Raw genomic sequence first — 144,179 nt, forward strand, 5'->3', positions numbered from 1 at the left:
CTTCGTGGCACTCACTGAGGTTAGTTGACTTTTGGGGGACTTGGTTTATGAATTGCATTTCAAGACAGTTAAACAATGTATTGCTGAACAGAGAGTAACTAAATGATTTATTTATTTTTTTAAGGTGAGTAATTAGATGATTTTTTTTTAAAGGTGTTTGTGTTCTTTTGTGGTCTAACTGGCCTTCAGCTCTTAAGTTGAACCCTTTATGCTTACAGCACAGCCAGAGGCTGCTGTGGAGCTGAGCGACGCTTGCTCACCAGGAGCTACAGAGGGTCCTGACATTGTGGGAAACATTCCCCTAGTGCTCCACAAAACAGAATGTCTGGGAAGTTAACACATTTAAGCAGTTTTGAACAAGCATCTTCCAGGGCACTGGAGCCTTCTAGAGAGTGCTCTGCCAGCTGGAGATCTCTGGCTGGGATTTGATGAAGCATTGCAAGGAGATGTCTGCAGCAACAAGTTTAAACTTCTTAGCCTGCAGTCCTCATACATAGCCAGAAATATCTTTGACATAAGATTGGGCAGTAAGTCGAATAGCATTTTGTTTCCCAGTTCTTTCCTCTTGCTTGGTTTATAAACCCCTTGGTTTATAAACCAAAGAGTAGGTGCTTTCCACCCTGCATGTAGCATCCTTGTAAAGTAATTGCCGCTTAAAGCTTTTAGTGGCATTGACAGTCAAAATGTTGTGGGCACACCTCTTATTTTATATGATTGCCCTTTGAAATGAGCCCAACTGCTAATTATGCAGAGCCATAAGCTATCAGTATTTGGACTTCAGGGGACACCTTTGTTCTCCACCACTGGCTGTGTGGATCACCACCAAGCAGGACTGCAAGTTGCTGTCAGCACCGCTCTGGGTGCAGAATTGGTCCTGTAGGCGGCTTCGGGAGGCTCATCCGCTAGCTCAGCTGCGGATGCCAGGGCTGCACATGGTTCTGCTTCACAGAGACCTGCAGAGGGAAAGGTGTGTGTGGTAACCACTGGTGGCCCCGTGGAACCAGAGCTGTGGCTCTTAAGAGCTAGAGAATACATCTTACACCTCCAAGGTACCACACACAGGTTCCCAGTACCATGCCTGTTCACCTGGCTAAGGTGGTGCATGGCTGAATGGTGCCGCCAGCCAGCAGGTACAGCAGCCAGGGCGAGGGGCTGTGGCTGTGCCATTTCCTCACCCGGTCTGGGAAACTGTGCTCCCTGGCGTTGCTGCTCCCATAACCTGCCAGCTGTTGTCCAGCCAGCCCGTGTATCCAAAAGTGATGAGTCTGAATGCTAAAAAGCCTGAAAATGGCTATAGCCACTTGGCAAATTCATGCCATAATGCATTTTCCGTGCTCTTTAACTGCTTTCTGCTTTTTTTTTTTTTAATATAATCCCAATTTCTTTCTTTTCTCTGTGAGTAAAATCACATGGTTTACATCTTTCTTTCTGTTTTTTTTTTTCTTTGTTTGTTTGGTTTTGGGGTAGTGAGGGGACTGTGTTTTGTTGTTTTGTTTTTGTTTTGTTTTTAAAGAAGAGCTCCCATAAAGCTGGATTTCAGTAGTGCCGGTCAGGGTCAGAAGCCAGGTCAGAAGCCTCCAACCGTCTCAAATTCAGGCTGGCAAATTGGCTCGGCCCTACCTGCGCAGGTCTGCCTGGCTGCTTTCCCCCTGCAGGGTCCTGCCCTGCTGCCACTTCTAAGGTGGTGTGGTGGGCAGAGCCCCCACAGAAAGTGTGGCAGTTGTTGTGCCACGTTATTCGACTTCCCATTGCTAAATGGGTGCCCACATCAGGTGCGGATGGATTCGAGGATGGGGCAAAAGGAGGGGGAATGGGAGTGGGAATGGAGGTGAGAGGCAATCTTTGCTGCCACGCAGTGATGCTCCAGAGCTGTGTCTTCATCAGCTGCCCCGTTCCCTCATTTGAAGTTGATGGCACTGCCCTCTCTCCATTGCAGGGATAATTCTAGTAATGTTGGTGAATTGCTTTGTTACCATGGTGATGGTAACTGGGAGAAGTTATCCATGAGCAAACACATCTCTCCTTTGCCAGTGGGATTTTCTGAGAAACAAGTGGCCAGAGCAATGGGCCGGGGCCAGACTGGATGGCTGCAGTAAACCACCACACTCGCCTTCATCAGGGGATGCATCGGGTCGGTTCTGAAAGCTCCATGCAAGTGCTGACAGTCAGAGATGGAGCAGACGGGGGTGGCCGCTGCCCTGCCAAAGCACAAGCCCTGGGGACCCACTGGGATGCTGGGGTCCTTGCCTGGTCTCCGATCTGGTCCTTCAGCAGAGGCAGCAATGAGTTGTTCTCTAGCGCTTTGCACTTTGCTTTTGAATATCCCAGACTGCTTCTGAAGATAGTACCTAATAACGTGAATTGTAATAATAAAATTAATTTCTTTCTACTGCTGTTTTGAAATGAGACAGGATTGAAAAAAAAATAAGGAAAAGAGGAATAAATGAGGTGAGGAGAAAATCAGAGATTTCCCACTGTGTTCAGTCTATACAGGGCCATCTCAAATATAGTAAGCAATAAGTAAGTTTCCCAAACTGTATATATTAAATCCGCCCCTGCCACATGCAGCTCTAATGGGCGGGAGGCGACCTGCTAAGTCCCTCTTGCTGGGCTTCCAAGAGGGTTTATTAGTGACCTCACGCAGGGGCACGCTGCTGGAGAGGCTGCACAAAGACATGTAGGAGTTATGTGGAGTTAATTTTTTGCAAAATTGTTTTTAAAACCACCACTGTGAGCTGTTTCTGTGGACACACTCGTAGGACATTGGATACTACACAGCATCTTAAGATACGACCAAACCCCTCCCTCCCCCTCAAGATGCTTTTGAACTCTGTCTTTTTCTTCCTCTCATCCTCTGAAGTCACAAGGAATGATGCAGCTAAAAATAACTGACTCTGCTGCTTATAATATGGAACGAAAGTGTGGAACTGTTTTATGGGCTTCTGGCACCAATAGTTACAGAATGAGATAGCAAACGGTTCTGCCATAAGCTGCTGCTTCTAACTGTGGTTGCCCTTCTCCTGAAACAGAAATTTTGGGGTGTCGGTTGAGTCAGAACAGTGGGAAAAATAAGGATTGTGGATAAGAACATAAGAACTACAGGCAGAGACAAATGTGGGAGAAGGGCACAAGATTTTCTTTCAGGGGAAATAGAGCAGTCTCTGTTCTCCATCCCTATCTTTGCAATGGTTCTTGTGATTTTACTTTCCCAGACTTTCAACAAAGAGCTAGCAAACACTGAAATGCCTTTGAAGCAAGCTTGTGCTCCCTGAATATCAAATTCATTCAAATTAGTGATGTTACAAAGTATTTTCATAAAGTAAGAACAAAACCTGAATTTCCACCAGAAGCTCAAATTCTGAACTTTTCCTGTTTTTGTTTTTGTCTTCCTGTTTTGCTTTCTCCTCCAATATTTTTGACCATTTTTTGGCTGTTTTTGAGGTTCTGGGTTCAAGCTGGTGTGGTATGTTGAAATATCCTGAAGAAGTAAATGGTGGAGAAAACAAATAGCAAGTTGGAAATAGAACAAGGCAGGCATATGAGAAATGCAAGGAGGAACGTTTTGAATAACGATGCATCTATATTTGTGCACTGTGCACATTTATATTCTTGCTGAGTTTTTATGAAAATGATAAGTTTGCTGCAAATTATGGATAATCGTGAAAATGTACCTGCTGTCACAAAGGAAGCATTCTGCTTTGAAAGGGAACACATTCTCCTTTGAGAGCTTTGTTATTGTAGGCTGAAAATATGTAAGAAAGTCATATCAATTGATAATGTCCATGGGTATTAGACAAAGGGCAAGACTATGAGTGCTGCAAAACACATTGGCTAAGCATGCAGCCCAGGAGAGAAATTTCAACATGTAACCTTTTAATAATACATCACTTAAATTTGGTTTCTGACTAATTAGCATTGTCAGAATGGTGTAATGGGGAGATAAATGGAGGTGGGTTCAGGATTAGGTATTTGTCCTGGTTTTGGCTGGGATAGAGATAATTTTCCTTGTAGAGACGGGTGTGATGCTGTGGTTTGGACTGCTGATGAAAACAATGGTGACAACACACCGGTTTTAGCTGTTGCAGAGCGGTGCTCGCATGGGGCCCAGGGCTTCCCAGCTCCTCATGCTGCCCTGGGGGTGCACAAGTGGCTGGGGGCGCACAGCCAGGACGGCTGGCCCCAATGGCAGAGGAATGTCCCATGGCATGGGGAACAATAAAACTGGGGTAAAGGAGGACGGGGGGGGACTTTGGGAGTGGTGACATTGTCTCCCCAAGGAACAGTTCTGCTTGATGAGCCCAGCTCTCCTGGCCGCGGCTGAGCACCCACCTGCTGGGGGTAGCAGTGGATGGGTTCCTTGCTTTGCTGTGCTGGCGTGCAGCTTTTGCTTTGGCAACAAACTGCCTTTATCTCAGCCCATGAGCTCTCACACTTTTCCCTCCCCAGTTCTCTCTCCCATCCCACTGGGGGTGGGCGAGCAGCTGGGTGGTGCTGAGCTGCCTGCCAGGTTGAACGACAGCAGTCTTTTGGGCAGAACAGGTTTAAAATATCAAGCTAAATTTTAGTGGTCAACATCCACAGCTCAAGCCAGGTATTCAAAAGCTGCTCCACGTGCAGCTGATGAGCTGAGCTCTTTGGAAAACTCGGCCCAATGGCTACTGGCAGGTGATTGAGCGCTTTCTAAAGGGTTAATGGGCTGGTTACCTGCAGGCCACAGTGCAGCCCTCATGAGAGAGGCTTTCCAAAAGCAGAAGACCAGTTTCAGAGTCCCCAGCTAGACACTACATTTTTCCTAGGCTTCTCAGACATTTCCCATATTTCTCAACCCTCTCCTTATTTCTATGGGACAAGGCACATGGGGCTGCTCCAGTTCTGGGTGGAGAGGATTCTGAGACCTTGGAGAAACTCCTGAGAGGCTGTGGTAAAAAATAAGTAGCCTTGGTGTTGGATTACATCATGCCTGTCATGCTGAAAAATGTTTTTTTATAGCCTATCTGGCCTAGAAACCTATTTTTATTTATTTATTTATTTTAAAAGGAAAGCTGTGATTCTTGTGTACCTTTATGGTGGGAGAAATAGTGAAAACTGGGTCAGATTGACCAGAGTTTCTATACCTGACTACAGAGAACCAGGATTTCACCTAAACATCACCTACAGAAGATCTGCAGCACTGTCTGTAGGTGATGACATCTGAGGACTGGGGAGGACTTTGAGAGGGGACTATTTCAGCAAATGTTTCAATCACCGTGGCAGAGCAAGTACATTCAGCAGCTGGAGCAAGAGAGCTGTTTTCCCAGGAGACACTGCAAGAGATCAGGACATGTCTCACCTGAAGAGACCCTCCTTGATTAGAAATGTTTTCCTATCAAGAAATGCAAATTTGGCGACACTGAAATAGTCTGTGATTTCATTTCTGACTTTACAAGATGTGCATTAGTAGGGAAGTTGGGAGCAGGGAGAGGGAGAATAAAAACACTTCCAAGATGAAAATGTCATTTCCAAGTTTGCAAAGATTTGAGATTTTCTCCCTTTGAAAATAATTTTCATTTTTAAAGTTTCTTTCCCATTTCATCAGCATCAATACTCTGCATCCTCAAAGATCAAAACAAGATGCTTCTCTCCAGATTAAATGAAACACGTCCTTAAAAATCAAGCTAGATATCTTTCTTTTTACAAACTTCTCCCTAGACCAGTCTGGATTTTGGTTCCTCAGATCTGCCAGTGATGTGCCCTGTGCCTGCACCCATTGCAGCCCGCTGCCTGTCCTGAGCCCCAGCTGCAGCAGGGTGAGACTGTGGCTGAAATAACCCCCGAAGTGGCTGTTTTGAACAATTGGATGAGGAAAGGCTGAGAGAGCTGGGGCTGTTCAGCATGAAGAAGACAAGGCTCCGGGGTGACCTCATTGCAACTTTTCAATACTTAAAGGGGGCTCCTAAAAAAGATGGAGAGCACATTTTTGCTTGGGCAGACAATGACAGGACAAGGGGGAATGGTTTTAAACTGAAAGAGGGGAAATTTAGATTAGAGGTTAGGAAGGTTAGGTTCATTCAGAGCTTGGTGGTGAGGCCCTGGCACAGGCTGCCCAGAGAGGCTGTGGGTGCCCCATCCCTGGGGGTGTTCAGGGCCAGGCTGGGTGAGGCCCTGGGCAACCTGATGCAGCGGGTGGTGTCCCTGCCCATGGCAGGGGGTTGGAAGCGGACGGGCTTTGGGGTCCCTTCCAACCCGAGCCGTTCTGTGATTCTATGATTCTGTGGTCCTAAGAGAGAGCTGATGTTTGCTGAGCATCCACAAACAGCTCTGTGGGGCCACCCTGCCCTTGCCAACAGCTGCTCACAGGCTGCCTGGAAAACCCGTTTTCCCCCCGTGACACCCAGCAGCGCCAGGACGGGCTGTGGTGAGCTTGTCCCCCACCGCCGCTGCAGCCGAGGCAGGAGGAGCGTGCTGAGGTGACCGAGGCAAACGCGGGGTGCTTAATTCCATCCGCACTCCAGGTGTGCTCCCTACCTTTGCTCCTGGTTTTCTTTTTGGGCGTGCTTGGGCACCCTTGACCCAACCTGCAGGGTGCTGGTGTGAGGAACGATGTGAGTAGTCAGCAAATGAAGCTTTTGAGGCTTCGCTGAGGTGCAGCGTAGGCAGTAAGAAGTAGAAAAGTGTTGATCCAAAACTCTACTGCTGGTCAGTTGGGGTGGGCAGCAAGAGAGGACTGTGTCTTCATCCCTTTTTGCTTCATGTTCCCAGCCAAGCTCTCCTGACTTCCCCTCTTCCGAGTCTCTGCCTTTGCTCTCCGCTCACCACCCATATTTATCTCTCTCCTTCCATCTTTTCATAGCAAGGATGTGCTGTGAAACATGGCTCTGGCTCAGTGGCCCATTGTCGAGCCTGCCTGCTGAAATGTATTACAGATGGGAGCGAATAAAGCTAAGAGCAGGACTGAGGTGAATCTGCCTGGATTTATTTCTCTCTTCTGTGTCGTGCTTTCTATTTCTTCTGTACCACAACTGCCTGAATCCAGCCAATTTTTAATGGGTAGACATCAGTGAGCCAGGGTCACTCCATGAATCAGAGGGAGCTGAAATTCTGCATCGCCGAAGACCATTTTCAAAAGCAATCTTGCGGGCCATTTTTTCCCCTTCTAATTACAAGTGCTGTGTAGCCACGTTCCGGCATGCAGCATGCCTAAGACGTATCGCCAAGGCTTGCATGGCAGCCAGGGCAGCACAGCCCCTCAATCTCACTGTGTCCTGCACCACTGCAAGCAGAGGAAAAATGTCACCTTTATTTGACGCCTTCTTTCTTCCTAGGGATATTCTGATGTGTCTCTGTCTTGAACAGCTCAAAAGAGCCCATGTTCTTGAAAATTGAAGCTCTTAACTATTTTGTCTTCCTACAAAGTGGTTTGGGACAGGAACTACAAATATTTTATGTTGCTAAAATGAGGGGAAAATCAGAAGGTTATCAGCTGCATTCAGAAACTGCCCGGGCTGTTTCTTTATGCCTTGGAGAAGGATACTGGGAGAACATAATTTTCTAATTTTACGTCCCACATGAGAAAAAGATGACCCTTCTGCAAAGAAATGGGACTAAAAAATTTGAGTACTATTATCTGTGTTTGCCTCAGCAGCTTTGTATCTCAACATTGGCCGTGCCTGGGGAACATGGGCAGGAGGTCGGCACTGGAGGAGTGCTTACTGACACTCTCATTAAATAACACAGACAAATTGTAGTAATTTGAAAAGACCAGCACAACCAGCAATTAGAGTCATTGGTAGGAAACTGCAAAGCAGCCGCATATGGACAAAAACTTTTACGTCACCAGAGACTGGAGTTCATATAACTCTGTTCTTCAGCACAGATGCAATGAAAGGTTTGAGCTATTTTCATGTGGCAGCAAATTGGGGGCATTTACTGCATGAACCACAATAACTGGCTCTTATTACCCAGTTTATGGGGTGAGCTTCTGCATGCTCATTCAAATTCATCTGCTTGGCAAACTGGAAGTATTCACTGGTTCGTGAATCTCCAGATCTGTGAATGCAACCAGCTGGGATGTCTGCGGGCTCGGGTTCTTTTTTTTTTTTTTTTTTTCCCTTTTGTCTTTTTTTTTTGTCTTTTTTAGCTGCAGACATTAGTTTAGTAAAGCATGAACAGAGGCACAATACTAGTCACTACTATGGAGCTATAAATTGTTTCTCAGAATGCCCCTGGAAACAGGGCATGCCAAATTGCTTTACAGGGCACTTGTGATAAGAGTACTGAAGCAAATGCCATTTAAATAAAATTTCCTTCTAACGTAAGTGAGGAATAAGGGAAAGCATAAAACAGGTAATTAACACTTCCTGGATGACTTCAGCTCTGTGCATGGAAGGACAACAGCAGAGCAAATAGTCGGATGGAAGGGTCTGGTTTTTGCTAGTAATTGTAAAACTTAATTTCTGCTTTAAGGAAAGATCAAAATCATATTAAACTGAATGCCAACTGGTTTCAGTGGGGCTTAAATTGATTTCTGGAAAATAGTGCTGGTGAAAACTGCCAGGGAATGTCCATTGAGACTGACATCTTCACAACCAGCGTAGCTGAGTGGGGATGGGAATTTCTTCTCTGAAATAACTTTACAGATATTTATATTACAAAGTGGGATGAAAACTGCTGTCTTCTAAGCAAGGAGAAATCTTTTGTTTGGTTGTTTTACAAATATTTAACTAGTTTCTTAATTTCTGACTTTTACAACCTTTTTCTTAAGGCTCCCCAGCTTTCCTGGAGCCCAGGCTCTTGCAAGGGGAGCCGAGGAGGTGATTTGGGCCGTGACGCCAGGGCTTCTGGCCTCCTGCTTAGCCATCACCTCACACTCTGGCAGAACCAGCCCCGGTACAGTCTCCTGGACAGACTGCGCGTTTCCAACACTGGGAAATGCTGGGAGCCTGGACCCTCAAACTGGTGTTTGGAGCCAGTTCTCCCAGGACTGACGGGCTTCCAATGAGCAGCATGGTCTGCCAAAGAGACAGAAACCCATAACCCCTTGAAAATACAGCTGCGGAGCTGGTTTGTTGCAGGGGAATTGGTGCTCCAGCTTCCTGCAACAGAAAATAAGGCAGTTTTCCATTAGAATTTCATCAACATCTGCATGTTCCTGCAGTGTGTTTCGGAGTGGAAGAAATGACCTTTTTCACTGAAGAAATAGTCTGTTGGAAAATTCCCAGCTAGCGCTAACATTTGCAAATTCTGTACACGAAGAGCAGCAGGGTGGAGCTTCCTTAATTAACTCCTTTCCTGATATGTGGATGTTAGCAATCGTGTGGACATCTGTCCGATAGGTTCTGCACTAGCACTGGCTGTCATGTTGCCTACCGACCACCAAACATCAGAAAACAGTGAATTTTGAACCTTACTGTCTCAAGATGATTTAACGATGGTAGAGCATAAGCTGTTGGATAAAGACAGGATATTTAAATAGCTGTTCTTTACTAAGGTCCATCCTTCCAAGCAGTCACAGAATGGTTATTAAGGAAGTGTTCTATTCCCTCAAAAGCAAAAGCAACAAGATATATTTAATATTCTTTCTTACTAATATCATGTCCCCTAACAGACAAATCCAGACAGTTTTTATTAAAGAAAACCCCTGACTTAGTAGAAACAAGATGAGTAAGGGAGACCAGAGATATGTCTGAGCTCTCCTCTTAAGAAAAACCTCAAAGAAGACTTTTTTTTTTTCTTAATTCCAGAACTATTTACATCACATGCATATTTGTAGGTTACTCATTTCCTGTGTAACTTACATCCTATTAAATAACTCATCTTCCTTTGGTTTACATTGTACCCACATCACTCCCTGCCATGCAACATCACCAGACTCACAGCATTGCTAAACATTAGCATTGCAAATACCTTGGAAAACCCAGTTGTACTTCATTGGAGTCTCATAAGGTGATTTGACGTAAAAATCCTTATTATATTGCACATTCAACATGTTAATACTCTCTAAGGCTAATTGTTCTTCTTCCTCCATTAGTGGGAACAACATGCCCAGACTTGTGTTAAAGAGGAACCAGAACATGTTATTTAACTCTGAAGCCTAGAGTCTTATTTTATTTTATTTTATCTTAGATGGAAATTAGTATGCATAAAGTCCTTGAGTCAGGACATGACCAAAGCACACCTGTCTGAGGTTCTACCAGTCTTACAGCAAAGATTTGGCTGATGTGAGTGGATTGGCTGGTCTCTGGCACATGTCCCTGATAGATCCAGCTCTTCCCCAGGCTGGCTCTGGCTGGAGTTTCGTGGACATACAGAAACCTCTGCACCCTTCACCAGGAAGATCTGCACAGCATGGAGTCAGCCAGACAGAGTGCAATAACAGCAGGGATTCAAGTACCAGCTTCTCTTTTCTCATGGCATTGACTTCTCTTTGTATTTCTGAAACAAGACTTCTCATCCTGTACAGGTGGCTTCCTCCTTCTCCTGGAATGCCCTGTGTGGAAGACTGGGAGGACTGGTCCTCGGCCATTCATTGTCTATGGCTGCAATTGACCTTCCGGTTCAATAGTGGGATGAAAAAGGAATATCAAGGACCTTGAAATGTGTTTAACATCAACTAACACAGTCTGGGCTGTGAGGATGCAGAGCTCCTTTGAGTGCATCTTTGTTCCCAGTCTGCCAAGCCAGAGCTTTCATGTGAGATCTTCTGGCCTGGCTGACACCCTGGCAGTGGGGCAGCACTAATTCAGCCTGGAAGAGTTATGGTATCATTGTACATTCAGCGGTTATTGGGATAACACAGTTAACAGGGTAAGGCAAGCCAGAAAGAGAGCTCCCTGTGGCCTTTCAAACATCGGACCTGCTGCACATGACTGCCCTTCTGCTAAATAAAAGGAGTTAATGAATACCCAAAGAATGAGAGAATTTCCTGGCATTGGTGAGGGTTTCTGTCTGCAATGCTGCTCTTTGAATGAGAGATCCAGACCCTGGTGTGATAGAAAACCTGTCAGCTGCCTTCTCTCTTCTGGACAGGGGCAGCTGAGGATATCCTCAGCTTCCAGATAAAGCAAAGAGGGGAGGAAAAAAAAAAAAAAAGAGGTGGAAGAAAGAGCTGTGTTATCACTGTTCGGAGATACTGCACCTGGAAACCTGCCCTGCCCTGGCATAGAGTGCCTGGGGCATTGCCTGCCTCCTAAGACCCGTTTGCATGACCACAATGGCATTCTGGCACACAGGTGTGATGCTGCCTCCTGGTACCTGTCCAGAGGCAGCTGAAATGAGCAGGTATCATTTGTCTCCACTCATGTTCAAGCAAATCCCACCTGCAAAACAAACGACCTGGAGTGGCTGCTCAAACCCGCTCGGCACCATCTCCTCGCAGATGTCCTGGCCCAGGGCTTGAGCCCCACCAGCTGCCTGGTTGTCCCCAGCTGCTGCTCTGCCCTCGGAGTCTGACATAGCACACGGCATTGCTAGGTTTCTGTGCAGGCTGAGGAGTTTGGGGCTTGCAGCCATGGAGAAGAGCATTGAGGACACATGGGACAAAGGAGCTGCTGAGGGAGGGGATGCTCCTGCAGCCTGCTCAGCAATAAATATCAGAGGAGAAGAGAGGTGGCTGCTGTTCATGGGGGAGGGAAAGCCTGGTGAGGGAGAGATGATTTAAGCTACAGAAAAAGAACAAACTGGTTAAGTATAAATTCTGTTTGCAAACGAGGAGATTCCTTGATATATGATGAGGGAAGCTCTTTAACAGCCTCCCTGGGGGAGCAAGGGAAAAGCCACTGCTTTTAAGACAGGCTTTAATAAGCTGGTGTGGTAGGAATCAGAAGGAAGAGGACTTGACAGCAGAGGAGATTCCTTCAGTCCCTTTCTTACTACATTTTTACCTTTGTCCCTTCCCTTGATACTCCAGTAATGAGCTTTCATCATTTAATTATGTTATTAATTAGCACAATAACTGTGAAAGCTGGTGCACTACTTTGGCTGTGTCGCTGGCCCCACCACCCTCTGCTGTGCACCCTGGGCAGCTAATGGATTTCGCTCTGTGGCTTATGTGTCTGAATGACATTTCTAGTAAGTAAAGGAAAATAATATTCAAGTTAATCCCAGGATCTTTTGTGCTCTTTAGACTGTGAAGCGGTTGTGTTGTGGGAAAGTGTGTTTGAAAGATTGCATACAGACAGGAGGAATTGCAGGGGAGATGGGAAGACTGATGCAAATGCAAATGAACATGTGTAGCATGCAGCATGTGTCAGGGAAAATACTCTTTACACAACCCATAGGCAGTTCTTGATTAACTTTCTGGGTTAGTGTGGCTGGCTCCTTGTTGCAACAGTTGTGGACACCTTGTACTTCAGAGGTTGGTGCAAAGGACTGATCCAGGAGGGGACAGTCCGGCTCGGCGGTCAGCTGCAGATAGTGAGGGGCTTGTGAGGAGTCCCATCGTGGTAAGCTTTCCATCAGTGGGATCATGAAGTCGAATGAACCTTCTTGCCGAGAGCACTGGGATTGGCAGAAGATGCAAAACGACATGAGCACGTTGTGGAGATGCATAAGCGTCCTGGTGAGTAATGCCGCCAGTGAGTCACTTAGCACGAAAAGCAGCAGCTCTGTGGAGGGCTGTGATGACCCAGAGGAATTGAATACACCAGTTGGCATGCCCTGGGCTTCAAAACAGCTGTAAATCACAACAAAAATAACTTGTTTCTTTCATGTTGCTTTAGGTCAGTTTTGGGCTGGATGCCTGGTCCAAGGCCCCTTTCTGTTCCTTTAAATAGAGCTGCACAGGTAAAAGAGTTGTGCTGGATTGTCCTCACCAGCCACTTGCATTTGCTGTTAATTCTCTGGAAGAAATGCTCCCTCCTGCCTCACCCAGGCTAGGATCCCTGCGTAGAAAAATGGGTTTCTCCTGAGCATTTGTTATATGCAGCTGCGTGAAACTCTCAGCCTGTTCAATTAAAGAGCCCGTTTTCCCATTAACTGTCTCCTTAGACAAATGTGAAGTGTATTTAATGTTCACTCAGGATGAAGCCAACATGTTTCTCCTGCTGTTTTACACTTTCTTCTTAGTAGGGATTTGTCGTCTCTGACTGTTCAAATATCTTGAAGTTCCCCAGCATTTACCATCAGGAAAAGGTAACAAGAGTGGTGACAAAGAGTGAGTGCCAGATGAGCCTGGGAAAATGGATGGTGTTAATAGATGTAACTGAGGCCCCTCTGCACCCTGCCTAACGCGGAGCAGCCACCCCATCCATCATGCTCACTCCGGCTGAGCAGCAGCACACCATCCAAGCCTTAGCAGACCTTTTCTCCACTCCTGCTCTCAGATAAAGTGCTGGATCGGATCCCTCACCTCTCCTGATGGTCTGAAGAGAGGCACTTTAGAAAGGAGAGAATCAGCAACAGAGCCTCTACATCAGCTCAGCATTTTTTATTAACATGCCTGGAGAATCAGTTTCTTCCTGTCATGGGTACCTTGCTGCACATTAATATATTAACTGAGAAACTATCCCCTGAGCTTATATTATGCTTTTTTTCCCCTTGTTTCTTCATCACTGTTTTTCTATGAATCAAGTAGCTGAGAAAATTGATGTAGATTCTCACCTGTATGAAAATACTTCGGCCGAAATATGAGTCTCACATTGGGCTGATGTATTAATCCTTCTCTCCTGGACAGCAATAATCACTCTCTGTTTTTTTTCCAGCTGCAATTCAGCACTTCTGCACTTGCCACTTGCGGTCTTTCAGCAAGTTTGGTGTGGGCCTCAAAATGGGGCAAGAGAAGGGAGGGAGGAGAAGGACTGAGCTCCTTTGGGCCTGATCCTGGTCTCACCTACATCACTGAGACGTACAACAAGTGACTTGGCATCAGTTGCTCAAGCAAAAGCAGAGTCAGACTCCGCAGCAGCTCTGTCCTCTGGCTCCTAAGCCTGCTTTGCAGGGCAGGCCGGTTTGTGTGGGAGCAGCCTGGCTTGGCGGGACGGACAGGTCTGATGGGGGCTGGCTCCTCTTTCCTGAGGTCAGGGTGCAAAGGAGCAGCTGTTCTTGGCTGTGACCAAGGCTCCTGGATGCTCTGCATTAGCAGTGAATAATAACCAAGGGAAGTGCAGGCAGCTGGTGAGATGTAAATTGGAGCACTCCAGTCTTTGCCCCATTCTGGCCTCGAGGCGTTGTTCCTGCTCCCGGGGTCTGCCAGGCACAGGGACCCCCCTGCCACGCTGCACTTTCCCCACGCAGCCCCTTTGCTGTGGGCTGGGGCAGCTTTGAACTGACAAGAGAGCTACGCCGGGAGCACTTGGATGCTTTGTGCTTTGAGATCGGGCCCCAGCTCTTCAGTAAAATAAGACTTGATTTATCCCTGTGGATAAATATCTTCAGCTCAGAAGGGCTCCATCACTGTCAAGAGTGAGGCACTTCCCCAACAAGTGGCAATAAAAACCTTTATAGCACTTGCTCAGCATGACAAATCCTCTTCATCCTCCTTCAGTGGTGGTTTTATTGCCTCATCCCCGTGGGGGCTGTTCCCGTCAGGCTGATCGTGCTGCTGGGGTTATTGGGGATGGAGCAGCGGTGTCTCTGTCCCGGGCAATGGCCACGAGGCGTGTCTCTGGTGTGTTGTGCACTGCTCTTCCCCAGTCCCTGCTGGCCATGGATCCAGATATCGTGAAGACAGCTCTAAGCAGTTCTGGTTTGAGCTAAAATGGAAATGAATCTGTTAATAATCAAGATGATGCCTTAAGGATGGACATCTGATTTCTAAGGTTTCAGCTTGAAATACTAAGTTCCTGCTCTGTCCTCCATGGATGTCATTAGCTGGATTCACGTCCTACTAATCTTAGCACAGACGAGAATTAGAGCTACAGCTCATGCCAGAGCGAGGGGACATTAATTCATTCTGTACCCCCAGATGTACAGCATCTTCTAATTCTTAGCTGCCCAAGAGGAAATATCTGGCTACTGCTATCAGTGTCATAAACTTGCAGAAATGCCAGGAAGGTCCCTAGCTGCGAGAGCAGCTGAAAACCACCGAAAGTTACCCTGGAGAGAATGCCTGCTATTGTATCTGGCCCTGAGAGCATGCAGCGCTCGTGGCTCTGGTGTCCCAGAGAAGGGAGGGAGTTGTAAAACAGTTCTTGAAGATCTGCCATTAACAGGTTCATCTGGCTTCAATTCAGGCACGCGGTGCATTGGCAGCCTGAGCTGTGTGTGATAAGCAAGAAGAGGATAAGCAAGATAAGCAAGAACGCAGACGCGTGCTGCAGTGGAGCGGGAGATCGAGGTGGGCAGAGCTGGGCCTGTTTAGCCTGGAAAAGAGGAGACCGAGGGGAGACCTCATCAGTGTGTATAAATATCCGAGGGGAGGGTGTCGAGAGGATGGAGCCGCTGTCCTTTCGGTTGTACCTAGTGACAGGACGAGAGGCAATGGGCACAAACTGAAGCACAGGAGGTTCCAGCTCAATACGAGGGGGCACTTCTGTACTGGGAGGGTGGCAGAGCACTGGGACAGGCTGCCCAGAGAGGCTGTGCAGTCTCCTTCTCTGGAGATATTCACACCTCGCCAGGATGCCATCCTGCGCAGTGTGCTCTAGGTGATCCTGCCTGGCAGGGGGATGAACTGGGTGATCTTCAGAGGTCCCTTCCCACCTTTCTGGGCCATTCTGGGATTCTGTGATTTTGTAGTCACCTACTGCACATATTCATTTATCAAGCATTTCTTTACTCATATTTTGAAAACATATCAAGGTTCAGAATATTATTGGCTAATCAAACCATCACTTACATCAAGTTTCTATTGGCATTTACCTTCTCATTTTTATTTTTATATTATCATCACAACATGACTACATATCTGTTACTAACCAAAACCATTTCCTAGCAAACAACCATACCCAACAACCTTCTTGTGTCTTTCTTTTGTTTTCTGGTTCTAGTCTTTTGGCCAATCCAATGTTTCAGATATCTCATCATACCTACAGTTCCCAACTGTCAAAGAAATTTCTCAAGCTTGAATGTTCTGTGCTAAGTCACTACCCAAACATCTCTTCTCCAGATCTCCTCCAGACAGGATCAGGATGGCTAAACTGTGTAAGCAGCTGGGCTCAGGACTGTGCTTCTCCTGTCCTGAGAATATGGGCTGAGTACAGGCATGAGTCTAAGTCCCTCCCGCATGCTGGGTATGGTCTAGCACTGGCAGACCGATGGGACACAGATGCTCCGCTAGGCTACCATGGTCTTGTTTCCTCGCCATGCTGAGCAGGCAGCTATGGAGCACTGTCTGAGGAACCACTTGCAATGTTAAAACACAGCACATTCTCCATGTTCTCCAATTTCAGTGCTCAGGACGAAAGGGGAATCATTTACCCATTACTCCCCACTTCCCCACTGGGGCTTTCATTCCCTCGGAGCTTCTCTGTGCCTTTTCCTTTAACTCTAACAAACTGGCTAAATTTGAAATCCTTTCTCCTACTTACAGCCTATCTCAGCTTTCCACACCTTGTAGCTCTGCTATCAAGAGAGAGTTTCCCGGAAAAGGCTAGGAGTGAAATGAGAAATTCCCTCCCTGAAGCACATACGGACATCCTGCTGCTGCTCTGCAACCTGCCAAGGAAAAGAAGAGAAAACTACAGGCCAGGCATTGAGAAATTGCTGTCAGATGCCTATTGCTCCATAATTATTTGCTGCAAGAGAGACTAACTAGTCACTGTCAAGTCAGGGAAGATGTTCCTTGAAGGCTTGATTTAATAGAAATGCAATTTGTCTCATGGGTCAGCAAAATAAGTTGAAGATGACCTACAATTTCATGTCCAGAGGGAGCTTTGAAACTTGTCCAGGATGCCCAGCTTCACATTTAATGCAGAATATGAACAAGAGGTAAATGCCATCAGCTATACACACCACCAGTCCTTTAACATACCAAGTGTTATGAAAGCCCATGTTCCTGCTGAGCAGGGTCGCTCATACTGATGCACACCAGCCATGCACAAACCCCTGTGACCGTGCACTGAAATGTATGATCATGAAAGCTGTCAATATCCTAAGACAATTTTTTTAGCACTATTTAGCCAAACATAATGTGTAAAACCTTTTTGATGCACTATATTAGAGAATTTCCCAGTAGATTAAATAGAACATAAGCAATGTTCATTCAGAGTCAGGGTATAGGTTTGATTATAAAAATTATATTTTAGCCCCCATCCATACAGTGGTTGATATTACTTGTTGGAGTGAAAGGGAGCACATAAAATCTTAATGATTTTTGCAAGATCCAAAATAGACTTCTTTACGAGAAATTGCCAGATCAGCCTGGGAGATTTTGTCCCATGGGGCTTTCTGCAGTTTCAAAAACACCAAACAGCCTTCTCTAAATCACGGCCAACATTCAAAATTATCAACTTTCCTGAAACATAAAGCTTCATTTAAATCTGCTCAAATGTTTGTAAATACTTGATTGAATAGACGGTTCAATAGACGGTTAAATAACTGTCTAGCAGTAAATAAACAGTTAAATAGATTTTTTTCGTAATTACAGCTTTTTAAAATTCATCATTTTCATAAATCTAAACCAGAAATGCTTGCTTAGAAAATATTGAAATGCAGTACTTTGACAATTTTGAACTGTATTGTGGTAAAAGTGATTGTAAAAGCTAATTGACATTGTTTCCTCCCTTGAATGGCTTTGGTTTCAGTAACTGACATTTCCTCAGTGGAAAAGCTTTATTGGGAAACACTCAAGTAGATTGACTCACATTTCTACTAAAAAGTGGAAACAAAATTTACTTTTTTTTTTTAAACAATAATTTTTCCATGATTTGAGTTTTGATTATAAAATTTTAGTTTTGAACATGAAATTTTACATTTAGAATTTTCTGGACTGCCAGACCTTACTCTTAAGAAATCAGTTATTCACATGGCCCTTTTGATGTCTGGTAAGTACAGGAAGAACATGAAGAAAAAAAAATGCCCATGAAGTGAAATCCAAGGAGGGAAAGCGAAATAAAGTTCAAAATTATGTCCCTTTTCCCCTTTCAATTCACTCAGTCACCTGAGAGTAACAGATCACCCTGCAGAGAGGAGAAAATGCAGCTAGCACTCTGCTATAGCACAGCATAGGCTAAAAAAAGTATTGGCTTAACACAGAAACATGAATAACTTGCAGACTATCTGAGCAGGGCTGTAAGGACACGCCAGTGTGTGCAGTAGCAGAAGTAAAGTTAAGAAAAAAAGAGTTCCCTTTGAAACTTTATAGGTCTCATTGTAAACAGCTAGTGACAAATTTATTTTAAAAATTATTAAAAAAATATCCTGTCAGGAAGCTCTTAAGTCAGCCAGAATATTTTCCCCTAGATAACACAGAGTTATCCATTTTGCTGTGTTTCTGCCCAACTGTGATCCTGTAAGAAATATCCTCAGTTGTTCAATAAATAATAATGTTACAGAATTTAAAATAAGAATCTAGATTATTAAAGTTACAAATCTTTGTGGTCTTTATATCTTTAATAAAACATTTATCTATTAATAATGGATATTGTTTCTAGCCAACTCATGTTTTAAATGAAAAAAATAAAAAAAGACCATTGGAAAGTTGCCAATATTTCTTCATCCTCCCCAGCCAAGGCTGACAAAAATGCAGTTACATTGATAAAGTGTTCATCATTTACAAAGGTTTAAAAATTTTAACAGCTCAACGTAAATTGAGGACTAGATGTTTAGCCTTGGAGGCATGCAACAGGAAAAAGTAATCTGGAGCGTCTGTAGAGATAAATGTTATAACTTCATAGCCTTTTGCACATAGTTAATGGAACAGCTTGGCTCATATGGAACACAATGCACACATCAATACAGTATTAAACTTTAATGTGCATCATACCAGGAGACCTCAGGGCAGTTGTACCTTTAATGTTTGTTAGCTGAAGTGATCCTAATAGAATAATAATGTATTATGAAGAGGTTGACAATAATTTCTAAATGGCAGGATAAATAACTAAATGTGTGTGGTGCGTGTGTGTATGTATGTATATGTACTATTGTATTTGTGCGTATGCTATAGGTGGGTTCACGAAACTGCGAATCTCAGGAAAGGTATGAGAATGAGGAAGAGAAGCTTGCAGCAGCGTCCCTCTAAGATGTGGAGACAGGAATTTCCATCTCCCTGTGACTGCCTGGAGTTTATCCAACTGGGACTCATTTTCAAGGGGATTCTGTTGAGATGCTTGCAGACTTGGCAAAAAAAAAATAAAATAAAAAAGACTGAAAACCGTCAATTCTGTATTCACGAGCACAAAGGCACTTACAGGACCTCCCAAGGCACATGTCCTGGTCAGTCCTTTCTCCATGTTGCCCATTTGCCACTTTGGCAGTGTCTCTTTGACATCAGTGGGGCATTTGCCTAAGGAAGGACCTCAGCATGTTGCTCATGTAGTCACACATGCAAAAGGGCAGTTTGGGGAAAATGTGGTAGTCATTTTTTACGCACACATATGGGTGACCGCAAATATCAAAAATGCCCCATTTATTGAACAGACAGGTAAACTCAAGCTATCAAATGTCTTTGTTCAGGCAACCCAAATGTTAGCAACAGCTGGGAACTGCACCAAGATGCCCTCCCACCTGCCTCCTCCAGTGGGCATCACTGCAGGGATTTCAGAGCAAAGCCATGCCTACTTGAATCAGCAGCAGCATCGGGCTGAATCCAGAGCTCACCAGTTCTCTGACGAAGTCAGTAAGGGAGCAGTAGAGATAGAGCACTGTGATGTTTAATGTGAAGATGTATTGCACCTTCAGGTTCTTCATCAATCATCCCTGGATCCCGTTATTTATGGGATGAAGATGTGATTGTTAATTATACCTCCTCTAGGGCTCATTTTTGACAGAAGTCACCACCTACACAGCCCCGGTGTGGAGGGAGGGCTCCACATGCCAATCTGGCTGGAGGTGCCAGTGACACATCGTCATGTTATTCTTTACTTTTAATGAGTAAGATATGCCGCGAGTGACCTGCCCTTTCAGGCTGCAAGAGAACGTTCATCCAACTGTCTACGGATGATAATTGCAGATGGTTATCAGTCCTGTACTCAAAATAGCTGTCGGACCCAATGAGAACATTTTCTGTATGGTTGAAAGTGTCTGGTTTTCTCCTTCAAGAAAACATGAATAGAGAAAAATTCGATATTATCTTTTCAGCAAAATATTCAACTATTGGTTTTGAAGTGCTATAGATATTTACAGTAAGATGGAACTTCTTTTACCCACACAATAAAGATTTCAAAATCCGCGAGGGGAAGGAGGAGGAGACAGGTTTTCAATTTTTCAGTTTCGTGGTGGAAAAAATGACTTACACTGAATTTTAAAAATAAAAATCATTTTATCTTCTCCGCCACATGCTCTTGCATCCCCTTCCCATCCTGATGCCTCCCGGGCTGCTGTGCACCAGGCGCTCACACCTGCAGTTTTGCACCTATTTCCCCCCAGTGACACTCCTGCCAGTGGTTTTGGCTGTGATGTTCTCCCTGAGCTCCTGGCCAAGCCTTTCTCTCCACCTGAGCCCACCTGGCATGCCCCATCTTGGCAGCCCAAAATAGCTCTGTTGCAGGTGTGTGAAGGGTACGGCGCCAAGAGTAATTTGGGGAGCTGTGTGTCACCTCACACAGAGCAAAATGAATAGCTAAATGGATGTGTTGAAGGTTAACTATCAGCCTAATCAGCATCTGTCTGGGAATTGACAGGGTTGCCTCCCTGGGAAGGGAGGAGGGGAGGAACATGCAAGGACAGTTATTATTTACTAGCTTTTATTTCTTAAGGAGTACTTAAACACTCAGCCAGCCTTTGCTGACACCACTTGGCAAAGGCAAGCACCTAAGACCGGAGGGTTCAGGCATGAAAGATGGGAATTATTTTGAACTATATCCTACAAGTGATCTGTGTTGCCTGGCACTTTCTTCTGTATCCCTTACTTAAAACTTTCCAAAGCCGGCGTGGCTGCGAGCAGTCGGGACATCCAGCAGCACCATGCCCACGGAGTGCAGCATGCCTGACGGAGGGGCAGCAGGAGCCGCAGCTGGGCAGAAGGACAGACACCCCCAGTACGGCAGTCCTGTGCACCAGTGGCCCCAGTGCAGCTCCTTCTGCCCATTTCCTCTGCTGCTGCATTATTTCTAGGGGCCACATCACGCTACCATGTTTGGTTTCCCTGAAGGAATCTTATCAGTTATTGATTGATCAAAAATCATAACAGTGTGAATACCCTGGAGGAGCATGTCTGGAGGAAGAAAGTGATTGATAATTTCTTCTCTTGGTTTGCACCCAGCCAGTCAGCTGGCCACTCTGCACTGTTTCCTTTAGACGTCCTTGAACCTTCCTCACAGGGCCTTCAGTTCCACTTATATCTAGAGAAGCATATATTTCATACCCACATCTTTGACAGCAAATGCTGCCTTACAGTTGTAGGAAGGAGGCAGAGGATGATGACGAAGGATGAGCTGTAAGGTCTGGAGATGGAACCGATTAGAAAATTCAGGTTTGCAAGACAGGAGAAAATTCTGACATCTAATGTTGCGCCGCCTGGCAGCTGCTGACTTTTTCATAGCATTTGTCTGCAAGGTAGAAATTACCATCTTCTGTGGCTCAGCACCTGGCGTGGTCCAGACACAACACAGTCTGAGATCTCTAAGGAATAATAATGAAATAGCATTAATATCAAGTACTTTTTACTACAGCTTTGCAGATGGCTCTGAGCACTTTTCACTGGTCTTGCGGACACTCCAGGTAATCCCCAATTACACCAAGAATGTGGCCTGTGAAATCAGACTGAAGTAGGGGGAGCTTTATGGTGATAGCAGCATTTTTTTAGACATGAAGCTGAAGCAGCCTAGTCATCAGGGCAACCACACGTGCTTTAAATGTCTTCATCCAGGTGTTCATCATAATAAACCAAAGCTGCTGGAACTGGGCTGGAGTCATATGCAGTCCCAGCTGAGACAGATGTCATTAAGCTGCTGGGCCTCCCCAGAGACAGCATCACAGTGACAGCTGGGAAATGGTTAATGACTAATTATAATTTTTAACACTCTGTGGCTAAAATTGGAGTGAGGGGGGTGGGCTCATGGGCCTGTGCAAGGCATGAGGACAAGCAGCAGTGAAGGAAAGCTGGTGGGATACGGAGCAGAAAGGTGGAGGCTGGGGGAGTTCCCAAGATATTGTCCCCTGGGAAGGTGTTACCCACAGCTGGAAAGCATTTGGCTATGTTTGCTGTGCACACACTGCATGAAATAGCAGAGTGGTATTGCAGAGCAGAAATAAAGAGCATCTGAAAACCGAACTGGCACCCTGAGGACTATGCTGGGCCAAAAACAATGTTCATTTCTGCATAAACAGCACTGAAAAGGTAAGGATGATAGCACTTATCTGTAACTAAGATTAAAGCACATGATGATGTGCTGCAATTGTTGCACAAATAAGCATTAGAAACTCAGGATTAAAGAGTTTAAAGTATGGAAAATCTAAAAACGTGTCACATCCAGATTATTAAGGACCCATAATGCTCCCTTGGATGGGAGACACCATTTTGATTGAATCATGGGGATGTTTGCTCTTACAGATTGAACTAAGTGGGTTTTAAAGAAGTAGTAGTTAATTTTATTTCTGTCTTTACACTTCACTAGTTTACTCTCTTCTTTAGTGGTAGGTGGACAGGGATATGACTGCTGTGAATGCAATGAAGGAGAAACCCACATGTTTGGTCTTCATTCCTGGTCTTGAGTTTCTTGGCTTTCCATTAGTAGCCTGGGGGACACTTACAGCAGCTCAGAAATCATTTTTACCTTAAAATGATCCTGTTCAAAATTAGCACAGTTGTAACTAACTTTGAAAGGATCAAAATGTAAGTACAGTGCAAGAAACAAAGCTAGTGTGTACCTATAAGAACACGATACTATGCTGTTATTAAATTTTCTTAAATTAAATTCGCCTTTTTTTAAAAAAAAAAAAACTTCTTGACTGCTCTCTATCCATTTTACTCTGCTGTGGAATAATAGAGAAAAGCTAGAGCAAACAAACCAGCTATTGTACGTAAACACACAAACACACATTTCCCTGTTGAGTTTTTCCTGTTGAATAGCTTTGGTCCACTGGGTAGTTCCCTAAGATGTATTTGTTTTCTCATTCTTTACTATTGGTTTTCATAACTGATGTTTCATCAGTTGGCAGAAGCTTTACAGAGAAAATACAACAACCAAATGTCCTCTTGCAAAACCCTGGGGTCAGCCCTGGGCAAGATCTCATTCCCCCTCCCCAGCTCACTGCTCCCCAGGGCTCCTGGTAACAGATAAAGCTTATCACTGATCCGCTTTGCTGGATGCTGATCGTTCTAGGGATAAAGAATAATGCTGAAAAATATTATAATGTTAGCAACAAAGGGGAGAAAGTAGGTATACAGTAGTGGTGAGGTTTTTCGTGAAGGACAATTGAGGAAGCACCACTGAGAGGCTGTTACTGAGTTTCCTCAGGTCCCCAGCTGGGTTAGCACAGGATGCTGAATGCATATTAAGGAATTAGCAGATGGACTTATAAATTCTCAGAAAGTGCAGCTGTGTTACCAGGAGGTGAGGGTTAACTTGGGAGAGGACATCCTTATCCTCTGCAGAATGAACTCATCCTTGATTGTGGAGCAGAGGAGCACTTCTGCATGTGGCAGGAGGGGATGTGTGGCGGAGAGAGAAGCGAGGAAGCAGGACCGAGCTCCTGGGAAGGTGAGGTGAAGTCTGGGCTCTCTCTGTTCAAGTGCAGCATGGAGCAGGATGCTTGCAACTTTCCTTTGTGAGAGAGCAGAAGCTGTGGAGTGCTGGGGTGGAAAACAGCTCTAAAGCACATAACGGGAGTGGTTGTCTGCATGTCTGTAGTTGTTTGGTTTGGTTTTGTGCATTTTGTGGATGCCCCATCCTTGGAGGTGTTCAAGACCAGGTTGGACGTGGCCCTGGGCAGTCTGATCTAGTGGGTGGTGTGCCTGCCACCCACTGTCTGGTTGGATGAGTGGGTCTAGAGTAGATGTTCCCAAGCCGCAGATCACCAGAGGTCTGTGAGGTTGTCCTGCAGGATGAGGAAACAATCAATTTATTCTTTTTTCTTCTGTGAATGCGTGAGGATGCAGAGGTACATGGTGTCTGCAAATAACCCTGAGGGCTGCCTGTGGCTGCCCTCCCCTCCTGTTGTCTGCCCTGCTCCAAGGGTCCTGTTGGGTCCCCTCCCTTCCCTTCTGCACACACCATTTCCCTCCTCGTCCCTGTAGCTGCACAACCTGTCACAACACCCAGCCTTGGCTCGGGGACCTCTGAGCCAAAGGAACCCACCTGCCAATGGCACACTCCTGCCTGCTGGAGCGCGGTGTAACTGGGACACTTGTTGTTTATCTGCCTGACTAGAAGCCAAATGTCAAGGATTTCCCATCTGATCCAAGTTCATGGGAAGGTTTTGAGGTGGGAAAGGAATGTACAAGGATTGACAACACATCCCCTCCACACACACACACACACTTTGGCCATCCGTACTCGCTATCCCACACCTCCATGTGCTGCTGCTGATCTACCAGGGAAATGCATCGAGCAGTAGCACCTTCCCAGGGCCTATGGGCAGGGTGGGTCAAAGAAACCTTCTGTAATCCTCCCACCTCCTATTGCTCTCACTTTTCTTTCTTTTCCCTCTCTCCTGACCCCTTCCTCGTGAGTGGGTCACGGCTGCAGCCTGCTGTGCTTCAGCAGCTAGTCCAGCAGCTTGTTTGGGTCAGCTGCATGCTCCGCTCGGTTCCTGCACGTGGGCAGCTCACAGTAACTTGGTATTGCAGTCGTGACCCATCTCTGACTCTGAATTCTAGGAAGCAAACTTTGCCCAATAAACAGAATCAATAAGCTTCCCTGTGCATGTCTTGCTGCTGTTAACAAAACCATCACATAGGCTGTTCTTCAAATATCTTCTCAGATATTGTTCTTAAAATGTCAGCTGCAAAATGTTTGATGAAATGAGCACAAAGAGGCCTTTTGTGGAGCTACTAGCTGGTGCCTTTTACCTCTCCAGGTTGGCTGGAGATGCTGTACGCCTCTCTGCTTTGCCCAGAGCTCCTGGGAGACCTTGGGGGGAGCAATGCACATGGCTTGGAGGTAAGCAGGCTGCTGCTGCATTAGAAATTCATAAGCAGAGGAAGAACAAGGAATATGGCCAGTGAGAGGAGAGGTTATGGGGTACTTGGCACCTGGTGCAGGAAAATAAGGGTCTGGGCAGAGCGTGGAGGGGCGGGCTGGGCAGCAGTCTGTCTTGCACCTCTACATGCCAACATATTCAGAATTGAGTGAGTGTGCTCAGTGTGTCTGCCTCCAGAAAAATGAAAGCTTCAGCTTCTCAAAAGCAGGTTTTCTGTAGATGAAAAACTTTGATAATGCTCAGATTGAAAAAGTATCTTAGCATAAGAATAATTCCAGAGGAGAAACCAAGGGCTAGTTCACATTGCGTGCTGCGGTAAAAAAAAGACTGATAGAGGATGTCACCAAAAAAAATCAAAAAAGGGGAAATACTTCTAAAAAGCCAATAGTTTTTCATAAAAACTTTCCTGTTCTCCTATAGGTCATTATTCAGCCAAAGGATTCTTTTTCTTGTCTTAGTCTTGAAAAATGTTAAGCAGTGCATCCCAAGGCTGTGCTGGGGAGGCTGGAAGGGAAGGGGAGTGTTTGCTGATGGGGCTCACAGCCACCATAGCTTTTCACCAGGATGACTTTCTGGTTATTTCTTGCTCTCAGTCCTCACCTTTGAATTCAGTTCTGCCTCTGAATTTCTCAGTGCTACTCCCAGCAGCAGTAGGTGCTCCGGCTCCTGCAGCATTTCACCTTGGTGGAAGACTTTGCCTGACTTTTTTTTTCTTTTTTTTTTTTTTTTTCAAACATGGATTCATGCTCCAGTAGGTCAGGTCTGGGTGATGAGGTGAACAAAAGGGGCCCAGACATCCAGAACAGCCACTGGAAATATCAGAGAAGTCAGCCTGTGCCAGGTATGCACCTTCCTGCACCTAAAAGGACCTGTAAGAAAAAGCACTTTCAAAAAAAAAAAGTGGTGTCATCTGCTCCTTACTGCCTGCAGATAGGACCACAGGACTGCTTCCTGTTTTGTGCTGCATTTGCTGTCTCCATTTATTGCCCTCATAACTGTTGTCACGCTTCAGAGTTGAACTGTCTTCTTGCCAGGCCTCTGAAAAATGGGCTTTTGCACAGTGCCTCTATGTTTACAATACAATGTTTACCTCTAACCTGAGCCAAGCGTGGTGCTCTTTTAAGTCTGGCCATCTAGAGAGACCTTCAGTGAAGAGAGGAATCATCTCACTATAGAAACTGTGGTTGGAAATGAAGTTGTTTTTCTAATAGGCCAAATATATACATCAAAATATGGCAGAAAAGACCCAACAACTGCAGTGTAAAGGGACTTGGCAGGATCTATTGACTCAGTTGTTTGCCACCTGATTTATTGCCAGCGTGGGTTTGACTGCTAGAATGAAAGACCTGTAGCCAAAGCTCTGCTGCTGAATCCTACAGTCTCAGACACGAGGGGAAGAGCACGGCAGGCTCCTGCCCTGCCTGCTGCCACACACACAGGTGGCCTGGGGACAGAGGAAGGGAAGGAGCAGCCCCCAAGGAAATCCTGGCTTTGCAACCTCCAGGTTCATTTCCTCTGGGCTTCCTTGAGATGACCGTTGGACAGGGTGACTGGAAGATCCTTCAGTGTTAGTAGCCTTTTGTAAGGTAGAAAACAGACACAGTGTAAAGAAAGGACCCGACCAAAGAGCTCTCTGTGAACACTTATTTACACAAGCACATGAACGTGCACATATATTTGTTGAAAACTTTGCAATGTCACGCACACAATTTGTCAACTATTTTCACCTGAAAATGTCATTGTGATTGCAGGGACGACTGTTTTCTTCCCCGGCACACTGCACCTCCGTGCTTTCCATGTGGAGATCAGGCTGTCCCTCTGCCACCAGCCTGCCCAAGGCCGATGCCGATGCCTCAGCAGCAGACTTCCCATCCAGCCATCCTGCAGTCCCAACGGGCTCCGTGAAGGTGAACTGCTGCCCTCACCTTCCCAGCCTGTCCCTCCTGAGGAGCTGAGCCCACCCATGGCAGCACGTCAGCAGTGTCAGAGACCCCAGCGTGTCCCCCCGATCCCAATGCGGCCACGGCTCTGCAGCTGTGCAGACCCCAGACCCCTCCTGACTGGGCTAGACTGGGAAGGAAGGAGCAAGGCTGCTTCTGCAAGGCGTGAGGTTCAATAGTCAAAGCCCCTTCCACCAGCTAGCTGTTACTTAGCTCAGGTCTCGGCTGTCACTCAGCGTGTCCATGCAGCATGCTTCACAGCTGGCATCCCTGGGGGAAGAGCCGTTCTCTGCCACAGAACCAGCTCTTCCCCTTGTCCTTCCTTACCCCTGATGGCTCCTGGACCCCGCCGGTCTTTGCTCTTCTTGTGCTGAGTGACAGTCTTTACTCCAGCTTTACACTAGCAGAAGGAAGCAGGGACAATTTTCCAGCTCTCTCAGGTACGAAGCTTCTGTCAAAGTCTACCATTTCTAATTGCTTTTCCTTCTGGATAGCCACGTTTCTCCTGACACCTGCATCTTCATGCAAATACGGTCTGAGAAGACCGGGATCAGCCTTCTTACTTCTGTCACGTGTTCAGCAGACCCTTGCTCACCAGCATCAGCTCCTTCCTCTCAGCTAGTTAGTGTCTTGTGTGTCTTCAGAATTAATGACTAGACAAACGTGTCCCGAGCACGATAGGTACTGACTTATTCCTGGCATTTTGCAAGGATTTGGTGACACATCAATACAAGCAGAGAAAGCAAGATCTCCCTCCTTTCAGACAGGGTAAGACACATTCAGCACGCTTAATTTTGGGGAATTCTGTCACTGATCTTTCTAGTAGTACTCCTGAGTTTCCTGAGAGATGTCTTATAGATTGTGTGTATGAAAAGGAGGATCTCTGGATCTGGTGGGAGCCACAGTCCACAGCTTGACTGCTTGAGACAGCTGGCCTGGATGACCCTGGTGGCTCTTTCTGGAGCTGTCGTTCTCTGTATCTGTTCGTTTAGTCTTTTATATTTTTGGATCTTCTCTTTATTTACCTTATTCAAAACTAAAAGGATTGACAAGCAGGGCCTTGTGGTGGAAAAGCTTAAGTCAATCTAACTGTGATGGCAGAGATGCCTCTGTCAAGTAAACACGAATGCCAGAGAACATTGTCTTTCTTCCTGACATTACTTATTTGGACTAAGCCAAGAATATCCATGAGCCATGTACATGTTTCATAGTGGTGTTTCCTTTATATTGATCAGTTAATTTTAGAAATTGCTGTGACAATGCTGACATGTTTGATGGGCTGAGCAAAATGAGATGGTTTGAGGTCTCACTTTATCGAAGACCTCAAACTTTGTGACAGGCATGTGAAAAATTAGAAAAAAAATATCCACAAAACCCATTCAAGTTGATCTTTGGGTTAAAGGTTTACTTCATGCCTGAGCATAGGATGATGGTTTCCACTCACTGGTACTCTCTGCCAGTGCCTATTTGTTTTCCTACTAAGTAAAGCTGAGGAACTTTCTAGAGAATAAAGGATAGGATAGAGTGTGAATTTAGGGTGTAAGTACCTATGAGCTTTAGAAAAGAAAGGCTGGAAAACTAGATTAATCCTCAAGCAGGCTCAACCTCAAGTTTGAGCCTCTAAGTGAAACAGCAGGATGCACATCAAATTGCAGGGCTGCGTTACCATGCTACAGTGGTGGCACTGCTTGATTTCATTTTAATGGAGCTGAACGAAACGGGAAATGTTTCTCTTAAGAAATCCTCAGTAGCTATATTTTGGGGAGACTGAGTGATTTGAATCCATTTTGTTTGATCAGAACTTCCTCTTGCTGCTTCCCGTCTCTAATGTGCTTAGAATCAATTTCCTATAGAGTGAAGTGCATGTGGATACAGAAGTCTGTATTTGGCAAGTTTGTCTGCAGTATTCGACCTAGATTTTTCCAGAGACTTAGCTATACACATGCATGTACAAAATCCAAATTCAGCCAAGTGCCTAGTTTGCATGAATGGTTATGCTGGTAAATCAGATAACCAGTAATGCAAATGGACAGCTACTTCTTTTGCACACACTTCCTGATCAGTCCATGGCAGTACAGAAAGTATACTTGCAAATTGGACATGCAGTTGAACGTGTTTTTTTCTATTTTTTTTTCCAGAACTAAATTCTTTTGGAAAATATTAGCCCTGCACACTAATTTGTCAGAGATCAGAATCTAAATTGATCCCAGGAAATATGCACACAGCCAAAAACAGAAAAATGGTTGTAGATACATACATATGCATATATTTCTATTTTGCATGTACAGTTAACTCTAAATGCATACATATTTCAGAACAGTATCTCAGATGCTATCTTTTCAATTAGGCTGGTGGCCTTATGGAACATTTTCAGTTGCAATAAAGTGCTAGGTAGGGGAAAAAGAAAAGTTGTAGCTAGGGAATATATATATATAAAAATAATATATATATATATATATATAAATTTTAAAGCCTTGTAGGGGTCTTCAGGCAGAAGTCTGTGCCCCTAGGAGTCACCTGCATAGAGAGAGATCCCCAGTGTGCAAACTTTACAAGAGCTGACATGAATGTGTGTCTAAGTTAGAGAGATGTCAGTCTGGCTTTCAAGCACTGTCACAGCTGCTAAGTTACAGGCTGGACAGACTGCGGCTTTGTTCCAGATGACTGAACTGAACTGCAGATCCCAGTGTGTTAACCATTAGTGGGCTCTGTCCGGACAACCCAAAGACATCACCAAGAAATTGAGTGGCAATCTATTTAATCTGACAGAGAACAAGGAGAACATCTTTATGGTAAGCACTTATTCAAATGGCTCCAATTCTAAAGATTTAAAGGTTTTTGTTGGCAGACGCTGTCACAGACAACACATTATCCCTGACTCTTCTTACAACGGGGAAAGTACTGCAGGCACGAATGCTGCACTGCTATCAATGAGCATTGTTGACTTTATCATACTCTGGACCTTTCCAAAGCTTTGGAGAATCATTTTCTTACTGTCAAATGAGTTCTGTTTCCAGTGGCTGAGCCAACCTCAATTACTCTAGAATAATTGGAGCAGCAAAAAAAACTGTGTTTCTGGTGTTCTGATCAAGATCAGGATGCTGAGACTACCCAAGCTCCTTGGCTGCCAGAGGTACATTTCAGCCCTATTCTTCTTGTGCCTCTTCTCATCCCTGCTGACTCCTGCGCATCATGAAAACACACACCTTGATGCTCTTGGACAACACATAGTACTTGGTCATCTTCTAAGAAATGGGTGGGAGCTGTGAAGAGACCACTCTTTACATGTATTCTTTCCCTAGCACCAAAGGGGAAAATGTGATCTGAGGCTGGGTATTACAAGGAGCAGGTTTGTGACCCTTTGATATCCAGAGTGGGGCTTGCTTGGTTGTTTGGGGAGGATGGTTCTTGGAGGAACCACTTCACCTGGTCTCATGCCACCTTCCACTTGAATTCCACACCTGGCTGCTGACATGGGCGCCTTCACACTCTGCTCAGACTTAAAACATTCATTAAAAGCATGACTTGTTATTCTCATGAAACAGTAGAAATTAAATCCATCAGAAGTTCAAATTAGGGCTGTTTGTACTTGGCATGACAGGCCTCAGATATGGGTCTGCTATTGTTATGTCACACCTTATACAAATAAGCGATAGAATAACAGTTCCTGCCCCAGCAAACAAGAAGATGCTACAGAGAGATGAGCAGAAATACGAGATAGAACTTCTGACAGCAAAGTGCTGCAGTAGGAGGTTATTTTAGAACTTGCTGCCTCAAGGGAGTTTGGACTTTCTTGCCTTGCAGTCAGCTAAAGATGTTGATGCCAATTTAGTAAGAATTAAACATATTTTCTCAACTTCAGGCATTTCTCTTAAGTTGCCGTAAGATTCCTTTTTTCCCTTCAACTTTCTCTGGGCTCATGGCTTTTGATACAGCATAAAAACAGAAGGTTCAAATCAAACTTACAAACATAGCTGTCAGTCAGCTCCCCTTGGCAAAAGCTGTATTAATTTATACTGAAATGTCTCAGCTAGTGATCAAAATTTTTCCTGCATTGCCATGGCAATGCAAGGGGAACTGAATTCCAGTAAGATGAAATACCTCATCTTATACCAGTCATTATCATTGACACTGTAAAAACATACAGCACTGACAACAATTAAGTGTGTAGCAGTGCAGAGCAGTGTACCTGCCTCTCCTGAAGAGCACAGGAAATTTATTCCCATCTCACATCCGACAATGGATTGCTTCTCTTTGTGATAGTTGGTGACTTGTAGAATCCTCAGCTCTTGGAGCTGCTTTTTTTTTTTTCCCCCATGCATCTTACCTTTTCTGAGCAAAAACCTGTTTGTGGCAGTGGTGGTTGCAGAGTAAATGCAGCAAGGGTACATGCAGAAAGAGTATTCATTCCTTGTCTCCTATGTTCCCTCTTTCCTTCGCGTTGTCCGAGGGAACTCCATGCCTCTTTACATGCTCTTGTTGCTACTCATTCCTTTTCCAGAATCTCTGAATTCCTGCTGGGCTCCTTGGTTAGCTGTGGGCTGGGCAGGAGGCAGTGAGTGCTGCTTGGTGGCCACACAGCATGCTTTGGAGGCAAGTATTTTTCCAGGCTGTGCTCTTTCTAGGTCTCTTTTGAAAACTCATAACAGAAGTATTCAAATAGAAAAACACTAAGAATAAATGTTTTTGTTGTTGTTTTGTTTTTCCCTAGCAACCCCCAAAATTTGGAACCATTTTTTTCCAGTGTTTGTTTTTCATAGAATCATAAAATGGCTTGGGTTGGAAAGGACCTTAAAGCCCATCCAGTTCCAACCCCCTGCCATGGGCAGGGATGCCTCCCACCACCCCAGGCTGCCCTCAACCCCATCCAACCTGGCCTGGAACACCCCCAGCGATGGGGCACCCACAGCTTCTCTGGGCAACCTGTGCCACTGCCTCACCACCTCACCACCAAGCTCTGAATGAAGAATTTCCTTCTAACCTCTAATCTAAATTGCCCCTCTTTCATTTTAAAACCATTCTCCCTCATCCTGTTATTATCTGACTGAGCAAAAAGTCACTCTCCATTGTTTTTTTAGGCCTCCTTCAAGTACTGAAAGGCTGCAATGAGGTCCCCCCGGAGCCTTCTCCTCTCCAGGCTGAACAGCCCCAGCTCTCTCAGCCTTCCCTCACAGGAGAAGATGCCCAGAGGGCTGGAGCACCTCACAGCCTCCTCTGGACCCCTCCAACAGCCCCACATCCTCCTGGTGCTGGGGGCCCAGAGCTGGACGCAGGGCTCCAGGTTGGGTCTCAGGAGGGCAGAGCAGAGGGGCACGATCCCCTCCCTCCCCTGCTGCCCACCCCTCTGCTGCTGCAGCCCAGGACGCAGTTGCCCTTCTGGGCTGCAGGTGCACACTGCTGGCTCATGTTGAGCTTTTCATCCACCAGAACCCCCAAGTCCTTCTCTGCAGGGCTACTCTCAATGAGTTATTTTCCCCATCTGTGCTTACGTCTGGGATTGCCTTGGCCCAGGTGCAGCACCCTGCATTTAGACTTATTGAACCTCATTCGGTTCACGTGGGCCCAGTTTTGTACCAAGCTTGTAGGTTTTTGGCAAACCTACAACAAGCTCTAATCCTTTTGCAGGTACTGGCAATCATTAGCAAAGCTTGACACCAGCATTTATATGCACCATTGTAAAGATGGATGGCCTCCAAATACATGTACCATTCAATCTTTTAACTTGTCAAAACAGAGGCCAAGACTCTGGGAACAAAAAAAAAAAGCAAGTCTTGCTCTGCCTTCCTCTAGCAGATGAAGTCCAACTAGAGGGGATGGCACGCTCTCAGCTACAGACTTTGATCACTCTTATTTACAGATGTTTCAGATTTTTCCCCTCTTCCTTAAACCTTAAAGCACTTTTTAAAGAAAATAAACAAAAAACACACCTGCTGCTATTTACACCTCTGTAAGCCCAAACCAGTGTTTCAGACAAGGACAAGTTCTTATGGGAGAACTGACAAGAGATGCAAGAAAGTGAATTTATTTCCCATTGTGGGGTTTCCTAACAACTTGATGCTTCTGTATACAATCTAAGAGTTTGTGGCGTATTTCCTTTAGACATCTGTGTGTATGACTTTCTTATGGCACTCGAAAAAGATATTTCCCATCTGTATTATTTTATTTGGAAGAAAAAAGATGCAATACAGACAAAGATCCTGCCTAATCCTATCTTGTAACTAGATTTGCTTTCAGAGCAAATGACACAGATCAGATGACATAGCATGGAAAAAAAAAAAAAAAAGAGCACAGTGAATTCTAGGGCTATGTTTCCCCAGAAATCAAGGCTTGTGGTGTTTTCAAACCTGTCTCCACTGAATTCCATTAAGACTACTGCATAACCCCTTGTTCCCCTTTATAACTTGCACATTGTTGCTGTTTCAAACCCATCACTCCTAAGAACATCTCTAGGAAGAGCACATAGCACTAATAACAGAAGCTGCACGTGAAGGAAATCCATTGTCAGGAAGATGTTCTGGAATATGCTACAGAGGATAGTATTGCAAAAATGTCACAATATATCCTCCTGATAATACATTTTCTGTGAGCTGTACAAAGACAGAGTCGAGAAAGAGAGGCATTTGTATGGCAGCAGACACCCCAGAACTGTGAGATGAATTTGTGAGTAGCTTTTATGTCAATGGGAAAAAGTTGCTTCCCTCAACTCTTTTTACCCTCCCAACCCCTCTCGGAGCACAGAACAGAGGCTGGAGCAGGCAGAGTAAAAACCACCAGGCACAAGGACAGACCTGCACCGCGGTGCCTTGGTCCCACAGCAAGATTATCTTATGGGCACCTGTCTCCAGTTGTCTGGCCTCCAGCTGCCATCCCCCACCCCACTGTTTTCACATCTGTCTGGCACTTACCATGAAACAGCCCTTGTAAGAACATACAGATGAGGAAAGGAGTAAAATTTAGCCTGTTTACTATAGAGCAAAGCATACAAATACACAGATCTATAGCAAACTGAGGGGGCTGAAAAAGAAATAAGGAGTCCTTGTCCACAAATCTTACTCATGGCAAGAGAACCTACGTAGAGCAGTAAAGGCTGCTGGTTTACACGAGGATAGGAGCTCTGGATGTGACAGCTACAGAAAAATTATTTTACCGTACAGAAATCTTGAGGCCAAAGGCTTTTTTTCTGATTTCCTGCAGAGACACCAATGTCCCACTGCAGAAGACGTTGAGTTAAAGTCTGCTATCCTAGTGTGCCTTATCCCTGCAATTAAAGACACAAGTCAGCAGCTAAAGAGCAAAGATGCATTTTGTTGCTCAAAATCAAAATTATTGGCTAAATATTTACTTGCCTTGAGATCTGAGCAGTTTGTGCCAATGCAAGCCTTGATGCCTTGTTGTTTTACACTCAGCAAAACCACATGAAAGCTCTTAATTGATTATACTTCAGTTGTGCTTTGCTAGGATATTATTTGTGGGCAAACAAATCGCTTTAGTATTCCCGCAGTCCATCTGCCTGGTTAATGAAAGAAGAGCTTATCTGAGGTGTGTGAAGCTGAACCACGCCGTCCCCTGCACTGGTTTCTCAGCCTTTCCTTGTCGATGAAGTGTGAGGATTTCTACCTGCTCCGTCTCCAGAGATGGAGAGCAGTCCACTGCCATATGCCCACCTGGGCCCTGTCTCCAGCCACCTCCCACTTCTGTTTTGAGCAACACCTGCATCTTCACATGGCTTTTTCTCAGCCAATATCAGATCACTTCTTTCTTCCCCACAGCTGCTGCACACTAGCTGCAGTACCTAGGTGGCAAGGCTGAGCATCCGAGTGATATATTGGTGAGTAGCTGCAGATTTTTAAAAGGAAATATGTTCTATAGTGTGGAATTCCCAAGACTCCTCTGACCAAAGGAAACAATATGAATACAACCTCATTAAAGACTAATGCGTGTTTCCAGGCATCGACAAATATCCAAGCAGCTCCTAGTGGGCCACGGGGGAGACGCGTGCAGAGCGCTATAAAAGCTTTATGAATGACAAACTTGCCAAATTGCTGTTTAAACAAGGAAGCAAATGGGAAGACCATCTGCATCAGATTGAAACTGCTCATAATCCTGTCACTCTTGCCAACATGGCAAGCTTAAGCTCTTCTGTTGGCTTGTGCCCAAGAGACAAATATTTGTAGCTTATATAGCAATGTACCCCCAGTCCTAGGGTCTGAGGCCCTTTATGCCATTTCTATTAGGATCCTGGCAGCACAAACAGGGTTCCCTCTTCTCTTAGACCTGCGTGATGCCTCCTCTGTGCCACAGGCTCTGCAGACTGGGGAGCTACCCTGGAAACCCCAGATATCCATTACCGCTCACTCGTTCCCATCCACTCCCGGTCCTTCTCTGCCTCCTCCCAGTAGGAAACATCGCATCCTCACCTGCCCGTTCCCAGCAGACCCCCATCAGGCCAGCAGTGCTGTTGTCCCCACTTTACAAATGAGAAATCAAGATCTTAAAATAGCTTGTGTGGCGTCATGGAACGAGCTTATAAGAGGAAAGGGCTGAACCCTGCCCTGCCTCACGGAGGACTGGGGCAATCCTCCTTCCCTTATCCCTCAGCCTGGGACTGCACAGCAGCCACCGGCACCTTTCTGCTCACAACAGTTAGTACAAACTCTGAAGAGAGCCAAGGGAAAGCCAAGCCACCAGCCTACCACCCCTTGTGTAGATCTTTATCTTGTCTCTTCACAAGGAGCTTTGAAATAAAAATAAAACTAGTAACTGATAATTAGCTCTAAAGACACACAGGCAATTGTGCTTTATCGTGTACAAGCTCTTTGATAATAGGCCAAGCCTTGTGCCATGAATCGCTAATTAATTCTTTCTTAGCAAAATGTTTTGCTTAATTAAAGGGTGTACTGATTTATAAACATGTCCCTAAATGTTATTCACTCTGCATCTGCTAAAAAGGACACAGACTGTTCCTGCGCTTTAGCATTTCTTTTCAAATTATTCCATTGCACCTAGCTACGCTCTTTTCAACACTGATTGTGACAGACTCAAAAATTATTAAATCATGAATACAAAGGGAAAAGCAAATGATATGTACATAATGGGAAATGTGCTCACAGCCCCCAAAATATTTCAAATGACAAAACCAGGAAGAGCTGGAAAACCAGCTCATGGACCAGAGCTGTTCTTACTCTTGCTGGAGTGAATCAGGACCTGGACCCCAAGCTCTGCCTGGTGCAAGTTGGAGGAAGGCGAAGACAGGGCGAACATGCAGGTGGTGTCCTGTCCCTGGGTCCCAGTGTCTTTAACGTGGAGCTGATGGCAGCAGGAACCTGGCCACGAGGCTGTACCCCAGCTTGCAGCCTAAAGGTGCCTGAAGCACCCTGAGGACAGCAAGCAGGCAGGTGGGGACCCCGTAAGGGATCCAGAGCCAGGCAGCTGACCCATAGAAGGAGTGGGAACTTCACCAGGGCACAGAAGGAGGGAGAGGGAGCTGCAGGAGGCAGGTCTGATTCAGACCTTGGAGGTGGAAGGTTTTCAGGGAGCTGGATGGGACACAGCAGAACAAGCCAACACAGCAAAGGCAGGGAGGAATCTGATCCAGAGCAGGATCACCAGTGGGCTCAGCTGTAGGGTGGTGCAGTTTTATGGTGCCCCAAGGGATGCTCAGCTGAAGACGCAGGTGATGGGAGCAATTTGCTTTTCCTGAAGCCATACATGAGTTATTCCCCAGCAGGACTTCATCCTTGCTGTGGCATTGCTACCATGAGCTTCAACACTGTCATGTGTTTTAGGCTAGCATCTCTTATATGCTTGCCTTATTCTGGAGGGCTTCCCAGAGCAGGGGCCACCAGCAGGGACAGGACATAGGGCTCAGTGCCCTCCAGTGTGACCCAGCCCAGACCCTCCCACAAAGGAGGACACCTCTCACCCATGGCTGCTCAACCACCTCCTTAGAGGGGTGGCAATCCCGTGGGGAGCTTTGCTTTGGGAAATGCAGCAATGGCAGAAGTTTCTGCAGGGACTTCTGGTGCTATCCCACTGCACAGGTTTCCAAGCTCTGCTCTAGACACAGCCCCCAACTCCAAGGACGAGCCACTAGAAGCATGCCTCCATCCTCTCCATTTGTATATGCCAGCCAAGACACGAAGAGCTTCTATTTGCTCATGGAAAGTTAGTGATTTACTTGCACCCAGTTTACCTTACCTTTTGTGTTGTATTACTGCCTGCTGCATAAATCCACTCCAGAATACCTGAGGAGCATTTGATGAAACACTGCCCTCTGAAATGCATAGGTTATAGTTGTCAGCAGTTGTAAGTCTGTCAGCATTCAGGTATATATTCATTTTCACCCAGCATTCATAAATCAGACCAAATACCTCCTTCTTTGTCTCTTCCTTCCTCCTCATTGCTGATGTATCATGCAGTGAGTTTGCTTGATGCAAGCCTGTGCTGTCAGAGTGGTGTGAAATAGTCAGAACTGCACATATATTTATAGGAAAGTCATTTGAGCTGAGGCTTTGTTGCAAGCTGGGGACTAATGAAGTGGATGGAGAAAGCCAGTTGTGAGCACTCCCAAGCCATTTGATGAGCTTAAACAGAAAGCAGATGAAACCAGCTGGCTGTAATAGTTCTGGTGTGACACCAGGTGAAACACAGCTTTTCCCATAAGGCTTCCTATTGAGACCTAGAGTTTCATCAGACATGAAACAAAATGAGACATGTGATATGTGATCAGTGAGCCCGAGTGATTGCAGAGGAAAGGGAAAATCCGCATGCACCCTGAGAAGCCAGGCTGCTGTTGTTGCCTGTTCAGAAGCAGCAGCACAGCATCTACACCCAGCCCATTTTGGCCATCAAATCCAACCTCCTCTTTCACTCAGAACAGGGTTTCCCCATGATCACTGCACTTAGATCCCTGTTTGTTTGCTCTAGATTCTTTCTTTCCAATGGTTTCCTATCCCAGTCTGGAAATTTCATACCACTGAGAACTTCTTGCCTTCCTAAGTTAAGTTGCTCCAGTTAATTAGCCTCACTGCACACAGCCATGGCCCTATTTCTAGTCTGAATGTTGGCTGCCTACGGAGACATTATGTATGCTGAGCACTGAATAGCCAGCACTTCTCTGAATGTATTTGCAACTTGATAATACTGCTCTGGTTACATCTTATACTTAACCTCTGATCTCTGGCTGGGTTGGATCAGAATTGTCCTGCTCGTGTCTGGGCAGCTGAGCCAGCTGACATGTCTGGATCTGGCCCCCTATTAGCTGTAGTTTACAGTTGTTTATGACTAAAACATCCAGTGCTTTATTTAAATAAGGAGAATAAAAGGTTAAGCTGCTGCAGATATTCGTATTTAATCTGTTCCAATTACTATGTGCATATCATTTTTCAAAAAGGATTTGAGACTTCCCCCACACAGACTTTAATTTGTCCACATGAAATATCAATGTTTTAGGCTAGGATTTTCAAAAGCACCTTAAGGAAATGAGGCACCCACTTCTTATTGACTCTCATTGACTTCCCTGATTGCTTTGGAGAAATCCCATCCTTAATCATCATTATTATGCCATAAGAAATGGTCTCCTTCATCATCACTGACATATCCTAGATACTGTCAGCTGCCATATCTAACCCATAAAACATAATAAAATAAACCAAAACACCTAGGTTACTTGATGGATAAGCGCTCAGCATGTTACTGGTAGTGATACTCAAGCAACACTGAAGCATTCTCGAGGTCCTTGTGGTTAAGACATCGACCATGAACGCTGCATCTGCACCTGGGAAGTGCAGCCCAGGAGAGCCCTGCTGGACACCTGCCTTGTGGTCAGCCAGCCACATTTTCTCCAAGGTCCATGCCCTGCCCTGTCTGAAGGATGGCTGAGGAGCCAAAATGCAGCACAGGGACTTGTTTGCCATGGGACCAGTGGGCAAGGGGCTCCAGGTGAAATTTGGTCTCCCTTCCCACAGACTCTGGTGCTTTGCTAGAATGAGAGGCAGTCCAAACAAATTCCCAGAGTTGTTTACTTCTCTTTCCTAGCTCCTGACTGCACTGCCTGACTGTGCTCACGTCACAGCAAGAAAACCCAAGGGAAGCAGCGCTCCCAGAGCTGCTTAGAGCTGCAGACACGGTCTAGTGAGACACTGGGTTGGTCTTCAGAAGTGTTGGAGGGTCAGGAGGTAGCAGGCATAGGAAGGCATCCACGAAGCTGCCTCTTGTTGGCATAATACAAAATTTCTTTTCCAGTCCCTTTTCCAGTCCAAGGTCTTTCTCTAGTGCACTGAACCTGGCACATTTCCACCTCCATCCTGATGCACTCAGACCCTCCAGCACCCTCCAGGACAAACAGTGCTACATCTTTTGGAGGAGATCCCAAATACATTGCTATCTCTGCATGCTCCTGACAAGCTGCACTGACACAGCTGTGCTTAGAGATTCTTGTGCATTGACTGGGGATTACACTGCAAGGAGCTCACCCTGGCAGAAACTTTCATGGAAGCCTCCCAGAACATGGACCTCTGCATGTTCCCAAAAAAGCTCACTATAGGGCCACCCTTTCCATTTGCACTCATGTGTGACTGCAGAACACGTTGCTTACAGCTACAGTGGTGTAAGCAAATCAGGGCTGTTACTGCAGACTGCTGGCTCTGGGGTGACTGTTGCTTGTGATAAGGCTGCTTGCCTTTTGTAGCACCAATCATGTAAGGAAAAGCTGCAAGGTCTGTTGGGACCAGAAAAATACATATCAGCTTCTCAGCATCTTCTCAGCTCCTTCACAGTTGGGTTGCAGGGGGCAAGCAGACTGTAAGTACAGTAAGCACTGTGTATTTTTGCTTTCAAATATCACCGAGCCTTTATCTATTGATTGTAAGCAAAGGATCATTAGGAAGGGAAAGGGAGAAGTTGGTTTAGTGAGAAATGCAAAAATCCAAATTCAACTTCTCAGAGGCCTGTATGGATTAATAGAATTAATTTATCTTGCAGGGCATTAATTGAAGAATGTGCTGAGGTTAAGGACAAGGTCAGCTCTTCACAGTATAATGTCTCCTACATAATTCACTTACCAAGCCATCAAGACAATCTGTGCAGAATAATAGTGAAGGATGGGCTTTCTGCTCCCAGGATCTCAGGGAACATAACCTTGTATTACAGATAACTATAAATGAAAGTTGTAGGAAGGTACATGGCAGATGTTCTATTAGATGAGGTGTTTAGCACCATCTTCTCTCTTCATGGTAGAGAGTTCCAGATCAGGCCTGGGTGACACAAAGGGACACTTCTGACCCAGTACAGGGTCCCTCTGCTCCACTGAATATGCAGTCTGAGCTCGCAGCCTCACCCTTCAGCCCTCCAAGGAGGCAATACAATTGGGAATTGTTGCTGTGTTTCATTATTCCTCCAGATCAACATGAAAAGGGCTACAGCAACACCCTGCAAAACGAGCTGGGAAGGAGCACTTGGCTCATGTTCCGTTGCTGGTGCAGGAACCAGACTGAGGCTGTGATTGCAGGTGTCATGGCACTGCTGGCATGAAAGCCTTCGGGCTCCCCCAGGCAGGGCGAGGGGTCCCCATGCACCCCTCAGCCCCCTGCCCCACCTCTCCAGACTATCTCAGGCTTGCCCTGCTGGGTCCAGGCTGGGGCAGCTGCCTGGCCGCACAGCATAGGGGTCAGAAGCCAACCCAAAGGGAGGAAGAAGTAACGAGGGATGAGCAGATGCGAGGCTTTTGTCTCTTTGCCTTTGTGCTTGCAAACAAGTATGGTGCAGGTATGTGTGTCAATACTTCTCACTGAGCAGCTATTCCTGGCGTCTCCAGTGGTGGGAACAGCTCCGTGTCCTGCAGCCCATCTCCTGTGCAGGCAATGCTGGCCTAAGGCAAGCTCTGAAGCTTTGACCTGCTTGTGACTATTTGTTTCAGGTAGGAGGAACCTGCCTGCTGCTGCCAGTGGCCCTTCTGCCCACCCATTTTATGACTGCAGTGAGCAGCAATGGAGGTGAATAAAGGCCATCAAAAGCTGTACCAGCCCCCAGCAGGTACCAGTGCAAGCCAGCAGGCAGAACCTGTATCTGATTCCACACGTCATTTATAACTTGCCCTCCAGCAACAACTGAACCACAGACACATTTTTTTAACCCTGAAAGTGTTTTCCCATGAGATTAATTAAATACTAGAGCAGGGGCCCAATATTAAGTGTTCGTCCTCAGACAGACTCACAAAATAAGGCCCTCAAAAACCTGGTGTATGTGGCCACCGTTCAGCTCAGTTTTGGGCCAGAGACCTCCAAGTGGCTCTTCCAGACTAAGTTTTCCTGTGAGCCACAAAAGCCAGACTGCATGGCAGAAAAGCAGGCCGGGTCACTGGGTCTCAGAGGACTGCAGCCTTGGAGCCACCCCACAGAGCGGGCTGAACGCCTGGCGCTGCCGTGGGGTTGTGCCTTCCTCTAAGCCCCTGTGGCACATAGCCAGGCAAGGCATCCGGCCAGCCCTAGTCCATTAATGAACGCCAAGGAGATCAAAGATGATGCCATAAGATGGAATGTCTGCTTTGCAGCTCTTAAAAGCTTAAGAAAAATGAAAACACATACAAGGAAACTATATGAGGCCAATTTACTGAAGATTGAAAACCAGACTTAAAGGTGAGGTTTTGTGCCAGACTTATTGCTTCTTTGTGACCACATTTCATCTTTCTTCTTCAAATGCATTATGATAAAATCTAATTATAGCATTGCCTGATTTCCCCCAGACAGTGCTTTACACTGTAGGGCATACTGCAGAAGTAATACAGCCAACATTTTTTTTGTTTCACTTGTTTTTGTTTAGTTTTTTTGTATGCCTGTTATTTAAGGTTTTATTGCTTACACACTATTTAAACTAAGGCTGATCCATCTCTGAGTTGCTGAAAGCCGTATAATTAAGTTACTGGATTGTCACAGAATCTATGCTGCTCAACAGAGTGGTACAGGAGACGGTCTGGGAGCAGTCACAGGCAGGGGCTGACAGCAGAAGGACAACTTCTGTGGGGTAAGATGAGTGCACAGCTGGGCTTTGGGGACACCCCGAAAGTGTTACCTCAGCTACCTGTACTGCAGCAAAGAATGAAGCTGCTGAAGTGCACTGAAGTTAGCATCGCCTAGCTGCTGAAAATAGGAAACAGCCATGTGAAAAGAAAAGCTTTATCTGCAGGCTCTATTAGACCCAGTTTCCTCAAGCTCCTACTACTGGGGCTGTGGCTAGGAAAAATAAATTTAGATATGCAGCAACAAAACAGCTCTAACGGAATGCTGGCATGTGATTTAGGCAGGGAAAAAGAAAAATAAACAGCAGTGAAAAAAATGTTTTGTTTTGTTTTTTAACATAAAGTAAAAACAAACTGCCTACACTTTCTCTTACTTTTCTATGAGGCTATTAACAAGCACCTTGCCTTTAACAGCTACCACCATATTTTCTCCAGCTGCTGGGGGGGTGTGAGGTTTTATAGGCTGGTTCCTCACCCACCACCTACTTTAATGGATGCCTTTCTGCTCTTCTCTGGATGTTTCTCTGCTATTCAGCTCTCAGAGGTTTTAGTTACAGAGACTCCCATCACTATTAAGATGGTAAGGACCTATCTTCTCATATCTAATTAAAATAAATTAAGTTGTTACTTTTATTTATTTATTTATGTTGACTTTTTTAATGGAATATTGACTTTAGCTCAAGTATGTTACTTTTTTCCTTATTCTGTGTATTTGTTTTTCCTTTTTCCTCGATATATATATAGACAGTAGCTGACTCCTCTCAGCCTTCATTTTACTGTATTAAATGAATCAAGACCTTTTAATAACTCACCATAATGAGGAGTTTGCTTTCTCAGACGTCCTTGTAATCTCCTTTAGCTTAGGTCTAACTCAGGCTAACCCAGGCTGTGGTCTGGATTTGAGCTGAGTTTACACTAGCACCTTCTGCACTACCTTTCATGATTCTGTACTTGCTATGGAAAAACTTCAAAAACTAGCTTTACAGGTGTTTTGTTCAGCCAAAAATTGATTGAGCTTGCAGTGTGTTGCAGCAAGTCTGTCAGTCTGCTTTGTTCCTTCATCTCTGACAGCACTTCTTGAGATTTTGTGCACATCTACGTTGGCCTAATACAATTATAGATGATAAACAAGTCATAGTAGCACTACTGGCTTCTGCCTCTGACCTCTGCTTTTAATGTCTTGCCCCGAGTGCATTAAGGAACTGTTCCCAGCCACCACTTTAAATTCTGCAGCACAGAGAATATTCAGGCACAACTTGAGCTGATTTTTTTCAGGGCTACAGCTACATGTTATGAATTTAGTAAGACGTATCTACTGCTGTGGAAGAAAAAACTCTTTGTCCCCTCACATATGAGATTCTTGCATTGGCTCCTGCACCTCGAGGCTGCAGCACTTGGAGCCCCTGCAGCTTGGACAGAGGTCAGCACTGCATTCCGGTGCCCTCCTGGGCGCAGTTCTTCTGCCAGAGCCCTCCCTGACAGCAGGGAGTATCTGCTGTTCTTGGGTAGTAGTGTCAAAGCCCACCCTCTCCCAAAACATCAGATGTGTAGGTCCTGCTGTTTTCCTGGGGCATGTGCCAGCAAACACAGGCAGCACGCACCATCTGACCGATGCCTTCTTCCAGGTGACAGTGCACCAAGTGCCTGGCTCACATAAAATCTGGCATGGCTTTCATTGTTCTGTTGCTTTTATTATTATTTTATTTTCTATCTAAGCACTCTGGAGCATCTCTTGGGTTGGCAGGAGGCTCTCTGGGGTGGCCCAGGACCTTCCTCTGCCCTTCGCAGCTTTCTCCCGAACTTGATCCTCTCGTCTTCCCTCTCCCACCCTGGGGCAGCTTCACAGCACAGAAGTTTTCCCTGCTCTGAAACTTCTCTTCTCTTGTTCTCCTGCCTAAAGCTTCTCTTGCTTAATGAGTCTGCTTGTACAATCCCCTGTAAAGCCTCGGCTGTGTTCAGCGATGCCCCTGCAAGCTAGCAGGAGCTGGGGCTCGGGCAGCCAGCAGTGGCTGAGCAATGAGCTGGTGCTTGGAAGCTGCTCAGCGAGGGGCTCAGAAGAGCTCCTCTCTCTCCTGCCCACCAGGAGAAGGCAGGCTCCAGCAGACTCCTCCACTAGTTTCTAAGACATGTATGTTTTCCTTGATGGTGGTTTTGTTTCCCAGAGAAACAGCTGTTCCTCAGCTGTTTTCTTCCTTTTCTCAGACTATTTTTTTCAAGTGATTTTTGTTGTCAGCTGTTAAAAACAAAATTCCTCTTTTGAGATTTTCTGCCTTCTATGGAAAGTCAAAACTTTGTGCAAGGAAGAAAAAAAATCCCCTCTGACCTGTTCTATTCAGAATCTGCCTTGCTGCAGGCCTGTTGTGTTTCTACCCTTTGCTTCTTCACCATCCTTGCTGTGTTGCTTTTCTGTTGTTTTCCTTTCTCTTTGTCAATCGATGTCCTTCCCCAAAGCAACAGGCGTCTTGTACCCTTTCCGAGGGCTTCACTACAGTCATTTCCTTATTTTGACAAGCTGAAATGATCAGCAAGTGAATAGTTAATGCTACTAATGTTAGAGCTGCTGTCTCAGATGAAGCAGAGGAAGCAGTTACCCCTCTGAGCAGGGCCAGGTTTCCTCCAGGCTCAAGCTGTTGGCACAGAATTGCTATGTGCCCATTTGAAAGACTGTCACAGGGACCATGAGATTTCCCAGCTGCATGCTGAGATCGCATGTAGGGAGATGCAGGTTTGAAAAAACAGTCTAGACACATCAGCTCGTACCTGGATGCCTGTCTCATGTACTGTATTGCCCTGGAAGTGTGGGAACTGAGGACCTGTAGCAGCTCTTCTACCACACAGTTATTCTAGGAAGAGCAAAGGGACTGCACCTGTGACCTGTACCTTCTAGAGACAAAAGAATTACCCACTGCACAAAACCTGATATCCTGTATTGGTTTTGGATAGCCTGGAAAACCCTCTTAAATAAAAGCTGGGCCTACGACACCAACTGGACTTTCTTAAGATGTCCATCCACATAGGATGTATATAAGGTAGTAATAGGAGATTATCATGCAAATTATACATACGCTTATCATTGATCCTTATCTGACCTGGCTCAGTAGTGACCAAGAGAGTCATCTTCTGCTGTTCAGTGTTTTGCACACAGTGAGTTGGAGTGACTCAGGGCTTGTACGTACATCTCCAAGGACAAAAAGCTTACCAGAATTGCTGAATGCACCAGGCAGCGAGGCATCAGAAGGTCAGCGATGGCTGTGCTGAGTGTCCACGTTCTCATTCGTCTGACAACCAAGCATTCTTCACAACTTCCCACGGTTTGGCTTTGACCTATATGCAGGATGGTAGGAGCACCAGTCCTGCAAGACTGGCCAGACTTTGTAGCCTTACATACAGCATTTAAGTGTGGAGAGACACAAGATACATATCTCCTATCTCAGAGGGCAAAAAGGAAGCAGTTGTCTGTGGCTGATTCACCCACAGGTGACATATCACTTGGATGTTGATGCTCCACAGGGGGGCGGGGTTAACAAGACATTGACCAGGGAGCAGAGGGAAAACCCCTTTGGGCTATATAATCCCCCACTACTGCATCACTGGATTTTCCATCAACTATAGCATGGGTGCCCACCTGTTGCTGGTCAGATGACAATACAGAAGTAGCAACCATGTTCCTCATGAGACTTCTCCAAGTGAGAAGCTGGGCCATCTCTCATGCAGGTGCTAAGGCTTTCTGCAATCAGAATTTTGTGGTTTTGAACAATCCCTGTCAGGAGGCATGAATTTCTCAGAAAAGCAAGCTGCTAGCCGACAAGATTTTGGTGATTAAGGTCTGTGTCTCTTAATGCAAATAAGTGCACGTTAGTCACCTTAATCCTGCTGGACCCCAGACAGCAAATACAAGAACTCCCCATTTGTACTATTTTTTTTAAAGTACCACGATTTTCAGAATATTATCCTCATGCTTTTTAGACCTGAACCATGATTTCTGAGTGTTTGGAGCTCTCAGTATTGCTATTAGCCAGGCAAGAGAGCGTGTATGGTAAAGAAGAGATGAGAAAGGAGCAACATTCAGCCTGGACATTTCTGATGCAAATGACCCCTTGCAAATAGATCAAAGTTTCAGCACTTCTCATGAAACTAGAATGTGTCTCGCAATGTGTCAGGACAGCCTCTTGCCAATGTGAGATATTATAATTAGGGGTTAGCAAGTGTCTGTGCTCACTGCTCTGTTCTGGCTGGCATCACACCCACAAGGCAGCTTGATCAACATTTTACTTCAAAAGTACAAGACTTACCTGTTATTTCAACGTCAATGAAACAGTAACTGATGTCAGTGAAAGGTCAGATATGGCTTATAAATAAAACCTTGCTATTAATATTTTTATTAGGTTTAGTTTCTTTAATTTTTGACAAAAATTCTTTAGAAGATAACCAAGTCCCATCCGTGCCTGGAGTGCTTGAAACAAAGGAGAGTTCAAAGGCTAGCAAATCTGTCTCTGCATCAAATTCAGAGAAATGGTTGTAATGATAACGCACGGACCTATATTCTCCAGTACTGTGCAATAAAATGCTTTCTTACAAACCTCTCTGCAAAATACCAGATGTTGAGAAATCCTCACCCCGGTTTCACAGCTGGGGACTGACCTCTCAGAGTCTGACCCCCCCATGGTGGGATGGATGCCCAAGGGCTGTGCACCAAACTGGAGTCCCTGCAAGGACACCAAGGCCGTCTGGAAACTCAGCTTGGATTCTGGGGCTTTCGACTCCTGGAAGAGTGAGGCTACCCTTCTGGGAAGAGGAGGGGCAGGTACTCTAGAAGTAAATGAACATATTATTTCTAATAGCTATGGAGGCGAGACAGAAGCACCACTGATTGCTAATATTTAAATCCCTCAAGACTTTTTTCAGAATTTTCCTGTCCAGCTCATTACATTACATTACAGATATATGCAATGTGCATAAGACAATTCATCTCAGCAGTGTGATGGTTATTACCCAAATTCAGCTTTCTTATTAATTTGTTACCCCATATTTGCAATAAGTTGAAAATTACTCGGTTCAATATGTCTTCCCCAATATCCCTCACTGACTAATCCATTATTTTTCACTCCTTTTTCCTCCCAGATTGTTAGATATGATAATTGATCTGATAAAATGTCTGTTTCATTCACTGTCTGTTTCATTAATCCAGCAGAATTCACAAGAAAGTGAAGAGGTGAATTCTAAAAGAGAAAACAGACTTCACTAACCCACTAGATGTATTGTGACAAATTTCATGAACCTGAACCCAAATTATGTGAGTCTGGGAAGACTATTCATGGTATCAGAGAGCAAATAGTACTTTATAGTTTCAAACTGAGGGTTTGAGACCATGAACTTTATCTTCCTGGGATGTTTTTGCAACCTCTTTATACACTGGAAAAGGCAGTGGAGTGCGGCACAGGAAGCAGGTCAAAGCATGAGCACAAATGATGATTTTCTTTCCAAAAGTCTTAAAATCAATATGCAGAGTTCACTCTGACAGCCTCCTATGAGACAGGATAGCATTGATAGATAGACTCCACCTTAAAATTACTGAAACACCAAGCATTTCCTTCATAAAAATAGCAACTTTAATCCAAGTCGCGTACACTGTCATTGCCTCTACTCCCAGCCAAAGCAGGAACGACAGAAGAATCCCAAGAAATGGCACCTCTTTTGCACTAGGTTGAAAGGAATTTTTTACTTAGTTTGGAAACGTATATGGGATTGTCTTTCAGAAAAGGTGACAGTGATCTAAGCAGGAGCAGGGTGGATGGAGCATTTAGGTAGTCTGGGAGCTCCTTTGAAATCTCCACAGGATAACCAGCTAGAGAAACCCTACATAGCTGTAGGTTTTATCTGACTGTATGCAGTCAGATGTGTGTGATGGCTGTCAGATGATGAGGAAAAGACCTCATAATTCCTTGTACAATGGAGACCAAACCAGAAACAACCTCCAAGGAAGCTGCTGGGTTTGGGCCAGCTCCTACTTGGAGATGAGAAGCTGGCACTTGAAAGTGGGATGTTTTCTTGTGGTCCAATGTGCCTGTTGCCTCTTCTCACTCCACATGCATTGCAACAGCCCCGCTTCAATCTGTAGAAACCCTGTTGTCAAGAGACAAGATGTGCTGTGCCTCCTGTAGGCATGTAGGCTGTAGGCATGCATGAAATAATTGACTGAATCCTTTACTCTGGGGGTTCTCCATGCTTGTGCCTCTCTCCTATCTGTAGCTGCAGATTTGTACCAAATATAGTCTGAATTGTCTTGGAGCTTGCCCAGCAAGCAAACTTTTAAAATTTTTTTTTTTAGAAAATTAGCTAAATCTGGGGAAAGTCAAATCTGTTCCGTAACATGATAAATATCTGGGCCACTAGCATGGGGAAACCGGAACAACTTGTTCAAATTGTAGACTTGAAGGGGGAAAAATACAGCATTTTTCTTCATTATAATGAAGAATAGACCATGCAACCCATTGTGCAGTTTAACAGCACTATTAAACCAACTTGACTAAATGTTTGCAGGAAAACCAAATATGCTGCAGAATGCCCAAAGCCCAAGTGTCTGCAGTGCTTTTGATTCATCAAGAGAATGAAAAAGAAAAAAAACATTTTCCCTGTATGTGGCTGAATTAGTGGAGCACTGCCAATTTGAAGGGAGACTAGTGGCACCAGGGGGGTGCTGTATAGGTATGTGCTCTGCAGAATTAAGTGGTCTAAAACTGGCTGTTTACAAAGCCTTACTTGACCCTAACACATGCGCTACAATTTGCCACATCAGTGAGGATACCTGCTAAACATGCCAGGATGCTGCAGCATCGTAAGATCTGTGTAACAAATAAACTAAGGATCAGGCATAAATACAGCTCATGCAACACCTGCTGTATGTTTTGGCTATGAGAAAGGGTTTCTCAATGCAAATGACTATTGATTTTTTTTCTGACAATCTTGTAAAAACTGCAGTGAACCAGGGTATGAGCAGTAAATATGGAGGTCAGTACGTAATTGTGGCTTTCAGAAGACACTTCCAAAGGATGTTAGTCCTTGTTTGCTGATGATAGGCTAAAGATCACCAATAATGATTTACAGTTTCCGTTTCTCAGGTCTGAAGAACAAAAGTGAATTATGGCTGACAAATGGAGTGAGTGAATCCAGAGTGAACCTTGTCCGGGGTCTGCTCTTTGAGTAATGTCTCAACAGGATAACTTGAAGGAGTGCAGGAAAACATTTCTGTAAGATTCTAAGCAGGAGTTCCTGTGAAACCTCCTGGGAAGACCTGGCTAATACCAGATCAGCTATGGTTTATTTAGTTAAATCTTGCAGCACTTCAAGGATGGTTTCCTTTGTGCTGACCTGATCTGAAACCACACCACCCAACTGAAATGTTTTCTGTAAAATCAGTTCTGCACCTCCCAAGATAAATTTGATGTTATAATAATCAGTGTATGTAACAGGACCATAATATAATTACAGTATTCCTTCTTGTTGACACTATATTTCTCTTAAAGTTTTCATGTTTTTGTTGAAACTGTTCTTGAAAACACCCCCCTTGAACTGGATGCTTGTACTCAAATATGTCAGCCAATATCAAGGGTGTTGTTTAAAGCAGTTTATACAGAATGTGGGGAGTTGAGAAGTTTGGAAATTTTATATCATTTTTTGTATGCCTGGTCCTCCTCAGATGCATACCAGCTCCAAATGTAATGCAGCTATGGATATAGGAGAAATACCTGGGATGCCGCTATTCAAAGGGTGAGAGGGATTTACTGTGGATGGGTTATCGAAGTGCTTGTTTTCTCCAAAGAGGAATGACTGTTCCCAGTTTGAAACATCACAGCTGGTGGGTGAATCTGACCATCCATCTTCGATCAAAGTCAATGTGTGTCATCCAGCTGGAGTCCTCCTGCCTTTCTCTGAGAAGCTGAAGCATTGTCACTGCCTTCTATAGGGAAGAAGACTGGGCAAGCTGACATGAAGATAAATAGCTAGAGTTTCTTCAGTCAGGTAAAGGAGGACAGTATTTCTTGAAATTTGGCAGTTGTATGATCTGATACACCAGCAGGCTTCAGAGGCTCAGGGGGCTCCTCAAGCAGCTCTCTGACAATCTGATTCCTTGGTACCTGTGGTGTGCTGGCAGCAAAGATGGAACAACACAGCAGACAGTTTGGCTGTCAAGAATCTCCTAGAGGAGAAAATCATGATGCATAGACACAGTCTCCTATGCACTTCAGTAGGACTGTGTGGGAGAGGAAAAAAATATTTTTTCAGAGCTATCAACAATATCTTTGTGGAAAAACCCTGAACTTGAGGTTACCTAGAAGCATTTTTGAACCATTTTCCTTTTAGCTGTTTGATGCGTATTCATACTTATTGGTTTCTACAATCCATAAACAGATAAAGGAAAATACCTGGCTACCAGCTATTTCCATCAAATGTTGAGCGTTAAAAATAACCAGTGAAAATGAGCCCTTATATCTTGTGAGCTGACTGAGGTTTATTTTGTGAGCATTTGTGGAGATGGGCCAAGGCTCTGAGGTTTTTAGCCTCCCCCTATTCTTATTAGCTGTGCAAATCCACTGCGTGACTGCTAAATGCATCCAAAGGGAGTTTTGCCTGAGCATCTTCTGCTAAATTCCTGGCAGCCTGTGCTCCTCTAATAACCAATATCTCCCTGTGTTGCCAAACACACAGGTTTATGATGTTGCAGGGAAAGATCTGTAAGGCTGTAATCTTGTGCATGACCAACAGGACCTCAGCATGGCTCTGAGCACTAGCACTGACCTGCGCTGGTGTTGCCACAGGCCCACAGCAGCAGAAGACAGTTTCTGTCTTCAGAAAGCATGATATTCAGTTTTTGCTCTCAAAACAGACAGGTGTTGTCACCACCTTAGTGTAAGTCACAACACAGGGCCATGAAGATGTTCCTGAAACAGCCAGAACAGCTGCTGGGAGCAGCTGTACCACCACCAGCACACTGTGGGCACTCAGGAGGCACTCAGATGGACCGTTCTGGTGTCTGAGCTGCTCCAGATCCCTCTAAAAACCAAAGCTTGGGGCCAGGGGAACAGACCTTCAACGTCAGGGACAGTATAAGAAAACACTGACATTTCCCCTAGCGTGGACACCAAGAAGGGTGGTGATATCCTGTGACGCAATATCCCTGAAGGGATGCTGTGTTTCCAGAGGCTTAAATGATGTTCAGCCATGCCTGCCCATGACCCTGCCCCTGTCCTGCTGAGCAGGACAAGGGGAGAGGGTGGTTCCTCTCACGTCCCACTGCCAGCCCTAATTGCTGGGTCTCTCCCTGGCTTCTGTTAGCAGATGGCACTTCTCATTTAGCTAAACAATTTACCATGAAGTCTTCTTATTTCAGATCAAACCACTAGCTAACATCAAGCAATTACTGTGTTTGCTTCTACACTTATTTAAAAAACACTTTATTAGGATGTTAGCATTTAGACCTTTGGAGATGCATGACATCAGCTGTCATGGGGAGCAAAGACCCTGTGTAAACAGAAGATTCATCCCCTGAGCAAGAGCGACGCTCCACTTTATTAATAAAAGTGTGAAGCATGGTATAATTCACCCGCCCACCCTGCCAGAGATTTAACAACACAACACTTCAGTCAGCAGAAAAGACAGACACGATATTTTCCAAATTGATAGAATATCTATTGAAAACCTATTTAGACACTTTAATGGGATAACAGGAGCACAGTGCCAATCTGTGGAGGAGGAGAGCTCATCAGAAACTTTAATACTTCCATATGCAAAAGAAAATATAATTTGCAGAATTTCCTTCCTAGTTTCATCCATCTGCCTCACCATGCTATTCCTTTTTGTCTCTTATTTATGGCTGTAATTTTGATGCCACAGTTAGTGTACACGAGCTGCTGTATATTTCTGCTATTTGCTTTGAAATTGCCCTTTTCAGCTCATATCTGAAGTCATTTTTTTGCCCACAAAATAACCAGGCCCTGAACTTTTTCCTGGCAACCAGTTTTGCAATGCCAAAGATTTTTTTTCTGTAATGGTATATATACATACTTTATTATTGCACTTAAATGCTTATTAACAATTCATGGAATCTTAAATGGCTGAAAAAACATTCTTGGGTTAAATATTTCTGGAGGGTCTCTTACCCCAGAGTCCTTCTCTGTGAACGTAGTCCTCACAGCAAAGGAGAGCATGGCTCAAAGTTGGTATTTCCATGGTAATTGCACTTTTTAATTAACAATATATTTAATCCAAGTACAAAAGAAAGGGACACAGCTGCTCAGGGTCTGCTATAACAGGCTAAAAATAATTTTGCACAGTATATACTTTGATTTTAACAGCTTTCATATTATGTTCACTGGAGACTTCACTGCACCTTTGGTTGTGAGCATCCTGCTCTGAAACCACAAGGCTCCTGTGCCTATTGCCTTAGTCACATTACAGGGGCTATTCTGAGTCCTCACTCAGCAAACTGCAGTCATGCTGGGGCTCTTGAGACTTCAATGCCCATGAACACCTTTGGGACATGCGATCATTGTCCCCAGTGCATGCTTGTGTACCAGTCAAGCAACAAATATTTAGAAAGTTCCAAATATTTAGAGCTTGGGTTATATCAGGATCTCACTGCCTCTGGTCAAGCCCTTGGCTGGTGGCAATGCAGAGGAGGAAGAGACTCTGCTCTTCAGCTAATTTTGACTCCAGCTGATTTGGCTGTCAAGAGGAAAAGAGGAATTTGAAGTTTTCTATATGGCTATTGACATACAAGCATGCAGCCCTTAAGAAAGCACTTTTGAAGTAATGTCTGATCCTTTCAAAGAAATAGCAGGTTCTCTACAAGCTTTTCTCCCTTGAAAGGCAAGAGTGGGATGATGCAATACAGAGGCCTCTGGGGAACTGACACTTAAATGTCCTCCCAATGAAAAGCTGATCAATTTAGAGGCACTCCCTGCAGGGTCCTTTCTTGATCTTGACCTCATTTCATTACTTAGAGCATGCAATTTCACACGCATCCCTCCCAGCACAGTAAGTTCAAGAAATGCATTTGTCTCCAGGTCCATCAGACCACTTTTTATCACTGATGAATGAGCAGCAGCACTGATGGTTCAACAACAGAGGCAATGCAAACTGTTTTACATCTCTACTGTCTCCATAACAGCCACTGTCAAGGGATGTTGTATACAGATGCAAAGGAAAGAAGGAAGAATTTGGGTGTCATTCTCCTAGGGACAAAGGTTGGTTCTAGTCAGAATCCTGTCCTGTAGGGACTGTTTAACATCACCTGTTTCCAGTTCCCGTGTACAACAAAAAACAGCATAATCTAGTAACAATATTTCTGCATGCAGCACTGGCAGCAGTGGGACTCCCAGGAGTGGAGGCACAGCAGGGAGCAAGATGGGGAGAAACAAGGGCAGTGGCTGGAGGAAGGATGCTACAACTTGTGCTGCTGCTGGGGACCCATCCTGAGGGCTGGAAGTAAAGGTGGAGTAGATATGGTGTTGCTGGAGGACGTTGATGTGGATAGACCCATCCTGTGAAAGCTGGCAAGAGTTCTAGCTGGTTCCAAGGGGCCTGTCCCTGATGATAGTCTGGTGGGCTTCCAGTCTGCTGCTTGATCCCAGATGGCCTGAGGCAATCAGCTATCCCGTGTCCTTGTATTTCAGCTAGTGCAGAAGTAGTGAGGAATGCCCCATCCTTCCTCATGTGCTCTTGACATTTCCCTGTCCATCATTTGGTGGCTGACTTAATATGGTTGAGCATCTGTCTGTCTGCATACATGCATGGTGCTGAGGTACCCCCAAGGTGAGGGCTCTGCATGGGGAGGAGGGGGGAGGCCAGTGTGTACTGAGCTGGTCTCCAATGGGTTCATGTCCTGGTGGGCTCAGCGCTACCCTCAGCACTCTGACCACCACCAAGCACTGCCACACCAATATCAATAGCTCAGGTCAGGCAATGGCTGCTAGGTCTGAGCCTAAGTGTCTTGTGCAAAGATAGGCATGGCCATGGGGAGCATGAATAGCCTAGAAAGAGGATAGAGCAATGAGGTACTGATCATGCTGGAGCTGATTTATATGATGATGTAATTTTATCAGCCCCAGTTTAATTTGGACTTGATCTTAATTTGAAGTGATTGTTCTGAAAGTGATATCGGATACCTTCAACAGCAAATATTTTTACATGATTAGAGGAAAAAGTGGTTCAGGACTTGCAGACAGAAACAGAGGGGTACCCACATACCTGCTTCCCAGCAGTCTGATCCCAGCTTCAAGCTGCGTCATACCAGAACCAGCATCAAGCACAGGCAGCCAAAATGCCAGCACCGGGGAAGAGGCTGCAGACCTCTCTGGTGCACTCAGAGCCCTGAGAGCAGTCAATGCTGCCCTCCCAAAGTCAGTCTTTCCTCCAGGCATCTCATGGTAACTGGAGCCAGTCCAAAGGGGGACTAGGAAGGGAAATCAGAAGCTCCCATGGTACATTGCAGCAACATTTCAGAGCCAAAATAAATTTATTTGTGGGCTAGAACAGTTCAGATTTTGAATATTTAGCAAAAAGCTTTTTAAATGGAAATTATTTATGACAGTAGTCATGTTAGTGGCAGAGAAGGGATGCAAAATAAAAATATAAAACCAGATTATTGCTTGCCTTCACTGTATATGACAGAGTAGTCATCACAGCATGGAGCAAAGCACTAGCCATACTGAAATTAAAGCTCTAATGCAGCCCTTCCCCTTCAGTTTGCCAAGAGCTTGATCCCCAGAACCCACAGGAACAATGCTGGAACAAGCATCACATGTGCTGGTATGGGCAGGCTGTTTCCACGCGGATCCACCAGCCCGACTGGTGCCATCTCTGCTCCCTTCTGTACAGACTGCCCCGGCATACATTTGTTTGTCTGCACAGCAGCCTGCACAACGAAGTCCAGACCTGTGATGGGGACTTCCTGGTTGAGGAACCAGGATAAATTATAAATAATAAGAAAATTCAGTGCTTTGCAGTCAGTGCACACCCTTTCTTTAGGCTGTTAGCAAGAACCCCCCAAAACCTCAATTCTTGATTTCTTCTTCTGTAGATACCACTTGTCATGTAATGGGTCTTTCATCTCAATAGGACTTTTATCTTCAAACATGTCAGATCTTTAAGAACTGGAAAACATTAACAGGCAGGGAGAAACTTTATTCTAATTTGCTAGATGTAAGGGAAGGAGGAGGATGCAGCCACTTCAATGAGAAGAGACTGACTTTGGGCGAGGGCTCCTGTTCCTGAAGGTTCACTGGCTGCTTCTCAGTGCAGTGGTCTGCTCTTAAATCAACAGTGGTCAAAGCAATTCACATTAGGGAGTAGTGACCTGGCTGTGCTGGATTAATACCTCTGCCTGTGTTGGAGCATTCGATAGTTTTGATGCTGGTATTCTGTACCAAGCTGTAATCAAGCCTGTAAAGGGAGGAGGCTGCGTAACAGTGACCTCCCAATGGACAGCACTGCTGTTCCATACTAATGAGCTGCAGCAAAACATATCATTTAGAGTCATTAACAGCAATGGGGAAGTAATTGTAATGCTGCAAAGGAAGCTGTGTAAGCAGGAAACTCTTTTTTATGCCTGCTCCAAACACCAGCTTCTAGAAGAGTGTTTGTGACTGTTGTTTGTTTACCCAAAAAGTGGCAGAAGAGCCTCTTTGATGAAGCCATATGCCATTCAGCATTAAGAATCCTTAATCAAAAATAGAAGGAAATTAGAATTTCCTTCTTTGTACTGAATTTGAAGTGAAGAGATCTCAGTCACAAGCTGAAGGGATAAATTCAGCCGTGGTGTTGTTCCTTCGGCTCTACCAGAATTTCCCTGTGGGGATTTGCAGTAGTGCCAGTATGTTTATCTGAGGGACAGTCTCCTTTTGGAGAGAGAGAGTTGGGTCTGTGCAGTGGAAGAGATTCTGCTGTCTTGTCTTAGACGCTGATGATAAAAGTTATAGCTGTGCTTATAGCCAAGGAATAAAAGGAATGGGGAGGGGGACAGATTTTTCTAAGTTTTCCTCACAATGAAAGATTTAGGCATTGAATAAGAAGACACTGTACTGGCATTGTAACAGGAGACACAGGTTTCACTCTAGTTCTTTTCATAATCATAGGCAAGTTATTTATTATGCTGCCGAGTCTTTACATATTTATCACTCTGTTTGAAGTCCCATCATCTGGAGTCAAGTGAATGTCCCAGCTTTCATTTCTGTAATTTTTTTAGTCATTGTCGTTGCACAAAATGCTTGAAATGTAACTGTAAATGAAGGTTAGGAGGATAGTAGGCAAATGAAAAAATAACTGCAGACATACTATGGAGAACCAAAAGCATTCTGTGATTTTTAATTCACTCATAATTGAAAGGGTAGAATTAACTGATTCATGATTTTAGGATGCTCAGGACTGGCAAAAACATAATTAATCTCTTAATTCTCCTCTGCAAAATAGTATTAATAAGGCAGCATTTATCCATTGTAGACTGTAAGTGCTTCAGGGCACTGCCTAGCTCTCACTAGGCCATCTTGTAACACCTAATGGAGAAGGGTCCTCATAGTCTTCAATTAGGCCTTAATGCAACATAAATGACACAGCCCATTTATATTGCAAGTTTGTTCTTCACTTGCAGCATCAGTGATGGAAACATGGGTGAACAACTACATTTTAAGGCAGTAAGCAACTAATTTTAAATACTATGAGGCAGTCATTTTAAGTCAAGTTTCACACAGCAAAATTATCATAAGTGGGGAATGAGGTGAGTGTAATTGGATTTATATGAAATGCAGAAAACTAATTAATTTTTATCAGCAAGGTCTGGAAAAAGTCACGGAGAGGTCACACAGATTGTCACAGAGGATGCTAAACGTTGTAAATATTTAAAAGTCTCACAGAAATCACTCATGTACTCCAGAACATGTAAATATTTGAGATTTGAAGAGACCGCAACATGTCTCACCAGTTCCTTCTGTTTGAACACAAAGTGCGTCTTAACGTATGGAGTTGTGGATGGGAGCTATTTAGGACTTTATGGTGAAATGCATGCAATAAAGAGAGGGGATGGGAAAGAGGTTTAGCCATGGGCTACGGAGCATTTCATTGCCAGGCTCCAGTCTTGTCCAGGCCAATAGAGATGAAAGTCATTACCAGCTGATGGCTGCTCAACAGCCTGTGTGAAATGAGGAAGTGGTTTCAGTCCAGCTCCCCTGTGACCAAGTGTCCTTAGCATCAAAACCCCGTCCTGATCTGGCTATGCCTGGCTGCACCCCATGAATGGGAGACAGGGCACCAACTGTGCAGCAGTGGCAGAGGATTGCCCATGTAAAATGGTGAACTGACATTTTAAAGTGTTTTTGATTCCACTGGCCTCCCAACAGCTTTGTTTATTTGCACAGACATGGCTGGTGCTGTGGTTGAGCTGCTTCATGGACACATTGAAAACTTGCCTGGGTTTTTCAACACCTGTATGAACACAACGTGATCACTTGTTTCCTGGGAGCCACATCTTCAGATCAGTCCGACCTTTGGCTACAGCAGGTGGGTCCCCTGTTCCTGCCAGAATGGCCTGGTATCCCTCATGTGCTGAGCACTGGCATCCTGCAACACTTGCCAGAGCCATGTGGACAGCTGGATGCAGACCCGTGATGGGCTGTTTGGTACCAACACCACCAGGGATCCAGCAAACCCCTTGCTCCAAACGCAGTCCTCCACATGGTTTCATTGCTTTCTGGGAGGTGGGACAGTGTCTTCCCTGGAGAGGTCTGGCTTTCCCCTAATTGACTACACCTCAATGACTAGTTTGTACTTGATGCCTACGGATGTTCAACAGCTCATACCTCCCACAAAGTACTAAAGACGAGCAGATGAGGAGGAGAACAGCTGACCATGAAGATGTGGTGGCTGCGCTGGGGACTTGCTGAAGCAGCAAGTGGTGGGTAGAGGGAGATATTGCTCATGGTTTGATCAGTCAAGAGCAGCAGCTGAGAGACATCTTTTTTTACTTTTTTTTCCCCCTGGACCATCTCTCTATTTACTCCAGTTTAATTTAGCAGCCCTGTGAATACATTTGCCCCAAGTCCTTCCATGCCTGTTGAGGCTGAGGATTGTCTGGGACTGGAAGCAGGATGGCGTGCCCAGAACATGGGCTGAGCAGGCTGCTGAAATATTTCAGCATTGGGCCACTTATCCTCCTGATGCCAAAATACCCACATGAATGCAGCCCTCAGGATCTGCCAGCTCTGTCGCTGCTTCCATGCTGATGTATCCATTTACCTTCCAAAATCTGAACCTAGCTTTGGTGCCTGAGGCACAGACAGGTCAGCCAGGAAATGTTGTTACTGTCCCTCTCTGCGCTCTTGTGGCCTCACCTCAAGTACTGCATACAGTTCGGGGTGCCATAATGTAAAAAGGACATAAAACTATTAAGAAGTGTCCAAAGGAGGGTTACAAAGGTAGTGAAGAGTCTAGAAGGGAAGACATATGAGGAGTGGCTGTGGCCTCTTGTTGCTCAGCCCAAAGAAGGCTCATGGCGGCCTGCAGCTCCCTCACAGGGAGCAGAGGGGGCAGGCGCTGAGCTCTGCTCTCTGGGGACAGCGACAGGACCCGAGGGAACGGCATGGAGCTGGGACAGGGGAGGGTCAGGCTGGGGGTTAGGGAAAGGTTCTGCACCCAGAGGTGGTCGGGCACTGGGACAGGCTCCCAAGGGCAGTGCTCATGGCACTGGGACTGCCGGAGTTCAAGAAGCATTTGGACACCACTCTCAAACACACGGTCTGATTTATGGGTGGTCCTGTGCACAGCCGGGAGCTGGACTCAATGATCCTTGTGGGCCCCCTCCACCTCAGGATATTTTGTGGTTCTATGGTTCTGTGTTTCTGTATCTCTGGGCTTCCCCTCTACACACACAGAAGTTTGCACTGTAGGAGGTTTTGGAGATCCCTAACTTGTCAGGATGAGAGAAATTGTGTACAAGTTCTTGTTGCCAGTCAAGGAAGACTCCAGAGACACAGACAACCAGAACTCCTTGTCTTTTGTGTCACACAGGAGTCATTCTGATCCCACCACTTGGACACATACATCCTGGTGCTTGTAAGCATGTGAGTGCATAGAACTGACTTGATGAGTGATTCTGTAACCGAATACCACTTTTGCTTTCCATAAGATCACTCACTGAGTTTTATTACACTGATTTTCCCTAGAATAGAAGGATGTTCGCCATTAGGAAAGATTTCTCTTTCACAGTGTTAAATTTGTACAGTCCCAACAAGAGAATAACAAGGCACTTGACAGCTTTCAATTTCAGAATAACTTTGGGGTATCTATTTTCAGTCATTTAATTTCTCTGTCCCAAAGGGGATTCAGCAGAATGGCCAGCTTGCATATGTTTGGATGTGAACTGATCTAATCTGAAGAAGAGCCGTGTTTGAAATCTGTGGTGCTCCTGAAGCTGGATTCATTAGCCAGTTTCCCCCCTGATTTTTTCAGAAAGTTTCTACTATGTTTGAAGGATAATTACCATCTCTCAGTCTCCAGGGAGGAAGAAACAAAGGACTGTGCATTTCCCTTTTGATTCAAACACAGATTGTGACAGAGACATGAAAAGAAAGAAGAAGAAGAAAAAAAAAAAAAAAGAAGAAGAAGAAGACTAGGTCCATGAAATTTTTCAGTAGCATGTTAATGGATCAACATCAAAAATAATGTGTAACACACCACAGGGAGTTTGTCTGGGAAAGAATGGGAGAGTTAGGACTGCCAGATCCTCTTCTGCAAAAATGTCCCTGTACATGTGTCTCTATAGGAAATGAGAGGGAATATGTGATAGTCAGCCAAATTTTCCGGAGCAATGGTTTTGAACACACTTCAGTGCTTACTGCCAGAGAGCAATACACCTGAATACCTTTGGCATCTTCCTCCCATTGCCTCCCTTCCCTTCCATGCCTGCACAACCTCTGAGGTTGATCTCAGCCCACACCTATCAATACTTTATCACTTGCAGAGGTTAGAAGATAGGCCTTGACAGTCCCATTTTAATTTTATAGTGTCTTCAGTTTTTCTCACTCTTCCACTGGCCAGTGCCTTTGTTCCACTGATTGGATCACTGCTGCGGCATCTTGGTCCTGAAACACATTTCTTTCCTGCTGCAAACCTAACTCAAATTAAGCTAGCCTGAAGTCCTGTTTCCTATACCTTATTGCCCCCGAGGGAAACCCTCACAGGTGGGTTCTCAAACACATTCAGTGAGCAATTGAATGTGTGGGGTGTTTTCAACTCTGGATCATGACAGGTCCAAATTGAAAAGGATGAAAGAATATCACCCTACCCAGTAATTAAAAAGATGAGTAAAAGTACCTAGAGAAGGATGATTTGGTTGCCTAAAGAGCTGTTTTTGTCTTGTTACCATTATCATATCTATTTTTATTTCATTACAGTTAAAATGTTTATCATGATTATTTAATAACAATACTCTAACAAGATTCAGTAACTAGCTGTGGTTTTTTTTTAGAAAAACAGCCAAGAATTTTGCCCAAATCCTTCCATGATTAACACAGAAATTGTCTCAGTACAACTTCACCGATGTCAACAAAGATGTGTTTTAGTGCAATATTGTATCTTGCATAATAGGTCTCTTAAGCAATGGAAGTGACACTATATTGTGTAAGAATGTCTTTAATGGCAAATATTATGTGGTTTTGTAAAATATTTAAAGACACTAAAAAATCAGTGGTTGTCCTGAATTAAATATTGAAAGCTGTGTTCAGTGCATCCCCCAGCTATGTTCAGTAACTGCTTAGCATCCATGGGCAGCATGAGATGCACCATTGTCATGTCACAGTATGCCCTGAGCATCCCACCTTCCCCTGCTCCGCAGAGCTTCCACCTGTCTGCTTCATCTCCCCCAAGATATCATTTTGTGGGTAAAGGCAGCTCCAAAATAGAAGGCAACACATCCCTAGGGAAAAAAAAAAAAATCAAAACAATAACAACAACAAAACCCACTAGCTAGTGACCAGCCTTGGTGGGGCTGGTGATGGATAATCCATCATGCCTCATTTTCTCACTTACGAAATGACAGTTACGCCACATTAGAAGGTCAGTGAGATTTTTGACAATCTGGTGAAAGATGTAGGTGATGAAAATCTTTGATTCAAGACTGGGAATTGTACCACATGGGGTTTCTTCTCAGAGCTGAAAAGCATTGAAAATAAGCTTTCTTTCTAAAAGGTCATCTAAAAATCTGTATCTTTTACTTTGCTGCCTTTGGTGTCTTAAAGTGGTTTTTGAGAGAAGCTGCATTTCTCCTTCCTGAACAAGCACATCTCTCATCTGACCAGACTGGGAGACGTGAGAAACTTTGGGCTGGAAGAAGTTGTCTGAACTTCCACTGGAGAGACAGATCTGGGTCCCCTTCAACCACCCAAATCCCTTGGGAGAACAGCAGGATCCAGGTGAAAACAGATGGGGTTAGTTCAAATTCTTCAGCTGGCAATTGCTGGCCATTCTTCAGAGTAAACCCTGGGCCTGAATAATAAAATCCAGGCCAACCGGCCTGAATAACAAAATCCTTCACCTAAATCCTGCAGAGAAAGGTGTTTATGAGTGGTGGGGAGTGTCTTCAGTCTTTCCTGCAGGCAATACAAAGGAAACACACGTGAACATTTGGGACCTTGTTGTATTTGGGAGGTAAACTCATACATAAACCCATACACACATTTTGTGAGTTCTTTCTAAAGCCCATGACAAACCACCGTTTTACCTCCTCTGGGACTCCAGGACAAGGCCTCTGGTGTAAGGACCTCCCCAGCACAGAGCTGGCAGAACCAAGTATGCAAACACTGCACAGATGCATTGCCCCATGCTTCTTCCAGAGCCTCTCACACTTGTCCTAATTCAGGAGAGCATATTCCAATTGGATTAGTGTCAAAAAGTCTCATTTCAACATGAAATGCATGCATTTTTCTGCTTAAATTATATATTCAGGGACTGCACTCTTAAAAGCCAACAGCAAATTTTCCTTCTCCTTCCCCAAGCAACGTGCCCTTAGGGTGAAGCCTCTTCTCCCACGTTTCTCCTGGTAATATTCAGCAGCTTCCACGGTTGTAGCAATCCTGCAGGAACATCATGCCTGGGAGGCGATTCTGTTCCTTGCCCTGGGGGATCCTCCTGCTTTTCCTAGGAGCCCTCGGTGCTGCAGCCTGGGGGCTCGCTCCTCCTCTTGCTCTCCCTGCCCCTCCAGCTCTCACCTTCGCACCGTTCTCCAGAAAGGTGCCCGTGGCCCAGTGTCCAGCAGCGAGGCCAAGGCACACAGGCAGTCTTGTACCCTTTCTAGAAAAAGGACGCAGCACCTACAGAGCAACAGGGGAATGAACAATAAGGACGTGCCCTTGTCACAGCAGGTAGTTTCAAAGACTTCTCCTTGAGTTCTGGTTTGGAATGAAGACAAATTGGAGAATGCTGAAATCCTCTGTGAATTTGAACTCCCACCCTCTGCACAGCCCTGGGGCTGGCCCAACACAAAAAGAAAGTGAAGGATTTTTAAAATGCAGCCAGTCATCCCTTGCATTAAGCTGCTTTTGCTTCCTGCTTTTTCCCTTGCATTTGCGAGGGTTTCCCCCAGGTTTCACAGGAGAAATAATAAATTAATTCCTAATGGCTGAAATCTAGCAGAACTTGCTTTCCCTACTTTTCACACTGATGTTTAAAACCTCTTTTTTTCTCCAGCTCTTGCCCTTTCTATGTCCTTTCACTCTGGTTACTGAAATTCCTCAGGGAAGCCAGATGCACGGAGTCAAATGAACCATAGGAGAAACCAACCTTGACTTCAGCAGGGTTATAACAGCTGTGAATTTGGCTACCTCTGTTACTTCAACCACAGCCTTGACTTCCATGGAAACACAGCTATATTTGTGCTTGGTATTAGATTGTGCAATTATAATTATTATGCATTTCAGTTGCTATTATTTTTATGGATCTTGATTTATATCAGACTCTAGAGTGCTCCACCTGCAAATGCCCATAGCAAGACATAGTCATGGGACATGAAGGCAGTGGGAAAAGACAGGATGAAAAATAGATGGGAAAACAAAAGGGAGGGCAGACGCTGGGATGGACAAGTGGAAGCTGCATGAGGGATGCCCCTGAGTGGTTGGTAGAAAAAGGAGATGTAAAGGCAGTCTAGGCAAAGGCATCAGCATAAGACTTCAGCATCCCCAGGTGCCACATGGCCTGTCTTGCTTCGCCAAGTGTCTCTCTGGAGAAGCCACATGTGCTTGCTTGGTGTGAAGATTTTGAAGGCTCAACCTTGACTATGGAACTGAGGAAAAACTATCAGAGACCCATCTGTGCCCACTGGCTTTAGTAGCAGGGTGTTTTTTTTTCAAGTCCACCCCGTGAGAGATGTACACAGGCGAGGGGGTGACCACAAGAGCAGCCAAGAAGGTGCTGGAGAAGGACTGGGTAGTACCCCCCAGCAGAGGAGCAGCAACCAGAGGCAAACTATAGCTTCAGGCAGGGCAGTGTCACTGCCTGTGCCCGGGGGTCCATTCACAGCTGTGCAGGAGCCCCTCTGAGGAAATGGAGACGGAGAGTACACTTCAACTAGCTTAATTGGCCAAGAGGCCAAGGAGTTAGTAAATAAAATAAATCCTTGTCAGTCGGGTTGACGCTAAGAGTGGCCTTTGTGCAATTTGTCTGACGTTATTTTACATTTATGAAGGAAAGTAATGAAAGTAACAGCTCTTTGGGTGCTAACAAATAACTAAGAAGCACGCACACAGAACTTAAATTTAAGCAAATGCATCCTTGGAGGCTCATGATCGACTCCAGCTTATCACGCAGGCTGGCAATGCATTTCCAGGAACAGGAGCTGCTGTGTTTTCTCAGACAGGGCTGTGGAGCAGCAGCGTCTCACTCCAGAGGGGAGCAGGAACCACAAAATCCTGATGAGTGGGCTGGGAGGCACACAGCACACTCAGGGCCAGCAGAAGGTGCCAGAAGCTGGTGCAGGATGAAAAACAGGCAGGGCACATCCCAGCCACTGCTCTTCTGCACATCCTCAAGTGATCCCAAGGTCAGCACCTTACATCCTATGGCAGCTACCCACCAGTGCACAGACGCACAGATACCCTGAGCGAGGTGTTAGCCAGCCGGGGCCACTCTGCCTGCCTGGGCAAGCTGGAAGCCACAGCCCATGCAGTCTGTGTGCCAGGACAGCAGGGGACCCCAAAAAGGGCAGCAGGATCGCCCTGGTGGGCAGGTGGTTACATGCCCCAGGATCAGGCCATGCATAGTTAGTGCTGACAGCTTGATCATAATTTAACATACTTATGGGAAAAACCTTAAAAGGTGGAAAACCTTTGTTTTGCTATATATTTGTCAATTTTTAAACCACATATACTGAAGTTATTAAGCCATTCTGAGTCCAACTTTTTGGAAGGTGTCAGAAATTAAAACTCAGGGTGGAAGATCATATTCACTAGAATGTGTGCAGAAAAAAAAAAAAAAAGAGTTTTAGTGTTTTCCATAGCTGCCCACCACTGATGGTAAGTGCAAAAACAGTATGAGAGGACCTATTCAAAGGTACTTATTTTGCTTTCTCAGTGTTATATGCTTAGATTTTTGAAGTATCTGACTTTTCTCGTCATTCATTTTTTTGACTGGTAAAATTGGGTTAGATTCTCTGTTTCCTGTGTGTACCTTCATGGAAGATATCTGCGTACATCCTCCTCAACATTGAAAACTGAGCTGAGTTTTCAACTTCAAGCATGTATATATTGTCTCTCATATGCATACAATTTCTGACACATGGTATCTTTAAAAATGGGAGAGAAGTGTGCTTCACCAGCTGCCCAGAGATGTGTCTGTGCTCTCTTTGAGCTTCCCAGCTCTGGCACCAGCATGGGGAGCGTGGGTTGGTCCCGCGCACTTTGAGAGCCACGACGCAGCCCAAGCTGACTCAGCAACACGACTTCAGGGACGTTGTTCTGCATGGAGACAACTTGTGAACGGCTGAATGAGCTGCAGTCAATTCTCCGAGTGACTGTGTAGGCATATGCTATATCGTGACGCATGCATCCAAGGGGATGAGTTAAGGTTGTGCAGCGTGTATGAGTGCATACACGTCCATATGTGCTCAGCAGTGTAATCTAAAGCCTACAAAAGCATGACACAGGAGATCTGAGCATTTTGCTGCAGAGTTGCACTGAGCTGAATTGCTGGGAGCTAGACTAAGAAGCAGGGAACAAGTAATCAAATTGCATCATTACCAAAATATGTAAATTATAGCATCATGTGCTTTTCTCATTGATGTATTTATTTGATTGCACTAAACAGACATGGGAAAAAAGCACCACAAGCACACATAATCAGTGCAGTCCAGCTGAGCTGATATCAGTAGTAACAAACCACTGGCTGGTGTCCATACACAGCGCAGTTTATGCGCACCGCTTGGCTCGGTGACATGGCTCCTCCTGAAGACCCCGCTCCACATCACCATGCAGCACAAACATGCAAGGTTGTACAACTCCAGAACAGCTGGTCTGAAACTTTTCTCATGAAATCACCTTTATGGGGGTGTTCTCTGCACTGGCAATCGCTCCAGCTCATAACATACACTGTTATGTATTACCGGTGTAAGTGCTGCTGGTGCCTTACAGCTGTTCTATTGGTATTCTGGCAATGCATCATCCCTGTTTTTTCTATTTATAAATTAACCAATGCCAAAGGGTTATTTTCATCAAAAGTAAAAAATGGACACTTATAAAAATGCATGGGTTTTAAATTGCTCTGCAGTTGGAGTAGTTATAAGAACTAGCCCAGGGAATAAATGTCTGCTTCTCACATTAAGCACGTAAGCCATTTCCATACAGGCTGAAAACCGAATGGGATTCATCTCTGTTCCCACAGCATGCAACTGTTTCTCTGCTGTTACTTCAAGCTTCAACATCTCTCTTAATGCTTTATTAACACCACTAAAGTCCATAGTTTTGAATGTACTCTGAGTAAATCTGTCATGTTACATTTAAGCACCAATTGGTTATGTTTTAATGGCATTAATCTTTACCTTCTTTTTATGTGTAAGCCAGGATAATGAGAGGAGGTAATTCCCCTCTTCTTAAGCCACTGAATCCTGTCAGATGAAAACATAGTACCAGCATCCACAGGTAAAATTTGTTTGCTGCTACTTCCAAATGTTCCATGTCCCACCAGCACGCTTGACCCTGCCCAGCCCTCCCAGGACCATGGAGAGCATATGGTGGCACTTGTCCTGGCAGGTGACAGCCCTGAAGCCCTGTCTGGCTACGTCACACTCTGATGAAGGCAGAGGAAATCATGCAGTCTCCAGCTGAGGAGTGTCTCTACCAGGGTTACTGTTGGTGTTGGAGACTGTGACTTTGACCAGGACACCCTGGTGCTGTGTATTGTGCCATCATGGGGAGAAGACAGGGCTCTCGGCAAATTTCCTCTCATCTGTAGAGCAAGGCTGGTGCTGTCAGCATGGTTTTAATGTCTATCAGTAGTAACAACCACTGTTGTATTTTCCTTGGGAATTTTACTTCAGAAATAACCCCACAGTTCACATGCTCTCAGGAGAAAACCTCTTAAAATACAGTCCACGGCAGCTCACATGATAGAAAGGGTGATATAACACTGCTACAGAAAATGCTAACGAGCTCCAAATTGTGTCAGGAAAATCAATGTTCATCCTCTAGACAGCACTGGTTTATTGGATAACTTTCTTCTTGGCTTAGCTGTTGTTGCAGAGTCCTACAAAAGGATAGAGAAAGAGAAGGAAAATTAGTAAGGAAGTGCAATACATGATAAACGAGCTGATTCTTAAGTTCAACACAAAACTTATGAATTTATAACACACATTATGTAGCTGATTATAAAATGAGAAGATGATGTCTGGACTCAGTAAACCAGGATGGAGGACATAGGAAATATCTGCTTTTAAAATGCTTTGTTGAAAAAACATATCTTGATAAAATAAAGCCTTTGTCCTTCTAAGTCTCTGGCATAGAAACCCAGTTTCCAAAAGCCTCGTGTTAATGTGTGGGCAATCAGGAACAAAAACCTCGTGGCCTGTTCAGCATCAGCATTCGCTGTGTGGGCACTGTGCTCAGTGGCTTAGATCACAGAATGGTTTGGGCAGGAAGGACTGAGGAACAGGGGTTCTCCCATCTTTTGCCCATCCATGCAGAGCTCAGGCAGAATGCCAGCCTGGGCTCTCCTTGGGAGAACATCCTCCAGTCCCTATGTCCCTATGAAGCCTCCTCCTTCACCCTCCTCCACGTTGTCGTGGTGAGGAATAAATCTGCTTCCTGTTGTTTCTTCTAAAGGTTATATTCTTGGTATCTCTCATTCACCAGGAATTCCACATTTGAAGCTGTTTAAACCTCAAAACCTTTTTCTAAACCTTTAAACCTTTTTTTTTAATTTCTTTCTGAGTAGCTGGCAGACACATAATACATGGTAAGCATGCCCAGTCATCCCCATGACAAAGTAGCCAAGTCTTCTCTTTCCAAGTGTCACAAGCAGTGACTTGTAATAAGTGAGCCCCCTTCTTAATTAGCAGCTCCAACAGCATCTGAATAAATTACTATAGAGCACATTAGATCTGTTCTCAATACACATCAGATCTATTCACAATGGTACCAATATTTATTGCAATCAAGGACTGCACAGAAATAAAAAAGGAAAGAGACCAGTATGGTGTATCTGATGGCTGCCATACTCTGCTCGCTCAGTATGTAAGTGCTGATTTTCTGCAGACCCACTGATACATGAGGACTTGACTTTCCACTTGCATCTGTAGTTACTTGCCTTGCTTGTGTGATATCAATGGCACCTATATATACAATGTAATTGAAAATCATGAAAATTGGAAGGAATGTTTGATGAGGGACTAAGGATGAATTTAGCCTCACAGCACTATTGTGGGAGACTGTGATACCCGGTTTGCAACACTTCAGTGTACATGACACAGAATTATAGCTAATAGGAATGCTCTTAAATCAACTGAGTTGCCAGCTGAGTATTGCATGGGGATGAAGAAGGTTCTGGTTTGACGTAGGCACCATGCATAATTCCACATCTGAACTTTGCAGAGAGACATAATTCTAAACCCATATCTGGACTAAACATTGCAAAAGCAGCTTTGTCAATAAGCTGACTCAAATTCTCATCTCTAAACACGTGGAGATCTTGAAATACCACACTGCATGTGGATCTGTATTCTAAATCTTGCTAATCTTTAAAGTGCATTGGTTTATTTAACTCATTTCAAGAAGGAGGACAAAATGTTGCTCAGCTTTACCATTCCAAAATCCGGTTTTTGGGTCTCCTTCAGTCACATAACTTCTCTATAACATCAGTGGAGAGAGATGGGCACCTCTGAAGTGCGATCCATCGCATCCTGAGCTTGAGAGGCGAGTTGCTCTCCAGGTATGTTCATGTTTTTCTTCTCTCTCATTCTTCATTGACTACAGCTGGTGAACTTCATTAATATCATCTTCTGATGACCCTTGCACAATTTTTATAGATGCTGGGAAAAGAAACTGGGAAACACTAACCTGTTGTCAATAAGCTGATTAAAATAGCCATGTGGGTACTGAACTTGCTCTGGCAATGTTTAGGGGTCTGCTGATCAGAAGAGGTGGAAAACCATAGCTTTAAGAAGCTGGTGTTCTGGAGAAGAATGGCAAAGTAGACCACAGTTAGTACCCTTGGGACTGCAGTCATTCATCCCTCCTTGTTTAGGAAGTGGCATATTAACAACTTCTCACTTTAATTTACCAATGCATCCCTTTTTCTCACAAAGAGAATAACAAAATGGTAAAATAACTTTGAAATTCAGGTTATTCCTGTGCTTTAACACCTTCCAACAGATGTTGTTCTTAACCAAAGCAGAGTTCCTTGAATTATTAATGGTTTCCAACAGCTCAGCTTGAAATAATTTAGCATTTGAAAGAGAAAAGTCACTCTTATTATTCAAAGTGCAGAAACATTTTGGTTATTAAAAATATTCTCCTTAAAAAAAAAAAAAAATCTGTACAATTTGATTCTTTTTCTCCAGATGCCAGCAGGAGCACCAGATCTAGGAAAACCTTTGTGCTTGCTGAAAGTTAATTGATAAAATACAATGGAAGAGAGAAGTCTATGTACTCCATTTAAATTTGAGAAATTCTTATCTGATCTTTTGGTGGTTATAACTTTACCAGATGTGTAATGCTTCCAGCTGGAGGCTATTACATTCATTCTGTGGCTTAAAGGGACCAGATTATTCATTGCAATCAAACTTCACAAGAGATGCTAAACACCAACGGCCCGCACACATTTTCACCTCCCCATGCACAGCTGCTGCTGACACCAGTGACAGCCTCTGCTCCTGTGGTTCTTGCAGGCCAGGTCTGTGAGCTGGTGTCGGGGTTCCTGTGTTCATATCTGATGGTAAGTCTGCAGTGAGGGCTGGAATATCTGGTTAGTGCTGTTGTGCTCTCAAAACCAATTTCTGGAATAATAAAAAAATTCTGGTTGTTTCTATAACATGTGTGTTGTTCATCCTTACAGAGAAGCAAGAGTCAGTAAAAAGGTCCTGGGCTGGATGGGACCAGAGCTGGGACCAGTGTCCTGAAAACTGGGTCCAGTTTTTCATAAAAACACCTGTGCTGCCTTGCAAAACCAGCCTGGTTGAGGAGATGGGCTGCTGTTTGCTGAGCACTTACGGAAAGTAAAATGCAGTCTCTACAGAGCTACTCCTGAGAGTGAGATAGTTATATCTGCTCAGCCTCGATCCGACCCAGTGTGCTTTTCCTGTTCCAGCAAGGATTTCTTATGTGGGATCCAGGGGGGCTCCAAGATCACATGCCCAGGAATCATTTCTGGATGTAGCTGTTGGTGTGCAGAAGACAAAATAGAAACTGATAGTGTTCTTCAGAGTGCTTTGGTCCTGTGTCCTCCACTGTCTCCTCAGCTCATTGAGTCATATTTTTATCAAATTCTGACAGTGTTTCAAAAATGAGAGGATTAAATATTTATTATTGCGATTATCTGCCACTGTAAACAGCATTATGGTCCTGTCCTTGGTTGTCTTATTGATGTTTCTCTGAGGGTGGGAACACACCCAAGGAGAGAGGGAGCCAGAGAAGGGTAAGGGCTGGTACCTGAGCCCTCAGCACACCAGTACATCTTCCTGGGGAAATGCAGACCTGCTGGTTGTTCTATCCCCCAGACACTGGGGTTCTGGAAATGAGAGGTTAAAGCAAATAGATACAGTGGAAATTTGTCAAGCCCTTTCCTAGCTCCCAGAACAGGGCTGCTGCTGCCGCCTGAAAGTTTCATGAAGCACAGCTCTTCTCTGGAGGCAGAGCGCTGAAGCTATGCAGAAGGGCTGATGAATGCAGACAAGCTGGCTTGATGTTTTCTTGGCTCTGGTGGTATCTGGGGCATCTTAGCTGGTTTGTAGGAGAGTGAAGCAGCTCTGGATGCAAGTCTCATGGACTCCCGGCATTGCAGCCCCTGCCTCCTGCTACAGTTGCTTTGAAAAGTGGTGACAAAGGGTCTGACCTCTTGCAGAGAGCAGTGAAATGCTGTCTTTGGGAATCTTCTCAGTAAGCATATTTAGATGCCTGCACTCACCTGCCATTCACTTTTTTTCCAGTCCGTTCTGTTTCTCCATAAACCTTTCTGGCAGAAGAGTGACTCTTACTTTACACATGGCATGGTGGAATCCGACCACATATGATCTAAAATAATGATGAATTATAACTAACCATACACATGAATTACAACCCTTGCTTTCCTCTGCTCACCTTTTACTGAAGTTTTAGAAGGTAAGGAGAGAAGATTAAATGTGTTCAAAGCTTGGTTAATGTATTCTTCATATTTTCTCCTTTTGCTTTTTTTTCCAGCCTGCCCACTGCTGTAAGGCCTTCTTCTGGCTCACAAGCCCATGGGAAAGCCCTGTGCTGCTCCTCCCTGCTCACATGAATACAGGACATGGCATGGAGGACAGGAGGGACAATGACACTGTCCAAAGCTTCACATGTTTGTAAAAAGCTAGATGCAGAACTGGGTCGTTTCACTTCTAAGCCTCCTTCCCACTCCCATAGCAGGTCTCAGAAGATCAGGCTCACTCAGGATCGACTGAAACTCCACAGAAAAAAATCCTTCAGCATGGAGTTTGAGAAGCAAAGATTGCCACCAGGTACAGCCTGCACAGGTGCCTCAAGACTTCCCCTTCTTCACATCAGATACCTGTGACTTTTACTGCTCTGTCCCCACCTCCCCACAGGGCAATGTGTCTACACACTCACAGCAGCTCACGCCTGGTGCACTCTCTGCACAGATCCTGTTTTGCCTCTGCATAGCCAAGTTAAGGGAGGGCAAAGTAAAAACTGTCTTTTTTAGCATTGGGAGTGAGGGGCTTGGAAGCGAAGGCAGGCGCTGCGCTCGCACAACGGGGGCGTGAGGGTTTCTCCATTCCACTCCCGCAGCCCCTGGCTCAACACCACAGCCACTGCCCTGGGCAGTGCTGGTCTCCAGGACAGGAAGTGCACACGGTCAGTAGGCAGAGATGGAGATGTCTGCCCTGCCCCAGGATTTTGTACTTTCCCATTTCAGGCTTCCTATATATGGCAGGGAGAAGCAATGTTATTCCCTAGGCCAGCCCAGTCTTCGAAGCTGTCTCTGTACAAACAGGAGTGTCTACACACTGGGAAGGATGCTGGTCTGACCTAGGCCTTATAAACTGGAGATTAAGGGACAGAAAGACATAAATGATAAATATCCAGAGCTTCTCTTGCTCTGTCTGCCTGGATAAACAGCCACTTGCAGGAGCAGGGAAGATTAGATGTACAATGTGGCCATCGGTCTGTGTACAGCAGTGCACGTGTGCACCAGGAACCTGACTGAACAGGAGAGCAAAGTAGACACCTGAGTGTGTGTGTGTGTGTGTGTGTGTGTGTGTGTGTGTGTGTATCAGTATCAGAGCCCTCCACACCGTTTGATAGCCACACACGTATATATTGATCTTCTCCTGAAGATCTCATAAGCACTATTTCAAAAGAATAACTTGGAGTTGCACATGGTTTTCTGATGACTCTACAGAATTATGACCCAATTTATGCTTTCTGTAATGATCAGCACAATAAGGCAGTAAAGTTGTCGTTGCTGAGTATACTGAATTTATATTTTATCACTGCAATATAATCAATACAATAAGAAACCAATACATGCACATAGGCATTACGTAGGTTGAAGAACTTTATGAATTAGTATTGTCTTCTCATAGTGTTTACAGGGTCTCTTTTCTTGAGTTTACTTTGGGACTGAAGGAGGTTTATGTATGTGTTAGCAATTCCTACCGCTGTTACATGATAAATATATCTTCTACTGCTGCTGAGATCCCAGACAACATGCTTTACAGTAATAAGGAAACATTTTTGTAACTGGTATTTTTATATTCAAAGCAAAAACATTGAGTAAATAAAGTTGAGTTTTCTCTCTCCCAAAGAAATGTAAATTACAATGTGTTACTGTATTTCACTCTGTTTATTTAACAGCTCCTTGCATGCTCTGCAAAAAGAGCTCTGAAATGGCTAATAATGTTCTGCATTGCTTCAGCTGCTGTCAGCAAAAGATTTCAAAACACTTTAAAAGCGTTCATTATTTGGCTCACAACACTTTGTAAAATATGCTTATAAACATGATGTACATACAGGCAAACACACACTTATAGTTGCATGTATACTCACACATATACTTCTGTTTCCAGAGGAGAAAGCAAAGTCCCCAGATGGCTAATGACTATGGCCCAGTGCACGAGAGTGAGCTAACGGGAGACCAGGTAGCAGACCCAGGAGCTGTGATTCCCATTTGTTTTGCTTTGATCACAGGAAAACTTTTCCCTGCTGAATTAGCGACTGCAGGAATCATTTTTTCATATACATGTTTTTAATATTATTTCTGTCCTCTAACTGGGGAGGCTTAAGTGAGGCTTCTCTTCCACTGGCACTGCTGGCTGGAGAGCTGTGTTTGATCTCTGAAAGAGCAAACATGGGGGGGAACAATGTGCTCAGATCTAAATTATTAGCTGTGCACAGCCTGGTGTAGGCGGGGGAAGGAGATCGAGCTCCAGCAGACACTCATCCTTTTGGCAGGGAAGGCTTTCCCCAGTCAGGATGGAGCACGAATTGTTTTGGTGATGTATGGTGTGGTTTTGAGGTCTATCCAAACCTCCTTCCATCACTGCAAGGTTTCAATGACAGCTCTCATGTCTAGGCCCCTGTCAACGTGCTTCCCCCTAGCAGATCCGTGCATCGCCTTCCAGAACATGTACCCTGAGAAGAAAAAGCTTTGAAATTCCTCCAATAAAAGATTCTTTAATTCCAGCAAAGCTTTTATCGTCACTAGATTCCTGGCTTTCTTCTCTCTGTAAAGCTCCAATTTTTCTTCTTAGATTTGTTGCTCTTTCTCCCCTGTTAAATTGTGTGTGCTCCCCCTTTCCAGTTAATGTAATAATTTAGATGAGCAGTGGTTAGCATAATTCTAGACACTGAAATACTTGCTGCTTAAAGCTGTGTTTTAGGAGAATTCTATTTCTGAGAGCAATGTAGCGTGTAAAGCTCTCTGACTATCTGAAATTGCATAAAGTGAGACCCAGATAGGAGTCCGGAGGGATGCTTCTTTGGAAGAGGTTATTTTATGGGATATTTGAGAGTCCACATACGAGTATTGCCAGGGCTTCTCAGAGGATGGGCAAAGCAGACCACGCCTGAGATTCAGAAACAAGAGGCTCCACTGGGCAGCCTGAAGTGCCGCAGTTATACCCATGCAGGTCTGTGAACTCCTGCAGAGCTCTCCCAGCATGGCCCCAGAGTGATGCAGCAATGAATCGGGCCACCAGTCCTTTCTGCTTGCAGCACTGGCATACAGAGACAACACGGAAATGGCTTTAAAAAAATCATGAGGTTTAAAATAAAAATAATCTATTTATTTGCCTCCAGCTTTCTGGGTCTTTCCAATACACACAATTTGCATTTTTCAACTTATCTCTGCAATAAGAAAGCCAACTAGTTACTCTACATTAAATATTAAGACTACCATAATTGCCTAATCCCAGGAATCCAGTGTCTGGGGCTTGAAGCTCACCTCTCATGTTGTGACTGCGCTATGCCGTTGCAATGCTTTCCATACCAGGCTTGGGAAGCATGTCTCAGAAGCGGATGAACACAGATCTTCCTTTTGATGCTGAAAGCCACAGTGGCTGGTGACAAAAGGGAGAGTCCCCGGCTGACGTGTTTTGGGGACAGAGGCTCTCCCCAGCGGGGGAGGACACCCAAAGCTCAGGGAGGCTTTTGTATCAGTGACAGTCGTATTCTTTATGGTAATTCTGGAGATGGGCTTACTGCAGTGGTACAAAGAGGCCCTCACATCAGCGTACGCACGTTGCCAGCAGACTGGAGCAGGTTTCCAATAGCAGGAAAGTGTTTCCAGCACAGAGAGCTGAGGTACAGGCAGGTGTCTCAGGAAACAGGAGGGGTCTCTGGCCTTCTTGTGCTTCCCCAAAACGCCAAATATCTCCAGGTGGCTCCTGCACACAAACATACTTCCTTACACCACCCATAATGCAGAGGGTCTTTTTTCAAAACCAAATCTTGCACCACGTTGTTCCCATGCTTAAATACTCCTCTTGGCTCTACATTGAACTTGCAGTTCACGTGCAGAAGCACACACAGACACCTAGAGGAGTACTGGCCTGAAATTTTCTTATAAACGTTTCTAAGCTTTATGCTGGTCCTCAGTGGCCAAGAGCAAGGTAGACCCTATTCCTGCATATGTAAAATTAGGATTGCTCTTCTCAGGTGCCTCATGCTGCGTCAGCTGATGGGGTATTTCACCTGCTGGCCAATTGCTTGGATGTTCAGACCTGGAAGGTCCACCATCAGCTTTCCTCAACATCAGCTTTCCTCTTTACCACCCTTCCTTATATCCTTTTGATACAAGAAAGAAACCATTCACAATGAGGGCGGTGAGACCCTGGAACAGGCTGCCCAGAGAAGTTGTGGGTGCCCCATCCCTGGAGGTGCTCAAAGTTGCACTGGATGGTTTGAGCAACCTGATCTCGTAAAAGATCATGGCAGGGGGGCGGCTGGATTGGATCATCTCTAAGGGTCCCTCCCAACCCAAACCATTCTTTGATTCTATAAATTTGTATCATCACCAGTGTGGTCACCTCACTTCCAGCCCTGCCTTTACAGATCATTTACAAGTTGCATGTTTGGAACAAGAGGGAGAGACTTGTCCTTGAGACATGGAGCAGTGACTGCTATGGGCAGCTGCTGAGTTGGGCTCTGATCTGTGCTGGCAATTTCAATACACAGCTGCTGCCCCTGATCCATCACTGCCAGGAAAAGCTGTGTCAGCACCATGCAGCACCCTGCTGCTCCTTGCTTGGGGAGATGAACATGAGGGGTTTCCTACAGCAGGTGTGGGTGGGAGCAGAGGCATGGGTAGGCAAAGCATCCTTGCTGCAGAGCTTGCTTTGCACGGTGTCCAGTGCAGCCCTCCTGGAGCTGTGGGAAAGTGCATTGGAGGATGCCTGGGAATGACCGAGGGATGTTCATGCCTGGCCAAACACAGTTTTGGCTGATGTGACACAGGTATTTGTGTAGGAAGGGCCATGATCAGGACAGGAACACAAAAAAAAAAAAAAAAAAAAAAAAAACTGTGCTCAGAAAGGGAGACAGGTATCAAACCACCTTCTCCGCTGAACCAGCATTTCATAGAAAGCCATTTCATAGAATGTCCCTCAGTCACTCCTAGGTGGCGGGGCAGGCAAGTGGGCTCAACTGGTGCCCAAAGAACTGGCTCTGACACTTGGTTTTGACCCAGCCCCAGTGTTATGCTGATGAAATATCTGGAAATATTATAGAAGACACCCAGCGTATGCCTCATTAACTGTTTAAATTATCTAGACGGACAAGTTAATTTTAACTGTACTTGTTTTTCTCCTCTTTAAAACATCTCAGTCATTAGATCAAGGGATAAGGCAGTCCATGTGGCCCAGAAGGTCAGCCTGCCATTATGATGAAAGAGCAGTGAGTCAACAGACCAGAGGTGAAAATGCATTAATTCAGTCCATTCATTCAATAGCTACGAGTGAGGGATGAAATTTCAGAAATCAGGAATGATTCATGAACAGAAAAAAAGAATTAAATTTGCTGAAATGATAGGAGAAGGGGGGAAGCTAGTGATTTAAGTCACTGAACATGACTCACAGGATAAATTAATCGCAATACACAATTTCAATCTTCTATAACAGTGAAGAGGAGCTGTACAAATTGGTGGGATCATTCACTGAAAACAATTTATCATATGATTTTTGGTTTGTTGGGCTTATTTTTTTTATTTTTTTTTCAAACCTTTCTCCCCCGTCTAGTCTTCAGCTCTTCAGCTTGTCAAATGGTATCCTGAAACTGAAGGTAACAGTTTGGTAACTGCATTTTCCATTCACTGCCATTTTTTTTAGACAAATATTTTAATTATCTTAGGAGTTCTAGCAAGATGTCCAACCAGAGAATAACTAAACCTGCAAATAAAATAGAATAACTGAACTCCAAATTTAGGGGTGGGTCTTCCTGTACAGGCAATCAAGATGTCTAATAGCAGTTTCTGTACTCTGTGTAACCTGGCTTTCACCAGTCCTCCTTAAATAATGCTAGGAGTCAGGTTGTGACAAAGCAGACGTCAGCATAGGCTCAGTATATCACCCCAGCAGCCGATGGGTGGTGGCTGAAGTCCAGGGTGCCACCTGGGCCCAAATTAGCTAGATGAGTCCCAGTACAGGGAAGTGTGTTTGAATGTTGTGATGCCTCTGTAGGGCACAATGTAGCCTGGGCTGTGGTTTCCATTCCCAAGCATTCATATCATTCTAGTTGTGAGGGTGTGAAAGGAAGGCTTTCAGGGAAAAGCAGTATTTTTTATTACACTAACAGATATTCTTACTTTAAAGGACAGATTTTCAGACTCACATGTTTTTTTAAGGTCAGAAGTAGAAGCTACAAGTTTCAAGTTAAACGTAAGTGTCCCTGAATATGGGAAATTTATAACCCAGTTCCTCTTGTGTCCTATACCTTTCTGTAATACTTTTAAAAACTCTTCCAGACTTGTGCATCTACTGATATCTGATGTATGTGCCTTCTGCAGTTGAATTATGAGCTACAGAAAAATGTACAAATGAACAAAAAATTCCTTTCTCCTGCTGAATACACTTCACTTGCGCATTGTTAAGACCTGAAGGTGGATCATGCTTTTTGTAGCCTACACCTTTTGTGTACCTTAACACTGTTTTTTTTATGCAGCATAACAGTCACCAGTCTTTCTTCAATGGACATCTCTCAGTGTATTAGCTTATAACATTAGCCATGTCTTTTGGGGTAAAAGTACAGATTGATCCTTCTGCAATCACCTGGCTTGGGAAGCGATGGAGAGGGCATCCCTGACCATGCTGGGGAGCCCCTTGCTGATGCTGACTTCAACAAACTCTCACTTCCTTGGGCAGAACATTTGGAAAGGAAAGTCATTTTTTTTCCTCTAAAAGACCCTTAAACAAAAAGCAGTGGATTTTCTACTGTTAATCTTTTATCCAAATTTTTTTCTCTGTACCAACAGATTGACCTGAAAGAGCAGAATCTTGATTGCTCAGAGATAAAGTAATTGAGTGGTCTCCTGGGCTCTATTTGGTACAACAAACTTCAATAGAGTTGACAAATGTTGATCCATAACACAAGATTAATAAGGCTGTGCTTGGCTTCCATTTCAGTTTTCCATTTGCTCCTTCAGTCTAACTAACACCCTGATTGCTTTGGGAAAACTGACAAATCCTTGCAGTTAATGAGGCCCTCTAGTAATTTATCAAGCAGAGTTTCTAAAATAAAAAGGGCGCAAAGAACAAAATGTTGTTTCTGTGCTAAAGGAAGGAGAAATACTTCCCTCCAGATCCAGGAGAGGCTGGAAGACTTTGCACTTCCACCCACTTAGAGGTGGGAGCTGGAATAACTCCTATGGGATGGGTTCCTCCAAGAGCACCTGGTATTCTGTCTTCCGTGGATGTCTCGGGCACCTTCTCATGTGTCACCAGTGAGACTCAGCCAGCTACAGTCTGGAGTACCTCTGGGATGCTCTGAGAAGCAGCCTTATTAGCAGTCAAAGAATATATCAGAAATGCCTGATTTTATAAGCAAGTGTTTAACCTGGGTCTGGACACCATGGCAGCAAAGTCTGAACTTTGTGTTGCTGGGAAATGGGCTTCCCGTCTCACTTCTGCAAGCCCCGCTGCGCTCTCTCCACCAGCACACTGAAATGTAATTCTGAACTGGCAGATTTCACATCTCTATATTTCCTGGAAAATGCCAACAATTCCGAAGAAAATCCATTTATTCCTCGTATTTTGTTAAAATGAAGTTCCCAAATGGGAACCTGAAAGAGCCAAATTGCCGTTGCCAGTAATAGCTCTGCTTGGAGCAGCACGGAGGGTCCACAGGTAGCAGCAGGTTTCTGTTTCGTTTGTGACGGTTGTTAGTCTGTCCGTCATCCACTTTATTTTTAGTACAGCTCTTGGTTTTCTTTCTTAACACAGCAGCTTTCACATTAATGCAGAATAAGATCAATTTTACCTATAGTCTTGATAGGAAACAACTGCCATTAAGCTATAGAAATAACTCAGCACTCGCTGATCGTTATATCTTAGCGACAACTTAAGTACATTGGCCAATCTCTGAACCTGGGACTTAATGCGAGCTAGGGGAGGCTTGGCAGGAAAAAATTGTTGCAGTTGGCAGGGATTTCTTCTCAAGGGCCATGTTTGCGCCATATGAAATGGGCTGGCAGAAAGGTTCTGTAGCCTGATGTTCAGGAGACATTTGTCCCCAGAGCTGTTGTACATGGCCAGGTACACACCACAGCCCCGGGCACCTGTGCCAAGAGTGGAGTAAGTGGGGCCGAAGTCTGCTGGGAATGGAACTCTGTTGTCTGCCCCCTATTTTTTACCCTGGTTTTATACTTTCAGAGATGGTTAGCAGCAAACCTCTCTCTGGCTGGTGCTGCACAGGGATGGGCGGCTTTGTGGGAAGTGCTGCATGACCTGCAAGCCGCAGAGAGGAACATGGACTTGCCAGTTTGGTGGCGTGTTTGCTATCGGGGAACTCAGAAGGCAGGGACTGATTGCTCTCCTCTCTCTAAACATAACGGTGACTCCAGGGACGAGGCTTTGTAATGCAGCCAGGTGCTCAGGAGGACTCATGTTCAGATGTGGGTGCTGCATCAAACCTCCAGGCAAGCTGCAGATACCCAAACACACTGCATGGCCAACAGCAGGCACATAGGTGGATCTACAACTAAATTGAAGCGTTTCCATTGTCTTGGGATTTACAAAGGCTGAACATAAACAGTATGCCGAGCTCCTCCTTGCTGTCACACTAAGCTGAATAGATACAGAACATACCAGAAAATACAAATTTTAATGTATTTAACATGGAGATGCATTTCACAAATGTAGCTTGTTCTCTTCTGGGGACACATTTCCCTCTCTCTGTGCTTCCTTCTCAGTATGCGGGTGCTTTTCTATCTCTGCACTGCCAGTCTCCGGGGTTTTTTTGTTTATTTTCTGATGAAATTCCACATTACAGCCTGCAGGCATGTGAAACACCATTTACACCTAAACGCTGGTACACTTCATATCTTACTCCCAGCTGTGTGAAAACATAAATGCCCTTGTCCTGTAACAGCAGTCACTGAAAACAGCTCCATGCTCATTATTTGAAGAAGTGACCCATTTTGGAGAGAGCCTTGCCAGAATTATGAACGCCTGTTTAGGAGAGCGGGCACGGTATGATGTCTCCAAGGGACAATATGAAAGGAGGAGTCCTCAAATCACTAGTTGTGATTAAAATCTGGAGGGACAGGATTATATTTTATCCTTAGGCTGCCTGCACCTCCCCAAAAATAAAAATAATGATTTCTTATCAATTTTCTTCCTTGTGTTCACATCACCTTCCCCCTTGGCTGCTCAGTGCCACATCAGTGCAGGAAGGGAGCTCCTTCCCATTGGGATCCCTCATTTTACATTTTGGCAGCTTTGGGGATGCTCTCCTGTGCCCCATCCATCCAGGCATTGTGAACATGCAGGAGCAGACCCAGGCTGCGGCATTCAGCACACGCAGCTGCCCCCCATCAACTGGCACCAAAGCTCCTGTAACACATGCTGTAAATAGTGTGCCGGCTCGACTCACCAGTGACCGGCACATTAATGTCATAGCTTTGGAAGGCTGCATACTAGTCATCCGGCACATCTGGCTTCCTCCCATTGCAGAGCCAAACTGGGGGGACTGGACAGGCCACCTACAGCTGAGCCTTTGCTTGAGACCAGGATGGGGCAGATGCTTGCTCTTTGACTGGTGCTGCATCTCTTTAAAAAGCAGAATAAAAATGCAAAGTTGAAGCATCATTTGTAGGAGAAAAAAAAAAAAAAAGAAGAAGAAGAACAAAAAAGGATTATTTAGTCAATCATCCTGTCTGTTGTGGTTAGGCTGCGGTTTAGATGCAGAAAACCGCATTGCTGGAAGTCTTAGTCTGCATCTCGCATCAGACTTATAAAATCTGCCGGTAAATCTTGACATCAGAATCCAGACTGAGAAGCTGCTTGTTTTAATCATGGGTTTTCACCAGAACATCTGACTCTTTTGTACGTCCAGAAGAGTATTTACATATTTGTCCCCTGCAAAGGGATTACAAATCCGGTAAAATAGCAGAAAATCCTCCAACAGTTTTACAAATTGAGAGGAACCTGAAACAAAATGTAGACCTGATGCAGCCTTGCTTCTCCCTTGCCAGGTTGCAAAGGACAGGCTCCAAATGAGGGGATTCATGATTTCCCTCCATGGGCAATTCTCAGAGCTCTGAGCCTCCCAGGGATGCTGCTGACTTCAGAAGGTGGGAAAGAAAAGCTGACAGGAGAAGCTGTGTTCAGAGCTAAGCTAAAGAGGAAAACAGGGAGCAGAGGCAGCCACAGAGTGACAGGCTCCTGCCAAACCCTTCTCTCATCTCTGATTAAATCCCCAGGCAAATATTGTTAATCCACATGATGGAGTGAAGGTGGGGGGCATTTTCAGATGTCAGCTCAAACCATCTTAACAGACCTGATTTCCAAAGCAAGAACCAGGTACTATTAAAGGCTTTCAGGCAGATACTCAAAAATTGCGTCCCTTTTTCTACATGTTCTTTGGTTACCCTTACAACATCTGCCCTGCAGTCTACAAGTAAAATAATCAAAATAAACTTATTTGTTAAAACTGAGGAAGAAATGTGTAGGAAATGCCACTACCTTCTCTTTGCCCATCTACCAAACTAAGTATTTAGAACATAAACTTTTTGATTTTGCTGTGAGTCCTGCAATAATTACCCTTTTTTTCTCCTTAAAATTACAGTTCCTTGTAGTAGTGTACAAACTTCAGCTTGCTCGTTGCTGGAAAAGCTTGGGACAGACTCACCAAAGGTAAAACTGAGAGTGAAATAGAAGGAATTTTGATATATTTTTGAGCCCATACAAGTTTTTAACCCTCACTTTCTAAAAGGCCTGATTTTTTTACCGTCCTGCCTTAGTGATGATGCAATTAAATACTGTCTTTCCCAGCTGCAGAGTAGCAGTATTGCACTGGAGCGATGGGACCTTGCTAGGTCTAACATCTCAAAAGCAATTTAAAACCATTATTTAGCTCTCATGTACACACAGGAGACAGAGGCTGTTTGTACACAGGGGCAGACAGGGCTGAACCATCTGGAAGTCTGAAGCCAGTTAACGCTAAAGAGTGTTGGGTCCCAGGGGTGCTAAATCACTGTCCCGTGCAGGCTGTAAGAAGGGCTTAGAGCTGTCTCTCTGAAAAATCCCTCCTGTGACTGCAGAGAGACTATTTATTGTCAGTCTTGTGCATAATTGCTGTTGTCATGTCCTTATCCTTGTAAAAATACTGCAAAAAATGTAGAATTTATATATTTATATATATATATATTTCTCATAAATGATTCCTTGGGCTCAGATGGAGCCTGCCAGCATGGCCAGAAGCAAGGACAGGAGTAAATGCATAGTTCAGGTAAAATGCTTGAAGGCATTTACCAGGGAAGTCTTCAGTGGCTCCTAATGCCTTCCTGGCTTAGTTTTTTCCTTCGGTGCTATCAGCAAAACACTATTTTGGGGGCAAATGGTGATAGGGAAGAGCAGATCCTCACCCCTGGACAGTGCCTTGTCCAGGCACGTGGTCCATCACTGCCACGGTTGCTGCTTGTGTTTGAAGGAGTGGGATCTCCTCTCTCAAACAAGTACTACCAAGTGTCAGGAGAGCTTTACTGGCATATTAATTTGTCTCTGAAAATATCCCAAATGCAAATAGCAAGCAGGCAGAGTAAGCATCCCTTGATGGGAGTGCAGAAGTGGGACATTCAGGTCCAGCCACCTCTGCTGCTGGAAAAGGGACTATTACTGGGTGAGCCATTGAGTTCATTTCCATTTTCATTAAGCTGAATAAAATGCAGATAAAAATGGCATTAGAAGAAAATAGGATACAGTGTTTCAAATGTATGAATTTCTGCTCTTTCTCATAATCAGGCTGCACTGCACGCAACCTGGAGAGCATTAGGGAAGGAAAATGATCTTTATTGCTATTTTTGTAAGAAATGAAGCTCGTAGGGCATTCTTGGCCATGATTTCTCCTGGACAGGAGTTGGCAGGGGAGGGGGAGGCAACCTGGAAGCTGTAGATTCATCTCTTTTTCTGATTTTAGTCAGAAATTCTTACTTTTTCCTTCTCACTGTGGGTCTAGGGATTTGGGTAGAGGTCTTCATTGCTCGAGTCTCTTCTAAAGGTTGCCTTACAAAGCTTTATGGCCCGAGGAGCAGGAGAACTCAGTGTATTGCAGGCACCACAACAGAGAATTGGGCATAGAACAGTTTGAAGAGAGACGTCCAGATCTGCTGGGCACAGGGGACGGCAGGGAGGGGAAGGGCTCAGGAAACTAGGGCTCTGCATCCCTCCTATTTTTCAGCAAAGTGGAGCCAAAACTGCAGCTCCTCACTGCTGCCCTATGACCAAGAGCTCTGCATTTGTTAACACGTTAACAGGGCTCTCTCCCGGTCTGTGTCATGTCTTCTGTATGATCAGGCGAGTATTTCTATATCGACAGCAATGGGGTTTATGCTGTTTTTAGGGGGAGGGAGGGGAATTCTTTTCTCATGAAAGACTATCCTTAAGAAATATGCTATGCGAAGTCATTTTAGCTTCCCCTGATTCACATTGGAGAGTTTGCCTCTGCTATTACTGGGAACCTGCATTGTCAAAATCCCACCTGTAATTATAAACCTGCACAGGGTGACAGGACAATGGCAGGAGAAGGAGCAAACCCATTAACAATTTGCTGTTCAAATCTCTGCCTGTGAATTGTGTCCTGTTTTCAGAGCAATTTAAAAGGCTGAAACACACATTATGTAACAGCACAAAGCGTCGTTTCACCGCTGCCGATGAATTCACACAGCAATACTCACTGACCACACTGCTGAAGCCTGATTTCACGCTCCATACTAGCACAGCCAGGAACTAGGACTCCAAAGTCAACACAATTACCTGGGAAATGGCCCTGAACTTCTTCAAGTCCGACTTTTGCCTTTGCCAGAGAGGCCGAGGGAAGTGCTGCAGGACAAGGGAGGGACAGAGAGAGGAAGGGTCGAGGAGCCGGTGCCTGGGGCATGCTGCGAATCCGGAAGCCCTGTGTCGGTTCACAGATGCTAATTTACATTTCTTTTTGAAAGCCTTCTTGTGAGCAGAGCCTTGCTGAAAGTTGCTCTGCTGAGGAAGGATTCCCTTAATGTATGCATCACAGCTGGCGAGACTTCCCAGGGAGTCAGATAGCAAGATTAAAGCAAGCTAAGCTGAAAGGGAAGGAGAAGGATGGGAAGAAAGGGGAGATCTCAGACACTGCATGGGTGCTGGAGTGGGAGGGAGAATGAGCTCAGATATCTGCTCTCAGACACACAATGACATTTATCTGCAATGGGTTGCATGGTAAGAGGAGCAAAGGTTGACACAGTGTATGTTTTCCATCTCTTTGGATGTGAGTGCTCATCACTGCATTTTGGCAGCTGAGGATGTTTCTCCAGGTTGTGCTGGTATCTAGGGCTCTGCTCTGCAGTGAGACCTCTCGGGGGCTGTTAAATGCCCATCACAGCCATGTCCAAGGGCAGGACCTCTGCCACTCTCACTGTGTGCACTCTCCTGCTCTGGTTTTCATTCTTTGAACTACAGTAATGTCTCAGGTATTGAGTTTACTGCAGAAAATCAATAAGGAGCACTCTAAGTTCAATGGAGTGGCAAAAGACAATTGCTGAGCTCAGGACACATAACACCCAGATGTGCCTTCTCTCCCCCTAAAACATCTGTGTCCCTAGAAACCTCTAATCTACACCACCATCCATGTGGTGGAGTTTTTTAATACTACTTCCTAGCTGCCATCACAGCTTCAATGCAGGAGAAAAGAGCTTTCTGGATGGTTGTGCCCAGTGGGGTTTCCCTTTGCCTTCCAGCCTTAGCCATATAGCATTGACACTAGGGATGCATGAAGGACCAGGGGGGGCTTTCCGATCAGTCACCCCACGAGGCTGAGGAGGCACTGAGGCGCCCAGTGTCACCTTTGCTTATAATTTTTCATAGGTTGGATTATTTTAATTTGAAAGAGTGAAAGACATGCCTTGAAATGGCAGCTGCTCTCAGTTCTCCACAGCATGTGCGGTAGTGGGATAATGTGTTTAGGTTGTGCTTTTTTTTTTTCTTTTTTCCAGGAAAGCCTTGTTAGCAAGCTCTCAGCACGTCCCTGGCAGGCATCCTGCTGTGCTGCCAAAGCTCCCTGCTGCTGCCCAGGCAGTGAGGAGCAGCAAGAGGAACCTCCTGACAGCACAGCAGGATGCATGCCCAGCAGTCTGGGAGAAGGACGGGAGCTCAGGGCAGGGTGGTTTGGTAGGGACAGGCTGGGTCTGTCAATAGAAGTGTCCAGGTCACTACTGCAAACTTCCCTCCGGATTATGGAAGGGAACTGGTGCAGCAGCCAGACATGGAGAGGTCACACGGAGCATCTCACATGGCAGGAGGTGCCTGTGCATGGCCAATGCATCAGCCTGCAGTTTTATTTACCCTGCTCCCCTCATATCTGTGGAGGGAGGAAGGTTGTAGCTGAGATCACAGAGGAGAAGTCTCATGCCCTGCTGGTCAGGTCCTTACATGTCCTTTGTCAAAGGGCAGTTGGTGACGGCTGGTGGACTCCAGAGGTTCTGCTGGATTCAGGTGACAGTGGTGGCCAAGAAGAGGGCTCCTGAGCTGTTTCTCTTTCATGGTTCCTTCCCTCCTGGCAAGCAGCCAGGCCAGCAATGCATCTTATCACCTGTCTGTTCCTGTAATGAGCCTTTCCACTTGCACAATTAACCATGAGTAAAGAGTTTAAAAAAAAAAAAAAAAGGAGCAATGAGGCCAACAAGCACAAGCACAGTTTCCACCTCATCCCTCAGCTGAATGGAACAGCTCATCATCAGAGATGATGCAGTGTGGGAAAAAGACCTCAGGTCTTTATCTTGCTCTTTCTTCAAGAGCAGAGCAGCATATGCTGCTTCCCAGGAGCACAGCTGAGGTCACCAGCCCCAGTCCACGAGTGATGCGGCATTTGTTTTTGCTTGGTCATCAGGCAGCTGTACTCCTGCACCCCGTCACTGCACAGAGCCCATCTCAGCCCGTTAGCAGCATGAATTCCTCCTCTTCAGAGCAACGATGTTTCATCAGCAGACTTCACCTGGCTCCTGTGCCTCAGGTGTGGTGGATTCTTACCTACCTGTGAGCAAGCACAGTACCCAGAAGCACTGCCTGGAGCATCATTCAACCCTGTAGAGTCAAGTGTAAAAACCCTTATGCCCCAGGCAAGTTTTGCCTACACCGTGCATTTGAATGAGGGACGCCAGTACTGTCAGGATGATCCAGCAGTAAAATCACCGCTGCCTTTGAGATGCTGCAGCTCTCTCTGGGGAAGCAGCCTGTGTCCCTGGAAAGGCCAATGCCACCAGCAATGCAGCAAGGCTCTTTCCTGAGCATTTCATAGCTCTCGCTCTACAGTTCAGCCCCTCAGACCCTGCAAAGCCTGCCAGCCATCACCACTGCTCTGACCTCGGCAGGTCCCAGCCCACCCTCTGCCAAATCACTGATGTTTGTGTGTGTGGAGGGAGTTTTGAGAACCAGAGTCAGTCCCATGACCTGGACCACAACTCCTGTCACTGGTGGTGTGACGTGAACCTTCCTGGTTGTTCAGCACAGCACCCATGTCAAGGAGCCAGGTTGCCCTCATCCCAAAATGCTGACCACAGCTCCTTGTGTCCTCTGTCACACAGGGCAGTTCTCCAGGTGTAATCTGGTTTAGCAAATGCTGGTTTTCCCATTAGCAATATGGTAGTATTGCAAAGGAATTGCTGGCACATGCACACTTTTGAACTACACCAGGAAAGTAAATAAGAAATGAATCCTCTGAGAGTCCAGGATGAGCAGAGAGGGCAGGACCAGGCCTGATTCCCCTGTTCCCCAGTCTGGAAACCTTTAGCTTAGAGAACGGGCCTCCTTTAAATTGACATCTGTCCCTGAGCTGTCCCCTGGGAGCACTCAATGACTCTGCCACAGCTCCCAGACACAATACTTGGAAGTCACACCGAGGGTTATGAGTATAGTGGCATGAATTTCACAAACCCAAAGTGAAATTCATCAGCTGACAGAGAGAAACCTTCAAGGCTTTCAGGAGGCACTGCCCCAGGGAGAGGGGAAACAGCAGACTGACCCTGCTGATCAGAAATGCACTAAGACAGGCAGGATGGCCCCAAGGAAATCGTGTGGTTTGGATCTGGGTGCTTCCTGCATCAATAGCATTCCCTGAAGCACAACCTTCTGCACATCACTGCATCTCACAGGGACAGAAATGTGTATCCTTGTCCCAGAGTGCTGCCAGGGATGTTGAAGAAGCCAGTAAGAAAGTGATTTCATTGATGGGATCTATCCATCCACCTCCAGTCACTGTGATTCACAGGCGGGTGAAATGTGTTCCCCTTAAACTGAATGTTTTTGCAGAACTATTCTGTCACTTTACCAGTCTTTCAGCCTTATCCATAAAGGCTGCACGATACCATTCCTGTTCAGCCTCTGGGGTTTGTCTTTCTGCCCAGGCTGGGGTTGGGAAGGAACCAGGAACCACTTCTTGCTCTGCATTGCAAAGTTGGGAAGCAAATACCCGAAGGAGAATTTCAGCAGCTTTGGCTTTTCTCCTCCTCACCTGCCTGCCTGCAGCACATTTTGGGAGATTATACTGAGTTTTGACCATGGTCCCAAGGCAGCCTGAAATGCATAGCCATGTGCAAGGCAACACAAAGCCAGTGCTTCTAAACCATTCCCAAGCTGGAAGGTGGAAGCTGCCAAATGCACGATATGCATGGACGCAAGAGCCCATGAGGGAAAGAAGCACTGCAGGAAGCTACATCACCTCGGAGTCTGTGTAGGCATTTGGTGGTTTCATGGGGCTACCTCGGCATGGTCTGGTGTGAGAAAACTGGTGTCACTATGGGCATCAGACTCTTCTGTTCATGTTCTTATTCTACCTTACGCTGTCTGAGGTCACCTTCCCATTCATCTCTGTCCAAATTCCACCTTTTTCCCCACATAAACACTGAACCCGAAGAATGCTGTCTGCTCTGACGGTTTGAAGAGAGAGATACAGGTGAGAAGAGCAGGTGAGGGGGCCGTGAGGAGAGGCACCCCCAATGCACCCCTCAGCTGCTGGCTTGGCAGTGCCGGGGGCTGCTGGCTGCCCTCAAACCTGGAGGAGAGAAGAGCTCTGCTGGTGGTGTTGGGCAAGAGGAGGTGTTTGGGACCTGCTGAGCAGCCAGAGGCCTGCACTCAGAGGCTGTGTGGGAAGCTGGGCGAGAAGGAAAGCAAGACAGGTTGCACAGGCAGCCCTGGCCCAGCGGCCTCCTGCGTGGCTGGTGACTGCTGTTAGCACCTCTGCTCCTCCACCTACATGGGTTTTGCCAGATCCTGAAAGGCCAGAAAAGAGGAATCTGAAAGATTTTGCAAGCCCTGAGGCAGGAAGGAGAGAGATGCTAGCTGTGAGAATGCCAGACCAAAGTCAGAACTGGTCTCAAGGTAATTAAAGTCATTAACAGCACAACCCAGGATGAACATTTGTACACAACAGTGCTCTTTTCTGAAACACAGACCTCCTGGGCTTTTCAAACCGCATCTGCAGATGGAGCATGAATTGGCAACAGCAATTAGAAAGGCATCTGGGAGACAGCAGAGTACTCACAAAAGGCAGAGAAGCAGCGAAGCAGATCTCCCAGCATTTCAAGTGTGATTCTGGGTCCTGAGGGCCCACTCCATAAGGCTAACTCCGTCTTGGGTGGCTTGTGGGAGGGCTGAGAGAGGAGAGTTGGGGTTCGCGATCACCTTTGTGCCAGGCTATATGGGAACACTATGCCGTAACAAATGAGGGGTGTTTGTTGATGTACAGCGAGTTACAGGAAGAGTCTAACACAGATCACATGCTAAATACTTATAGGTGCTGGGGCTGAGCACTCATCACACAAGCAGAAGTTTAAATTTAATTCAGGCTATAGGCAGATGGATGCGAGGCAGGCAGAAGGACACTAGGCCCACATTCAAATCTTGGGACGAGTGGGACATCGCAGGAAAATGTGAATGTATTTCACATGTAGCATGTTAAATAATATCTGTCATAATACCAGGTTCAACCAGACACCTCTAGAGAGGAATAACAGTCTTGCCAAAACGTGCAGAGGGTGAGACTCTTGGTCATGCCCTTCATTTTACTGTTTTCCTACACCCCTGCTAGCAAGGGAGAATTAGCAGAGGGTGATGGCTTCATCATTCTCGTCTCCAGAGAAAACGTTTTCACGATGTTCAGAATGAGCTGGCTGAAGAAAGCGACTTTCAGATGTGCTCAATGTGGCCTATTTTCATTCTCTGTAAAATCAATGGCAAAACTCCAGTTTGTTAGGTAACAGCAGACTAGTTGGGGTCGTGCTGGATGCTTTCATTCCCCCCTTCTCTTTATTTGTTAAATAACTTACAATCAGAAAAGGACTCTGTTAGACCTGTATACAGCCTGTTAGGCCCACCCCTGTAGACAAACATCCTCCAAGGAATTAGGTTAGAAAAGTGTACTTAAAATCGTTATTACAGCCTGGATATGATTTTATCAAGTAAAATTTCTAATGCATATTTGCAATCAGATATTTTCCTGCCCCTGAAAGTCAAACTTTTCTTACAAATAATTTGGGTCTGACAATTTGAGCTGTCAAGAATCTGAAAGCCCAAGGAAAAACTCAGTTGTTCAGTGCTGTGGAAAAGCAAACTCATTAATCCACTTTTCTACACCTTCCAAAAAATGAAAAAAAATAATAATAATTCAGAAGATTTGGAAACAATGTCATTCTTCAACATAAACAGTGGATTGCAGTTCAGAAAGAAAAGAGAAAGGAGGGGAGCAAAGTCTTATTTAAATTTGTGTCATGTGTCATTTTTCTCTTGCTATTAAACTCAACAGAAAACAAAGTCCACTATAATCAGAAGTGATTGTTATGGTGGAAACATTTATAAGGTACAATGAATATAAATGGCCCACTTTTCCTTGAGCAGACTGGAAGGAAAATACTGTTAAAAGTAGTTTCTTGGAGGCTTTGGCAATAAACCTAGTACTGAGGACCTATTGAACCCAAATAAACAGAGCTCTGTTATACAGGGAAAGACTACCAATTTTGCAACCCAGAGCCGAAGAGGATTCTTTAGGCATTATTTCCATTAAAATCACTTACCAAGGTCCCAGTAGCACTATTTATGCCTTTGGAAGGACCAATGGATTTAAAGTTAATAGGCTGTCTGCTCCTCGCAGACTGAACCAAGTTGTGGAGTTCAGCCCTTGGTGCTGGCTTTTTCGCATGCACAGGAGAAGGTTGGGCCATTTGTTTTTGGCATCTTGGGTGTTGGGGTAAGACTGGCACTCTAGGAAATGCCCTCAGGGAAACGCAACTCAGGATCAGACTGATGCTTGGACTGGAGGACCAAATGCTCATTCAAAGCTCTTTTTGTCCAAGAACACATCTTCCTTCTGCAATAAACTGGAGCAGCTGGTGGCATCAGCTGGACTCCTTCTGGGCAGTCAGGCATGGTGACACAGGTTTAGGTCAGCCTCCTGACCCAGCTTCTCAAAGCTGAACACCTCAATTGTCACTGAGAAATGATGCATCTGAATGAAAGAAATGCGGTTCTTCAAACAACATGCTCCACGTCATCACCAGGCTGTGGTGATTTGGGCTGTGGGTTGGGGTTGCCCCACGTGAATCTAGAAGAGCAGTGTGCATCTCTGTCCTCACAAGGCCTGCTGCCCTGGCCACCACACTCTCTGCCTTGCTTCTCACATTCCCCTGGAATCCTGACTGTTTCCAGCTCTTTCTGCTCACAGAAAGGAGATTTTTAGTCCAGAATCTGTAATGAGGTCCTAGGAAGACCACAGATGCAAACCCTGCTCACTAAGCCAAAGGAGACTGAATACCTGACAGCGAGGACTTGGAAGAGAACCTTAGGGAGTCTCCAAAAGCAAGGAGACTGTGAGCATCTGTGAAGTGGGGGATAGGGAGGGATGACTTGAGCAGTCTCTCTGTGCCTTGGCTTCCGCATGCTGTCACCACTGGAGAGTGTCACCAGCACAATGCTTTGAGCTGGGCTGAGAAAACAAAAGCACATTAATCGAGGACAATCTTCTCTCCATTTCCCAAATCACTGGCTATCACCACGTTGACTTAATTAATTGTTAACATCTATGTAATTAAGCAGTAACATAAATGATTCCCTCTTGGTGCTGATGAAGATAATGAATAACAATCATGGTTGCTTTGTTTCACAGCACTAATCTGTTTTGAAATATACACTGATTTTATTTTGATTAGGACTAAACCTAGTTTCCACTCTGCAAATAAACCTCTCTGATTTCAACAAATTGCTGTTGGCATTTACATTATGATAATCAGCTCAGAACCCATCTGATCGGCTGCTTTCTAGCTGTGTCATTTACTTACTTCTTAGTCCACTATAATTACGATGTACTTCTGCATATTTAATTATGGCCTGCATTCTTCTTTGCTTGGTGATTCACATTTCCCATCACCATCATTACGCATGACATACTCTGGGTCTCGGCAAGCCCCACGCTGGCTCATGCAGGTTCGTTCTCAGGGGCTGACTTCCCACCAGTGCCTCTGACAGGGCCCCAGGCAGCCCAGTGGGCTGCCTTTCCCCAGCAAAACTCAGCTTTGGGGGTCTGGCAAGAATGGAAATTTGTGAAGATTCCAACTGGCTATGTTTTTCACACTGTTTTTAGGGCAGAGTGCATAACTGGCAACACTGAGATATTTTTTCATCTCAGTATTGAATTCTTCATTTGAATTATTCACAACATTCAGTTCTGGCATTTTCTAAATGACACTTTTTCCTGTTTGAAATTACTTCTTTCTTCTGATTTAATTTTTATTTTGGTATTTTTTTAGCGGTAAAATACATCACCTTCAGCAATTCTGTTTTCCCACTTTCCATTTCAAATGATCACAAAAGACCATCTTTCCTTTTGAGCTGGAAGGCAGCTTATGTACAGACCTGCCCGAGAATCAAATAAGATTTTGGCCTAGCAAGTTTAACCAACATTGTCATGGTGTTCCTATGGCAATAAGTTTCAATCATTTCTTGTCATGGTACTTTTCCCCCTTCACCATAACCCAAACTATCTGACAAGCATTTTATTTCTAATGTTCAAAAATATGTCCAGTTCTCCAGGATCCGTGCTGGGAATGCTGCAGGCCTCAGACTGGGAGGAGGTGCTGGAGAGCATGCATTACCGCCGACTGCCTTATTTTGAGAACTGCACCATTTCTCTCCTTATTTTTTTTCCTCTCTTTTCTGCTCCTCTGCTCCTTCCCCAGACCTTGATCTAGGCCTCCCAATGACCACCAGTCCCACAGGGAAGCAGGGAAGCAGACAGCCTGGAGGGTCTCTGATCCCTCCTGACTGTGTTTGGGCACAGGACGGTTGCTGTCAAGAGTAAGTGGCTCTGTTGACTCCTGCTGAGCCCAACATCACACTCTGAGTGCAGACTTGGTGCCGATGTCCTCAGGGAGGAGCTTCATGCTGTGGTGAAATGCAGCAATGCAGGGTGAAGAGCTCAGTAGGTGCAGAAAACCAATCCTGAGGCCAGGCAGGAAGAGCAGTCAGTGCCATGCTGGGGGAGCTGCAGCCCTGGCGAAACACAGACCTCCCCAGGCAGGTCACAGGAACAGTCATTACCACACAGCCATTTAAAAATGCCCTAGCCGGGGCACCTGGGTGCAGGAGAGAGTATCTTTGTCTGGAAACAAAAGGTCTGGGGTCTGCCACAGCTATCTCAGATTTCTGGAGGCAGTGCTGTGGTCTCATGTAACAAAGTCCACCAGCATTGCTGGAGCAGACCTTTCCTCTAAATGAAGACTGGGCTGTGGACTTAAGAACATTGTGTTTCATCCCCTAAATCAAGAAACCTAAAATTATCTTTGACATTAGTTTGATCAATCAGATTGTCCGTACTGCCAAGGTAGACTTGTTTCTTCAGGGAACAGGATTAGACCCCTTTCTTTCAGAGATGGGCTTCTGGCAAATTTCGTTGTCTGAGGATCAAGCCCATAACTTGATCTACAGCTGCTCATTTACACGGACAGGATGGGAAATGAGGGGTGCTTTTTCTCAACAGTGGCAAAATCATCATTTTGTCTCCCCACCAGTAGATCCAAAAGAGCTTTAAGACCAAAGCAGCACCATAATTCTCATTGTTCAGGTGCGGAAGCTGAGATGCCACACAGCACAATCTCTTGTCCATCACTGGGACTGATATCCTGTCTCTTTTCCAAAAGCACTACACAGAGAGCAGCATGCAGTCAGAGGAAGAATGGTTTCCACCCACTTAAATGTGCCTACTGTATCACTAGGAAGAATAGGTTAGACACTGTGATCAAAGTGAACAGCAGAGAGATGGGATGGTCATTCAAGCAGAAAGCCAAGTTCTATAATTTGAATCATTTATGGCCTGGGGCATGCAGAAGCAAGCCTAATGCATAGCGAGGGGCATCACAGAGAAAAAGAGACTTTGAAAAATGCAAAGCCAAACTGCAAACATTCAGGGAAATCTGAACCCTTCACTTCAAAGCATTTAAAGTCATTGTTAAAGGGCTATTTCTAGAAAGGTTTCCATTCTGTTGCCTGTTGTGCACAATTTTTGTTTAACTCAAATTCCCTCTCAGACACAATTTTTTGATTTCATGCTTGAGCTCTGCTGCTGGTTCTGGGAGAAGAGGTGTTGTGTGTGTGAGCAGAGGATACCACGAGGTACTGCTGGAGTTGTAAGGGCTATACAAACACACCAGCCCTGTCGATGTGTACCAAAGCTGCTGCTCTCCATACCAGCCTTGTGTTCTTCAAAACGCTGCAGCACTTTTCCACCTCTGCACAGGGAAGCTGTATGGGAACTGTGGACACCACCAGCTCATCTCTGAGGCCAGGAAACCCAAGCATCTATGCCCAAGCTGTGAGCTCAATGACAGCAGGACAACAGCAATGCCAGCCAGAAGCTAACCAGAATTTGGGCTGAGCAGCCTAAGATCTGCCTGCATTCATCTGCATAGAAAAAAGGAAAAGAGAAAGAGCAGAGAACAAAAGGAGTTCACATTTCAGTAGCATCTTTTAATTTCTTATTGTTGTCAGCACAATAATTTCAGCACAATTGCATATCTTCAGCTTTGTTTTGGGGTCTAGCTCAAGAGATTTCAAGAACACAAAGTACTGTGGTTTTACTGGTAAGCTCAGGAAAGCAATATCTTACGGCTTTTATTTAACATATCCCAAGTAAACTCATTTCTGTTCTTCTGGAGCACACAGCATGGGAGGTGCAACTAGTCCCAGGCTTGGACTCATTGCAAGAACTGCAGAGGAAGATGTTCTGCACTCAGCCTTTATGGGTCTTCAATGCCTCTGGCTGTGGGTCTAGCTTGTGTTTGTATGGCCAAACCAAACCTGGAAGTCTGAACCCTCTAAATTTACAGCTCTGAAATCTGGATTGGTGCTCTCTTTTCAGTGGGTTTCTCTATGGAAATTTTAGATGAAATAATAGAGCAACCTGAGTCATAATCAGAAGTGCAATTTTCACACATTTGGTGAAGCACTGTTTTGCATTCACATAGGCATTTTGCTATTAGCTCCAGCAAGGGTAAGACTGCAAAGCCCTCGTGCGCCAGAGCTCCCATGGCAGCCCTCTGCTCAGAGACAAAACCCATGGTACTGAAATCCCATCCCAGCTTCCCAACAGATGGCAATGGCGCAAGGTCTCTGCACAGCGGACAGGAACATTCCCAGCCTGCTGCATGGCCAGAGAAAGGGGCAGCTTTAAGCCCTTTGGCTGTCAGAATTAATCAAGCTTTAAAGCCAGTGACAAGCAGATTTTGCTGATTTAATGAATAATTCCAGCTCGTTTGGTCCATCTAATTCAAACTACTAGAACTGAATCTGAACTGACTGCTGACTGTCCCTGCTTATCTTTGTCAATAGCTTTAGATACAGGTCAATGCAGGTAATCAGTTTTCAAGGGACTCTTAAATATAGCAATACTTTCTGTTTGCATTAACTTTTTTGTTTGGAAATGCTTTCTTTCCCTCACTGTTTCCATAAGTATTTGGTATGTCTTTTTTCCTTGCAAAATTAATTTTCCTTTCTTTCTCATTATGAAAGTGTTTTCTTCTATCTCCTAATTGAACCTCTAATAACATACATAAGAACCATGCCTTGCTAAGGCTCTCTTCTCACTGAAATAGTTTGTAACAGAGGGGAATGAGCTCTGTGAATATTCACTGTGCTTAAGACAACTCTGTGAGTGATCATGATTAAAGTGGTTATTGCTTGATCAGGAGAAGATGGTGAGCAAAGGACTTCAACAGCATCCAAGGAATGCTCTTTCACACCAGAAGTGCTGCACATCCATTTTTTCCTGTGCATAAAAACAGAAAACTACAAATGCAAGCCAAAGAGAATTTATAGACAGACACATGCTGCTTAGTTTATCAGATAAAAGATGTTTAGACCTCATCAACCTTCCACAGTGCAGAAGAGAAAAGTGATTATTTCTGACAAAGTAATGACATTTGACAGTTCTGTATACAGGTAAAACAGGTCTGAGACTACCAACACAGGCATCACATATGTAGCTGGAGCAGCAGTTTCAGAAAGTTTGGACTTCATAGAAAGCTCCAAATATGATGAGGCCCATACACAAATATTCCAGAGTCCCATGGTTCAATGTGTAGCATACTTAGGAGCACCAGTTCAGAGACATCACAGCTTCTCACTGAGCTGCCCCTACAGAAACACAAAGCAGGAACTTCTGCTACCAAATTTCTCACTCTTACCACTCCAGCAGGAAGAGAAGTCAAGCAAAGAGCCAGCATGTCCTTTTGTCTCTCCTGGGAGACATTATCCTTTATATTCTGTCCTGGGATTATAGATCTATTTTATGGAGAGCAGAATTCATTTTGTTCGTTCAGGTAGGTCATAGGATAGACATGCCAGCTCTGGACCGAAGACTAAGTCTCTTGGGAATCTTGTAAGTCTCTTGTAAACTTGCAGGCAATGATATATGAAGTAAAATGGGTACATAGGCACAACTTTTGCTGTAATGGAGGAGCTGGTGTATTTGGAATTATAAGAAATTATCTGTGTTGTACGTGGTCCGTAGCTTCTCAGAAACTCTGGAGCTGCATTTATCCAGCAAGACAAATAGTATGTATTTTCCTTGGATTTGAAATATAACGAGGATTTAAGAGCTCCATAGACTTGCAGATGTCTTACGTATGCCACACAGGCTAGTAAGTCAGGGATTGTCTATCCTCATCAGTATGATTGATCTTAAGGTCACACTAGTCCTGAAAAATTCTTGACCTGACTGCAGGTAGCTGCCTCCAGGTAACTGTGGGATCTGCAGACTTCCCAGTAATGAGACCAGCTCTTCCCCATTCACGTGCCATCTCCATGCCTCTCTGCCATGGGTTTGGGACACATCTGGACGTGTAGGTTTCATACAGAAGTCTTCCAGCAGTGATCCTTCAGCTTCCTCGATCTCACTGATAGTCCTGCGACATCCTGCCTCCTCTCCCTCATGCTGGTGAGTGCAGACCAGGCTGAAGCAAAGACAGTCCACAGATGAATTCAGAGCAAGGCTTCCAAAAAGGACTCGGGATAATGTACCTTTTAGAAACTGGTGGGGGGGGGGGGGGGAGGGGGGAGGGGGGTCTGGGAATATCTTTTGTGCAAGGAGCAATACCAATAAACTAAGTGATATATACTCAGGATACATGAGGATGACCTCAAATTCCAATTTTATGCATGGCAAAGGAGGACAGCTGTATCTGAAGACTGTGGTAACTTGAACTGGGGTTGCTATGGCTGTATTTGGGAAACAATAAAGTTTAGTAGGTTTGGAAGGGTATGAAGAGCCCAGAGTCCTGTGATAATCAAATAGGCTGTGAGCTCACTGGAGAGATGAATAACAGTCCACATGGATTTGTCAAGAACAAATATGTCAGGCCAATCTAATTTTCATTTATGACAGTGCAAAAGAAGAGAGGACAGAGAAGAAACAGCCAATGTTGTATATCTTGATTTTAGAAGGGGTTTTGACATTGTCTCCCATGACACTTTCATGAGCTAGAAAAATATCTTCTAGGTGAATATATTATTGGGTAGTTGCAAAACTGTATAGAAAATTATAGGAGGAGCAATCATTGACAGATTACTGTCAAAATGGGAAACTTACTGTATGGACTAAGCTTTCAGCACTTTTGTTAATGGTCCTGGTGATGGAAGAGAGAAAACACTTTTCAAGCCAGCCAACAACGTCATTCAGAAAGGACTGCCAGTATTTTGGATGACTAGGCTTACAACAGACTTGAACAATCCATAGCTGAGTCAGAGATGATCTGAAAAAAGGCACGGTACTCAATGGGGATAAATTAATCTGGGCAGGAACAGTCAGCCATATTAATTTAAGATGGGGAGCAACAGTCTGATGAGCAGGTCTGAAGGAAAGTTTCCAAGATTACTGTGAATCAGATGATCTAGAAGCATCAACATCACACGGATTGGCGAAGGCAAGCTCCACTACACAGACTTAATGATGATCGGTGAGCCACGTCAAGGACTCTTCCATATTGCTTATCTTTTAGACTGTGGACACATGAAGTTAAGGTACATCCAGTCATCCTGCCCCTATGTATAACGCAGTATTGCTTAAAATGATGTATCCTCTATATAGCAGTGGCAAATTTAGCCTTGAACATATTGGGCCTCCTAGTACTTGTGTTTTGGTCTGCTCCTCTGTTTTCTGCTGCCATGGTACAATTTGCACCAAGTTTCTTCCTGAAACTTCAAGTCACATGCTATAGTCTCCAACTTGAGCAAGCACCAAACCATTCCCTTCCAGTCTTGGTACACTGCCAAATGCATGGGAGTGAAACCGGTTGGGTTCCTGAAAGAACCACCAGCGACAGTGTAACAAAAGGGATGTGTCCTCCTTTTCCAGGACAGACAAGTGACAGATGAATGGGCAAAATGAGTAGAAAAACAACTTCAAATGAGTAGAAAACCAACTGCAAAAAAAGATAATATTGGAAGGGAAGGGAAGGGAAGGGAAGGCAAGGCAAGGCAAGGCAAGGCAAGGCAAGGCAAGGCAAGGCAAGGCAAGGCAAGGCAAGGGCTGGTGTGACTGTGGATCAAACCATCCAACTCTACCATGAGCTTGCTTTTGCCACCCACTCCTTTTCCAAAGCATATTGCTCTTGTGAGCATAAGGGTGGAATCAACCTGGAGAACCAAGCAAGCTCCCACTAAAATCTCATCAGCTAAAAACTTTACTTTGCTGGTTATCGATTAAATAAACAAACCACGTCACAAAAGGACAAGGTCCACTTCAGCAATAGCTCCCTCTTATCTCCACCGATACAGCATGAGGGCTGCCCTCAGTGCTTGCTGCTGGCAAGACCTGCCTTTCAAGAGACAGCAGTGGTGCAGGAAGCCAAACCAAGCCTTTCCAAACAAAATGTCGAGACAAACTTTTTCAGCTTCCTAGGCCTCTCCACATACACACGGAAAAGCCAGGAGTGCCAGAGCACTCAGATCCTCCCCGTCCCTCCTGCTTACATTTTTTTTTCCAATAAAATCTGATTAAAGCTGTGCAGGAGAGAAGCAGATGGCAGTTTTGACGTTAGGTGAAGATGGCTTAATCTCCATCTGTGCTGACATTTTCACATCTCCCTGTGAGCGCTGTCCCCCTGATAATCACCAATGCAGAGCTGGGGGGTTGAGGGCTGCCCTTTTGGGGAGGATTTGTCAGGAGAGAGGCTGGGAGCTGGCAGAAACTGGAAATGCACGGTGGCCCTTGCTGAAGAAACTGATAATTATTCAGCATCTCCATGATTGGTCTATCAACCTAATTAGCACCCCACACACCTAGGCATTGCTGAGCTTGAGCTTTCAAAAAAAAAAGCTGCTTCAGAAAGAAAAGGGCTGCTTCAGCGCTGCTCCGATGGCACCAAGCACACTGCGCACTGCTGCGAAAAGGCAATTAGGGAACCTTCAGAGCAATGCTGGGGGAAAACGGGGCAACAAAAGCTGTTCAAAGCTTGAAGACAAGCTAATTACAAAGGAGTACGCCCAGGTATCTGTAACCCTGGGTACTGCCGTAAGTGTTTCTGTAAGTCAGAAGGATCTTGCAATTAAGTCAGTGGTGTATTTTCGGTTCAGCATCTGAGATAATACACAGCATTTCGGCATCAAAGGACAGTGTTCATCTGATAGGGCTCTTCCACAATGGGGCTGGCTGGGCAGAAATGTGTTTGCCACCTTTTCTACACCTGGGCTGAGCATGGAGGTGAACTTTGGTGCAGCTGCTCAGGGCATGTTGGGGGAACATGATAGCCTGTGAGCACATGGCACATGGGACCAGGAGATCCATGGCATCACGAGCTACTTGCTTACCTGAAGGAAGGGAAAACTGCCTGATATACCCCCATTCATCACCTCGGACAGGTTGACACTACTGAAAATGTAGAGTTCGATAACAACTCTTAAAAATGGCAAACTCATTAAATTCACATGAAGGTATAATACTAACAAAAGAGATGGCCTGCAGCAGTGCACCAACCAGGGTACTAGGAAACCTGCTTTTGGTGGGCTTGTGTGCCCACTTATATGTCAGCATGACTCAGGAAGGCTGTTCTCTACAAAGACTCTCCTAGGATTCATCCCAAGACTGCAAGATCTAAAGACAAGTCAGAGCTGCAAATTATTTCTCTAGACCCAGACTGCCTGACAGCACCAGGGTATTAGACCCAGGGCTTGACTGTGACTCTGTGGCTACTCATCTGAGACAGCCTTAAGAGAAAGCTTTAAGCCCAGGTTCCCCAGCCACAGCAGGCACCAAGGCAGACTCCGGTGGGGGCATGGATGGGTATAGCATCAGATTGCTCATGGCTGCAGCTCCTGGGCTAAACAAAGCTTTGGATTTTGAGCAATACCAAGTCTTCTGAGCTTCTGTAGACTTTGGTAGGGATCCAGCATGCTCAGCTGTTGGCAGAAGGTGACTTAACACGATGAGGCGATACTTACTGCAGTCCCAGCTTTGCTGTATTACCATCCTATCCCATCCAGTGGCAACTTCACAAAGAAAACACCGGCAGCAGTCACTGTCCAGAGCACATTATGGTTCTTGATAGGAGTCCTAGGTCCATATATTTAGGAGGTCCCTCTGTTGATCATAAGATGTGAGTACAGGTCCCCAGTGAACTGCAAAGCAGACTCAGGTCCTGAAGACACCCATGGCAGTGTCTTCTGATAGCACATGGCATTTGAGGCTTCTGGAGGTCTGTAAAATAACACGATCTGTGCAGACAGTTTTAGGATGCTTCCTGCAGCTGACTGACACCAAGATGAGCTACTGCATGGGGACCTTTCTTGGGCAAGCACAGCAATTTATAGTGCAATTGTACTGTTTAGTATTCTCCAGTTAGGGGTTGTGGCTTTGAGGCAGTGCATGAATTACTCGTTTCTCAACTTCACAGAGCATCCTTGAAATGCTACTTGTGCCATCTTGTGTTTTTCCTGCTCTAAATCAGTTTAAGTGTTTTGTTCTCTCTGGCACTTATTTTTATATACCTATCACACTCAAACACACACACAACCCCATATACACTGCATTTCTAGGCAGGTAAATGATTCTTCACTCTTTAGGAAGGCCAGCTCAGCTTAACATAGATATTAGGGGTTCTGACCCTCTGTGACTTGTTTACATCAGTCAAACAAAGAAAACATTCTGGTGACCACATCTCACACATTTTGCTAGTTATAATCAAGCCATATAGCCCGTTATCATGTAGATCTGAGAAAAGGTGTCTTTGTTGGGAGATTTGAAGACAGTTGAGAGGTTACTGTGAGGTGCTACTGCAATAAAACATGAGCATTTCATTCTCCTGTGAGACTGAGGCTTGTAATTTTTGCCCTGAATTCTGGGAACAATTCATTGCTAGGGATACCTGGGACTGTCTTATTTGGTTAAAATCCTTAATCAGAGTGAAATTTAGAAAACCCAAGGCTAGAAATAAATGAGCTAGAGATAAACCAGAGATTCATTCATGGCTTTAGTTCAAAGATCATCCACAACTAAATTTTTTCTAGCATCTCCTAGATTTAGACTACAGTCAACCAAGTTGATCACAATATCAGTGAGCAGCCTCCTGTTTTACTTTGAACATATTATTTGTCATTGTCAAGGAACCTGGATGAGCCATGCCCATCCTGCAGGGTGGCAGAGAGCTTCTCACAATATGCTTCTGTGCTTTGGCACCTGGCTGCTGCTTGACATCACATCAAATCCTCCTTGCTCCCCGCTCGGTGAGTGACACTTCATAATCTTGGGAACAATGCGTGGCAGCTAAAAATAGGTGTTTGCTGCATGAGTCCTCAGGTGCCAACCCACTTGTGATAAGCATCACGGGATTTGTGAATGCTTTGACAGATAACTGATGGCTGGCTGAACACTTGCAAATAGTAGATAAGCTGATCACAAGAAATCAGACCAAGGGCTTTGTCTAAGGAGATTTTGTGGTTGTTCTTCAGTACCTACTCAGCTTTATCTCTATTTTCACTTACACTGATAGGTATGAGATGTCTTATACAACCACCTGCGACTCCCTCCTGCCTAGTTTGTCCAGCCCCATTGCAACACCATGCTTGTCCAGGACAGGTGTCAGCCCCAGGACATGGCCACTGGAAGGGGCTGTCTCTGTGCTCTCTGTTGACCTCCATGCAAGGTCCTCATTGTTAACTGCAGTTGGTTTCATCAGGCACTGAAGCTAACCAAGCGCCAGGCACTGCAGCAAGGGAGGAACATTCTCATTTCCTTCTGCTGGCTCCATGGCTGGAGTCATAAATACAAGCACAGCAGCTATCACAAACAGCCTGTACCCCTCTGGGGGAAGGTTTTGGCAAAATGACTTACAGTCTTGGAAGCAAAGATGGGCATCCTGGTACCAGTGGAGTTTGTGCCAATACTCCTGGTGATGTGGGAGAGATGCACAGAGCTGAAAAGCCAAAATGCAAGGATGGGAGGGAAAAAGAAGTGACTTTTTATTCCACAGCAATATTTCAGTTCTGATTCACAGCTGTGTTGGTTTTTTTTTCTCCCTGCTAGACACTTTGTCCCTTCTTTGCAAAAAACTATGGTCAGAATGAACTGTCTCCATGTGATAACAGAATAAAAGTAGTGACAAAGTATTGGGTGAGAATCTGTGCTGATTACAGCAGCCCCTTTTCACCCAATTCAGTCATCACTTTCCCGAAAATGATCTACTATAGAAAATGGCGTGTTTGAACCTGGGGAGAAATTAGATACCTCTCTCCTCAGGCTGAACACAGTCTGCCAGGGTTGGAAAATAAAACAATGTGGATTTTTTTTCCTTCTTTTCTTTACAAAAAATATTCAAAAAGAAAGAATCTAAGACCAGATCCTGATTTTGGATCATGTCTTTTAGCTTCCTGTTTTTAGGCTCTACATAGGATTGTGGCTGATGGTTTGTGATTAAATGACAGCACAACTGTTGTAAAAGCACCCTTGATTCCCCCAGACTCCCACACTTCACTCAGCAGATATAAAGGCAGCAGCCTGGACCCATGGAATGGATGTAGCCTTCTGGAGAAACTCTCCCTTTGTACCCCAATGATTATTATTGCTGGAGGCCATAGTCTTGGTATTGACCTGGCAAAGCAAGATCTCATGATTTTGGTCTGAGATGATAATTGTTTGTTTTATCTGCAAAAGCAATTGATTAAAAATTGCCTAAATTTCTTTTAGTTTTGCTGAAGTCTATGAAGAACAGGTAGTTATGCAGACTGAGCATTCTGACTATAAAATAAAGTGTGGGGTGCCAGTGTGCAGAAATAGGATACGATCAGCTGTACCAGACTGTGAGCACACACCGTGATGGCTGGTCAGTGGTCGCTTCAGGAGAGCAAAGCAAGCTTTAGAAAAAGCAAAGTGAACAGAAAAAAAAAAAAGAAAAAAAAAAGAATATTTGGAAACCAATGGAAAGAAGAAAATGTATAAAGAATGCCCAGAAAATGCATGAAAACAAATGCAAGCAGATGTTAATGAAGTTAATGAAATTTGGTTTAAGTAGACAATTTAGACTGTGAGCCTTAGTAGCACTGTAATTGGACTAATGATCACAATTTGTTATATTCTGGTTACACTGTTCAAACTGTAAATTGGAAAAACAACGAATTCTTGGCTTCACAGGTAAAGAATGTTCCCCATGCCTTCCCAAGCAAGAGCAGCAGCCCTTCTCCATTGCACCCATGGATTTCTGGATTCAACAACAGCTGTGGCAGCAGTCTGCTCTTAGTTTGTACCTTTCTCATTTCAGTATGGCACAATTCCTGTTCTCTTGCTTCAGATAAAGAAGGTAAGATCAAAAAATAAAATGAAGATGCAGCAATCAGATGCAGATGTTTATACCTCAGGCTCCATGGCCTGAATTTAGTGTAAGTTTGTAACAAGTTGCTGACTTCCTCACCAGTCCTCTGATTCCTGATTTATTATTTTTTATTTCATAACACTCCAGCACCCCTAGCTCCCAGGCATCACTTTGAACTCCAGCTACTGCTTTGTAAATGAGATTCCAGACTGGAAAAGAAAGCTTGAAAACAATGACCTGAGGCACCCCAAAGCCTCAGAGACAGGAAACCAAACACTAACAGACAGGATTGCTGGTGCTGCTATTTTAACTCCCCCTAGTTTTCCACACCATCTCCTTGCTGGGGCACCCAGCACACAGTGCCCAGGACAGACCCAGGACTGGCTCTGCCGCAGGAGCCACCACCCTGCTTGGAGACCAGCACTCTCCTGGAAGATGCAGCTGGTTTCAGTCCCTGAGAGGTGTTAGCAGGGAGAACTTTGCATCCCATTGCAATGTCCCCATCAGACCCGCCCTGGCAGGTAACCACCTTCCTTCTTTCTCCCCTTAGATAACTGCATCAGACTGCTCGATGCCTGCCTTCACCTCCAGAGAAAAGGGGTGGGGTAAATAGCAAATGGGAAAACACTGCTAAGTGGCTGTTTGCAGTCTTTTTGACAGCCTCTTTGGAGGCAGCATGCAGGAGGTTAATGAGCTTTGGCACATGAGCACCCCTGCTCAGAGAGATCCTGCTGCACGCAGTGATGATGAGAAGTGCCTGGGGTCATCTGGAAAGGCAGACTTGTCTGAGTGATCCCACACCTGGATGCCAGCAGGAGTTGCTCTGCAGGCAGTGCTGAGCATCGCTGCAGTACAGAGGAGAGAGAGCAGCTTGGGAACACCCTGCCTGGTGTTTCTCATGCCTTAAACCTCTTTTTGTTCAGTAAATGAGGTTTTCACTGAGGATGTTAAAGTTGATGCTTTATAAATCTTAAGTCTCATTCACTCTGAAGTTATTGCCAGGAAATCAATGTGTCTTGGAGAGAGGTATACAACGAGCACATTGGGCTTGAGTAGAAAGACTTCAGGTAGGACAGAGGAGAGCTTGAAGAGACAATGAACGCGTCTCACTGTCACCGAGACCATAATGGTCTCCTGCACATGGAGATGCTGGCACTGTGTCCCTGAGTGACCGGGGAGCCCAGGAAGCCAGTCCAAGGCTTTCACAGCTCCTCTGTGATCAGGGGAAGCTGGAGCAGATTCGGTCTGCAGTGGAGTCAGACTCTGCTCTGATCAGGGGCTCTGCCCTGGTGGGGAGGTGAACTGGGATACCGTGGATGATGATAAGGATGGATATAACATCCATCCTGAACAGGCTGCCCAGGGTGATTGTGGAGTCTCCTTCTCTGGAGATATTCAAGGCCTATCTGGATGCCTACCTGGGCAACCTGCTCTAGGGAACCTGCTTTGGCAGGGGGATTGGACCCAATGATCTCTTGAGGTCCCTTCCAACCCCTACAGTTCTGTGATTCTGTGATTCTGTAATAAGGCAAAGGAAGATAAAACGTGCCCCCTATTTTTCTAATCATGTAGCTTCAGTGAATATAATTTATTCTAGATTTGCAAGTATGCTTATAAAGGAAACAGTTGGGGAAAGTTCTGCCAACTGCATCTTATAACGGATATTAGGAGAAATTTCTTTACTGCAAGGGCTGTGTGGCATTGGAATAGGCTGCCCAGGGAAGTAGTTGAGTCACCGTCGCTGGAGGTCGTCAAGAAATATGTAGATGTAGATCTTAGTAGCATGGTTTAGTGATGGACTTGTCAGTAAGTTAAGGGTTGTTAAGGGTTGGACTAGATGATCTTAGTCTTTTCCAACCTGAATGATTCTGTGATTCTATGATCTCAATCAGATTCAGGTAGTGGTGCTGCTCACAGAGAACATACCGGGACTCTGTGTCACAAGGGGAAAACATACTGGATTTCCTCTCCCCCCCCTCAAAAAAAAAAAAAAAAAAAAAAAAAAAGAGAGAGAGAGAGAGAGAAAACTGACCTAGAACCCGAGAACCTGATACAGCCTGGGCCGGTTCCAGCCCTGGCCCAGCAGCAGAGCGAAGGGCTTCCTCACCCCAGCCTGGTCCTGAGGCACGAGGGGTGCCCTGACCCGCAAGGCAGGACTTGGCTCTTTCCAAAACAAATGTGCTGACAGAAAGGCAAGCTGAATTAGCTTGGGGAGTGCTCTACCCACATCAGCACCTCGCTCCTCGCCTGTCACAAGCTATTCACCTGCGTGGACTACACAGACCCGAGTAATTTGGCAGCTGAGACCAGACAAATGCCATGGGCTGGGAGTGGGAGAGCAGCAGTGGCTATGCAGCTGACAGCACGTTGTTTTGCAGGCAGCTGAGAGGACAGGAGGGCACAAACCCAGCCCTGGGTTTTTGTACAGCTGTAGCTCTAAGGGTGGGTTGGCTCCTGGCCTTCTCTGCCCTCAAATGCCTGTGCAGAGTCCATCTTTTTCTGCAGGTGGAAGGAGGTCGTTTCGAGTCATACTGCTCCAGCCAGGCCTGTCAGGGTGCTCTGAGCTGGGGCAGAGATCCAGATGAAGTAAGCATGGCTTTTTGCTGGATTTATGTAGTTCTTATCCTTTTTCCCCTCTCCACATACGCGTCCAGTTCCTCTGCTCAGCCACTCGGCACAGGCCTGAGGACATCCCTGCTCTGATCAAGGGAAAGCACCAACCCCCATGCTGCTGGATGGCTCCTGGGAACGGGGCTGAAAGCCGTTGTCTCTCGTGTGCTAACGGGCCTGGCTGTGCTTCCCAAAGCTGAGACGTGATGACACAGCCACAAACAAATCTTTATTGGCTGGTTTTGTTCTGAAGCTGAGGGACACAGTGGATTGCAAGAAGTGGTGGCATAGAAACCCTGGATCCCGCGGAGGCAAAGGCAAGAGGCCTGTGCACATTCAGTGGGACGGAGGCTGGGCCATCCTGGCCAGGGGCAGAGGCATAGTGCACTTGGCAAGCATGGGGCAGTGCCACACCATGACTTTTGTTGTCCGACAGCACGGTGGGCTCCTCTCACCGACACCTTGGATTGCATTCCTTCACCACCAGCCACACTGGGCCATGCCATCTGGGGCATGTCATGAGTTTATGGTGGCCTAAGGGAAGCTGTGGGTGGCCAGGCTGGCTGGATCAAAGCTCCGCATAGCTTTGATACAGCCTCATAGAGAGCGTCAGTGGCTTACATGCGCAAAGTATTGGAAGAAGAAAACACATAGGGCAAGATATTCCTCAGCACATCTACCTCCAACCTCAAGTGATTTTTGCCTCAGGGACCTCCTCAAGGAGGCTGAGATTCTCTTTCATAAATTCATCTCACAATTTTTGACAGTGATGCTTTGATGTCTCCTTCAAGAGCCCCCAAACTACATCTCAATGTGCCAGTGTGGGGAATGAAACCTCGTTTCTCCAGGTGTGTGGTGAGCCCAGGAGGCTGATCTGTAGTCTTGTCTGCCCACCAGGATCTTGCCCAAGAATAAAGTTTATTCAAGCACTAGGAGAAATAAAGATTTTCTTCCTCAGTACCTTTACTGCAATACATTTATGCTAAAGTTTCATTGTTTGAACCTAATCTGAGCACCGCAAGCAAGAGACAAATCTGAGCATTAAGCCTCACCCCTGCAAAGGATAATTGAAATCAATGTAATTGTTGTCTCACCCTGACACTGGCACAGGTGCAGAGTGATACTGCTGAGTATCCTGATAATCAGTTAAAGTATTCTGGCAAAAGATACAGCCTGGGGATGTTCTCCCTACACCAACTACTTTTAGTCCAGGTATCAGTATCAGGAGAATCAAGACAAGGTTAGGGTTTTATTTTGTTGTTTTTGTTGTTTGGGGGGAACACCCCCTGTGTTTGTAAGTCTCAATACTTTCTTAAGGTACTCTTCTGAACTCCACTCTCTTATTGAACAGTCACAGGGAAGCGGATTATCAGCCAGCTGCTCTTCTCTATCATTTTTTTTTTTTAATCTCGCTCCTTTTCCTCCAGCTCCTTGTGATTTTCAGGTCTTGTTGATCATTCAAGATGCATCTTTATTATTCCAGTATCTCTAGTCTGCTCTTGTTCAGACTTCAAATCCAGTGCCTGCAGCTCGCTAATTCTGTGCTCCCTCTCAGCAGACAGCTGACAAGTAGCAACTTGTTTTTTAAAGGCTGATGTTCATTTTGCTGATTCTGTCCCCTAGAAATTTCCTTTTTCTTCCAAAAACTTTGCAGTGTTTGTTTACATTCCAGCTCTCATGGTGCACTCCTCTCCTTGCAGAAGGGATGGCAGATTGTAACTGACTTCAGACAGCACCAGATCAGATGGTCTTGTTCACTCAGAGTTAGGCAGGAAGGGTGGCTTATTCCAGGAAGTTATTCAAGAAGGAAATATTTTCAGCAGTTTCTGGGAAGGAAACCAGAAAGTGAGTAGGCAAGAAGGTACGACCTGTACTTGTCCTTAAGCAAAAGCAGAGGATAAATGTATTTAGACTACTGTTTTTTTCTTATTTTTTTTCTTTAAAAAAGAAAAAAGAAGAAAAAAGAAAAGAAAAACAAGGGACAACCCGAACAAAACAATTAATGAAGGATCGTTCATCAGGTAAAATGAAAAATAATAAGTTATTGTGTTTATTATGGGTACAGCTCAGTTCATATTGGAAATCAGGGCAGCCTGTGGTGCTGTCAGGCCAAATGACCCCTGAGGTCCCCCGGGACACTAAGCTTCATCGGGGTAGGGCTATGATGCACCACAGTTATATGCTGGCTTATCTTACCTGTACACAGGCCAGGCTAAGAGGGACCCTGTTCTCTCTTGCTGCCTAGTGGTAGCATTGCCATTTGACATGGTGCATAGTGATTTTAACATTTTTTTAAGTGCTAAATCTGTGTACTTTTTCTAGTTCTGCAGTGAAGACAGCTGTTTCTGTAGCAAGTCGTGCAACCTAAATCCTGAATTCCTGCTGCAGGCTGTCAAAGGCAGCATTTTGTGAAGACCTGTAGGAGCTGAATACATCAGTGGGACCATTGGAAGACTTAGCAGGAATTAAAGTATGTGGTGAAGCACTTGTCAAAAGGAGATGTTCAGAGTAGAACAGCAAGCATAGACAGCTCTATTTTTTGTGCTTTTCATGCATTAAAGCAGTGAAGAGCCATTCAGATGGGTACTAGGAAAGATGGTCTGGAGTTCTGTATCTTTGCTATGACTTCTTCCCTTTTACCATGACTTTCTCCTTTTGTGTCTTTGTTCCCAGGTGCCTTCCAGGCAGGGTGTCCATGTCTTGTGCCCCAGGGTCACCAGAACCTGCCCAGCTCCAGCATTGGCCTCTTTTCCTCCAGCATGGCAGCAAATACAAAAATAAGCCAGCTCTCCCTTCTCATTCCCCATTGCTTCAGTGTCTTTTAGCTCTGCATGAAGAGATGACCTGCTAACTCTGACTTTCAGTATTTCAGCCTGGGGATGGCTGTTCACCAGACTGACCGACACAACCATTTCCCTCCCTGCTTCCATCAGGACTGGGCTTTGCTTCTTGCCTTCTCATCAGACAATGGTTCTGGTGAGCCCAGAAAAAGGTATGGACTCTCCCTATTGCTGAGTTTCTGGCTGAAATATGGGAACTGCCTCCTGCAGATGTGCTGTTGAGAGGTCTGGGTTTTCCAGGGCTTTGTCCAGTACCTAAAAAACACGGAGCTTTCTAGACTACAAGCACTCATATTCCTGTCCAGCTCTGTAGGACTCAGTTGCTTTGTGCTGGGTATGGGCTGGGTACAGATCTGCTGGTGCTGCATATTCTCACCCTAAGCCAACCGAAAGCATATTGCTCTCTGCTAGCTGCAGGGAAGGAGAAGCCTCTGAATGACTTGTGCCTGCTGCTATGGCACTAATTTCATATTAGCCTGCTAATATGCCTAGCCACACATATTAAGGACTTTAAATGTGATGTATGTTATTAATTCTGGTGTTAAATTATAAATTCGCTCTGACTTGTTGGAGGTGCTGTGGTATCTGCTCTCCATCTGCATACAGAACTGTCCTGTTCCTCTTGCCACATCCTGCAGTGCTGCCAGACCTGCACCTGCAAAATGCTGGGGAGTTTGGCTGGGGGCTGGTCTGGGCAAGGACCTGAGTGTTGGGATGCTTACCTAGCTGGAGCACTGAAAACACCTCATATCAGAACCTGCTCTTTCTTGAGATCCCCCATGCCTATAGCTCAGGGGATAGCAGAGGCACAGCCTCAGGTGGCTTCCAGAGCTTCTGCCCATGTGGGAAGCCTGAACAGTGGTGCATAAGGACAGCGGACCCAAAAGTTCCCAGGTGTTCTGTGTCTCTGTGCTGGCTGATGTTTGCACTGAGTTCTGGGCAAAAATTCACGGTAGTATTAACCTGTCTGGGCTGAGGTCCTGCTATCGCCTCCGCATGCTGCTTTCCCTATCACTGGCTTGTGGTGGCCAGACGTCTGTGCTGAAGAAAGCAGGGAGATATTACTTCCTCAGCGGCCAGCCCCCATGGTTTGGATAGCAGCACACTCTTCAGAAGTCAGCATGCCATTTGTTCCCTATTACCACTGCCCAGGGAGGAAGGAGGCCAGTGACAAATACATTATACAGACCTATGTGAACGCTCTCAGGCTTTTATTAATATCTCCTGGCTAAGTTATTATTCTGCTCCCTTGATGATTTCTTCTATTCCATTTCTATCAGCATCTATGTCTGCCAGCCTGCTGCATTAATACACGTGCTTCTGGCTCCTTGCCCCTTATTACTAATAGGAGCTCAGTGGGAGAAAGCAGGTTTGGTGGTTTCACTTTAGAGAAGCACACAGATTCTCCACATCGCAGCACCCCAGGGGGACAAGGGTTTGTTGGCTGACCCAAGTCTAAGGGATGTACGTGGGTATAACAGAAGCCACCTGCCGAGCCCTTTGTTGTCTCTGCACAAATGCCATGGGCTGTTTTCTGTGTTGTTGAACACATATAAGCATGAAACAAAAGCAGTCTGGGGAGATGAGAAGTGGGGAATGGTGGGTGGGTGTTGGGGGGGGGGTCTGCTCTGCTAGAAACACAGGACAAAAGTGTTCAAAGGGAAGGCTCACAATGTCAGTAACTACTCTGCTACACCTCTGCTACTCAGTGTTTGATGTCCAGGCAGAGTCAGTTCACAATCCATTTACTGTGTCATCCTGCCTGCGCATGGGGGAATCCCATACTTCCAGGCAAGGTGATGGGTACACTAAGAAATCTACGTTTTAGCCCTGCTCTCTTGCTGGCCTGACATTCAGTCACTCCTCACAGTGCTTCTGCTCCCTTATTTAGCAGCAGAGTTAAGGATACTCATGATTTTTCACGCAGTGAGGTATTTAAGGGAGTCCTCACTGACAGCACTTTGGTTTCTTTATGTCCTTTGAATGGCAAGTCTTATGTCCTGCGCGTGGTAACAACAGTGCTGCTCGGGCATTCATGGCTCAGGCGCCTTCAGTAAGGGATTACTTAATTGCTTCTAACACTATGTAGTTGGAAGTTTTCTTCTCCTCCTAAACAAGAAGAGTTTAAGCTCTGCAGCAGCCAAGAGGCACCTACAGACACAGCCAAAGCCCTGCAGCCTCTCCCCAGCCTTCTCTCGCACCTGGCAGCTGCACCCCGTGTGTTTTACAGCTCACCACCCTGAGACTGCCGGAGTGTTTTAAGCCAAGCAGTTGAAAACACAGCAGAATTCCTAAATTCTTCAGGGAACTGGGAAACTGGCCAAGCGAAAACCACTTACGCAGCCCTTCTCAGAGCTGCCTGCAAGGAGGCAGTAGTCGATATTTGTGGTCTGTCAGTGCCCCACTGGCCTTCTGCCCGTGGCACCGCGAGCACTCATTTGTACAGCAGAGCTCTGGCTGATCCTCCTGCCTGATGGAGAAGCTCCCTAGCTCCCTTTATTTCAGGGGCCGGGCTGTGCCACAGAAACAGAGATTTGTATTCATACCCAGCCATCAACACGTTATGTGATGTGGTGACAGGCATAAAGTTCCTCAATAGAGTTGTTACATGATTAATAACAACAGGAGCAGCTTAATAGATAAAGCTATTTCCTTTACCTGGGATCTGTTCTGGGACTTACTGCTGTAGAGCTTGAATGAACTGAGCAAGGATGTTGCTGCTAATTAGTGTGCATGACCGCAGGCTGATACTGAAGGCTGCTGCTGAGTGGCCTGCTCCCTGCCCATACTGGGGTGCAGCTGCCAGAGCAGCCAGCAGCTGATTTCCTTGGTTTTCTTTGCCTGGCAGGAATGTGTGGTCAGTCTCAGCACTCATCCTTCCTCTTTGTAGAGTGTTCAAATGTCATGAGGTACTCTGGTGTAATTTGTCCTATTGAAGAAAAGATAAAACAGTTCTTTCATGAAGGTGACATATGTAAACATTGTCTCTTTTGAAATATCTGCAAATCCATATTTTAATCTCCAGCTTCAATGCCCTTCAAAGAATGTACAACAAAATATATCAGTGGTATATTTCCCCAAAAACCTGACCTGCTGTTAAGCAGTCCTCAGGTTGGAGCACGCTGCTGTTGAACTGACAGAAGTTATTCTGTCTCTGTAAAGAGGTGTGAATCAGAACAACTCAATAACATACTGAAGCTCTTCCTGAGAAGTCTGACTGGGAAATAGGGACCCATGACACTTCTCTTACTTTTTGTATGGAGCCACTTTGCAGAGGTGGAAGTCTCACTTGAGATAGGAGAGTGGAGGGCATCTGTACTGGAGGTGCAGCTGCAGGTGTGGTAGAAGAATGGAGGTTACAAATGCACATCCCCAGCTCAAAATGCTACACCTTTGGTAGCTGAAAGCCCATGTCCTTCCATGTTCCTGACACCTTCCTGTAAGTGCCGAATTTCAAGTTGCTGTTTCTCTGCTCTACAAAGTAAGGGGAACCCCAGTGCCAGAGGAGCACACAAACAAAATGCAGGAGGGAGAGTTTTTCTGTGTGACTTCTGCCTCATAGAAGTGATGTCTGAGTCAGGAACAAACTCAGCTCTTTGACCCAGTCACTGTAGACAGAGACCAGGCAGCTACCTGGCATGGAGCATGGCTGGTCTAGGCTGGAGCATGAAACCAGCAGCTGAGTCAAGCAAAGGGTTGGCAGGAGATTTCTCTATTGCCCTATTGCAGGGGAAGTCTGGACTAAAATCTGGGCACAGATTGAAGGTCTTGGCTGAGGACACGAGCACGTAGCATCATCACAGTACTGGCTTGTGGCTGAACCACCCTTCCCTCCCATTGCCATCTTCTCATTTCAGTCCTGTTGCAGACCTGCCTGGGAAGCCATTATGCCCTGTCCCTTCAGTAGCTGACCTTCCCTTCTCCTGCCTTGCCCCACAATCTGGGATGGACAGACATCTCCCCAGAAGCTCTGCTCCATAGGACAGCATTTCTGAAGCTCTTCCCTCATTTCCAAGCAATGCTAAGATGCATTCTCTTTCTCTCCCCTTCTGCTGCAACTGCTTATTTCACTCTTGTTATTGGATTATTTATAGTAATTCTGCAAAGTGTTTTGGAATCAGTAGAAGGGCACAGTGCTAAATACAATAGCATCACCTCGTGAGATCTGACATTTAAAAACAGGGGATCTAATTACTGAAACCAAGGGAGACAGCAAATGTCAGGAAAAGCCAGTGGCTGTTGGCTTGGTGCTTTGACTCCTGAATTGCTGCCTGTGCAGCAGGCAGAGGAGTTGTTTGCAGCCCCTGGTTTCTCCTGTGGAACTCACAGCCCGGGAGGACAACTTCAGCACCTCTTCAGGGGATACAACTAGTGCTGCTTTTTGCAACGCTGCATGAAAACAACGACAATGCATGGATAAGCCTGCTACCACCATCAGCCCTACACCCAGACCCTTCAACTCAAGTTGGGTCAAATACATTTCGAGACCTGACCCCGAGGTTTCCAGCCAGACCCAGACAATCCAAAGCAAACGGCAGCTTCACAGCCTGCTTCCTTCTTGCAGAGGAATTCCAGCACAGAGCATGTCCAAGCTGTCTGAAATAGCCCAGCTGCCTAAAAGCCCAAGTTAATATTCGTGCTTCGTGCAGAATTTCAAATACATCCACCTCTCATAGGCAACGTCAAACTGTCTTGACAGTTAATGAGCTAGGCACAGACTCTAAACCAGCAAGTTGTAACTGAATAAATATGATAAACAACCTGTTTCCAGATGGCTTTTTATGTAATACTGTTTATGCAGTGTTGATAGATGGCAAATTTTATGCCAATAAATCCTCGTATTTTAAAACATTTGCCTTCTTAATTGCCCAGTTTACATGTAAAATATGTTTATGTGCATTGCTAAGTTGAAAAGTGACATGGAAACATCTCCGGACTGAGCAAGCACCGTTCATGTAGTGCCCCATCTGTCTGGGCTCACAAGAACAGTGTCACGGGAATGTCACCTATGAAATCTCTTCTGCATAACAGGAGTAAGACTCTGATCAAGATCTGCATTCATTTATCTGTTGCTGCTAAGCTCCTTTCACTTCCTAGGTGGCATTTGAAGGCAGCCTGAAGCTCTGAGCCCTCAGGCTGGTGGGAAATGGCAAGGGAAATGCAGCAGAGGATGAAGCTGGAGCAGGGAGCAAGGCTGTGAATGAAAGTGGGTGGTGGTGCTGCAGTCACCAGCCACTGGCCTCAGTTTCACACCTGTGAAATGGGAGAGGTGGTGCTCCGTCTACTGGGGATGGCTTTGGGGAAAGCCCACTGGTGGCTCTGGGACACCCTGACCCTGCAGGCACTGATGTCTGGGGGGAAGCTGGTTGTATCCCAGCAGTAGACAGTCTCCTGCAGTCTCCCAGGATCTCTGCCCTGCTGAGAGGACACCGTGATAAAGCAAAGACACCCCAAGCCATTCGGATGAGAAGAGTGGAGCGAGTTAATGTCTTCAGAAGCTCATCCAGACTCATCAGTGCCTTCCCCATCTGGGCCCTCCTGAAACACCAGTTCTGCTCACAGCTGCAGACATCCAGCGCAGCACCAGGACCACACACAGATTGGTGTGTGGTCTCTCTCTCCAGTTGTGGAGTCAGTCCTCGCCACTGTGTTTTGGCCACAGGTTGTCTCCTGAGCACTTTGCACTGTCCTGCAGGGGAGAACTCATCCTGCCTTGATGTGCTCTACCAACCTTTCTCTAGGCCAGCTGGTGTCCCTCGCACTATGTGCAGGAAACAGGAATTGGCCAGAGCTAGTGGTTGTGCATGGAGCCCCACAAAATGCAGCAGGAGGCACTGAGCATCCTCCAGCTCCAGTGCTAAGCCTTGAGCACCAAGTACCGATGACTACAGGGAGATCTTCCATGGGGTGCTGGCTCCATCCCAAGGAGCACAGTGGTGGCAAACACAGGAAAAGCAGAGCCCTATTAAACACCTCACCTTCTATTGCAATCACTTCATAGTTTATCTGTGGCCTTATTACTGGTTATTTGCTCTAATAGATTCAATCATGTATAACATTAACATAAATTGACACCAGGCAGATTTATCCCTTTGAGCGTGTTTACTCATTTAGGATTCCTGAGTTGCTCTGCAGTATATGGGGTGTTTTATTTAGCCTTTAACTCATTTATTGGGTATTTATAGAACAGGACTTCCCTGAGCAGTAAAACCAGATGGCTTCACACACAACAATATGTCCTCCTGACAGGTTTATATTGTTTTATTTCTTTAAGGGATAACTTTGCCTCGCTCTGTGTTCACCTTAGCATCACCACTAAAGTCATTGCAACAAACTCTGCCCCTTTATATCTTTGGTGGCATCCAGGCAGGGTGGTCCTGGCTGGTCCTTGCAAGGCCAGGACTGCAAGGAGGCTGGGGCACAGCCCAGGGCTCTCACAGCTGTGCACCAGACATGGCCGCGTTGTCGGTGCCCTGCAAGTGTCACTAGCACCAGTAATTAATTTTTCAGAGAGATACGGGACCAGATCAAACAAACAATCATAAGGAAAAGTTAGTTTTGATGAGACTCAGAAAACAGGAAAAATCTTTTTGGAGAAAACTCTTGGCATTTTCAAAAATTTCCGTTCTGGTTTTCAGACATTTCTGGTTCTGAGTTGAGAAAGGTGTTGGGGTTTTTTTTTTTTTTTTTTTTGTTTGTTTGTTTGTTTTGTTTTTTTCAAAACATTATTTAGCTTGGACTAACCGACAGACAAAGGAAGAAAAAGGAAAGTCAAACATCATATTCATCCAGTCTCTGAAGATGAGATGTCTGACAGCCCATAACCATACTTTGCTGGGGGGGGGTGGAGGGGGGAGGGGAAGGGAGGGAATAGAAGAAAGAAAGGGGGAAAAAAAAGGAAGACAAAAAGGAAAAAATGACAGATCTCCATTTTTTATCCTAGTTGGGTATGACATCAGAATATTTCTTTTACTCTTTTATGAAATCTGAAGAATTTTTAACACACAAGAAAACCATTTCCCATCTATGCTCCAGTTACCACTGTGATGGCAATTTATATAAAAGATTCTGATGGTTGAAGGGAGTGGAGAGAAGTCCAGGACCTTCTGTGTTAACGTGTATGTTCTGTGCATCAGTCGGCTGACACACTGCATTAAAAACCTCAACGCATCAGGGCTGTCAGGGCAGCCACCCTCAGCCTTCGCAGTATGTGGCGCCCCTGAGGAAGCCTGCAAAAACGGGAGGACAAAATGCTCACACAGCTCCCGTGTCCATCAGGAACTCCCTGGGAGACTGGATTAAACTGGGATTGATACAGGAGAGGAAATGCAGCCACGTTTCATCTTGTTTCCCTCAGGAATGGAGCCACCCCTTTAGCACCAAAACACCTCATCTCCAGCCTCCGTGACCAAAGCTGTCTCCTCAGCCACAATTATCCACAGCCTGAAAAGCTGGGAGCAGTGGGAACTTGGTGTGACTCACTGAGGATTTCATCAGCTCACAGGGTGTTTGCTTTGGCCATCGCTGGTGGCCAGGGACCTCGCACTGATGGGGCCACAGGCTGTGTCCTCTCACTTGTGCAGAAATGCTCTCTAGGTTGGTCCTGGGACCAGTCTCAGGTTTGGAGAGCCACTGGGACAGGCTTGCAGGGAGACAAGGTGCCCAAGGTCCTGTGAAAGGCTCCAGCTTGGGCTGACCAAGGCGTCTCTGTGTGCTGTCCACGTGGGGAGATGGAGGATGCCAAGTGCAGCATGTGCATGGCCAAGGGGACAGCTCAGGGAGAGCTTTTGATCCCAGGATGTACCGGAAGAGAAAGTGTCATTTATTGCCAGCCTCTGTCTGGGTTGGCACCTACGTTTGTCTTGCAGTATTTGCTCAAATTGCCACAGTAACTAATGGAAATATAATCTATGAAAAAAGCTAACTCACATTGCATATTGTTATTCATCACCACTGACCTGGAGAGGTCCTTTAGGAATCTCCCCATCCCCTGAAAAAAACACTAGCTGAAGGCAAAGCTTCCAATTCTGTTTTTTTCAAGCAGTCCCACAAAGCCTGGCCAAAAGAGAGGGAGCATGGGAAGATGACAGCCAGCCTCCACCACAGGCATGGGTCCATAAAGCGACAGCTCAGCTACAGGTTCTCCCATCTCTTTTTTTCATTCCACATTTCAGTGACATTTGAGAGTTCTCTCAGATTTTAAAACACATAGATTTTGACATTTTATTACTTGCCTGTCTCTGTTTTATGGTTATTAGGATGGGTGAAAAATTAAGGTTCCTGGAGGCTGCTGTGAAAACCTCTATTTATTCAAAGGGCATGTAAAAAATGGCTGCATTCCCTGTCAGCAACATAATGAGATCTAGGACCATTTCTGGCTCTCGATTGCTTTGCATAGTGAGCATGGTACTTCAAGTGTCAGAAGCTCGGCCCCAAATCCCTTCTGTCCCCCTGTCAACTCTTGTTTCATGCCCCTGTGCCTCCAGAGTGCCTCCAGAGTGCGACCAGGGCACCCACCTGGGGTCTGTGGGCACAAGGTGATGTCTGAATTCCTTCACATGTCGTCTCAAGTGCCCGTGGTGTCGTGATTTCAAGGCAGCCTGGATGCTGTTGGATGTCACCAAGACAGCCCCATACACATGCAACTGGCCTAGTAGCTGAGGTCTGCGTGAAACTCAGGAGATCGCCTTTCTGCTTAGACATCATGGGAGGTAAAGCAGAGAACAAACCTATAAGAGATCCTGTTCTTGTTTTAGCTTGTTTCCTGATCCAGATGCAAGTCAACACAAATTGCTCTCATCAGAGTATTTTGGCATAAGAATCACATTTTGGATTCCTGCAGTTCCACATCAGCTCTGGCAGGAGGAACCCCTCGAGGCTCAGTGAGGTGATGTCCTTCAGGCTGGCCCGGCTTGAGCTGCTGAAAACACCAACACCTAAGTGATGGAAATACAGAATGAAAAACATTTCTGTTTTCTCCCATGAACTGCAGAGCTGATGTCAAGCTGCTGAATCCGTCTTCTGAGAACTTTGAAAATACACAGGGCTGCTAGTGATAGTACCTTCAGTCAAACATCGCCTACATGAGGAAGAAGTTTTCTCTTTTTGAAGAAAGTCCCTGCTTGCTGTGAAGCATCTGGAAAGCCAGATACCTGGAAATAGCAATGTTTCATGACAACTTTGTTGCTTAAGGGAGACCGATGAAAACAAAGGTGACAACACACCGGTTTTATCTGTTGCAGAGCAGTGCTCACACAGAGCCCAAGGCTTCCCAGCTCCTCATGCTGCCCTGGGGGTGCAAAAGTGGCTGGGGGCGCACAGCCAGGACGGCTGGCCCCAATGGCAGAGGGACGTCCCATGCCATAGGGAAGCATGTGGAATGATAAAACTGGGGTGAAGAAGGAGGATGGAGGGGACATTAGGAGTGATGGAGTTTGTCTTCCCAAGGAACTGTTCTGCGTGACAAGCCCCGTCCTGGGACAACCACTTCTCACAGACATCCTGAAAGCCTCTGATGATGGCTTCCAGACTTTTTCTGTATATTTCTTATGAGACTGTCTTTCCCTTGGAAATAGCACCAAGACCAAATAAAAATAGGGAGAGACAGAGCAAACAAACCCCTTTGCTTTTAAAAAAAAATTGCCTGAAAAGGCAAAATGTTTCGTTTGGGTTCAAACATATTTCTGTCCTGTCTTTTCTGTGGGGGTAAAAAAACAAAAAACAAAAACCAAACAAAAACAATAAAAGCAAAGCGAGGTTCTTCAGTCAAAGCCTGCTGCTGTATTACATGCATCAATTTTCTTCATCAGCCTTTTGGTTCAAAATACAAAGAAACCCAGATAAAAACTGTATGACAGGTGCTATCTGCCTCTCCCAGGCTCAGGTGAGTGGCCAAAGAGCAGGATCCCAAATGGCCAGAGGAGTAGAACAGGCTCATGGGGACTGGCATTGGCAGCACAGCATGGAGCTGCTCCTGCTTAGCTCAGCCGCAGCATCGCTTGTGCTCATTGAAGGGTGCCCGACACAATTGCTGCTTCTCCCCTGGGCCTTTGGCTGAGCTCACATACTGAACACATGAGCCTCTTCCCTTTCCATCTATCCAGCCTCCTATGAGCTATACCATTTTTACAATTCATGAGCCACACCGGGGGTCTCTTTAGTGCTCATTCGTTAGTCTTTCTAGCTCGCTGGCAAGGTGTCCAATTAGTCTAAACAGCTCTTAGACTTAGTAGAGCTAATTGTTTTATATTGCAGGGTGACGGCTCAGCAAGCACCCAAAGTTTCCCAAGAGGATTTTTAATTATTGCTTCTGTGCTGCTGGTACTCATCCCCTTCCCCTCCCTGAAGTCTCCCATCACCTCTCCTACGTGTTTTCTTCCACCAGAGCGTTCTGCCGCAGCCTGAGCGCACCGCCAGCATTGCTCATCCACAATTAATGTGCAGCTCAGACGTCAGGGGGAAGAATTGCCAAAGTTGTTTTCCCCCTTGTTCTTTTTTTTTTTTTTTTTTTTCCTGAGGAACCACTTGTAGATTCAGGCAGGAACGTGACCAGCTCACACTGCCAGCCTCTGCAATTATGGAAACCATCGTTAGTGAGCATAGATAAGGGCAAAGAAAATTAGATGCACTTGGGATTTGGCTTGCAATGTTTTACTTGGGTCTGAAACTCAGTTACTAAAGGCTGGTAAAAATTGTCTGTATGAATAGTATAACTACAAGGTCATGGTGGAGGTAGAGCCCTAAATCTGAAGCTCAAGGTGTAGGGGCTCGGTTTCCCCATCCTAGACAGGGACTCACGAGTATGGCACATATGGGGCATTTGCATCCTTCCCTCTGCTGTGTGAATCTAGGCTGATATATTGCTTTTCCAGCCACAGCACCCTAGGGGGACAGACCTTTAGATACTTTGACCCAGCAAGCTGACCACGTCGAGCTGAGTCCCAGCCCTGCCAGGGCACTGGGCACGGCTGCGCCCTCCCCGGGTAGGCAGAGCACCCTGCCACTGCTGCAGAAGTAAGCAGCTCCTTGGCAGTTGTGCCTTTAAATTAGGCAAAAGAAGGAGAAGATATACTCATATCATGTTTTGGAGGTGTCATGTGATGAACCAGAACATAGGTGGTATTCATTTGGATTTTCTATTGTTCTTTTTCAGATGTGGCTGAAGTTTATTTCTCAGCCTTGGATCCCATCCCTTCCATTCCTGCAAACTCGGTCTCCAGTCCAGATGCCCTCACAGACAACACATCCTCCCAAACCAGCCTCTCTTGCAGGTTTAGAAAAAGAAAAACCTTTCAGTTTAATCCAATACATTTCTGAGGAGCAATTCAGTCCTTTAATGCCTTTTTATTTCAATTAATCCAACTCTTAAATTTGAAAATTCTCTAGAAATTAAAAAAAACAACTCTTTAGACACCAAAGCCTTTGCCTATGAAAGCCTGCTAATCAAACACGGTGCTGTTTCCAAAGGAAAGCATTTCACCTGGGAAATTCCCAGATTACATTTTTCTTTTCTTTTTCTGAAAACGTTTCCTAGCTGAAATTGCCAGTGCTGTTTCCAGCTGCTCTTATGCGTTTGCTCTTGTATTTGCTCTCTATGTATTTCCTCTGAAGCGAATTTCAAGCCCGTGAGTGGTACGAAGCAGTGCAACAAACCCATATCCCCCGTGAGGTGTTTGGAAGGAAGTAAGGAGCTGGAAAGAGCAGAGAGAGACCCCACGGGTGTCCTGGCCAGCAGAGGTGTCTGTGTAGGATCTGTCCTCATCCCACCCAGAAATGGCAAGGAAAGTGGATCCAAGTGCAGGAAAGCACTGATGAGATCAACACCTTGACTGGAATATTGTTAAAGACCTAGAAATGGGAAAAGATTGGAAACCCCTGGAAAACAGCTCTGCAGCGGGGCAGTCTGGGGCTTGGATATGACCGATTTTCTCCAGAGTCCTAAAGGAGCCTTCCTCCTCCTGCTCCTCGTTTCTGCAGCGTACTGCCCTAAGAAGTAGGGCTCTATCTCCTTCTTCATCTCCTTTCCTCTCTCATTCTTCTCCCCCCCCGCGGCTTTTAACAGCCGCTTTCCTCATTTCTTCCATTCTTCTGCCTTTTTTCTTCTCCTTTTTCTTTTCATTTTCCTTGGGTTTTATCTTTGACTTTTAAAAATGGAGCCTGGCTGTAAAATTCCCCATATAGATTATCCATTTTTCAAAGGAGTGCTCTTGACATTATGTGGAGAGAGAATTTGGGAGGAACATACATAACTGCAATCGAGCAAAGAGCGTAAAATGCTTCCTCCAGAGAGTTCCTCACCATTCCCTAAGAAAAAAACAAACCCTAGACCCTGAATCATAAACTCCAGCTTAATTACAGCCACGCAGCAGCATGGTATGGCAGTGCTGGTGGCACTGCTGCACAGACGCGGTGTGTGTCTGCCCCAAAAAGCCAGGAGCTGATGGAGCGCTGGGCCACCTAATTCTTCAAAAACGCTTCATTTAGGAAAAGAAGCAGCAAGAACTATGAGCAATTTCAGTGTGTCAAGGAACTGGCCATTTCATCTGGGGATGCTGGGGATCAGTCAAAGCCTTTTCGTCAATGAGGGAAGAAAAATGGGAGGCTGAGGAGAAAAATAGTAGAAGCTTGGAGGAAGCTAGGGGAAAAAGGAGATTGAAATCATCCATCCCGTGAGTGGAGCAGGGCAGAGGTAGCAGCAGCAATTTGGTGGAAAGTGAATGATCCGATTCCATTTTAGAATAACAGGTAAACAAATTTAGAATAACGGGTGAACAAATTTAAAATAACAGGCAAACAAATCCACCCCCATGGGGTGAGGACTTCTGGGCAAGCACTGCAGCCTCATGCCCCTGCCTGCGGCAGCCACCTTTTGGCACCTCAGTGATGCCATCGTCCTGGGCACATCAGGACAAGGGGACAGTGGGGCCCTGGAGGGAGCCAGGGGGAGGCACAGGGACACTGCCCTCCCTGGAAAGGGGCTGGTGGTACTTGGATGGGATGCAGCATCCAGACCCACCCCCTGCCCCCCCGGCCCATCCATCATCTCTCTGAGCACCCTTGGCCACCAGCCATCAGGTTGTGCGGCGTGTTTGCAGACCCACAGGCATCCGCCAGCTTCCCACAGCAAGCCTGCACGTTTCATACCAGAAGTTAAATGTTGTGTGTTTTAACTCCTTCCCCTTGTTTTAAGAGGTGAAGAGCAGTGCCTCATGGACCTCTGCAATGTCTGAGTGGGAAACCACCACACTGCAGTCTACGTCTTTTATTTAATGATATGACCAATGCTAGAGGCCCAGCTCCTGGTCAAATGTAAAGCCAGATAATGAACACTGTCTCTGCTCCAGAGCATTTAGGACAGGTTGGACACAATATGAGCAAGGAGGCAAAGGAAAGAGACACCAAGGGACATTGCACCAAATGCAATGACATCTCCAAAAGGCAGAGTGCCCAGTAGCACAGCATTAGCATCCCAGGGGCTGTTTGCCTCCCACCAGGGGGAGAGCAGCCCGTGAGCATCCCCACACCCCGTGTCCCAGCCGCACCAAGGGCTGGGGGAGGCTCCCAAACCCAGACGAGAGCCAAGGCCCCCATGGGCAGCACTTCTCTTTGGGGTGGCCCAGCTGCAGTCCGTCCTGCTCCACCCCATGCTGCCACCTCACCTAAGGAGAGGGTCCCCAGGCTGGTCTGGATGTTGGGCTTGGTTTGGGGTTAAAAATTCAAGCTTGTAACATGAATTTGGGCCAGTCTTTAACCTGGCTTTGGTTTTCATGCAGCAGAGATCTGACTTCTTTTCCCTGGCCTCTCTGACACCTCAGTATGGCTTGTATTTTGTCTTAAATCCCAAGTCTGTGATCTCTTTCCCCATTACCCTTTTGATCAAGCTGGCCTGCTGTTTCTTTTCCTAATAAAGGAGCAAATTTAGCAGCTCAGGAGGAGCTAACGGGCAGGTTTCTCCATCATCCTCAGAACCATTAGTGCTCATCTATTCCCTCTCAGTACAGAACATTTGTATGTTTAATTTAAGAAGGTGATCTGTCAAAAGTGCTATCTCAAGGTAGCACTGAGCTGGATAAATATGTCAGAAACAATAGTTCCTGCTGCAAGAAACAAATGTTCAGAAAATTTGTATTCTGGAGGATCTCAAGACGGAGGAAATCAGTTCAAAGTGACATCCCTGTTTGGGAGCTGTTCCCTGCACTCTCGTCATTCCCCTCCATGGCCTCATCAGAGCCGTGAGATGTCTGCAGGTTAATCACGGAGGGCTCCTGCTGCCAGCAAAGGCCTTGGGCTGGTTCTGGAGGTACCAGCACATCCACGCTCCCACCTTGCTTCTCCACTTTCCGTGGGAGTTCCTGGGGAAGAAAAGCCCCCTCTGGCACAATGGGACCTGGACCTTGGGGTAATGCCCAGGAGGTCAGGGCAAGCCAGCCTCTCCTGGGGCTCACAGATGGCAGGAGTTTCCTTTTTAACTTTCGTAATGCAAAAAAATAAAAGCATAAATAAATAAAATTTAAAAACACCTTCCCAAAAAATATTTTCCACTGCTCCCAGCTCCCCCCTTCTGAAGACAGATGGTGTCATAAACGTTGCATTTAGCGAAGAGCCAGGTCTACCAAGCAGGGTGAAATTCATCCCTGTAGAGAGGCAGCCGAAGTAGCCCTGCAGGATTCCCTGTTCTGGACCTCCAGCTGATTCTGGGGTTCCCTCCTGGCTCTGTGCTCCTCGCAGACGGCGAGGGGCAGGGACCAGCCTGGCTGCTCCTTGCCCTGGGGCAGCGAGCAGTCCCCAGGGGAGGACAGCCGGGGCTGATCCTGGCACATTGACCCAGCTCTTGGCATAGGTGGGAAAGGATCGGAGGAAACAGGACTTTGCCCAGCAGGGAGTCAGCGTTGGCCAAGGGGCCAGTGGGGAGCAGGACAGGAGCTGCCTGCTGCCTTGGTGGGGAGCAGAAGCTCTTGTCCATGCCCAGCCCACCAGAAAGTGACTGAGGGGCAAGCCTGTGGTTCCTAGTGGTGGTCTTAGCAGCTGGTTCACTGCTGGTAGCCCACGTCTGCTCTGGGTTGCCGTAGCCCCCCGAGCTGTTCGGGTCCCCCTTGCCCTCCATAGATTACCCAGCGTAGGTGGATGTGGGCTGCACAGACCCCTCTGGTTTTCCAGGTGTTAATGAAGTGAGGAAAGCAGCTCTGGATCACGGAGAGCACAACTCCAGTGCAAAACCCAGCTCTTCTGAAATACAAAACAAAGATCACTCACAAAACCTTGGTAAATGTATGGGGGAAAAAAATTCTCAGGGCCAGAAAAAGGAGGGAACACATTCTCCTCTTTAATCCCACTCTAGGATCAGTGGAATTAAATATCTCTGTAGCAAATAAAGAGAGGGGATGGTGGGGCTGGGGGAGATGCTGCCTCGCACAGCATCCCCTGGGTTCCAGGCAGAGCAGGACCCCATTGACCCATGCTTAGGAATGAATCCAGCACTGGGAAAAGCAGGTGCAGAAACCTCCAGCACCAGCATAAACAAAGCTGGTTCAGCACTTGAAGATGAATACCTTAATCCCAGAAGTCAGTAGGCTAATGACAAGAAATATCAAAGTTAAAGGAGGCGAGCACTTCAATTGGGTAAGTGATTAAAATCAGTCTTCAAAACCCCCAAAGGTCCCTGCTGCTGCTGTCAAAAATGGAGAGGAGGAAAAAAAAATGAGAGAGAGAGAGAGAAAAAAAGAAAAGAAAAAGAAACAAAAAAGAAAAGCATTGGATAGAGCTCAGGTCTTCAAAGCATTTCTAGCTGCTAGGGACTCAGCAGATCCCCTAAAACAGAGCTTGCAGTGCTCCGGGTGTGCCAAAATATCTGGGGCCCTCACCTGCCTCCAACACAGCACAGAGATGTGGTCGCTCACCTGCAGGATGCTCCGGCTGGAGCAAAGGTTCTGCTTTCCCTGAGGTTTCCCTCCCTGAGAGAACGGGGTTCAGAACCCACATTCAGCTGCAGTGGTAAGAGCTGAACCTGGAGGATTTAGTGCCAGATAAAAGATGGTATAGCTGCATGATGAAAGACACTGCAGGCTTTCTCCACTGGACCCACATGGCTCAGAGAGCCCCATGGGTTAGCTGTGTGCTGGCTTTTTCCAAAACCAGGCACTTTTCTGCATTACTCTCATGCTACATCAGTGTGGGGACCATATGGACTCCTGGTGCCAGCTGAAAGCCAGCACGAGAGCTGGTTTTATCTTCTCATTCTACAGAAAAGTGATCAGGTTCTGGTAACTGATTGGTATCAAGCTGATGCTGCCGGCTGATGCTCAAGTTTGGCTTCAGTGGATGAGGACAGAGACTCACCTCATCACAACCATTGCAGGGCTCAGGAGGGGAAGAGGCTTGCCCCAGCCAGGACTGGTGGTGGAGAAGATGCAAACGTCCTCCGGTGATGCCAACACCTGTCTTTGACTCTGCGAGGGCCATGCTGACTAGCTTGGACCAGACACTTAGCTCTGAGGTGGAAGTGAAATAGTGGAGGATGTGATGAACAGCAAAGACGCCCTCAGCTGTTTGCTGCCCCAGAGAAATCACTCACAGCATCTGCCACCCAGGAGTGCACTCAGCATTTCACCACCTGGAGTCGCTGCTCAGGGCTGTTACACCTTTATTTTGCAAATATGAAATAGTGTTGAAGCGGAAAAATGTTGTTGCTCAGCCTGTCCACATCCCGTTCTCTTGAGGAGCCATTGCTCAGACTTATTTGTAGGCTGAGACAGAAATGTTTTGTTGGTTCCAGTGTAAGGCGGCTGTGAAAAAGGTAGTTCATTTACTGCTGCTGCTGCCACTGAGAACACGGCCGCTGATGGCTGGCAGTGAACAGAAAATTCACAGAATATTACTTTTGGAAAGATTTCTTGTAAATATATGTATTTTATTATAAAATTCATATCTCCCAGGAACGCCCATCACAAGGAAGCAGCGACAATGTGCAAACAGAATTAAAGGCTGGGAATAATCGGGGCTTCTAACAGCTAGCTTGGAAGTAGAAGATGGATTTGGATCTGTCTTAGCCTGTCAAATGCAACTGGATTCAAATAATTATGAACTGCACTTAAAGTCATAGGGCTGAAACAATTTGGAGAATTTGCTATAGAAATGACAAAGATAACCTATGAGGAAATTGTAGCAATATTACAGAACAGAGCAGAACATCTATTTTGCTGCTTTATGCCACCACATAAATTGATGGCTTGCCTGAATCTTGAAAGCTGGACACAGTCTGGTCTTTCTGTTTCAAAAAGAATAAAGTGAAACTGAAAAAAAAATTCCAGAGGAAAGCAGCAAAAGTCGTCAAAGGTATGAAACAGCTTCCAAATGAGGAACAGCTAAACAGATTGGGACCTCCCAGGAGCGGATGCAGTAACCAGAATTGAGCAGCACAGAAGACAGCAAGGAGATAGAAAAATGGCATGGGGACAGCAGATAGGAAACGACTGTTTGTGGTCTCTTCTAATATAACAATTTAGGATCATTAAGTGAAACCAGTAATTGAAAGGTTCAAAACAGGCAGAAGGAGGTACTTCACACATTGCGCTGCTGAACTTCTCACTGTGGGAGCCCACGGATATGAAATTTTACACAGGTTCAAAAGGCAGTTGGACAAGTTCATAGAAGAACAATCCATTGAAGTCCTTTAAATTCAACAAAAACCCAGCCTCTGGCTCAGGGAGTGCATAAGCTGTGTGTTCCCAGCTCCCGGGACAGTGATCAAAGGAAGAATCATTATATTGGGTCCCTCTCGCTCGCTGTCAAAAGCAGACACTGAGCTCAGTGGGTTTTTACTCCAGTCTAATAGAGCTGACCTCAGCTGAGCACAATCAAGGAACACACTCTCTGATGTCTAAAAGCACTTTAATACTAATTTATCTCCTTGTGCTCAGGTTTTATGCTTGCAAGTATCCTACCTTGCTCTCCCCGTGCTGTATTTGGGTACAAGCCCAAGTGGATGCAAGGAGCGAGGGTTGGTGGGCAGAGCACTGGGCGAGGGGCAGCATCTCTCTGTCTGGTGATGGCGTGGGATGTGATCAGCACCAATGTGGGGCAGGATGTTATTGTGCAGGGTATTAGATTTACCATTTCTGTTTGAAGAAATCTAGCCTCAATATAATGTTTTACATCCTTGGTGCTGGGTTGGGTGGCTGGAGGAAGAGACAGGAAATTATAGTTCATTTAAATATACGTTTTAATCAAACCTCGTAAATTACTCTAAGTGATGTTTTAACAAGGAGCTGTTTTAACTGCAGGAGCTGAGCAATATTTCTATCATTATGTCTTTTTTGTTTGTTTGTTTGTTTGCTGTTTTTAATGTTATTTATTTAACAACCAAAATATAGAATTCAATTTACAGGGCTTTAGCCATGGTAAATGAATTTTTATGGGATAAATTCACACTCTAGTTTTGTGTTTTGTTATCAGGATACACTACAAGGAGCTGGGCCTTTTTATTATTATTAGAACCGGCTGTCAATGCCAGTTATATTGCTCTCCTAAAACTAGATGCAAGATTGCTTGCCTCTGTGCAGCACCAATAAAAATGGGGGTTTTCTTACAGCAAAGTTCCATTTTCCATTCAGGTAGAGAGTGGGATCATAATCTTAGCTTCTTCTTTCACCTGAATAAAGTTACCCCTACAGGGGCTCTTCTAGGCAGACAGACCTGGTGATGACTTGGTGCAGAACCAAAGGAACCACAGAAATCCCATCTGAAGGGGGTCTCCAGATGTCTCTGACCCAATGTTCTCCCAAAAGTAGGGCTAACACAAACCCTAGACCAGATCAGGCAGGAGTTTACCCAAATGAATCTTGAAAACCTCCAAGGAGGGAGATCCCGAGACCTCTCTAGGATTTGTTCCAGTCCTTGCAACAGGGTTGCAGCAGTGGCACTGCTTCCTGCAGGAGAGGAATGGGGATGCAAATGTCAGCATCTCCTAGCCAACACTCCCACTCTTCTAACAGCTACCCTAGGGCAAACGCCAACCTACAGCTGGCAGGATCGGGGCTCAGTTTTTGGCTTGAGCCACACTCAAAAACACTAGATGGAAAACTTGACTTCATTGCATGAGCCAGGAAGGAGAGCTAAGGCATTGAAAGATGCTGACTCCTTGAAGAGATCTGAATCACCGTTCAAACTGGAATTACTGGATTGCACACTGACACCTGCCCCCATCATACTCCCTGCAGGAGAAACACCGCTTTTCACCTTGGTCCAGGTAGGGTGTTTGGAAAACCAACATCGCATCCAGTGCAAATGCTTCCACCTCCCAGCTTCCCCGGATACCAGCATTTGCCTCCTGCCTCCACCCCAAGAGCAAGAAAAAAATCTCCACATCTCTGTTAAAGGATGGCTCCCAGTATTCACTTTCTCTCAGGAGAGAATAACAACAAAAGTGATAGATCCCATTCCCTTACAAGACATTCAGAATGACCCTGTCAAAGTCATTATCATTAATCAAATTGGGTGTAAGATCTAAATAAAAAATGTACATAGTAATTTATGCAGATTGCTGTGTAAGCTTTTAAACTGCTGGGCTGAGAAAAAAAAAAAACACACACACATACACAAAATAAAACCTGCCGCTTGCTTTGCTCTAATTAAATCCATCTTGTTCTGCCTGCAGGTGAATAAACCCTTTTGCTCATCTCTTTCTGTGATCATATTCTGCGCAAAATGACAAATTAATAACTTGAATAACAACAGTTCAACAGAAACAGCCTGATTACAAATCTTGATAGGAAAAGGTATTGTTGCAGGAGTGGTTGCCATTTAAAATGCAGTAAATCAGATGTCTCTGGAGGAAGAAATGTGCAGTTTAAAAACTTATTTAAATGAAGAAATGGTAAATAGGAGAGGCAGTGCCCATTTCTCTTATTATATGGACATGATTCAGCTACAGAAAAACCTCAGCAGAGGAGCTGGTTCAATTTACTGTTATCAGAGGGGATTAGGGCTGAAGATCCCTGATAGCCACAAGAGCTTTCCTGTGTTATTAACCAGGCTTGAAGGTATTTTTCCTCCTTTACAACACAAATGAAAAACCTCTTCATTTGCAATGCACATTGGACATTTCCTGCTTTAATGCAGCATTTCTCCACTGCAGTACTACCGTGAACTTCTGCTTTGTTTCCGCTGCTCAAAACCAGCAAAGCCAAGTCCCCCGGGTAGTAGCATGTCTTGCCCACGGCCCAGGCAGCTCCGGCGAGATGCAGACAGTGGAGGAGGACAGCCCCAGGTCCCTTTCCACCAGCACAGCCCCTTGCTCGAGCACACAGGTCCCCTCCGCAAACCCGCTGCATCCCCCACTGCTGCAACCAGCAGCATCTGCTGGAAGACCATACAGCTGCACCCCAGCTATCCCGGGGAGCAGTGCAAAGATGCAACGGGAAAATTACTCCTTCAAGGGCTGTCCACCACACTGGTTCCAGTTTCTTGCTTTTATTTCTCCCAGTCCTTCAATTCAATGCAATCACAAGGACACCTTAAACCTATACAAAGAGCAGAAGTATCCATCTACCAGCTTTCCAACTTTTCTAAGACACGAAAAATACAGGTAAAATAGTTCTTTTCCTCCACCTTATCTAGCTTGGATTGCTTCTTAGCAAATGCCATTCCCATAATAGGAAAAGCATAAGACCTTTCTCAACCTTTACTACAGCCTTACTCGAGCCTCTCACTGCCCCGCTGGCAGAGCTGAATGCACTGCTCCGTCTTCAGCTAATGCCCAGAAAGAAAAACCCAGTGAAAGTGTACATGGAGATAGAAGCTCCAAAGAAATGGGAATCTGGAGTATGTCTGGAGCTCTGCTTGGCTTTAAATTCGTATTCAGAAGATGAAGGCTTCCAAAACAGAAGAAACAATTAGAACTGACCTGTCACTTCCCAGGCAGAAATACTGCCTCTTTGGAAATGGTGCTGGGACACCCGAGGACATGGTCAGGCATAAACATAAAACCCGAACCATCTGAGGGTGGTTCTCTGGCTAACAGGAGAGCAAGGGAAGCCGAATTTCATGTTTGCAAGCATGAAAACGCAGAAGGGGAAGATCTGGACTGTTTTGCAGAAGAGAAATAGTATTAACTACTAATCAGGTCCCAAAAGGATCAAAACACAGCTCGTGGCCATGCAGCCATGCTCTGGAAGAGGCACACACACAGAACCTCCAGCTGGAGCAAGCTCCAGATCCAACCAGGATGGAGAGGGAAGATGAGGAGCTCTGCACAACCTGCCCTGCATGGCAGTGCCGGGGCTTCCACCTGGACATGACAAAGCCACTCCAAGCACCACAGGGCAGGAAGCCCAACAGCAGGCTCAGAAGGGAGCGAGGTGGGGCACCCCTGCCCTCCATCACACCAGGAACCTCTCCAGACACCACAAATTAACAGAAACAGGACCCTCTTTTACGGACCCCTCTGCCCACATATCCCAGCTCGGCCTCATTCAAGGCTTTGGAAAGATCTCCTTCCCAAGAGACCTCCCTGTTAAACAGCCTCCATGTCCTCAGAACAAACACCGGTTTTGTAATTAAGTGCTAATCAATAGTGCTTGCATACAGAGAGCAGGAGACAGGGGCGTGCTAAACCAGCCACCTGAGGAAGCTGTGCAGGGTTGCTGTAGGAGGATTTGTTTTACAGCCAGCTTCCTGCAGGAGCCGTGTGGTAAAACAGCAACATAAACATGAGAGCACATTGGGCATAAAAAATTAGCAGTCTTTCGTTACAACTAAATGCAACACATGGATTTTTTTTTTCCTTTTTTGTCTCCTCTGCTCACACAGCACCTCTGTTAAAAAGGTGATGCATTACTGCAGGTTGTGGCATGTGTAGTTTGCTGGAAGGCTCTCACCCTCTTCCTACTCATTTGACTACATCCCCTCAGGTCCTGGCATCCCGGGACTGTAGATAGTCTGAACTTCATTTTTCTCGTGGAAGGTTGCCATTTGGGGTTTGTCAGGGAAAGCCAAAGCTGCTATCCCCGTTCCACAAGCAGGGATGCTGATGCTCAGGAGGACACCTGGCGGCCAGACCCCAGCTCTCCCAGAGCCCATCCAAGGCACAGACACCCACTGACGTGGGGAAATGGGCTGCAAGATGTCTGGCTGTCTCTGACACCCCAGCGCTACGCTCACAAAACTTCTGTCGAGGACAAGAACAAGCAGGACTCTGGAGCCTAGAAAGGCAAAGATGTAAATCGTTCAGATGACTGGAGGTTTTAAGCTGTAGCATAAAAAAATTATGTCTCTCAGATTAATGTTCACCTGCTGTCCGGTTCCTGAGATGTCCAGCCCCTTGGGTATCAGCTCTCTCTTTCAAAGGTCAGTTTCATCCATGAGCAAGTCTGCCAGCAGATTTTGTACAGGGAGACTAATTTAGAGACCGCTACAGCTACAGAAGCGGTGAGAAAGAAACCTCATGGCAATGCTGCCCCGTGGTCCCGGGGGGTCCTCCCCAGCCCTGTTTGCAGCCTCTCCCTCGCACCCAAGGGACAAGCCACACGAGCTGCCTTGTGGTTTGGAAGGGGTCCTGTGGTTTCCCTGGGCACGCACTGCACCGGCTTTGCAGGAGGAAAGTCTCACAGCTCCACAGGGGCCATGTGTCTCTTTTTAAGTCAACACAGACCCAGGCCGAAGCCCCGCAAGTGTTGCCCACACACACGTAGGTGCCTGCAGCCCCATCCTGCTCTGCCCGGTCCCTGAACGGCTGAGCAGGAGCAGGGCTTTTCACTGCACAAAATAAATTAAGATCTACTTAGAGGATGCACGCATAAATCTCCATTCGGAAACGGAAAGCAGCCCAAACCTCCTCACAGACTTAATGGCAAAAGCTTGAGTGGAGGACAGAAAATGTTGCTCTTGCCGCGTCGTGATTTCTTATGAAAAATGATTCCCTTGGAAAGCTACCCACCACATTTACCTGCTCACAGCTGTAAAACACCTAGTGACGCCTTGCATAAGCCAGCAGTGTTAGCAGAGCAACATACTCTAGCTGTTTTTTTGTGTGATAAATAGGTGGCAATAAAGACGAGCGTGCAAACAAGCGGCAAAACCTGCCAACGAACAGCAAAACACATCCCAGGAGCATTCCCCACTGCCTTGCCTCTGGTTGTCCTTTCTGTCTCCCCAGGGGCCTCACTCGAGCCCTGGCCAGCACCCAGTTCCCCCAGACACCGTAGGCTGAGCCTGACCCGCAGCGTGCCAGCAGAGCAGCTCTGAGCAGAGACAAGGACAAGAGCCCTGGGAAAGCCAACAGCCAGCACAGTCTGGGCAGGAGCAAGGGGTTTCTGCACGGCCGGCTGCTGCCCACCCCTCATGGCAGCATGGTGCCCAAGGGCCAAGACTTCAGTGAACTTTGCATCGAGCTTTTTACTTAACTCTTCACCTTTATTATGCCCTTGATCTTGAATTTAATGATGTAGCCATCAGATGCTATAAAACTGGCATTCCCTCTTTTTTTTTCTTTTTTGTTGTAGAAATCTACCGAAAATCCAATACAAGTGGAAACATAATATTACAGACCCACAACATCATAAACTGAGCAGGGACAGAAAGTCTTTAATCCTAAACCTTCTGAGCATGAACTCTTTCATTTACCACAGACTGTGTGCAGGTTAGAACAAACTCATAAGAGGTAAATCAGTGAGCTATTATGTTGACTTTTTGTTTGTCTTTGCGAGTGTGCTGCCGCCATACAATTTGTGTTCCCAGGGGCATTGCCCACCTGACCACATTCCTGCCGCAGGTCCCAAGGGAGTCGTCAGCTTCTGGAAGACATTGACTGGCCCCGAGGCCCCCCTGAGCTCCTCTGTGTTTTAGATGACGATCGAAGATTTTTATGGTGGTGGAAGCCACACCATGGCATTGAAGTCCCCAGCGTTGGAAGAAGTGCAGCACCAAAGCTCATCTCAAACACTCAGTGTCAGGAGCACCCAAATGCCTCAAAAATGTTGCTCTCCGGGGGCATTTCTAGGGAAAGGCACGTCCAACGTGTAGGACAAAACTGCTGCAGAAATGGAAATATTGGTTCATAGCTGTGAATAGGTAGGTCTGGTGGGAATATTCGTTTCTTAAAAAATTAAGCCTGGGAAAGAGATTAAAGAAGTACTCCTATAGCTATTAACTCATTTAGAGAAAATCAGCGTCATTTACTTAGGGGACAGGTCTAAGTTTTGTGTTTGCATAGCAGTTCTTGAAGGAATATCAGAGAACTCCAAACCAGATGGTCCCTTTGGGGGATCCATTTCTGGGGTCCCCGGTACAAGGTGGATATCGACAACCAAAGGGCCATGGAGGTGATTAAAGGTCTGGAGAGCTGGATGTCCAATGGGGAGGCTGAGAGACCTGGGATGTTCGGCCTGGAGAAGGCTCAGGGAGATGTGGTCGATGTGTAGAAATACCTGGATGGGGGAGTAAAGAACATTCTTCTGGGTGGTGCCCCAGCACAGGACAAATTCAAATTGTGGTCAAACATAAGAAAAAAAAAATCCTGTGAAAGTAGACAAACACAGGAACACATTGCCCAAAGAGCCTGTGGGTCTCCATCCGTGGAGGTATTGAAAACCCAACAGGACGTGGCTGTGGGCAGAGCGCTCTGCCTGACCCTGCCTTGAACAGGGCTCGGGCTAGGTCCTCCAGCCCCTTCCCACCCCAGCAGCAGCCCATCAGTGGCACAGCCAACACCACAGCCCAGACTTTCCTCCCAAGCGCAGGGAACAAACTGCTCACAAGCAATTAACAGAGCAGGAAGGAACATTACCAATTATTCCAGAAGACCTTTTTGAATAACAAATAAACACAGGACATTCATAAACTGCTGACAAACAATTTATGATCAAGAGACGTAGCCAAATTCATTAAATAAATTATACATTATGTTTTATTCCCCCCTCAGCTCTGTTAAAATTATAAAACAATATATATGCAGCCCTAGTCAGAGAATAAGGCTGAATTATATATTTCTGTCAAAAATAAGTAAAAGAGTGTAAACATCCCCTGAGCAATCAACCAGTAGAAGTCTTCTGTAAATATATCAGTTGATTGTATAATTATAATGACAAACTTAATATAACAGTCTAATAGCAAACGCTTGCAATTAGCCACTTAAAAATAAGCCAAGAATCAATAATCATACATTGAGTTCAATTGACAAAAATATTTCAATTACTATTGTTGCATTTGTTTCCTATCTATTCCATAAACTAAACTAAACATCTTGTTCATTTGTTTCTTTAATGAATGTTTGTTCTCAAACAGTTTGCCAGAGGAAAAATGGAGAGAAAGCAAATTAATCCTGATCCATCTTTTGTCCTCACATCCCATCATTCCATTCCCACCAAGATGTTAAGATCTGTATTTTGCTGTACAAATTTAGATATTTCCTTGATGTACTCTGTAACCCTCCAGAGATCTGAAGGTTTCAAACAGAGGTGGTATTTTTGCATTTAAATAGCCCTCCATGTATTCTCCTTTCCATGAATTTACTCAGTTTTTGAATTGAAGTAAACCTTCTGCGTCTGCTGCTTCTGCAGCAAGAATTTCCAGAGCTTAACTGCACGTTGAGGGAGGAGGAGCTGCCCTCACTTGGTCTGGAGCCTCTTACGTGCAGGTTTCACTTGGTGGCAGGAGATCTTACATTGGAAGAAACAGTGAAATTTATTCCCCATTCAGCTTCTACATATCAATTGGGATTTTACAGCCCTTTTTAGATTTCTGAGGAATGACTTTTTCTTTTTCCAGAAAAGTCATCCCTAACTGGGTGACCACTCATTACTCATTAGTCTTAGCTTCCACCAAGGTGCCTGCTGGAGATGGCAGACTATCAAAAGTAGCTCTGTGGACCTTTCCAATCCTTTTAAAGAGACAGCATCGTATCGGTCCCTTTTCAGTCCTCTGGTATTGGGGTAGTCTGGAGAGCAAGATTACACCCTACAGTGACAGTTCGTTATCTCATTCTTGATCTTGAGTGCATGTGGCTGATGCGATCTGTCCCTGGCATTCTTGCCATTCATCTCGTTATTTTTTCCTGTAACCTCCTCAAGCAATGCTTCAGTTCAAAAGAAGTTTCCATTAAAAAGGGACTCTGAGGTGGAGACATCCTGAGCCTTAGAGGATGCAGGCAGAAAACAATCCTTGCATAAAAGCACCCATCTCTGAGTGTTTTTGCACTGGATTGTCGAAGATCCCAGAGAAAACCAAAGATTTTACTCTCCAAAGATTAGTGGTGGAAGAAAAAAAAATACTTTGTTCATTGTTCAGATAAAATAGTTGATGATTGATTTTTTGTGACATGTGTATCCACTTATGACCTCTGGTCCTAAACTCATGAAGGTAAATGTCATAACAGAGATCAGCTGTCATATATTTTTATGTACTTGGAGGCTAATGTGTCCGTTGAAGAGTGTACATGGCAAGAATGTCTCATTTCTGAGGGTGCTTTATGTCAAGTGCTATTCCAGATGATCTCTTCGCAGCTAGGCTGCATGTCCTGTTGTTTCTTGGCAAGTACACACTCCCTGGGTCCTGCAGTCCCAACACTGACAGGCAGAAGAATGCTTATGCAAAGAATCTGAAGTGGCAACTCAGCGACTCATCCATCTCCTTAAAAGCAACCCTTTTCTTTCCTAAGGTGCCACAATAATCACTAGAAATACATTTAAAACATCGGAGAGGTTCAAAAAATAAGGGTTTCTCCGCATAACATCCCACCACTGTTCCAAAGAGGGGAGGCATCCTTAATTACCAGAATAATTAATATTCAGTAAACTGATAGTCTTGGGAATTCCTTTTCATATTTTGTATGACTCTTCATGGCACAGAGCCTGTAAGCCACCTCTGCGGGTTGCAGGCTCTGCAGCTACGCCAGATGCCCAGTGTGGATGCTCCTCCTGGGGAGCAGTTTTCAGTCTGCTCGTGCTGCGAGCATCAGCTGCAGCCAGCAGACTCCCTGCTGTAATCCTAAGAGAGTCAAAAGCTGGAGATGGAAAAGCACTTTTTTCCCTTTTTTTAAAAATTATTATTATTATTTATTTATTTTTTCAAATGAAGGTGTTCATTCAGATTTTCTCCTTCATCTTTGGAGTCTCTGGGTGCCGTGGCTGCCCAGTGGCCCCTGACATCAGTGGTGCCTTGGGCTCCCCCAGGGCAGCCTGCAGCACAGCCCTGCTGCCTGGCACACCAATGTGGAACCACCATTTGCCCGGCCTGCTCTCCCATTTGGCTTTCATGGATTTCCTCCTCACCGCAAAGCCAAGGGGACCATACCAGCCATGCCTCGTCTCTGTGTGACTGAAGGCAGGGGAGACAGGGCAGGGGAAGAGGGGTACGTTTCCTGTGGGGGTTGTGTTTTGTTGTGTGCACAGCATGTGAGGGGTATGGGATTTTAGAAGGTTTTGGGATGTCTCACTTTTGGGGACACGTTCATATATCATGCATTATCACATGGTGTTGTGCATCTTCTGAAAGCAAAAGTCCTCCCATGCTTTCATTACCTGTTTTTTTTCCCATTAAGCTTGCATTAACTCCTGGCAAATGTGAAATGGCTGACAAACTTTTACAGAGCCTGAGACACCCCAGCAGCCCCAGCTTTGGGGCAGGACTGACATACTCCTGAAGTCCCACCAGCCTCCTCCTCTGCAGGACATTTCCCAGAGGGAAAATTTCCTGATGCCCTTAGCAAAGGAGCAGAGATCACACTGTGTTAATCTCAGCATTAAGGCCAGCTGCATTAATCACTCAGTCTCTGTCATCTTCAGTATGTGTAGTGGGTTTACACAGCAAGGTGTTTTGGGTTTCTTTCCTTTGCTCATCACTTCTTTAGCTTGTTAGTAATAGGCAATAAATCTTACTACCTCCCTACTCTGAGTTTGTTTTGCCCGTCATGATCATTGTTGAGTGATGTCCCCATCCTTATCTCAACCCTTGAGCCCTTTGCATCACATTTTCTGCCCCTTTCCCTTTGAGGAGGAGAAGTGAGAGAGCGGCCGCGGTGGAGCTTGGCTGCCCACCCAGGTAAAACCACCACAGTATGAAAGCAAAGATTTTTTTAAAAGGCAATGGGTATTTTATAAAAAAACAATGTTCCTGAATATCACACATGATGTGATTCTAAACAAAGGTTCTGGGCTGAGTTATTAAACCTGAAAGATTGGTAGTAAACTGGAGTCCCTCCACTGTCACAAATTGGGTGACAGCGGTGTAGTCAGTGTGCCAACCCCAAAACTGGAATGGTCTTTCTGTACCCGAAACTTTCTGTACTTGTCCTTATCTACTGACCTGCCCCAGTAATCATTTATTTTTCTTGTCACCAAGACCTGCAGAGGTCCCCCTGCCCTGGACCTCAGTGGCCAGTTGTATTTGCAAGAAAGGTTTCTGATGGGCACTGCTATTTCTGATCGTCCTGGCTTCCCTGCTGGGAAATAATGACATTTATGGCATGGGGCAGATGAAATCATCATCAGGAGTTGACACCTTTTTACATCCTGCTATAAAACAGGTGAAAGGAGAAGAGCAATAAATCATCGTGATGATCACCTCCTTCCAGCCAGACCTGCAGGGTTTGAAAGGGAAGCACTTGCCCCAATATCGCTGCGGAGAAATAGCTGCTGGCACAATGTGTGTGGTGAGAACAGTGTCTCATCCAGAGCAATTTGTCTTCAGTGCTCAACCCCCCTGTCATAGGCTATGGGATCTGCCAGGAAATTGCCCATGCCCTGTTCTCCCCCCACAGCACTCGTTCTGCCTTGTTCCTGCATCACAGATTAGGTTACAACAGGAACAAGGTCAAAAACTGGCCAGAGAAGGTTTTATTGCATCCTCCCATGGCCTCACGTGGCTTTTTTCTCCTGACTCAGCTGGACACAGCCCTGGTGATGATCTGGGGGGGGAGCCAGGATCCCCAAAGGGATGGGGGGGTAGCAGGGCCAGGCTGGCACCACATCCACCTCGCGCATTACTGAGACCTCTTGGGACAAATTCATGAGTTGGTGGCTGACCCAAGCAGGGAACATTTGTCGTTCGGGCTGTAATGAAAGCACTTTAGTTAAAAAAAATAAAGCCAGTTTTAAAAAGAAGCATGAGATGGATTCATTCCAGGATTATTCAAATACCTTGCTTTGGGGGAATATACTTCACTTCTCTTTTAACTTTAATATCACATTAGAGACTGTTTCCTGGGATGGTGGATACTGTATTCTGCATACTTTATCGCCAGGCTCTGAGAGCTAGTGAAGTGTTTTGGATAATAGAAATGAATTATGTATCACACATTCATTGCCTACCAGACTGATTTGTTTACTAATAATTTAGTTTAAAGTACATTATTGTTTTACTACTCACACACTGATTTACTTCCAAACACTGACTGAACAGATATCATTAAATTAGAATAATTTTTAACTCTAAAAGTATATTGTTTACAATTTGCTCCTTAGCAAGGCAATTGTTCTGAACTGCATATATTTGTCTCTAGGGTTATGGGTCCAAAATGATCTTCAGGCTGATTATTTCTAGGACATCTCAAGATTTTCTTTTGTACCCAGGGTCCATTCCAGCCTTCCTGTTAATTAGCTCTTCAGCAAAGAACCTCAGCAGCAACAAGACAAGTCCCTCAGTAGAACAACCACAATAACATCCTGCAGCAGAGGCTCCATGATGAGCTTTTCCCTGTAGACTGACTCTCCTAATCCTGTAAAGAATATTATCTGCATCACTCAATATATCTGCGCATAGTTTTGCAGTGCAAAATGAGTTAAAAGTAGATCCTTTGGCAAATTTTGCAATGATCCTATGTAACATTGTTGTGCTCATGAAATTCAGTAGCAGAATAACTCAAGCTTTGAAACCTTCCTTTCTAGTTAGAGCTCAATGGAATAAACTTCATATGCTATAGCTGAAGAAACATGGTACGGTTTAGACCATGCTGCTAATAACTGCTGCATCTATTTGCAGAAATTTTCACTGCTAACTTTGTGGTGATACCATGAAGGCAAATATCTGTTATGCCCTTATACATGAGCTTCATCTTCTGCAGAATCAAAGTTGCCATATGTGTTCCTAATACCTGCATGCCATTCGGAAACCTAGATAATAGGACCTATGAAGAAAGATGACCACACTGGTTTTTTTTGTTGTTGTTGCTGTTGTTGTTGTTCTTTTTTTCCATTATAAAACAGAGGAGATGGGAGAAGGGGGATGATGTGGTAACATTCTTTAAAGATGGAAATGGCTGCTGCAAAGAGAGACACCAATTGTTTTCTGTGTGTGGAAGATAGGAATTCATGTATATAGAATGAAGTATGAAATATTCACTTTACTCATTTAGGATTTTTATTTTTTTTATTTATTTTGTGGCTAGTAGAGCACTAGAGCAGATTGCCTCATGTAACTGCAATGTCTCCATCATGGGAGGCTGTAAGAAGGGGCTGGACCAGCAGCTATGGGGTGGGATGAGGCTGATTCTGCTGGGCGGGGGACAGCCTAGCTCAGCTCCAGACTTCCACAGCCATTTCCCAAGCTTCTGCATTTATGGCTCGGGAGCGCAGTGCTGGGACTATGGGGTGCACTGTTTCAGCACATCCACACCTTCATATATTTGGTTTTAAAAAGAAAGAAATGTATTCTGGATTGTTGATATGTTCAGTATTACAATTGGGATAAAGAGAGCTTTGCTGGGACGGGGTTCAGGCTGGATCTGCTGCTGGGCATTCTCAGCCTCCATCACTTTTAACACAGCACTGAGATTTCAGGCTGGTTTGGAGGAGAGGAAGGGTCATCTCTGTGCAGGCTGGACCACATTCATTCAAGATAAATGGGGCCAAAAAGTACTTGTTCTAGAGGCAGAAAGTTGCCACCTTCTCTTAATTTATTGCAAAGAAGAAACAGGTTTTGCAAAACCTCAGAACTGGCTCTCCAGCAGAACAGCAGAACTGCTCACACATCCTCCAAAGTGAATGTTGACACAAGATGTTGAGCTCCAAGAGTTTTAGTAGGCAATATTTTGCTTATTTTCTTCCCTGTTCAGACTTAGAGAGGTTAACAGTGTCAGAGAAGAGGAAAACATCCTGACATTGCTCTCAGGAATAAGAACTGGGAAAAGATTGAACAGCTTACAGGATGAGAAAGAAATTAAATTGCAGCATACAAAAACCCAATATCCCAGCTGCAGGCTCATCCACTAGGTGAAACCAATCTAATTTGTTGGTCTCTTTATTCCCAAAGCCTCCTGAGACCTTGGAGTGAAAGAAAGCAGCTACCCGGAGAGAAAAAAAAGTTTCCAGCCCAGAGGAGCAAAGGGGATGTCACATTTATTTAAAAAGAGAGAGGGAACAGTGAGAAAGAAGCCAGTCTTGGGTGCCTTCAAGCACTGCCAAACAGATCCTGAAAGATAAGCCCGTGTTGTCAGAGCTTCAGCTTTTCTGAAACAGTTCTGATAACATTGATTGAGGAGCTGTGTACGATGGCAGTGGTTTGAAAGCCTTGGAGCTATCGTTGATCCAAGCGTAGAGCAAGAGATAGAACAGCAGTTCCCAGCATATCACTTACAGCAAACACAGGTCTTGAGAGACCCTCTTGCTTCGCTACAGACACCTGCAGAGGAGAAAACTGCAGCCCAGCTAACACAGAGCACAAAAGACTGTGTTGCTCTTAGAACTATAGAGGGCAAAGGGGAGAAAATGCATTGCTTGGGGGAGTGAGGTGGGCAGGAGGGAGCAGCCTGAAGGAGGAGGAGGAAGGTCACCAGCTACCTGAAAGGTATGGCTGTCCAAGGGCCAGCTTGTGTGGAAAGACACTGAGATCAAAATGCTGTAGGATATGAAAATAATTTCCTTAACACATTGAAAAAACAGGCTTCCCATATATCACAGAGAAAGAGGGCTGGCTAGACATGTGCAATTGGCAAGGTTTCATAAACACTTATCCTCCTGGGAACTGTCATGAATATTCCCTCCACGCAAAGGAAAGGATTCATTCATGGTCTGCCCTGCAGACGTACCATTTCATATGACAAACTGCTGCAGCTTTCTCAGAACAGTCAAAGCTTCAACAAGATTATTCAACAGCTTTAGTCACTGTCCTTTGACGCAAAGCTCTACCTTTGATGCACTGATGGTTGGACATGAATCACACCATCATGTGTGCTTGGTCCCCAGCCCAAGCTCCTGCTCGAACCACAGCCAGCCAGAGCAGCCTGTTCCAAACCTTGCCCAGCTGAGTTCTGATTGTCTCACAGCATCTCTGCACTCCTGGCCCAGTGTGTGACCACTGTCAGGGTGATTTTTCTTTCTTTCTATCCAATGGGGATTTTCCTTTTTGCAACGTGTTGGCTCCCAGCCTCCCACCATGGGAAGAGCCCTCGCAGCACCCTCCCCTTGGGCAGCTGAAGGCAGCAGGGAGATCTCTCCTTCACCTTCCCTTCTCCGGGCTGAACAGACCCACCTCCCTCAACCTCTCCTCACACGTCCTGTTCTCCAGCCCCAGTCATTTTGCTGGCCTCTGCCGGACTCACGGGACTTGCACTGGGAGCCCCAGACTGGGTCAAGCACTGCAGGTGGGATCTCACCAGTGCAGAACAGAGCAAGGACCCCTTCCCTCACCGTGCTGGCTGCACTCCTGCTAGGGGGGCTTTGGGGGGACATGGTGTTGATTCACGCTCACCACCAGCAGCCCTAGGAGCACTTTTTTGCAAAGCTGCCTACCGTGTCCGGCTGCATTGGGTTATACCCTCCCAGATCAGGATTTTACTTCTGACTTTGTCGAACTTCATAAGGTTCTCACCAGCCCATTCCTGCAGCCTTCTCCTCCAGCCTACAAATTGTTCCCCCCAAATTATGGGGAAGGTACTCCAAAATCTATGCTATGAAGGAGAGCAATTTTATTCTGCAGTGGCTACAAGAACCATGGTATGCCTCCATGCAATTTAAAACATAAATTTAAAAATATATATTTTAATTGAAATGTAGTGGAGTCTGTGTTTTGTGCTTCAAACTCTGCATTAAACAAACTAAAATTTCTGATGGCTGACCTGTATCTCTCTTTCCTCATTCATATTAGAGATGGTAGAATTAACACATTATTCAGTGATTTAGTCCTTCCGTCCATGATCCAAAACCATTTTCTGCAAATGTATTCATTGCTTCCTCATGTTTGTTGACTTGTTACGTGAAGGACATTCAGCCTGTACAGAGTATCTGGGAACAGTTTGCTTTGTTTGCAAAATCTTATCCATGGTGGGAGGTCACTGGAGTCTCAAAGTATTGTTTCCACCACCCAAATCTTTCTAAATGAAGGATTAGTGAATTACAAATGCAGATACTTAATACCGAGTGATGGCTACAGAATACTGAATAGTAAGTAGTAAATCCTACCTCCAGTTCAAGAAGTCCTAGTTGCCACAGAGATACTATTATTTATTTTTTTGGGGGGGTGAGGGAGAGCTTGTTTCCTAAAGGCTGGTGGAAGTGAGCATCCAGAATTCCCCTTAATGTCCATGGCAAATGGCTAAGAAAAGGGGTGTGGAACTGCACAGAAACCCACATCAAATGGGAAATTTTCAAGAAGATGCTTTCTTTTCATTTAGAGCCTTCCTTAAAACGCTTGTTATTCAGGTGGAGTTTGCATTGCATCCAACTGGAAGATCACATTATGTTTCACAGTATGTTTGTGGGTACTCTAGGAATAACTTTGAGGGGTGTCTAAGGGGTACCCAAGAGAAAAGGGGTGTAGAATTGCAGCTACATTATTCAGGACAGCACCGAGACGCGCTCTGAGTGAAATCCCACCCTGACATGAATCCATGGTGTGGCTGAGCACTTGCTGTCTATGTGCCTGCATGCAGGGAGCATTGGCAGGGCTGGACTTGGTCTTGCTGGGTCCTCTGGGTGCTGCAGATCGGCCTTCCTGACACCCCCTGGGGAGCAAGGACCCTGTCCTCATCCGCTCCCCCAGCGAACAGCTGCCTCTAGCAACAAGGTCCTGGAGATCTACGCACCTGCAGCCCTGCCCACCAGCTAAAGAAATCCCAATCGATATTCCCCATTAGAGAGCTACTGAAGTGGAAGCAATTTGGCCATGAGTAGTTGCTGGAGGTCTGTTCTTCTTCCTGCTTCTGGCTGCATAGGCGCTTAGGGTGAAAGATTTACAGCATTTTTGGAGAGACAGGGTTATCCTTCACAAGAGGGGAACATTGACAAGCCAGGCCTTTTCGTCTTCATTCCACTCCTGAAATCCCGCTTGATTCATTACAGTTTGTCCTTCTCATTGGTGTAATGAAAAATAAATGTTTATGTTGATATATAAAGATAGCAACATTGATTTTCTTTTCTGCAGTAGATTTGATTACTATCAAGCTTCCAAAGCCTTTCTGAGGTCTTTTTTTTATTTTATTGCGACACCTTTTCAAGCTCGCAGCTTTTCCTAATTGTATTTTCTGATGAGAGAAGCACGTGGAAGGATTTGAAAAGGATGCAGGTGAGGTCTCGGAGGGGCCATTTCAATGCCTGAAAATGTTGAGATGGTCTGATTTTACAAAGACTGTACTTTGCAAATAATATATATTTGCAAAAACTTGAGATGAAATTATAAACATAACACTGCAAGCAGTTTTTTCACCTTTATTATTACTTCCTCTAGATTTTTGTCTCATTTTAGATCCCCAGGGTTCTGGAGGCTTGCCAGTATTTTGACACTATTCATATTCCAATTTCAGTGTATGATACCTTCAGTATGCTTGTACAAATGAATGAGCAGGTGTGGTTAAAATGTACAAGTGCCTTGAATATGTTCAAAAACAAGGCCAGCTTTAATGTTTAGACAACATGTTTGTCTCATTGTGTTAAATCTCTGCTAGTCATGAACCTAAAGAAGAATCTCTGGATTAGAAATCTTTGTGAAAACTGAAGAATTTGGCATCCACAAGCAAATCTCACACCTCAGTCTAACTCTCACTTTTATATGCCCTATTCTGGACTGTAGAATGGGGAAAAAAGCAAAGGCTGAGGTTGTACTATTGCAAATCCTCAAGATGCAAAAGCGCTAGAAACCTTAATAGTGTTCGTGGTACTCCGGAGTAAGACATGGAAATCACCCAAAGGCCAATGGGACAATCTCTTGCACTGCCCTGTCCCAGGTGCTAAGCTGGTCCTAGAGCAAACACCTCCTTTTTAAGCTGCTTAGTTACTGATTTACTTAGACAGAATGTTAATTATTATAGGATCCATGAAAAGGTTTGTTCTCTTCTTCTTAACAAACATTGTTCTCCAATTAATCTTAGCTTTGTTGTGAATGCAGGAAAGATTCTTCCTAACTACCAAAGAAATTGATTTTTCAGGTTTCGGTGTGTTTATGTTCAGCACAACTTCACTATTTCCTTGT

At 45.4% G+C, this 144,179-nt stretch overlaps 4 long non-coding RNA genes across 6 annotated transcripts; 3 read left to right on the top strand and 1 right to left on the bottom strand.

Annotated features, from left to right (window-relative positions):
- Positions 1–21,435: 21,435 nt before the first annotated feature.
- On the top strand, positions 21,436–27,372 carry LOC106040995 (uncharacterized). Its single transcript, XR_001210221.3, has 4 exons — positions 21,436–22,351; positions 25,033–25,115; positions 25,908–25,996; positions 26,907–27,372. It is a non-coding gene; the product is annotated as an uncharacterized lncRNA (long non-coding RNA).
- A 15,062-nt stretch (positions 27,373–42,434) lies between these two features.
- LOC106040988 (uncharacterized) lies at positions 42,435–51,266 on the top strand. The gene is made up of 3 exons (XR_007169647.2): positions 42,435–42,688; positions 47,297–47,401; positions 49,227–51,266. It is a non-coding gene; the product is annotated as an uncharacterized lncRNA (long non-coding RNA).
- Positions 42,551–45,628, bottom strand: LOC106040993 (uncharacterized). Its single transcript, XR_001210220.3, has 3 exons — positions 45,308–45,628; positions 44,432–44,620; positions 42,551–44,341 (listed from the first exon to the last, which is right to left on the bottom strand). It is a non-coding gene; the product is annotated as an uncharacterized lncRNA (long non-coding RNA).
- A 55,856-nt stretch (positions 51,267–107,122) lies between the features above and the next one.
- Positions 107,123–108,754, top strand: LOC106040979 (uncharacterized). 3 transcript variants are annotated; one of them, XR_001210210.3, is made up of 5 exons: positions 107,123–107,191; positions 107,624–107,812; positions 107,900–107,972; positions 108,274–108,421; positions 108,625–108,754. It is a non-coding gene; the product is annotated as an uncharacterized lncRNA (long non-coding RNA). The 3 variants fall into 3 exon arrangements; XR_007169646.2 differs by having other exon boundaries at positions 107,624–107,796; XR_007169644.2 differs by lacking the exon at positions 107,123–107,191 and adding an exon at positions 107,192–107,268.
- Positions 108,755–144,179: the final 35,425 nt, after the last annotated feature.

Source organism: Anser cygnoides, chromosome 16, assembly GCF_040182565.1.
Source record: "Anser cygnoides isolate HZ-2024a breed goose chromosome 16, Taihu_goose_T2T_genome, whole genome shotgun sequence".
NCBI lineage: Eukaryota > Metazoa > Chordata > Aves > Anseriformes > Anatidae > Anser > Anser cygnoides.